We start from the raw sequence: 141,856 nt of genomic DNA on the forward strand, positions 1-141,856 counted from the left end.
GTTGCCATTGGTAGTGTGTCAATGGCATCGTAATGAATTGTAAAGAGTCTTCCTATGTTTAATCTCTTTTACAATTGTTGGAACGCGAGAACCAACTTCATCATTTGATAGGGTTAGGACTAATTCTGAAGCTTGCTCCTCTACCTTTTTTAATATCCAATTATTGATTTTAGCCTATAGCTTTTTGATTGAGGATTTTGCCAATATCAAAGGGTAAGTTGCACTTTTTACCTCGATTGCATTTAACCCCTAGAACTATTGAAATCTGCAATCGATGTCAGAATTTAAAATTACATTGGGCTTAAAACATCCTATTGTCTTCTATATTGTTAGCTTTGACATAAAATATAAATGTGTGCATCACGTTTGATTTTTGACCCTCTGATTGGACTAAACTTCTACACTAAAAATTAAATTAAAAAAAAAATATTCCACCATTTATCTTTATTTCCCGAAAAATTAAAAACATTTTTAGCAAAATCCTATCAAGCTCAACAACAAAAACACATTTCTAGAACTAGTCTAATTTCAATTGGGAATTCTTGGGACCTTTAGCATTAAGAAGAGCCTCTCAAATTGCGAATTTTCATTCATTTTACTATTTAATAACTTATAATCAGATCTAGGTAAAAAATTTCATTCTATATAGTTACTCACCTTATACATTGGTTGGTTATGTCCCTACCCAATCAATGTTTTCGACACACCTTCACAACCAAACAAGGCAGTATGGAACCGACTATAAGAAAATTGTCCCTTGCAACGTTTGAATTTGAAGGGGCACAATTAGTCCAATAGGTTTGTAAAGTTTGAGTAAGTGAAATGTTAATGTAATAAGTTATAATTGGTGTAAGACCACTTTTACTTGAGTTTACACGTAGACAATTTTAACTATGCACTAATTACAACATGTCACTTCATTAATAATGATTTTTTTTTTTTTTTTTTGGTTACTAAACTTATTGTTTTTGTCTAAACCTTTTTTTTTTTTTTTTTGCTGAAGTCTAAACCTTTATATTAAGGCGTAAGTGTGTTTGTATAAATAGTAGATCAAACGTTAGTAAGAATGGATTGGGCTACTTGTTAGGCCAGCATAGCTCCGAGAAACTATGACCAAGAGCTTGGGCTTGAGAACCATGTTGACTGGATTATAATCTGGCTTAATATCAAGGTTGCGTTTGGCTTCAAATTAAAAAGTCACTTATTTTATTATTCAACTTATTTTTGTTTCTCCTTTGCACTTTTTGATACTATTCATGGGTCTCACTATATTATTTTAGCTAACTTTTAGTTTTATCTACAGTACTTTCAACAAAATATATAGATCCAAAACAGACCCTAAATATTGGATTAATTATGCCTGATGATTTTCGGCTGAGCTAGCACAAAATTATTTCAATAATTTTTTTATCTGACAACAAATTTATTTTACAATATCTTTAAGAATTCCTAATACGATTCTTCTTGTTGTAACTTGTAACAGTTTCCAAATAAATTAGCTGCATATTAAAATACTGTAACAATTTGAGGTTTGTTTTTTAACAATAACAATTTGAGCTTTCATCCTTGTGCATTATAGAAGGGCAATATATATATATATATATATATATATATGTGTGTGTAATGTTCATATACATTTGACCCTCTTATAACTAATATTATGTTATTATCATCATTAATACTTTATTGAGGCACCAATTTCGTTCCATAATGTATAATTACACTTCGAAACTAATTGTGCTTCAGTTTTTTATTTTATTTTTGAAGACTTTAAGTCACACGAATAGAAGCTAGACTTATTTTTAAAATAAATCGTTGATTAATAAATTTAATTACCTTTTTAAAATAAAAAAAATTAGACCAATAGATTCATTTTTCAAGGGTCTATCATTCCTTGAAGTATATTTTAAAATTTTCTGACTTTGTTTCTCATTAAACCAATACTTTAAAACGTTTTTATCTTTTTGTTCATTTTCCTATACTTTAGCTAGGTTTATTTTAAAGTTCGGTGAAGTTCTTTCCAGAATAATCATATATAAAAAAATTATAAAAAAACTTTAATTCTCTAATTATAAAACTGATAGTACAACCTCATTGTTTATACTTCTAGATTATTTGGAGAAAAAAAAAAAAAACTTTTCACTTACAAAAAAATGGTGGAGAAAGTTATTTGATTAATAATTTTTTCATCCACAATAATTATCAAAATATAAGAGATCAATTATAAAAATCATCCAATGGATTGGACCTATGTTAATTTATATTTCCCCTCTAAAACCACATCTTTTTTTGGTAGTAGTTCTAATTAACTTAAATGGTAAAAAAATTTATTCATGAAGTGAATATCATAGGTTTAAATTCTACCTTATTGAAGGGGTAAGAAATCACGTAACATTGGGCCTGACGGATTCGGACTCATGGGCCGACATTAAGGAAGGGCCCAGGGCTTAGCATCACTTGAAATACTTGGTGTACACGTTTGAAATCCGAGGGGATCCTAGGGAAATCAGAATGTCCGCAGAAGGATAATTCTAGAAGATCCGCCTTAATGGAAAACCCACTCTACAGGGATTGCTCAAAGTAGAGTCCCATAAGGAATAGACTTCTAGTCCAAGGAAGAGAAGCCGACTTTCTTCTACTATAAAAGCTTCAATACCCTCGGCTATGGCCTTATCCCGCTCTTGGGTGAAGACTCGTTTCTTTTGCCGGACTGGAGGGAAGGAGGGCGACACATTCAACCTGTGGACCATGATCGAGGGATCGATTCCCGGCATGTCTTCATGATTCCAGGCGAAGACATCTTGGTTGTTTCTTAGGAAAGTCGTGATCATCTGGCGTACTGGCCAACTGGCTAGTGTGCTGATTTTAGTCGTTCGTTCAAGCCGTGTGTCGTCAAGTCTTACTTCTTCTAGCTCTTCAACCGGCTCTGCTAATGCTCGCTGCTTCCCGATACACATCGTCTGCTGCTGATCCTCCATCTCTAACATGGCGATATAGCATTCTCGTGCTGCTACTTGGTTTCCCCGCAGTTCTCCTACCCCATACTCCGTCGGGAATTTGATCATTAGGCGGTATGTTGAAGTTACCGCCTTCCAGGAATTGAGAGTGGGTCGTCCGAGGATGGCGTTGTAGGCGAACGAGCAGTCAACTACGAGAAATGTTATCTCCTTAGTGATCTGCTGAGGATAGTCACCCGCCGTCACAACTAGCGTTATTGTGCTCAAAGGGAACACCTTTGTACCCCCAAATCCTACGAGTGGGGCATTCGTTGGGGATAATCGTTCCCTGTCAATCCTCATCTGCTGGAATGCTGGATAGTACAGGATGTCTGCTGAGCTGCCGTTGTCGACGAGGACCCGGTGCATGTTATAATCCCTAATCTGCAGGCTGACTACTAGCGCATCGTCATGAGGATGGTGAAGTCTCCGAGCGTCATCCTCTGAAAAGTTTATGACGGGGTTATCTATTCGCGGCATCTTTGGTACGGATCCTGTGAGTTGGACGCTATGGACCATCCTGAGGTAGGTTTTGTGGGCTTTCTTGGAAGATCCGGCTGCAGCTGTGCCCCCTACAATCATTCGTATGTCTTCTATGGGTGGTCTAGGGCGCTCTTTCTCTCGTCGTGGGGCCTGTTCCTCTGGTGTATCAGTTATTTCCCTGCTGACGAACCTCTGTAGTTTCCCCTGCCTTATTAGGGCCTCAATCTGTTGCTTCAGGTCATAGCAGTTAACTGTGTCGTGCTCGTGGTCCCGGTGAAAGCGACAATACTTGTCTCTCGGTCTTTTGTTGGGGTCTCCCTTCAACTTTCCAGGGAAGGTCAATACTCCTTCATCTTTGATTTGCATCAACACTTTGTCAATCGAGGCGGTTAACGGGGTGAAATTGGTGAATCTTCCCGTGGGGGGTATGGAGCATTTTTCATCATGTTGATCCCCGGTTTTAGCGACCTTTCGCCCCCTATCTTGTCTCGTATCCTCCTGTCTTTCCCTCTTCTTAGGCCTTTCCTCGCAGGCCAGCAGCGCATCTTCTGCATTCATATACTTGGTAGCCCTGTAGAGAACGTCCGTCATGGTTTTTGGGTCATTCTTGTATAAGGAAAACAAGAACTTACCCTTCCGTAGCCCACTAGTGAACGCGGCTACGAGTATCTTATCGTTAGCTTCGTCAATCGAAATGGCTTCTTTGTTGAAACGAGTTATGTAGGCTCGCAGCGTCTCGTCTTCTCGCTACTTGATGTTCATTAAGCACGCGGTGGAATTTTTGTATTGATGTCCACCTATGAAGTGTGAGGTGAACAGGGCACTCAACTCCTTGAAAGTATTGATGGAGTTTGGTGTCAACCTACTGAACCAAACCCTCGCAGGCCCCTTCAGCGTGGTCGGGAACACCCTACACATGATCTCGTCTAGTACACCTTGAAGGTGCATTAGGGTCTTGAAGGTCTCTAGATGATTGAGTGGGTCCTTGACCCCATCGTAGCTTTCGATCTGAGGCATCCGGAACTTTGGTGGTAGGGGGAATGAGTTGACGGACGCGGTGAATGGTGAGTCGGTTCTGTTCACTAAATCGTCGAGATCAGAAGATACTTGCCCCTTGAGGGCATTCATCATGACCTTCATCTGCTCCTTCATCGCCTGCATTTCTGCGATGATAGGCGGGGGGGCAAAATCCATGAGAGACGGAAGGCTCACGTTTTGCCGCTCCGGTCGGCTTGGGGCGTTGCTGCCCTCTGGCTTATCCTGCTCCCTTCGCTCGGCACTGTTACCTTCCTAGTTTTACTCCTGAAGGTTAGGTCCTGCATCCCTTTGGCGTAGCTGCTCCTCCAGATCATGGTTCTGCTTTATGAGTCGTTCTACCGCCGTCGTGAGAGTCTGGACCTGCCTTTCTAATGCAGTAGATCTCGGTGGCTTGTCTTCTTGAGCGTTGTTGGTGGTAGCCATCGAGCAAGTGAGTACCATGCGACTCTTATGTTCGGGAGGCGATAATCTGGCTTGAATTCTTCGCGTTCCCCACAGACAGCGCCAATTGATGATGCCGTAATATCACCAGTGAGCTACACGATCCACGCTTGCTTAAGCTAACAACCTGCAAGAAGAAGGAAGTGATCTCGCCGTGGGCACCGGTGTGGTGTCGACCAAATACCCTCCGACGGTCAAGTTATAATTATTCTCAACTCTAGAGTGCTAGAGTGGATAAATTATGCATTATGGAAAAGGAAAGTGAAGGACCCTACAGGATCGCGTCATGGAAAATGAAGGGCACTTACCACCTCGAGACAATGGACGGACAAAAGCTGCAGCACCCTTGGAACACGGAGCATCTTCGGAAATACTACCCGTAGAGAGAAGAATATGAGGAACCAACGATTTCCCAGTTTATTTTATTCTATTAGCTACAATTTACTAGTTTTTCTTTGACTTTTGCTACAATCTTTTTGTACCTTTTTAAGCCCAAGGGGGCAAGTACTTTTTCTTCAAACGCATTTTCTTTAAAGAAGAATATTCATAGATGACTTAATTTTCCACATGGGTGGGTATCACGAATGGATACGCTACAGGCAACAAAGTCCACAAAGTGGACGGATCAACAAAACGGTGTAATAATTTACAAGTCCACAGAATGGACGGATCATCCAAAGGGTGAAATAACTGTCCACAAAGTGGATGGATCACCAAAACGGTGAACTAATTTACAAGTCCGCAAAGTGGACGAATCGCCCAAAGTGTTTAATAACTGCCCACAAAGTGGACGGATCACTAAGATGGTGAAAAAACTGTCCATAAGGTGGACGGATCACCAAAAGGGTGAACTAGCTTACAATTCCGAAAAATGGACGGATTAACCCAAAGGGTGAAATAAACTGTCCACAAAGTGGACGGACCACCAAGATGGTTGAATAACGTAGTCCACAATATGAACGGTCACGAAGATTGTGAAATTGATTAGTCCACAAAGTGGACGGATCATCAAATTGGTAAAATAATTTAGTCCATCAAATGGATGGATCACCAAAATGGTGAAAACAACAGTCCACAAAGTGGACGGATCACCCAAATGGTGACAATAGTCCACCATAAGGATGGATCACCCAAGGGTAAAAACTTTCTACATTCCACTAAGAGGATGGATCAATCAATCTTGAAATCTAATTACTCCTCAAAGTGGATGGATCAACCGTCATCTAGAAATACTCGTTAGAAAAATAATGGATAAACAAGTATTTTCTCAATCTCCCCTTCATAAGGGGGACGGACATTCAAGAAAGTTCCAAACAAAAAGTATCAAGAAGAAGAAAAATAAAATAAAGCATTCATAACAGATGAAAACCCCCAGAGGGCAATTGTTTCATACAAAAATAAAAGACGGATTGTTCTCAAAATAAATACAAAAATAAAGGACGGATTGTTCTTAAAATAAACAAAAAATATATATATATATATAATATCAATCTACATTTTTGGGTCGGCATCTTGAACGACCTTCGACGGAACCGATTCTCCGTCACCATGAACAGCATCGTCACCAAAGAGGTCGTCTGTGTTCTCTGAAGCGACGGGCAAAGTAGACGTTTGATCTTGATCATTGACATTAATCATTGACACGTCCAGCTCAGGGTAGGCTTTCTTAAGTTGACGGAGGGCATCATCGAAGCCTTGAAGGAAAGATCCCCCCAGCTTTCTCAACAAAGCGTCGGAGTCTCGGTATTCACGGATCGCAACCTCCTTAGCTTGACGGAGCTTTTCTTTCAAATCCTTGATTTCCTTATCTTTGGCTTCCAAGGGCTTCCCAGCTTCATCCATCCTTTGCTCAAGTTCTTTTCTCGCCTGCTCTGAAAGGTCAAACTTCTTCTCCATTGTAGACTTCCACTTATGAAGTTGACCGAGCTCATCATCCGTCTGCTCTGCCTTTGCTCGAACACGTTCCAGAGTTGCCTCACGGTTTAGGCACCGGTCCATGAGGCCCTTCATCATAACCAAGGACTGAAATAAACAAGTTAAAAGGTGTTAAACAAAAAGTCAAGCAAAATAGACGAACTCAAATCGACGGATAAAAGTTACTTATGCAACGGCAAATAAACCCGTCTCCCCCATTGCCTCCGTCGAGTGGTTACCAAGGTCCTCGTAGTCCTCCGAAGAAATAATTGACGAAAGCCTCTCCAAAGCAAATTTAGAGTCGTCGCGGAGAAGAGGAGGAGGCTTCTCCTGGCTGGTAGACGGGGCCTTCATTAAGCCCTTGCCAGACCCTTGTTTTGCTGGGGTGACGGTCTTCGCACCCTCAGCCATCAACCCTACGACGGGTTCCAAAGTGACTTTTTGTTGCTTGTGTGGACGATCAGACTTGGACGGCTGTTTCCTCTTTGCCCCCGACATCGTCCCCTTAGGTACCACAACCTTGCCCGTCTCCTTTTGCCTGACGGCCTGTGATTTTATTAGTGCCCTCCTCTTTGCGTCGTCCATCTCTGCAAAATATGATGGATGAAGTTATTTGCATGCAGTATAAATAAATTGATGAAGTAAAAATTGACGGGCTTACGTCTATGAACCTTCTCGTCGTATTTAATGGCCTCTTGAGTAGGCTCAGGATCGTCACAGTACCAGTGTATTGTTTTTGGGTTCACCAATTTGGCCCAAGTCATTTCTTTCGGCTTGGTCTTTTGGAAAATCTTCTCGAGAAAACTGAACTCTTCAAGACTAACTTGTGGGCGCCGTCTACCTACAGAGAAAGAAGACGGTTAGAAAAAGAATTATAATGGACGGGTATGAAAAGGATTACAAAAATTTGGACGGGTGCATACGAGATGAATGTATCACTCCCCAAGTTGTGTCAACAGGCATGTACTCCGTCTCCCCTGGACGGTTCATCCATTTGTCACCCTCTAGGGAGAAGTAACGACTCTTCCAGTCTCTATTTGAGTCGGGAGTCTCAAAGATAACCTTCAACAAAGGGCTTCTACTAGCAAAACTATACATCCCCCTTGATTTATCTATCTCATCTGGACGGTAGCAATGAAGGAATTCACGCACCGTCAACCTCTTAGCACCGTCCGACATTGCACCATAGAGAATCTCCATTGCTATGAAGACCCTCCAGGCGTTCGGAGATATCTGGGTGACGGATAGGGATGGCAATTTTTCCCCGCCCCGCTTGACCCGCCCCTCCCCGCTTCGCCCCGTGCGGGTTTTCCCCACCCCGCAAAGGTGGTGGGGCGGGGATGGGGCGAAATTTTAGACCCGCACCATGGGGCGGGGCGGGGATGGGTTTACACTTTTTAGACCCACCCCGCCCCGCCCCGCCCCGCCCCGCCCCATCCCCACCCCACCCCGCATTAATAAGGGTTAAATTGTAATTTTATTATACCCTAAAACCCTACTATTTAAACAAAAATGTCAACTTATTTTATTCTACCTAACGTGGCTCTACCTCTTTTTTCTCTCTAGCAAAGTTGGAAATAAGGTACCAATTTTAACTCTTTTTTTTGTCTTTATTAGAAACAAATTTATAAACTATTGAATTGATGATTTTATTCATGATTCATACGGTCTTGCTCAACTTACTTTTCATCATGAACATAATATAATTTTTTTTAATGAGTTACGGGTTTGTGGCTCTAAATATATGTTTGTGTCATTGTTTTTGTAATTTTGTGTAGGCATTTGGCTGCTTAACAATACTGTTTCTTTAAGCTTGTTAAAATCCATATCTATTTTAGTGGGTTTTTGTTTTTTAATTTTTGGAGACAAGATGATGAGGGTCAGCCGGTCAGGGATAGGTTTGATTGCCAATATGATTCTTTCTTTTTCTATTGATTCTTTTTTGAAATCCACTAGACGGACAGAAAGACTAACCCCTATGAATAGAATCTATAGTGATTTCTATTTTCTACATCATACCCTTTACTGAGCTATGGACCTCCTTCACGCCTGCCTTGCTTGACTGGCTCGCTGACCTGTTCCTAGAATTTCTACTTGAATAATATATACTATTTGGCATTGTTTCATAACCCGGGTCATTGCTCCTAGCTCTAGCTATTCGTTCTTGTTCTCCACGCAAAACATACTCACAATTTAATTTTGTTTTATGTATTTTTATTAAAAATATAAGTTACAGATTTTTTTTTTTTTTTTTTTTGAAAGGGATACAGGTTTGAGACTTTGTCCCATTCTTTATGAAATAGTCACAAAATGGGAGGAATTAACTAATGCATACTACTGACTACTTAGTATAAAGGAGATTTGTTTTAGTGTTTTTTAGGCCAATGAAATACGAATACCCATTTGTGTATGTGCTACGGTGCTATGATTTCTAATTTAATTGTTTAACGACGTTGTTGAATATATTTTAATTGTTTAACAACGTTGCCAAGGAGATTTGTTTTAATTTTTTTTTCGTTCCCATTATTTTATATTATCTATGTTGGAGAAATATAGTTTGTCCATTACTAAGTTGCTAAATTAACATCAGGAAAAAAATGACTTCACATGAAAACATTGGTAGCTCCAATCCATCTGGCAGCAATCAATTTCCTTTGATAGTAGATGAAGATAATGCAACCCCATCATCACCTCTGTTGAATATGCCAAACGATGTCCAAGCAGTCCAGCCTAGCAATGAAATAATTCAAGAAGAGGGGAAGTACAAATCAATTGTTTGGAATCATTTTAAGAGAAAGAGAGTTGATGAGAAAGACAAGGCTGAGTGCAATTATTGTAAGAAATTGCTAGTAAGGGGATCCAATTATGGCACTAAACATTTGCATGACCACGTGAAAATATGTCCAAGGAGAAAGTTTCAAGACATTAGGGATATGAATCAAAAAATTTTGGCGAGGGATCAAAATAAAGTGGATTCAATGGCGGGTGTGAATGCTTATAATTTTGATCAAAATGTATCAAGAAATGAACTTGCTCGTATGATCATCTTGCATGAGTATCCCCTCTCTATAGTTGACCACATTGGTTTTAGAAAATATTCAACTTCTCTTCAACCATTGTTCAGGATGGTTTCTAGGAATACAATCAAGAAGGACATTTTGAGCATCTATGAGAAAGAAAGGGAGAAATCAAAGCATGAAATTGATAGGAATCAGGGTAGAATTTCTATTACCACTGATATGTGGACTTCACAAAACAAAAAGCGAGGGTTTATGGTTGTAACAGCACACTTCATTGATGGTTTGTGGAGATTACAAAGCCGAGTTATGAGGTACTTTTTTTAAAGTATATATTCATTTTTATGTTTCAATTAAATTCTTTTCAAATGTTTTATGAACTTATATCATTGTTGGTTCTAATTATTTAAATTTCTCATTTAAGGTTTATTTATGTGCCATCTCCACATACGAAAGAAGTGCTTTCTAGTGTCCTTCTAGATACTCTGTTGGAGTGGAATATTGATAGGAAGTTATCTACTATGACTATGGACAATTGCAGTACCAATGATGCAGTTATAAAAATTATCTTAGATAAGCTTCAACGTGGTGCACTTATTATGCGTGGATCAATGTTGCATATGCGTTGTGCAGCACATGTTCTTAATTTGATTGTTCAGGATGGTTTGGATGTAATTGGATCATGCATTGAAAAGGTTCGAGAAAGTGTGGGATTTTGGACTGCATCAACAAAGAGAAGGCAGAAGTTTGAAGAGACAGCTCGACAAGCACATGTTGAATGTACCAAAGAACTAGCCCTTGATTGTAAGACTCGTTGGAACTCTACCTATCTCATGCTTTCTATTGCTATAAAGTATCAAAATGTCTTTTATCGATTGAACATATGTGAGTCATCTTATAAGTGCATTCCAACGGAGGAAGAATGGGAGATGGCAAGTAATATATGTGAGAGATTGGCAGTGTTTCACAAGGTTACAGAGCTATTTTCAGGTACCTCATACCCTACAGCTAATCTTTTCTTTCCTAAGGTGTGTGAAATAAAAATAGCTTTGAATTCTTGGTTTACAAGCGCAAATGATGTGATTAGGAGTATGGCATTTAAAATGTTGGAAAAATTTGATTGTTATTGGAATGTGATTCATGGTGTTATGGCTGTGGCAACCATTTTAGACCCAAGATATAAGATTGAATTGTTAGAATATTATTTTCCAATAATTTATGGTGATGAAGCTGATAATGAAATTCAAAGGGTTAGAGATATTTGTTATGAAATGATTCGTGACTACAGTTCTGGGAGAATGGGTAGGGAAGGTACTCGTGGCCCTTGTGTGGGAGAGGATCCGCAAGTTGATGACTCCCTTATGGACTTTGAAAGATATCTTAGTCAGAAAAAAAGGGGTGGGAATATTAAATTAGAGTTGGACCATTACCTTGAGGATGATTTAATGCCAAGAACTGTGGATTTTGATATTTTGGCATGGTGGAAATCTAATGGGCCAAAGTATCCTACTTTGCAACGTATTGCAAGGGATATCCTTGCCATTCCAGTGTCAACTGTTGCCTCAGAGTCATCATTTAGCACAAGTGGTCGATTGTTAAGTCCACATCGCAGTAAACTTCATCAAAAGACTGTGGAGGCATTAATGTGTGCTCAAAATTGGTTATGGGCTGAAATTAATGGTAATTAAATTTACTAGTTTAATTATGCAATGATTTATGTTGTTGCATTCTTTATTATATTTTTCAATTGTTTGATTGAATTTATTTTATCTTTTTTTTAGGTTCTTCATCTACCATAGATGGAATTGAAGATAAATTTCAAAATATCTTGGATGATTATGATGATGAAGAAGAAAGTGGTGTCACAATGATGGAAGAAAGTGGAGATTCTTTTTGAAGAACTAGGCAATTTTTATTTTGTTATGTATTAGGAGTTTGGATTATTTTATTGTGTCATACTATGGGATTTTTGTTGTGATATTGTCTTGTTAAACATTTAGATAATATTATTTAGTTTTTGCTAAAAATTAGTTTGATTTGATAGGATAAATTTATTTATAATTTCAAGTATATTTTTATTATTGAAACATGTCATTTTATTTGAAAAAATGGTAATAGTTGTAGGGAAAATTAACAAGAAATAAAGTTTTACGGTATAGCGTGGGGCTTCGCGGGTCTTCGCGGGGCCTTAAGGGGCGGGGATGGGGCAAGAAATTTTCCCCGTCATGCGGGGCGGGGTGGGGATGGGGCAAGAAAAATCCATGCGGGGCGGGGGCGAAGATCTCATCCTTCGGCCCCGCCCCGCCCCATTGCCATCCCTAGTGACGGATAGTCCAAAAATAATGTAAGAGTTCTCTATGAAGTGTACTTAGCGGAAACCGAAGTCCTGCCTTCAGCATCTGCTCATACACTTCGACACCTTCTACCCCTTTGTAATAACACTTCTCCGACACATATGGTAGATGGATGAGAATGTTGTTTGGAATTTGGAAGTTTGCTCTAAAAGTGCTGAAATGTCTCTCCTTGATGATGGATCTGAATTTATGCACCGTCCACTTTGGTAGCATGATGAACTCCCTAAGTCCATCAGCACCAACGACGGATCCCAATGCTTGATCCCCGTCGTCATCAGAAGAACCTTCTTCAACCATCTCCATATCCTCATTTGCTGAGGATGAAGAAGAGGCAGATGGACTCCTATCTTTGCCGGGACTCTCTTGGTCTTTATGACCGGACGGGTATACCTCCTCGTATTCCATCCCGTCACGAACCACTGACTGGTTACTTGACGCACTAGACATTGCCTACAATTGACGATGAAACCTAAGATTGACGGTTCTAAAAGTACTGACGGGTGTGTAGGTCTAACAGAAATATAAGCACAAAATGCAACTTGAAAAAATGAAAATAAGTACTCACCACACTTAGTAAATGGTAGTTGACGGTTGAGTAATCGACGGATACGAATTCTCGATGGAGTGCTCTAACAAGGTTGACGACTTCGCTCTGACAACGATTTTTGGCTGAAAATAGTAGAAATGAAGGGAGAGAGGTGTGTTAGATATATGAGAGATGCACGGAAGACGAAGCGGCGCTTCGATCCGATACACCATCCAATCAAAGTGTGACACGTGGCATGCCTCATAAATGTTGACAACTTGTCAGCACACATCCACAGATTGTACCCCTTGAGGAACCGTCAACTTCATAAATCTTCAGCCGTCAACATGATCAATTTGGAAACGTCAACTTTGTAAATTTTCAACCGTCATCATGAACAATCCTTGATCGTCATCCCCAATTATATTTAACCGTCACCCTAATGGTTCGACCACTTAAAAATCATGACGGACCATAGGGTGAAGGGGGCAACTGAAGGGGTAAGAAATCACGCAACATTGGGCCTGACGGATTCGGACTCATGGGCTGACATTAAGGAAGGGCCCAGGGCTTAGCATCACTTGAAATACTTGGTGTACACGTTTGAAATCCGAGGGGATCCTAGGGAAATCAGAATGTCCGCACAAGGATAATTCTAGAAGATCCGCCTTAATGAAAAACCCACTCTACAACGAAATGTTTGTCCATCACGTTTGGGATTGCTCAAAGTAGAGTCCCATAAGGAAAAGACTTCTAGTTCAAGGAAGAGAAGTCGACTTTCTTCTACTATAAAAGTTTCAATACCCTCGCGAATCAAGGTACGCATAATTTATCCACTCTAACACTCTAGAGTTGAGAACAATTCTAACTTGACTGTCGGAGGGTATTTGGTCGACACCACACCGGTGCCCACGGTGAGATCACTTTTTTCTTCTTGCAGGTTGTTAGCTTAAGCGAGCGTAGATCGTGTAGCTCACTGGTGATATTACGGCATCATCACTTATGATCCTTACCTTTGTGTGTGTGTGTGTATCGTCTTTTGGATGTTAAACTGTATTTGTCAAATGGTTTCAATTAACCTATGTCGTCAGGAGTCTTATAACAAAGTGGAATAACATGCTTTCCTTTATGAGGAAAATTTGAGTTCAAATCTCTTATCCTCCATTGTTATTAGGATTGTGCATATAATAGATTAGATGAGTTGAGGGAAAAATTAGCAATAAGATATTGGTGAATTGAAAAAGTTTCAAATCGTTTCCGACCACCAACCTCTAAAAGTGGCGAGTTGATTGAAAATTTGGACAGTTTTGAGTCTTTTGACTTGGTGGATTGAACGAGTTAAGTAGGTTAATTTTAATTATATGTTGTATATTCAAATTTAAATTTAATTTTACTATTTATGAATAAAAAATTAAAGAAGTTATATTTTTTTCTAGATCATACAAACCATTGAAAGAAATTATATAAAGTAACGTACCATCTCATAGAACAGTGCCACAGGTCTCATACTTTGACAACTTTTTAACTTTTTTTAAAATAAAAAATAAAAAATAAAAGAGCTATAAGTATCTATTCATGTTATTATGTATACTTACAAATATATTGAGAAATAATTAATCATTTTTCATATTAACATGTCAAAGTCATAAAATTGACAAAGAAAATAAAAAATTAAATTTGATAAGAGATTAAGACTAAATAACTATCGAATTACTGGGAAAGAAAAGTCAAGCAATGTTATTTTTGGTTTTCCATCAAGAATGTGCGTAGGCAAAGTTTTTTTTTTTTTTTTTTGTTTGCAAATTTTATTTTTAATATTGGTTTGGAAATAAGATAGCGTTTAATTTTGTATCATGCATTTAACATAAAAGTTACAAAAAATTATATTTTGTAACTAGCCTCATCACACGTGCTTTGCACATGCGATGAGTTTTTTTTTTTTTGGTTGGTGAGACTCATGAAAGTGTAAAAAAAAAAAAATACAAAGTGGACTGATAAGTTTTTTTTTTTCAAAATTTTTTTTGGATAAGTTTGTTTAAAAAATATGAATTAGTAGAAGAGTATCATACTTTATAGGCGTTTTAAATAGAGTTAGAGATATATTTTTACCAAATTGTTTTAAAGTTTTGTTCCTATTAAAAGTAAGGTTTATAGATATTTATGAACTATATAAAAATTCATTCCTAATAAATAGTATAGATAAATGCTATTCAAATAAGTTATTTTTTTTCTTAAAAAAGCTATTCTCAACCACTCCACACTTTTGAAATATTTTAAACATTATGGGTTGAATTAAAAAAAATGAAATTGCTGGATTAATTAGAAATTATCCCTCGGAGGCTACAACCTACAAGTCTACAATCATTTTTGAATTTAAAATGTAATTTATTATTACTTTAAATTAGTCCATAACACGTGGCGAGAAGAGGCTGCTGCCACACACGACCCAGTGGCTGTAGTGTGTTGACTGCATCTTAGCTTTACCTTCTGTCAGTTACGGTCCTATCATGGTTCTTTCTACTCAACCCAAAAAAAAAAAAAAAAAAAAAAAAAAAAACTGTGGTCAGAAATCTGACCCAAAGTCTTCTTAAAAACCCAAAATTAACACTCAAAACCCACTCTCATTTTCAGCGCGTGACCCTCACCAAAACTCCACTGCTTCCCACCCAAAATCTCACGCTCACAGTGTATTATTGACCATATGCTTCTGCTTATGAGGTGTGAGAGACAAAAATCAGAGTTCAAGTTTTAAAGAGAAATTTTTATGTATATATATACTTAAGGTCTGTTTGGAATTAACTTATTTTGTTGAAAATGAAATTTTTTTTACTGAAAATACTATAGATAAAGGTAAAAGTTAACTAAAATAGTATAATAAGACCCATAAATAATACCAAAAAATATAATGAAATTCATAAATAGTAGAAAAAAATTAAATAGTAAAATAAATTCACTTTTAATTTTTGCTAAACGCACTCTAAAACTAGGTTAAATTAGGTTATAATAGAATTTTTATTTTGTATAAAAAACAAAACCTACGATCTTTTATTTAAAAAAACAAAAAAAAAACCCACGCTCTTCGTAACCGCGTGACCCATCACAAAACTTAAACACTTTATAAAGAGAAAAAAAAAAACAGGGATACATACAAAAGAGCGAAAGCCAAAGCAGAGGATCTAGGGTTTTTTTCTTCATATATTTTCCATGGAGTAAGTTCGATTCAGTCTCTCTGTGTGTGTCTCTGCGATTCGATCTTTGTTTAAATTTCCATACAAAATTAGGGTTTCTGATGAGGAGGAAGTGGTTAAATCTGAGAGAGACTGAAGAGTAAATTACTATAAATTTTGCATTTTTTTTTTTTTTTTTTTTTTTTTTTTTTTTTTTGTGATTTTGGGGGTTTTTAACTCTCTCAGCTCTGTGATCGAATTCGAACCCAAATTTTGGAACTTTCAAAAAAAAGAAGTTTTTGGATATTATTGGGTCTGTAAAATATGCGGGGATTGCACAAATCGAAAAGGGTTTCTTGGGCTTCAGATGTAAACCTTTGTCAGGTAAAGAAAAAATGAGAAAAAAAGTACAATTGCATTTTCAGTAAACCAAGTTTAAAATCAAATGACCTAATCATTGTTTAATTAACGTTAAATATTGTCTAATTTAAATCCAACATTACGTTATCTGAACTGTAATTGTTAATGTAATTACTTTGATTTCTTCATTGCCGTTATTTGATCTATTAAGACTTATTTGCCATTGTTTGATTTGTCTGGTTCACTGGTCCTTTTGTTGTGTAAAGCATGTGGATTAGTGTTTTTGATAATATTTCATTGGGTTTGAGGGTTTTTGTTTTTACATACTTGCCTTGCATTCATTGTGTTTGGCAGTTGAAGAAATGAGTATCAATGAGAGTGTACATTAGTTCAAGCATCAAAATTTTTTTTTGTATTTTTTTGTATTGAAGCTTAATGCAGAAGCAATTTGAAATGCCAAACCAAGAGGAAATTTGTTTCAAATGATAATGCAAACAGATATTTTTGAAACCTGAATGCTGAAAATGAATTTCAATCATTTCCATAATTATGTGGTATTTTTGAGTGACTTGCTGAAACTATAGATCAATATAGGAAGTTGAGCTAAAGAGATCAACAAAAATTTGGTATTGGAGAATGGGGATTAATGTTTGGAGTACACAGTTCTGCTGAGAGATACATTTCTAGTTTTTTGAATTTTTGTTTTTGATAGATTATCTACGTTCTAGATTCATGATAAGTAATGTTAAAACCTCTTTTGGCAACATAAGACACCATGGTTCAAGGTTGTCCCCTTTTCAATCTCCCTTTTCCTCTAACCTTAATACTGCAAATGTAGAATCTGGGAAAGCTTTAATTAAGGATAAACTTTGGATCATTGAAAAGCCTACCTAATTTAAATTAAGTTTGATTAGCTTGACACCAAGCTCATTTGGTCTCATGGTTGCTAACATGAATCATATCTGGAGGGTGATGGTTGCTCAATTAATGGAAGGAGAAACTTGTTTTGTGGGATGAATGCCTCAGATAGTTGTATATAACAATTATGAGCAGTTTGTAAACTAAAATCTGATTATATGTGAAACAAGACAGAAAACACATTAAAGTATACAGAGTTATGCTGTGAAACTATTGCAGGAAACATTTTTGAAGGTGGTGGCAGTTTCTTATCCTGTACTAGCTCTCAAAGTTGAGAATATGAATTACTTTATGTGTTTATGAATGCTAAAAACATAGCTTAAGATGGTAGGTGTTCAAAAAAAAATTTCATGCCTTTTGAAACTGCAATGAGCATATTTGATGGATAATTGGCCAAACAGTTGAAATAGCATGGCCATCTTCCATGCTAAGTTGTGATTGGGGGAGTTCTTTCTTCTTTAATATAAGTTGAATATGCTACACTAGCAAAAATGCAGAGAAGAGTGTGAATTGGGTGGTGAAAACATTATATGATATTCTGTTATTCTATGGTGAATATCACTTTAGGTAGAGCTTAGTGGCAGAAAATGTATTGTGAAATTGACCCTAGGTGATTTTTGGAAGAATGGCCTTGTGCGTGAATCGGAATTCCCGCAAATAAACTTTATGAAATTGCATTGCTTCTCTCTAGATCAATTTCTAGGATTTTCAGAAAAACTACCACAGGAAGGTTGTCTTGCTTACATTTAAATGAACTCATTTTGTAAATGGACATAAATTTTCTCCAAACTGGTTTGGACCTCCCATCCACCACATGTCAATTGAAATGACCAAGTATGTACTTCAATCACACGATCAATTTAATAGTCATATGACATGTTTAAGTGACTTAATGAATCATGTGATTAAAAAACTTGTATGGTCATGTGAATTGTCATGTAATGGATTGGAGGAGATTCCTTTAAACTGTTTTGGATGAAAAACTGCCCTTTGTGACTTGTGAATATGAAGAAAGGGAAGTATGTTTCACATTGAAATGGTACCTCAATTAATAATCATGAAATTTGAATTAGAAGGGACTGTAATAAGTGAAATACATATCATAGGACAAAGTTTGACTAAAAAATTTGGTTGTAGCATAAGGCTACAACCAATAATAGGAAGATGACATGTGTCCTTGTCATGATTGTATATAATCACTTAAATGTGGTTCGGTAAGTGAACACGTGTCACAATGTCACATTCATATTGTTTGTTGTAGCCTCAGGCTTCAACCAAGTTTGAAGCCAAACTTTGTCCAACTTTCTCTTCTTTTTGGGTAATTGTCTGGTGGAGTTTTCAAAAGTATCTTAAGAATGTATAAACTAGCCATATTTCATGGTCAAGTACTAAGAACCTTTAGAATGGGGTTAGTGGAAAAAAAAGATTAGAAGAATTTGTAACACTGCTTGATCTCTAGATGTTTATAGGCTTTAGGCTCCTTTTGAACTGGGAGCATCTCCTTTATTTAGACCTAATGATCTGTATCAGTTCACTCTTTCCATAAGGTGCTAGTTAACAATAGTTTTCCCACATATTGTAATTGTTGTGTGTGTTGGTTGCATGCAATCTTACACATGTTCTGTTATGTAAATGTTTCAGACCCATTAAAGAGAGTTTATAAGCTGACCATCATGGTGTTTGTGTGGATTTTTATTTTTTTCTGGGTATATGTCACTGTGTTTGTGTGGAATTGTGGCTGCATTAGTAGTTTGAAATGCAACCTATATGCGTGTAATAGATGATGGCATTTAGACAAAATGTCTAGTTTCTATTTGTTGAGGTACCTAGTCATGGCAGTTGCTTTGCGACTTTTACCCATTGATCTTGAATACCCATGTTCTTTAGTGGATGCCTTTTGTTTGAGACGTTGGTTTCAATTGGCCTTTTGACAAGAGTTCTAAAATAATCAGGTAAGAACCTAGGCTTGAATTTCCATGTGATTGTTCTTCTTTCATTTACCCCATAATCATATCTTTTTGTCAAATTCTTTTTTCATTGGACATGCATCACAATATATTTTATTCTTTTGTGGGGGTGGGGGGTTAGTAGATGGTTAATTGTCCCATGATGAGATTTACTTCTATGAAGTACTTTTAAGGGTCTCTTTTTTGTTTTAAGTGATGTATTTATGATTGTTTTTCCTATTTGCCAGTTTACAGCCACCTTTTAAAAAAGTATATATATATATATATTAGAAAATTTAAGAATATGTATGTATGTGTATGAATGTTAAACGTTGTAGAATCAGTGGATCTATTATTCCTTTAGTTCTGTAGCTGCAAAAGTTTAAATGTGTCCATGCTGATGCATTAGTATGGAGTGGTGCAACTTAACAGTGTTTTCTTATTCCCTTCTAAAATTGTATTTTTCTTTCTTTTGAAAAGGAGACTTACCCAAGACTTCAGTCGCTTCCAACATGCGAGGGCCAATATGCTATGATAATTTCTGCATACTCATGGCTAGGGCATGCAAAAGAACCAGACTGAAATGTGACTGAAGTCCTTGGTTGGCCAGCCATTTAGATGAATATGCCTTTCCACAGTTTCTGACCTACGATGCATCCTTACTGGATATCAGTAGTTGTCCACAATTCTAGTAAGTCCAGCATGACTATCCAGAGGTTCAGGGTCAGATCAGAGGCTTTATAGACAGCTCTGGCATCAGATTCAGTAAGATGAAATATTTTCCAGTTGCTAAAAGATGATTATCCCTTGCCAATTAGAAAAGTTTTGCTACAATATTAGTGGCAATGCCAATGACTCAGAAAGAGCCCCAAATTTAATGGTTACCAGAGTTTTTAAGTGAATCCTGTCTCAGCATGTCTATGATTCATGGGAACATTCATCCTTTCTTACCTGGTGGAAATGACCAAATGATGATAAACATTTCCTTGATTACCCAGTGGAACTGACCCAATGGTCAAATACATTTTCTTTATATTTTCTGTTGAGGAGTAGAGGATTTTGAAGTTGGTTTGGTTTGGCTCCTATGCTTGCCGAATGTTAAATTTGAACAATGGTGGAAGGAGTTTGGATTTTGGTCATTTGCTTTCCCAGTGGCAAAGGGACTGAAAATTATGGCAAATTAGACACCATGAAATGTTACCTCCAGAAACTATGGGGATTCAATAGATATTTTATAAATCAATTTCCTGGATGTTTGAGTAAAAAGATTGCCTATAGTTCCCTGCAATGCTTAAGATCAAGCTGATCCCTAAAATGTCCAGTCCTGTAGTAGTCTCAAATTATACTTTTTATTATTTTAAAAAACGTGGCCTTGCCCAGTTACTGTTGACATACAAACCGTTGTCTTGTTTTTGAGGAGGTTATTGTTCTGTTTTTTCCTTCTTCAGGGCTAAGTTCATGGGGTAAATGGAGTTTTGTTTCAAAACAAGTAGTTCATAATTGGTTATGGATAGCAATCAGTGTGCTATATTAGTCCATATAGTGACATCATGAATGGTTTTAGGTCAAATGTACTGGAATTGAGATAGGCAATAGTCCTCGGAACAATCTGTGTTAGACAGGGTCAAGATGCACATGGTACAGATGAAGTGAAGTCAGTTTATGCATATATGGTCTTGGTAGAGCTGCTTTGAAATCTTTTTTTCCCCCTCTAGGTAGTCCTTGATTTTTTAATTTATTTTTTGTTTCACATGTATATATTCTTTTGGTTTTAAATTTGAAGTCAGATATAAATTCGAAACAAGGTTAGGGAAAAAGCGCTTCTGAAATTTCTGTACTGAAGTATGCTTACACTGTTATTTCACCGTGTGCCAAAGCTTTAGTTGCTTGACAGATTTAGTTAAATTTAATAAGGATTATGCATTTAATGATATCATTTGTTTTGTTGTATGATCCTATCTGTAATGATATTCTCCCTTAAACAGGTTAAGCTGTTCCTATCTGAGGAATCACCTTCACAAGTTGGGTTGGGCGGTCAAGATCACCTCCAAGCAAAGACATCTTTGCTATTGCATTCAACTGGTTTAGGGTCTGATGATAATCTGCCTCCTGGCTTTGAAGGAGCTCATCCTGCTAACCATTGGCAGATTAAGTTGTCCCAAATTCCTATAATCAAATGGAGATGTCCGCCTCAGGTAAATCAGAGTTTGGGAAGTTTTTATTTTGACCATTTTCCTTATTTTTAAAACTGAATTATGCCCCTGAAAATCTGATATGAAAGCTTCACCTTTAAGTCATTACTTTGCTTTTATAATTTTTTTTTTTTTTTTTGGTTATATTTAATTTCAACAGTTTGTGCTGAATGTCGCTTGGCAAGTGGTTGCTGGGGAAGAAAGTGAAGAGACCGAGGTTCAAAATCAGAGGGAGATGAGAGTACTTGAAGCTGTTTATCCACGCCCCTCTGCCATTCCTCCAAAGTCTGATATTTTTCTTCCCTTGTAAAGCTTTTGCTCTTGTAATACTGATACTCTTCCTTGAACTTAACAGTTTTTCTTGTCTCCATGCAGCCCTACTGTTTCAGTGGATGCAGTAGACTTGGGTCATGACGACGGGCAGACTCTTTTGATACCGATTACTCCTGTTGAAGATGAAGACATGGCAGTAGATTCACCACCTGTTTCCACAACACCATTTAGTCTTCCTGTAAGCCAACAGCTACTAATGTTGGCTCCCGGAATTCCATCTGCATCCCAATGTAGTTTACCCATCATTACAAATCCTCCTAACCAGAAGCCATCTACTGGAATGGCTGTTGTAGCAGAACCTGATGTTGTAGCAGCAGCATCTGCCACCTTTAATGCAATCATGAAGAGCAATGAGCATGGAAACATGATTGACCAGGATTTGCTTATTAAACTGCTAAACAACCCAAAAATGATTGAGAAATTGGTTACAGATTATGGAACAGCCACGAACTCAACAAAGCCAAGGTCACCTCCCATGGCTTCATTAGATCAACCTCCTGTTCACATTGATAGGGCAGTGACCAGTACACCATCATCAGTTACTGTATCAAGCACACCTTTCTACCATCAGCCAAATGGGGCTGGAGTGGGACCTCCTAATCTCCGACTTCCTTCACCAGCAGCCATTCCAGTTTCCTCTTCACTCTCCGTTGGAGCTCCTCCAGCAAAGGACATGAATTACTACAAGAGCTTGATTCAACAACATGGAGGAGAAAGACAAGAGACTCTTCCACAATATGGTAACCGAAACAGTCACCAAGCAAGTGCAAATCAGGAATTAGCAAATAACCAGAAACCAAGAGATCTGAGACCTAAAATAATGAAGCCTTGCATATACTTTAATAGTTCAAGGGGATGTCGTCATGGAGCCAACTGTTCATATCAGCATGATGCATCATTCCAGCAACGCGGTAGTAGTAGCGTGCAGGAAGTGCAAAGTGCAAAGAGAATGAAATTGGATAGGGAGATCAGCAGTTAGTCTCAGTCTCACCTCACTCCTGAAATTGTACATTTTCCCCGATGGAGGCCTGTTGCAGCTCCATATTTTAGTTTTCTTTTTGGATTGGTTTTATCAACAGAGTATTTCAACTTTTAACATTTTACTCTCTTTCTTGCTTGAAACATTAAAGATTTTAATTCTGGTGAGAGCTTTGATATGACAGTTAAATGGCGGATATTAGTTAATGCGAAAGCAGTTTTCTACACGTTGTGCCGAATTATCATATACTATAGCAGTAGATTAGCAAAAGAATTATCAACAAGAGCAACATTCTTTTCAGATAACAATATTAATTGGGCTCATATAGTATTCAAATGATCTAAACAATTATTTTTTTATCAGATGAATGAGTCATCCCAAGGGGATAAAGAATTAGAATGAAAGATGATATGATTTATTAACTATGAAAAATATGTTGGAAACCTCCCATGGAAAGATTATAGTTTTCAAACCTGAACCATTTAAAGAACTGTACAAAGGAGAGGTTTAAGATTTTTAAGGTCGGACTGTGAGGGTGTCATAATTAATATAATAATTATTTTAAATATAAATAAAATTGAAAATTTAACCAAAATAGTCCAAATAAATATAAAAATCTATGTATTTTTCCTATCATAACTTTCACAAGATAAAAAAAAATAAAAATAAAAAAAATAAATATTCAGTTTTTTTTTTTTAAAGTATGATAGTCCTAAATTTTTAACCCATTATTATATCTAGGATATTTTTTCCTAACCAAGGAGTCTCTTGTTCCGGTGGGAGGACAGACCAATAAAGCAAATAAAGAAAAGTAAAGAGTATTAATATAAAATGAAGGTGCTCAACTTCCAAGAATGCGTTAGCACTTGGCAGCACCTCCTCCACGCAAAGTGCTTCAAAGTTGGCATTTTGCAGTTCAAAACTTCTCTTTACTTCTTTCTTTGAAAGTTTCAGATGCCAACTTTGAATTTCTATTCTAACTTCTTTCATTTTCTCTATCTGAACTTTCACACTGATTTTGAGTCCCAGTGCCCAGAAAAAAGAGAGGAAAAAAGGGGTGGACCACGAGAGCGTAAGCCCCGTTCAGTTAGTCCACAGTGGGACCATGTGAATAACTGTGTAATATTGGCCAAATTACTTCGGCGGGAATTCATGGGCTCCACACGTGTCTCAGCCCCTCGCACTAAGCGAATGAATTCACAGTCCCGAAGTGTAACTCGTTTCCAAGTCTGCATCTCTGCAGAAAGAGGCCCGGGGACTTTCCTGGGCCTGGCGATGCATAATGCAAAGCTAACGGCCCAATCACATCGTCTCGTGGTGCTGGTGTTGGCTTCTTTGCAAGAGTAAGTTTTATAAATCTTTGCAATTCTCTTTAAGTTTTCGATGTGGGACTAAAAAGTTCAAAAAAAAAAAAAAAAAAAAACCAACTATAGCCAAAAAAATTAAAAAAAGCATAAAACCGTTGCGGTGAGCGTGGATCGAACACGCGACCTTCAGATCTTCAGTCTGACGCTCTCCCAACTGAGCTATCCCCGCGCCGTGACAAAAGAGGCCGAAATGTTTTACTTCACAGTGAATATTTGCAACAAAGTTCTATTCGGTCAGTTTTCTTCTTCTCAACAAAACCATTTACAACTTTACAAGTTACAACATACAGAGTACAGAGCCGTTTTTCGCTAAGAATCTTACTTTCAAGAAAATCTTGAGGAGGGGAGAGTGTGAGTGTTGAGTAAGAATGCTGAAGTTCCTATCAAGAGTTCGGATCGAGTTCAATGCCTTGGACCCACGCACAGCCTCGTGCATGGAATTCTTGGCACAGTGCAACGCTCCCAAGGCCAAAGAGTCCAACCCTGCTTGCCAAATCCAAGTCAAACGCAGAACCGACGACCACCCTCCTCAAATCACCGTCACTTTCGTCAACGGAGTCGAAGAGGTTTACGACGCCACATCCACACCGGCCCAGACCATAAGGACTATGATTCTCGATAAGGGTCAGTCCCTCGAGACCGAGCAAATGTTCCGTGAAGCTGGTGAGACTTGGCCTGTTTTTATCCCCGAAGAGGAGCTCCGCCAGCACGCGCCTGGCACCAAGGTGCGTAATTGTGTTTTCCGATTAATGGGTTGTGTTTCGTTTCTGGGTTTTTGATGTGGGTTTTGGTTGAGGCATTTCGTCGAATACTTGGTGTGCGTTACTTTTATTTGTTAAATAATCGCAAACCCGTATCTGTTTGTGTGTGGTAGACTAAAATACATTTAGCTCAAAGTGATTACGAAGTCGTAAGTTTCATCATTCTAATAAGAAGGTAATAAAAATGCGTGCTATTACCTGATCCCAAATGGTTTGGAAAGTACAGCTTACAGAAACTGTAGACACATTTATATTATATATCATGTTGAATTAGTATTATTGATCACTTGTTTCCATAGGAATGACTGATCAATTTTGCATGAACTGGTCCTGTCTGACCTGAGTATCTGTTATAATTTTATGAGAAGCCGTTGCTTGAGTATTAGGATGTATTGGCATATCAGTTGAGTAGTGATAAATGTGGAGGTACCAAAATCTTAGTTGTTCTAATAACCATAAGATCTCTAGGATTTTTCAAACTCACTTTCTGAACTCCCCACTAATTGAGCTACTACAGGTATATACAAAACATTAGTCAAAAGATAAAACGAATCAAATCTATATGCAGGCTAGTTTTCTAAAAAACTATAATAACGGAAATATACTCTATGTCCCTGAAATAAATTGTGCAAGTTTGAATGAGAAGCTCGCAGATTTTTATGTAATAGAGGTCCTTTTTTTTGTTCTTTTTGATGTATTCTCCTTGTACGCAAAATCATTTTCTTTCTTTTTCTAGATAGCCAAAAGTAGGCAATATAGAGAATTGTGAAAGTGTGCGACTAAGCTGATGAAATAAGGCAAGGATCATAAGGTTCTACCCACAGTGGCGGATGATCAGAATAGAAAATTGTAGGATAATTGAAGTTGAAAAATGATTAAACATATAATAAGAAAGTGGAAAACTTGGCAGAATATTTAGAATAGAAAAAAGCAACTGAAATGTGTGTGGATTGTGGTATAGATCAAACAGCCATAAGAAACCAAAAACCCAGTAAACCTAAGCATATAAGCAAAATGTAATGCTTAGCACATTACAACACTTTTGGAATATCCATCCACTTTTAAGATTAATCTCCATCATCTTTAACACTTCCTCAGCTTGCCAAGTACAGCAATGTTCTAATGGATACTAAGAAGTAAGAACATTTAATTATGACATACTTGTTGCTATCCCTATTTAGTGCCATCTTATGACTTAAATCCTATAACCACATGGTCTATATATTATGAAGTAAATTATACTTATGATGTCAAAAGAACTTCTAGATTGAGTAAAATAGAGCATATATCAGGGATAGTTAGGTTCTTTTAGCGTCAAATCATTTCCTTATAATAGAATAAATCAAAAGAACAGCTTGAATATCATTTCATTTGTTTTTATTAATTTTCTAATTCAATCACAATAATAATTCCAACTATTTCTTCATTTACTTTTTCCTAGTCCAATCTTGTTATTAACCTAATGTAGAAGCAGAATCCTCCTAAGTAGTTCATTGAAGAAAATGTCCTATCTAAAAATAACATAAAAAGACCACTGTTTAAACAAAAAAATAAAATAAAAATGGCACTCGCTAATCGTACACTGCTTTGCTGAATTTGGGTAGCAGTGTAGAACCCAATCTCTGGCCTACGCATATTAATGACTTCTGCATCTTAGAACAACCTTATGCAGCATATTATAGTATGAAGAGCAAGCATGATTTTTATGCAACACCAAGCCATGGGCCATGGACCTTCTTAACCATGCTTTTTGTTCATGGACCTACAAGAGAAGAATTATTGGTTTATACATACAAACTAAAATATCATTGGCTGCATATGTCATTTTCAAAGTATCAGATACCTATTGCTTGATTGGTAGAATTGTGCCACATTAAAACACCACTAAGTTGCAACAAAGTACAATAAAAAAGGTGATTTATTAGTTTCATCAAGATAAGGTTTTGTCAGTAAAGAGAGCTAGTAATTGTTTTATGCTTGGTTTACCATTAATTCTATAGGCTGTGTTGAGATGCTTGCTTAATTTTTAGTTTTATACTTTATGGTTTTTTATGAAGAGGATGATCTTAAATGGCCAGGGACTTCCTGGCATCTCTAAATGGGATTTCTATCTTTTTATTTATTTTTTCACTGATATCAAAACTTCCTTAGGAATTCGAACCTTATATTTCCCTTTATCTCTTGATTGCCCATTATTTCCTTATACCGTCCAATAGCAATAAAGAATATAAGGGATTGATCAAACATTGATGTTCAAAAGTTCCAATTGATCTTTAAAATAAAATTTCTTGGCGGTTGTACAATGGCCAGGGACTGATGCCTGCTTTTACATGGAAAAAACAAATAATTTTCTCTTAGTAGGGAAAATTTGCGTATTAATTTGTTTAACTAAACCTCTAAATACCCATGGGTGACATTTGTTTCCTTTACATCATTCAGTAATTCAGTAATTTACTATTGGATCAATCAAACTATAGAATTGAAGACTTTTAATTAATCTGCTGATAATCTTTCTAGGCAGATGTAACTAATACTAAGATTGATTCATATCAGAATAATCTTTCAAAGTCTGTTATTGTTACTAAGATAACAGAAAAGTATAAGTTTCTTTCATCTAATGGTATGTGATATACCATTCAGTTTGGCTCAGGCATTTTTTCAAATGATGGGTTGGACTCTCTTCACATGCAATGCCCTGAAAGTCTTAGCTAAATGTCATCCCTCCTTAAATCGTGGCTGAAAAAACCACCTAAAGTATTTAACATGTGGTGGGGTGTGTACCGCGTCAATCCTCTTAAGTAGAACTCTAGCATTTTGAGGATGTATTGTGGCTCTCATGAACCATGCCTTAACTAGGGTTTTGGACATGCAACTCCCAAATTGCAGAACATAATTATAATTGACATTAAATTCAAACACAACTTTCTGTTTTTCCAACTCCTTCCTTCCTCTTTAACCTAGATAGAAGTTTACCCAGGATACAGGCAGGAAAAGACATGCAATCAGCTAAACCTCTCACCTAATGCAATATTTAAAAAGCACAGCACCAACTATTTGTAGGATACTTAGATTTGATTGACATCACAGACATGTGAGGACATGATGATCATCAGCAACAGTTTCGGACATTTTCCAGAAGAATCCATATGCAGAGCAATGAGGGTATTATTCATTTTTGACATAACAACCCATACATGGTTGTTATTCTCCTAATCCATTTTACTAGCTGTTGTCCTCTTGCATGCAAATGAACACTGCATATAAAAACATACATGTTTGTCAAACTAAATTAAAAAAGATACACATATCTAACCAAGTCCTCACATCAAATGATTGCAATCTTTTTATTTATCATATCTTCTGATGATTGTAGAAATTATTTAATCCTCTACAAGATCCTTTGATGATTATAGAAATTATGTAATCCTCTACAAGTTGCTATTAGAATCTTTTGTGGATGTTAGGAATTAGAATCACCATTAACTGAAGGCTATGGGCTGTGTTGGATGCTTATTGAATGGCAAAACCATAATCCCATGAATAAGCAGAAAATGCATACTACTATGTTGGAGATATCATGGTCTATATGCTGCTTTGTTGTGTGGTTATGTGAATTCTGATTGGTGGTTCTGTGGCCTCTTGCATCTGCAGCACATGTATAGCTTTAGATAGCATAGGGTAGACCTTTGTTTCTCTTGTTGCTGTGTGCATGTTGTGTTTGTGGGTAAGTGAGAATTCTCATTTGGTAATTCATGAGACTGGATGCTGTTTCTGCTCATGGCTTGCAAGAACATTAATGATTAGTTATATGTTCTAATGCTACAAATGTCCCCTTTCTTTCAGCCGAGGAAAGCAGAAGAGAAGAAGCAATAAATGTATCTTATCTGATATACATATAAGCTTGGGATCATTATGGATGGTGGGTAGTCAGATTTTGCTTCACAGAACATTTCATTTTTGGAAAGAAAATGCCATGTCAGACATGATGTTGAACTATTCTTTTGGTTTGTGCTGCTAGCATGTTTGTTCTGCTTCACCATGGATGCATCGGGTGAATCACTGTGATTTAATTGAATCCTCGCTGTATGAGTTGTGGATGTTTGGAAGTCTTTTTGCTCCTTCGATTCATCCTCTTATGGTCATAAAAGAAAGAGTTGTGTGCATAATTAGGGCACGGTATGGGCACATTAAAAGTTCTTCCTTGAAAAATGCCTATACTAGATAACAAAGAAAAGCTAGTCTGCATTTCCCATCCATCAATTTGAATTTATATATTGACACAAGATAGCGAAGGACCAATACTTTTCCTTCGGGATGGCTTGCAATATTAAGCTGGTTCTCCCAATCAATGGTTTTTGTAATAAAATTGCTTTTTTAGATATTGTAATGTTTAAAAAAATAAAAAATTATTTAAAGCCTTGATATTGTAATGTTAGTTGCAAGTTCTTCATTTAAAAAAAAAAAATTGTTGGTTTTAGCCAAAAAAAAAGAAAGAAAAATGCCAGCTTTAACATCTTTGAAAATGTAATCTCTTCCATATATGCTACTTTGGCATAGCCTTCCCAAGTATCAACCAAGCAAGGAATTTGCATCTCTTACGGTTGAGTTGAGAGGAAGTTTTTATTTTGACTCCCTAGTCCCTTCTACTTTTGCGTAATAGGTAAAATATTTCTTTACAAAAGGGATAAAATTCTAGTACCCCGGCACTATATAGAATAGTACAGTTGTTACTGTATTTTCCCCCCCTGATTGTTTGGTGGTTGTTCCTGATAGTAGTGAGTGTCTTTGAACGTGTTATATTGTTGTTGGTTTTCAAGGTCTAAATTAATTCTTACGACCCCCTCAAAAAAAAAAATTCTTATGAATAAGTTTTGTTGCTGGTATCTTTCGAGAAATTATTCACTCTACCTGAGGACCATATCAATAATGTATAGTATTCCTCTTACTCAAGAATATTGTGCCATGTGTAATGGTTTGTTGAGTCAAATCCTAATCAGTAACCCAATCATACATTTAAAAAAAAAATTCTTATAATTGCGATGGTGACTAGGATTTGACTCAATAAATTGTCACACATGGCACAATTTTATTGAATGGAAAGACCACTAGATATTGTTGATGTGGTCCTTCCAGTAGAGTGAATAAGTTGTCACTCATAACATAATAATATTGAGTAAGTAGACTATTAGGTATTGCTAACGTGGTGGTTGTCCTAGAAGGGTAAATAATTTCTCAGCGTCTCTCATGCCAAAAATATGTTCCCCCCCCCCCCCCCCCCCCCCCCCCCCCCTCCTCAAATACAAGAAATTTGCATTGGAATTGAATCAGTTGATACAAGTTGATGGCCATACTGAATAAGAGTCGAAATATCTGCCTTAGACAGATCTTTAAGCCTGAACTGAGACCTACATTTATCACGGCCAATTTGAGTCCTATTTAGAGTATGCAATATGAACTACCCTATGCAAATGAGCCCATCTTAATGGCATTTTTTTCTCTCGTAATAAAAGGCTGAAGATGAAATCATGAGTTCAAAAACGGTGTGAACTTGCCAATATCATCTACCCTCTTTCACAAAGAGTACTACGTGGTTTCTTGGTTGTTATTGTTAGCCATTTCTACTCTGTACCACGGAGCTACCTTGGTCTTCCAACATGATAAATAATAGCTATTTGTTTCCAAAAATTCTATTTAGCTATACAATGCCAATTGATATAAGCACAATACAGCACGGTTGCAGCGGTAGACTATGTATCGAGAAGATTGCCATATGTAGAAAAGCTTCAAATTTTTGGTCACTTTTACGCCTCTGTAGTTTTCTTTACAGCAACTTCCCAGCCTAACAAGACTCTCAAAGAGTCATTTGCATAATTTACACTTTCTAAATACTACTACATCTGAGCAGCAAAAGTATAATATGCATTTGTACTATCTTAAATCTATACAGTCTTAACGATCTTCTCGCCGAACTGCGTTGGGATCAGAGATCATGTCCATCATCATCTTTTCAGGCGATTCATCCCAACTTCCAAATGTTTTCAAGTCAACCTGCAAGAGGAGTGAATAAACATAAGATTTATGTCATCTATACCTAAATTTCAAATGCAAAATTCAAAAGCATACAAGATGCCTTAATCTGATCTAGGCAGATTACCTTTCGTCTTTGCACTGTGAAAAGCTCCTCTCTCTTCTTGTATGAACTCTGCACTTCCTTAGCTGCTTTCCCACCTAATCCCCAAACTTCAATTTCCGAAATCAAAGCTTCAACAGGTAGGAACCCCTGAAATACATTAATTGACCATTTGTAAATACATGGTGAAGCTTTGACGGGGGTATAAGATGGTCTTGCCAATGCATAGATTGCATAGTATTGGAGACCACATTTCTTAATGAATTCCAATGTAACCTTTATAATATGCATGATGGATACTTTTAGTTTTATCTCATAAGTCAAGAAAGAAAATATCAGATCAGAAATCAAAACTAATTACATTAAGTAGTCTATTTTCTTGAAACATCAATTCGAGTTGATTTTTTTTTTTGGGGGGGGGGGGGGGGGGGGAACAGTATTTAAGTCAGACATAGTGTAAATAATGTAAATGACATATGAAAAACTAAAACAATTCTTCATATATATATTATTTTATTTTATTATTATTAAAATGTGAGAAATAACAGACAAAACTTGACAATTTTAGATCCAGAGCTTTTTCTGTAATAACTTAAAAACCAGCATTTGAATCCATTGATAAATTGGTCTCAAAACTTTCAAACCTTACAATTGTACCTGATCTGGGAAGAGGGAACCAGGTTGGTAAGTTTTGTCAGTGGCATGATGGCGAATAGTAACTCTAGCAAAATCTTCATCGACAAAGACTCTCTCATTTCCCATAGTTCCTCCAAATGCAATTCCGACAGGCTTATGTTGTCGTTCATATACTTTACCAGTAGGATGCAAGTGGCTATACACAAAGTTCTTTTCTTTCCCTGTCAATGATTACATATGTCATTGGACTTGCTCAATTTTTCTAGCTAAATACTAGAAAGGAAATGGACCTATGTTATATACCAGCAGACGGAAACACATGGAAGACAGGACTTATAGCATATAGACTTCCTGAGCTTCCATAGAACAGATCCTTATTTTCAAAACCATTCTCTGTAAGTGCACCAATGATCCATTTTTTAACATTGGTGCTACCCCCATGAGCATCTTCTTTACTTGCAGACACCAACATTAGCAATGGACCTTTGTATCCTCCAATATTAGACCAGAATCTATTTAAGCCTCTCCCGTGAAGGGATGACCTACAAAGTCATAGAAAATAACGGCTAGTCAAGCAATTTTACATATGCATTTGTGTCCAAAAAAGTACGAAGTAAGATATCCTAGTCAACTTAACAATTTTATCATCACCCATTTGAAATGAAGTTCATAAAAGAAAACAATAAGATTATTTTCAAACCACATGATGCCTGCATTCCAAACATATAGGTTTCTAAAATAGAATAGACAATTTTCTGTGAAAGTTGTAGCCACAAAATGAAGAATGCATGAATATGATATTGAAATATGCATCATCAACAATAAATGTTGTATCCAATGCAAAAGGCTTCCATTATGTGGGGCATCATAAGCAATAATGATCGAAATTTAAGAAGCCACTGCTAAAACTCTATTCTAAATTTAAACTTGGTTGTCAGCATAACTAGGCTGGTGGCTGTTTGCTGTTGCCAGCCACATATTCCTACGATAAGCAAAAAATAAAAAAGTGAAGTCCTATAAGGATGAAACTAACAAAAAATTTCATGTATCTATCAATTCCAATTTCAATTGGACAGAACTCTGCATATTTGACAGAATCTGGAAGCTAAATGGTAGACGACGTATCACCTCAGGCAACAGTCAACTAAAATTTTTAAAAGAAATTTAATTTCTCATATGGAACATCCACCCGTTTTTAAAGAATCTAATGACCATCAACAGTGTCAAGCAGGAACTAGCACAAGATATAATAGAATAGTTTAATCAATAAAAGATCAACGTTTAAGATGACAAACTGATAAAGAAGTTTTCCATCCATTCCATCACCATCGCTTGGAAAGCATAATTGCAAGATCTCTTCACTTATGGCACTTCTCAATGTGAGGGAAATTGCCCATGCCCTTCCACAGGTTAAAAGATTAGAATTGCATGACTTCGTTGAGGACATATTTCCTAGTGATGAACTCGAAGATGTCGATTCATCCTGAAAGAAAAACCATTGGTACAAAGATTCCTTTCAACCAAATGAAATATATATTTTTCCATAATCATCATGCTGAAGAAAGCTTGCTAATATAATGAATTTTTCCTTTAAATTTTTTTTGGTAATTGTGTAAACTGCTTGATTGAATTGACGTCTCACAACAAATTAAATATTGGGCAGTATTTATGAAGGTTGAAGAGGATTATTAAAAAGAATGAAAGTGACAGTCACAATATCATATAATATGTGAAAGCATAAAGCTGTTACCCATTAGTTTAGCTACAAAGTTCACATTGTTCATGTACATGCATAGTAAGCAAATCATCATATAAGCAATGCTACTGCTGATAGATGCAAGACAATGTGATGATGAAATTTGGATGACATGGAATCATAAAGTTCAATGATTTTCAGATTCAAAGAAAGCAATTTAATACCTCTGAAATGAGAACGTTTTGAAGTCTTGCATGGACAAATTGTGTAAAGCAATCTGGGAGGCTCGGCATTGCTTTAAAGGCCCATGTAAGAAACTTTCCCATGGGAAGTTCAACTTCCAAGACTGAGACATCACAATCCCACGCATTCAAGTCACTGGCAACTTCAGCACATGATGTGACTGCTGATAATACAAGATGACTAACATCCGGGAGACAAAGATTTTCTTTTCCTTTTGCTTTCGAATTTCTCAAAGTTCTATAATCCCACAACATAGTCCAACACATCCAAAGAAGCATAGTAACATCGTTGGCCAAAAGCGAACCGCTTATCTTACAATCAACATCATCAGATTCAAACTCCATCTTCAAAGGAAGACCTGCTTTTGTCACTGTTGCAGCATACAGTCTGAACAATGTATTAAATGACATTGATGCTGACATTCTTCCACAGCACTTATTATAACCTCTCACAAACTCAACCCAATTTAGTCCCCCTTTTTGGGTAACAAGAAAGAGGTCAACGATGGATGAACCCAGATTTTCCAATAACAAAGGAAATGAACTGGGCATCTTGGTGGGTGCTTCACATACTGGGCTTTTATAATTTATGTGGAAACATTGCTGTAACACGCAGATTTTATTTGTTAGAACGTAAAATTTATGTTTGAAATATAAAACAAGTACTAAGTCTCACCTACTAATTAACACACACACATATTAACTAACAAAATGCACATCAGTACTTTGCACTAACCCAAATTATCTGCTTGGTTGCTGTGTGAATATATCATTTTGGCATTCATTGTTGATAATTAATTACCATTTGTCCAAAAGCTTAAGATGTTTGAAAATGGAGAATTTAATGGAATTTTAAAATGGGATGTAGAGCGGAAACAGAATTCATTTAAACCTTAAGTTGTCAGAAGATGGTAAATTTAATGGGATTTTAACTTCGGAGGAAGAGTTCAAACCCAGATCATTTGCTCTGATCCCCTGATAAATTATCACTTGTCACAATAACTTAAGCAATTTGCAAACGATAAATTTAATCATTTAACCATTATTCTACGATTTGAGTTAATATATATATATATATATATAGAATTGAGTTCAAATTACACCACCAAATAACTTGTTATGAATTCATATTTTAAAAATCTCATTGTTGGATTACATGTACTGGACGATATTAACATGTATGCCAATTAGATATTATTTACTATTCAATTCATAAACTCATATTTTATGCATTATTTTAAACTATAAAAACTTGAATTTAAATAATTAATTGATGACATTACAATTGATCTTTTTTTACAATTTTGAAATTTTGCAAGCATTAAAAATAATAATATATATTTATATGATTGAGGCATACGATATGGAAATGAATTGAAAAAATGGGGTTTCTGGTAATTTTAAAAATAAAAAAATTGGGTTATTGAATGGTACCTGGAGAGCATTGAGAGGAAGTGCATTAGATTGAGGATCTGCAAGCTTGGAAAAAGCTTTCTTCAGCATAGGAAGAGCTCCCGTAGAAGCTGCTATGGATTCCAACTCTCGTTGTTCACTCGATACCTTCTGCTCAGTCGAACTCGACGCTCCCATTTTCGCTCTCCAATTTTCCTTTCTGATCTCCACCGTTTTGGACGATGTCGGTTGTTCAGTTAATCTTTTTTTCGTGTCAAGTTGGGTTATATAAGTTGGTTTTTTTTGTTGGGTTTGGCATTTCATGGGCCGAACCTGGGTTCTAATTTGGTTTTCAACCCGACCCGACCCGAAATGTTTTTATAAAACACAAAATAGATTTAAAAACCGAAAGAAAAGAGCAGTCCACAAATCAGGAGGTGTGAGTGATCTGGATTAGGGTTTAGGCAGTTTGGACAATTGCAACTTCTAGCCATTACCGATCATGACTCCACCTCCAGGCCCTTATTCTGGCGCTAGCACTCTCGCCCTGGTACCTACTTCTTTATCAATTTCTCTGTTCAATTTCACTGACCTTTTTTTTTTTTTTTTAATAAAAAAAAAAAATTTTAATTTCGATATTCAAAGTGTGATTTCTTTTGTGTTTGTAGGTGGCGCGTGCTTCTGCTTTCACTTTTGGTGTTGTTTATGGAGGCATCAAGCTTAAGGTTCTCAAGGTACTTACTTGTCCACTCTTTCTACCTTAGATCCACTTCTTAATTATTTATTTCATTTTTTTTTTCTTTGGATGAATATTTATTTTATTGCTAATTGTTGCAAATGTGTAAATGGTTTTAATTCCTTTGCTCTTCTTGGATTATTCCATTGAAAGACAAAAAGTATACCAAGTATGATTGTAATTTAAGATTTCTTCACAACAAATCACATTTCAGAACACATCAAAGCTGTACCCGTCTACGTATCCGTTCATTATAGAGATTGCAATAAAATGCTGCTCGAAGAATATCTACTTTGTTTCGTATTATTGAATGTGTGATTATTTGCGGACCATAACTCGAGCCACATTACTATGTGAAGGAACAATTAGACCTTTGTTTCTAAGTTTGGAATGATGTCTTCTTTTTAATGAAATTTAATCTTACTTATCAAAAAATATTCTTTTAGATAACTTTAGTCAGCTAGGATATGCCTTGCCGAAGTTAGGTTGCTTTATGTTGGAAAGATTCATTTTTATTTAAAAATTATCTTAAGAAAAATTAAAGCTTTGGTGAATTAAAGAAAATTAGGAAGCAAGGTTATTTTGAAGTCTCTTGGGGAGCTCGATTTGCTTTTTATGAGCTATAGATATAGATTGTTTTGTCTTTAGAGCATAAGAATCTGTATATTGATGCCTGTAGTAATTTACTATAAATTTTTTCATAAAGGGGGAACTGCCTTAGGCAAGCATCCTTACAAGCTGTATTACTCACTAAATTAAGGGTCAAGATGGTCATGCCTATTATGTATCATAAACTCTTAGAGCGCTCGTTATTTGTTAACTATGTACTGATATATTATATAATACAGATATGTTGATATGTCTAATTTTGATATTCTCAGATTCAATAGGTTGGTTTGTGTGTGTTAGGTTAAAGGATGAATAGCAATGATAAAATTGATTTGGGAGTTATTTAAAGTGGAAGAAAACATGATCATCAATGAGCTCTAGCTCAAATGGGACTTCCTCCTACTTTAATAAAGGGATAGAGGGTAAGTTTGTGTGGCCAAGACCTACAGGGTGTGTGTGTTACTTTTCTTAAATTAAAATTTTTCCCCCTGAATTGTGTGTGTAACTTACCAAAAATAAAACAAAAGAGCACATCCACCATTATCCATATTGGATATTCATAGAAATTTAGAATTTTTCAAGTTTCTAACTTTCTAAGACACTATATCTTGAATTTTACATTTAAAACCTTTTTTTCTTAAGAAGTATCCTTGTCGTATCCATGAAAAAAAAATCTTATTGATTCCAACATATGTGATACAAATACATATTGGGGGTGTTTGGTTCGCTTGATGCTACACCAAGTGCAATGTTACATTATTGTAATCCTAGATTCATGTAATGTGATTAATGGAATCCAACATTACAATGTTTGGCTGGTTAATTACATTACCAATGTACTGTTAGAATGCCATTACAATTTTACAATGAATTTCCAGAATTGTCCATTTAAATAATTAAATAACATTCTTTTAAATAAAAATTCATAAAATATTTGAACAAAATTTTCCTTCACTTTCTCATTAACCAAACAACTCAAATTTACAATATATTTATATCACAATTTTTTTTTTTTTCAGTTCTACTTTCTTGGACTTTCTCACCAACCAAACGATCAAACTCCACCATATCACAACCACGCAGAAAATAAAGATTTTCTAGAAGAAAAACTCCATACAAACAACTCAAAAATTTTAAAAAAAACAAACAAACAAATTTCTTCCACAATTTCTCTTTTCTCGGACTTTCTCACCAACCAAACAACATATCAAGATTTTCAAGAAGAAAAACTCCACACGAAATCAAGCCAGGAATAAATCCTTCAATGGAACAAGCCTCTCTCTCCTCAAACCCTAGCTTCTTCAGGTCCCACATCGTCAACCCTAGGAAGATCGGTGTGTTTGGTTCAGGGACTATTAACCCCACTGATTTCGGCTTCAAACCCCATAGAAAATCAGAGATGACAATGTAGTCTTCGTCTTCATCAACGCTGCCTCCTCCAGTGAAGTCTCCATCTTCATCTTCATCGGCTAGAACTTGATCCAAAGAGAGAGAGAGACAGAAATTGATTTGAAGAGAGAGAGAGAAAGAGAGAGAGAGAGAGAGAGACAGACAGACAGACAGAGAGAGAGAGAAAGAGGGGCTGGGTTTGATGATAGAGGATGCTAGGGTTTGAAAATATTTATGGGCAATTTTGTAAATATAATTTATTACTATGGGCAATTTTGTCATTTCATTAAATTATTATCTCCCACCCATAAGTAATGTAAGATCACCTCCATTTAAGAAGGTGGTGTGATTAAGGTGATATAGTATATTTTGTGATCTTACATTACCTTAATGTTAGAAAAAACTAAGTGAACCAAACACCTTAATGTCACATTACCGTAATGTGCACCACATTAAGGGCACATCACGGTGAACCAAATGCCTCCATTAGGTATGGGTACAATGGCTATTTTGATGTATTTGTGCTTCATATTTTGTTATTAATAAGTGAAATAGGTAATAACACATCAGTTATGACTTCCCTTTGTATGGGGCAACAAACCCAAAACATTACAAAAAATATGAGCATTACTTATAAAAAAAAGGGGATTGGATGCAGGATTGCAGGGCTTGCTTAGTCCCATAACTTTCAAGAGTTTGGTGTTTGGATAAATCCAACTGGCTAGTGTGAATTCCCACTTACTAAAACACTTTAATTGCCAATAAACATGGTCTTCCACGTCACCATTCCTTTTGCTATGATGCACTACAATCAACATATCACACACAGCCCACTTAATGATTTTTCTGAAGTTCTAAGAAATTGATTGTGCTGCTCCCTGAGTTCACCCCCGGTGTGTACATGGGTGGTTTTTTTTCAATAAAATTTTCAGAACTTATCCAAAAAAATAAAAATAAAAATCTGCAGTTCTTTTTGGTGCTCAATTTGATCATTTATCAAGATCAAGAATGTGTACATTGTCAAAATCTGAGTGGATGATGACCATCAAAGTAAACTCTAATTAAAGATGAACCAATTACTAGAGTAGAAATTTTAAAGGATATGGGAATGGGTGATCCAAGAGTGGAGGTCCATATGCTAGGATCAGCTGAGCAATTGGCCTCTGCCCTATTGTTATGGGTGGGTTTGAAAGTTGTAGTTGGAGTCACCATGCTTGCACTTGTACTGCCTTTTAGATGATAAAAAGATTCAGTGTTGATTAGTTGTGATGTGTAGGTAATTCAACTAGGAAAGATTGTGGATACCTAGCTGAGTTAGTCAGATCATTAGGAAGGGAAGAAAAAGATGAGAAAGACAAGAAGTCTGTTCATTGAGGATATGTTTTGGGGCTGTGGAGATCTCTTTTTTATTTTTAATAATAATGCTGTGTTGATAGAATGCATATTGAGGCATTATTTCAAGAAAGAGCCACCACTATCTTGTCATTTTAATTGCTAAGCATGCTCAAATTTAGTGGTTGAAGCGACATCAAAAAGCTGGGAGCTTACTAATATACACTAGTGTGGTGAAGTAGAATAGAAATATTTTTTTCCCATTTCAAAGCAGATCTAGTCTGTTTCTGAAAGCATTTGTTTACTTTGTGTTCTATATTTTTATTTGAAAATATTTTTGTCTTTATTTATATATACATTTATTTATTTATTCCCCCACCCCATCTGCTGCCTTTCTTGCTTTTATACTAATATAAAATTTTGATGTTGGAGATAAATCAAAGAAATTAAAATTTCTTCAAGTATCGTTTAATATATGGCAGTCAAAACTCAAAGGAATTAATTATTTTTGCCCCTTTGTTACCAGGCAAAGGCAAAGACAAAGGCAAACGCACATAAGAAGGCAGAAGCTAAGGATCATCATTGATGGGCCCTGGTAGTTACATTTTGCACGACTGGCAGTGAGATACGCACAGAGAGAGAGAGAGGAGACAGACAGCTTCACTTATGTTTCTTTTATAAGATGAAGATATTTTTTTCTTTTATAATGATCTTTTGGGTATTTGTTGGCTCTCTGGCCCTGTACGATGTCCTTTTATGAATGGCAGATGGATAGTTTGTTGCGGCTAATGGCATGATTGTTCAAGCATATGCATTTCTTTTCCTCAATAATATATTACTTGTATGGCGTTCGTGCTTTATTCTAGATTTTCAAATTGGTTACTGATTCATTGAGATTGTTGTGTAGAGAAATTGATCATTAGAAGGTGGGGTGGGAAAAACCATACAGGGGGAAACACGTGAAAGCTTCTTCCTATGTCTGTTGACGTTCATATGCCCCTTATATTCTACATGACAGTAATACTGGAAATGCTGTTAATTTTGTAGCAGCGACATGATTCAGTTTTACTTTTGTGGTCATATATTCAATAGGAGCCTAACTGATTATTTTTTTTTTGGAGAATAGCTTGACTGATGATTGAATGACATTTACCCCTAATATTCAGTACTATTGATATGATGGTTGGTAGCTACGGATCTCAACAAACTGTGTACCTAGGTGCAGCAGAGGGTTTACAGGTTGGTTCAACATGCTGGATTTGGAGGGGGATAGAGAGCTGCAAATCTATCATTAACAAAAGCATATGTATTTTTGAATATTAGGGTATTGCTGGATCCCTGGGCTTGATGGGTTCAAACCGAACCCTGAACCCCAAAGATGAAGATTTTCAATACAACCCCATATGGTTGTTAATCTAATAAATTCAAATGATAAAATTTGAGACAGGGAAGATCTATTGGATGAATGATGAAAGTTCTAAAGAAGAAATTCTCAATCATCCCTTGCCGTTCTTACCACCAGAGGATTGTGTGATATGGGTGGGAGATAGAAAGTTCCTTTGCTGTAAAATAAGCCTATTGGCTCCTGTGGAAGCGTCGTTTTAGAAGGGAGATTCAATATTTGTGTGATTGTGTCTTCTATAAAGATTGAACCTGGATGAAAAATATTTCTGTGGAGAATTGTAGTTGGTGTTTTAGTTTTAGTTTTAGTTTTATCCTTTAAAAGGTAAAGTTGGCCCAGCATAGGAAAGTCTTAAACATAGATTGCCCCCTTTGTGGAGTAATGGAAGATTCTACTTTTCTTCTATTTAAAAGGTGTCTAATAATCCAGCACAAAAGGAGGAGTCCAATTGCAAAGGCCTTTGTTTCAAATCCAAATGTGGTTTTAATTCAGATGCCTTTTCAGTCAATTCTTTGGAATTATTAACCAACCTACAGAGCATTTAGGTAAAGGTATTGATAATTTGATAGTAACCTGTGTTGTATTGATAATTTTGCTAGATTCTCTCGACAACGGAACTCCTTGACTATGGATGGGTTAATTTGACAACTTCATATGGCTTATAATTCCTATTCTCCTAAGATGGCCACTAATAATAGTAACAGGTTTTGTGAAGTAACATGGTTGGGTTAAACCTCCCTTTAGTTACATAAAACTTGACTTTGATGCGACTACAGATCAATGACACTTGGTTTACTTTGTTGTTGAGGAGTCATGGGGGAAAGAGCTAGAAAATTTGGACCAAGCTCATTCCCAAATGTGATCCTAATATAGTTGCAGCTTTAGTTGTAGATGCGCAGTATGTTTAGCAATTGAATTAGAAGGTAGTAATTCCCCAAGGGTTGACTTAGTGGTTCTAAGGCCTCATGATATTTATAAGATTATGGATTCATTTTGGAGCTACTCCCATTAAATTCCTCCTTGTAATAACCTAGTACGTGTAGGATGGGGGATTGCATACACTCGAGGAAATAATCAGATATTTGATGTGAGTTTTTATTTTCTTTGAAAGTGGAGTTTGATAGGTAATTTTAAAATTTTCAATTAAGCGTTATGTTTTTAATTTTTTGTTTATTGATAAATCACTTTCAATTAGGCAATATATTTTGTTTTGTTTTTTGAGATTAGATAATAGGCATTTTTAAAGTAAGTAAAATAGGACACTATATTATCTTTATATATTAATCTTTATAGTTTATATATTAAGAGGATTCATAAAGTTAGTTATAATTTCAGAAATGTCAAAAATACCCCTAATTTAACTAGATAATCCTTATTCTTAAAAAATATAAAATAAGGTTAAAATTGTAATTCAACAAAATTCAGAAGAAAAAAAAAACTACCGGAGAAATTTTTTTCCTAAAAATTAGCATACTCTCTATTTCAATATATCTCACGCACATTTGATACATTTTTTTTTCCTAAAAATTAGCACACACTAAACCCAACAGTTTACTCTATTTCAAATTCTAAATTTTAGTTTCTTAAAAATCACTTCTTGTGTATTCTCACTAATAATAGAAAAATTCAAATTGAAAAATTACATTAAACTCAAAAAAAAAAAAAAAAAAGTCTCATCGCATATGCGAAGTGCATGTAATGAGGCTAATACTTAATTAATAGGAAATAAAAAATTATCTTGTGGGATCCAGTTAGCTCAATTGGTAAAGTTTTTTATAATTAAATAAGAAATCTGTGATTCAACTCTTGCCTACACCATAATTTTCAATTTAGTGTTTTTTTTTTTTTTTTTTTTGGTTTTTGTTTTAATTTTTTCAAATCTCTTCTTCTTTATTTTTGAATTATTAAAAAAATGTCATTTTTAATGTACTCCCTTTTTTTCATTTTAATGATTTATTTATTTATATTGGTGTTTGTTGTTTTCTCTTCACATCTGTTTTGTATTTTTTTTCTTTTATTTTTTTTTTCATTTTAATGAATGTATTTTCTATGTCCAAAATAAAAATCAATATGTGTGTGGTTTAATTGGATAAAATGGAGAAATGTCTCAAATTGAGATGAATGGAAAATTATGACATTAAACCAAAAAAAAACCTCTTTGTGCATGTGACGAAACTAGTTTTATTTGTTTAGATGATATAGGTGGAGTTTGGATCCACGTTTCTACGTTCACATTTGTGCGTTTGCGAGTTTTCTCTTTTTTTTTTTCTTTTTTTTTAGATTAGCGCCTGGTACACTGTTCATGGGACATGAATAGTACACCAAGACATATGAATAGTAAAAAAGGATGAACAGTAATTTTTTATATATTTAAAAATTATTTTACTATAGTGTTTTCAGTTTTCAGCAAAATAAGTTGTATTCAAACGGATCCATAAAATCATTTTAATTTGGAATTGAGATTTTTTTTATCTACAAAGACTCGTGAATTCTAATTAATTTTTTTTAATAATTTAAATAATACAGTAGAAGAGGAGGGAAATTTTAATTAATTTAAACTAACATAATTTAGTGCTATAAATGATTCTAAAACTATAAAATAAAAAATACAGATATAGATATAGATATAAAGTTTTTTGTTTTTTGTTTTTTGTTTTTTTTGGTTTTTTGTTTTTTTTTTTTTTTGATAGGTGATAAAAACTACAATTATTTAGAACGTATAGAGAATAGAGTACAGTCCATCCTTCAAAATTCAAAATCAAATCCAGAAGCGGCGATGTGTAATTTCTGAAGGATAAAAGCCCAAAATCTTATTTCAAGGCGGCGATGCGTAAATCTCTGTTACTTCGCATATATACTCCGATTTCAAAGCGGTGAGTTTTAGTTATATATAGTATTTCCTTAGTACCAACAATTTAAACTTTCACACAGTGGAATTAGGGTTTCGCTTATCAAAAATCCCTAAATCCTCAAATCTCTCCCTCTATCTTTTTTCCTTCATTGAATCTCTGCTATATCTGTATCTTCAACAATGGCCCCCGCCGCTAAAGACGACGGGTTGAAGAAGCTCGAATACCTGTCACTCGTCTCCAAGGTTTGCTCTGAACTCGAAACGCATTTAGGGTTTGGAGACAAAGTTCTCGCCGAGTTCATCACCGATTTGGGCAGAAACTGCGAGACCGTCGACGAATTCGACTCGAAGCTGAAAGAGAATGGTGCTGAGATGCCCGATTACTTTGTCCGTACGCTTTTGACGATTATCCACGCCATTCTTCCTCCGAAGCCGAAGGAATCGAAGAAGGAAAGCGTTGTGGACGGTGAGAAACCTAAGTATGGTGCCCTAGCGATTGCGGATACTAGGGAAAGAGCTAAGGAGCTCGATAGGGAAATCGAACTGGAGGCCCGAGAGCGGCGTAGAGAGAGGGAAGAAGAAGAAGAAGCAGAAGATAGGCATAGAGGTAGAGACAGGGACAGAGATAGAGATAGAGGTAGAGGTAGAGGTAGAGATAGGGACAGAGATAGAGATAGAGATCGAAACAGAGATGGAGAAAGAGATCGAGACAGAAGAGATAGGCGTGGTTACGACAGAGACGAGAGGCGTAGAGAAAGGGATGTTGAAGATGATGAGTATGATGATAGAAGAGACTACAGGAGTAAAGGAAGGCATGGCGATCGCCATGAGAAGCATTGGAGGGACGATGAGAATGAAGATAATAGTGGTAATGTTGATTATAGGAGAGGCAATAAGGATCGGCGGTACCACTCAGATGAGCCGGAAGTTTATAAGGTTTACAAGGGAAAGGTTTCGAGAGTGATGGACTCTGGCTGCTTCGTGCAATTGAGTGATTTTAAGGGGAAAGAGGGTATAGTCCATGTTTCGCAGATTGCAACTCGGAGGATTACTAATGCCAAGGATGTTGTGAAGCGGGATCAGGAGGTTTATGTGAAGGTGATCTCTGTTTCGAATCAGAAGATGAGTCTTTCAATGAGGGATGTCGATCAGCATACTGGTAAGGATCTTCTTCCGCTGCCGAAGGGTCCGGAGGATGATTTGAATAGGGCAAACCCAACTGGGACGAGGGAGGGGCCTACTATGAGGACGGGCCTTTCGGGGATTAGGATAGTGGAGGAGGATGATGTTGTTCCTTCCCGGAGACCGTTGAAGAGGATGAGTTCGCCAGAGAAGTGGGAAGCGAAGCAGTTGATTGCTTCAGGTGTTTTGACACTTGCAGACTATCCCACTTATGATGAGGAAGGAGATGGATTATTATATCAAGAAGAGGGTGCTGAGGAGGAGCTTGAGATTGAGATGAATGAGGATGAACCAGCGTTTCTACACGGGCAGAGCAGGTATTCAATGGATATGTCACCTGTGAAAATTTTTAAGAATCCAGAAGGGTCTTTGAGTCGTGCAGCGGCACTTCAGTCTGCGCTTATAAAGGAGCGCAGAGAAGTAAGAGAACAGCAGCAGAGAACTATGCTGGACTCTATTCCTAAGGATTTGAATCGTCCTTGGGAAGACCCTATGCCTGAGACGGGTGAGAGGCATCTAGCACAGGAGCTTAGAGGTGTTGGTTTATCAGCATATGATATGCCAGAGTGGAAGAAGGATGCTTATGGACAATCACTTAGCTTTGGGCAGAGATCGAAGCTGTCCATTCAGGAGCAGAGGCAGAGCTTGCCAATCTACAAATTAAAGAAGGAACTCGTTCAGGCGGTGCATGAAAATCAAGTCCTAGTTGTAATTGGTGAGACTGGTTCGGGTAAGACAACTCAGGTAACTCAGTATCTAGCAGAAGCTGGATACACAACGAAGGGTAAAATTGGCTGTACTCAGCCCCGTAGGGTGGCTGCAATGTCTGTGGCTAAGAGGGTTGCTGAAGAGTTTGGTTGTCGTTTGGGTGAGGAAGTTGGATATGCTATTCGATTTGAAGATTGTACTGGTCCAGATACTGTCATCAAGTACATGACTGATGGTATGCTTCTTAGGGAAATTTTGATCGATGAAAACCTTTCTCAGTACTCTGTTGTTATGCTTGATGAAGCACACGAGAGGACTATACACACAGATGTTCTTTTTGGATTACTCAAGCAACTAGTAAAACGGAGACCCGACCTGCGCTTGATTGTCACGTCTGCAACACTGGATGCGGAGAAGTTTTCAGGGTATTTCTTTAACTGTAATATATTTACAATTCCTGGTAGAACTTTTCCTGTTGAGATACTCTACACCAAACAGCCAGAAAGTGATTACCTGGATGCATCTCTAATTACTGTGCTACAGATCCACTTGACAGAACCTGAAGGAGACATCCTTCTCTTCTTGACTGGTCAGGAGGAGATTGATTTTGCGTGCCAGTCTCTTTATGAAAGGATGAAGGGGCTAGGTAAAAATGTTCCAGAATTGATTATTCTACCGGTTTATAGTGCACTTCCTAGTGAAATGCAGTCAAGGATATTTGAACCTGCACCTCCGGGGAAGAGGAAAGTGGTAGTTGCTACCAATATCGCTGAGGCATCTTTGACAATTGATGGAATTTATTATGTTATTGATCCTGGGTTTGCAAAGCAGAATGTGTATAACCCAAAGCAAGGGCTTGATTCGCTGGTCATAACTCCTATTTCACAAGCTTCAGCCAAGCAGAGAGCTGGGCGTGCTGGGCGTACGGGACCTGGGAAATGTTATCGTCTCTACACAGAGAGTGCATACCGCAATGAGATGTCCCCTACTTCAATTCCTGAAATACAGAGGATAAATCTTGGGTTGACTACGCTTACCATGAAAGCTATGGGGATAAATGATCTTCTGTCTTTTGATTTCATGGATCCACCTTCTCCCCAAGCTCTCATTTCTGCCATGGAACAGCTGTACAGTCTAGGAGCTCTTGATGAGGAGGGGCTTCTGACCAAATTGGGCCGGAAAATGGCAGAATTTCCTCTTGAACCACCATTATCTAAGATGCTGCTTGCCAGTGTGGACCTTGGATGCAGTGATGAGATTTTGACTATCATTGCAATGATTCAAACAGGGAATATCTTCTACAGGCCTAGAGAGAAACAAGCACAAGCTGATCAGAAGAGGGCCAAGTTTTTCCAGCCAGAGGGAGACCATCTGACATTACTTGCGGTTTATGAGGCTTGGAAAAGTAATAACTTTTCTGGGCCCTGGTGTTTTGAGAACTTTGTTCAGTCTAGATCCTTGAGGAGGGCACAGGATGTCAGAAAACAGCTACTCACCATCATGGACAAGTATGCTTTCTATTTTCTTTTGAAGTTGTTCTATTGTTTCCTGCCTTTATCTTTGCTCCAAGTGTTTCTTTCATATCTTCTGCAAATTTTAGGCACCTGAGACTAATCTCTTGGGTGTCCTTGTGTGTCTGTATTTCTTTAGTAGTGTCTTATTATTTTGCATCTTATACTAGTAAATTGAGAATATTGTTTTCTTTTCATGCTTGAAAGAATAGTGTTTGTTGTCCATCCTAGTTTGGATACCACAATTATGATATTTGGTCCCTAAGCACCAAATAGGTCAAATGGCATTTCCTGGCCTTTCCAAGGGAGACTTCCAGGGTTTGAGTCCCCCCTCCCACACTTAAATGTAACAAACTGTATGTCTGTGTGGTATCAATCTGTGTGATATCAGGACTTTTCATGAGCCCTAATGCTTGCTGGAAGAGAAGTTTACTTTTTCCCTCATTATCCATTTAACTAGTTGCAAAATTGGCAGCAAATGCTATAGACAACTTTTAATTTGTTGATTTAGCTAATCATTACTGTACCTTTTTGAATATATAATTTTATGGGTGCCATATCTGTTCTACTGGTTTTGTTGATGAAGCAATAGGTGATTATTGTTTATAGTTTTTTGTCTGTGGAGCTTACTTGACACATTTATACTGATATATGAAGTTTAAACCATTGCAGATATAAATTGGACGTAGTGGCTGCTGGGAGAAATTTTACAAAGATCCGAAAGGCGATTACTGCAGGGTTCTTTTTCCATGCATCTAGAAAGGACCCACAAGAGGGCTATAGGACCCTAGTAGAGAACCAACCGGTCTATATACATCCAAGCAGTGCTCTTTTCCAGAGGCAACCTGACTGGGTCATCTACCATGAGCTGGTGATGACTACAAAGGAGTACATGCGAGAGGTCACAGTTATTGATCCTAAATGGCTCGTGGAACTGGCGCCTAGATTTTTCAAAGTAGCAGATTCTACAAAGTTGAGCAAGCGAAAACGACAAGAAAGGATTGAGCCACTCTATGACAGATATCATGAGCCGAATTCTTGGCGTTTGAGTAAACGCCGTGCTTGAGATGTATTAGCGTCATTCATTTTGATTATGAGTATTGCTGTAAATGCTGTTTTCCTTGTATAATTTTCTGATTATATTTTGACATGCTAGAGACCCTTGAAATGATAATGATCAAAAGTTTTCCCAAATTTGAGATGTTGGGTCATTTGCTGGTTTTCAGTTAACACTGATCTTAGTTTACATTACTGCGTTTTATTAATTGAAGTTATGACTCTTGACTTAATTTTGTCTGTTCAATCCAAAATATTAAGGAACTTATCCTCTTAGTCTGTAAGTGGTTTGCTTGTGTAATATGGGATATGCAAAGAATACTTGCTGAAGTCTTTAAAATGGACTTGTCAGAATCTGGTTGACTATGGTTTCTCCCTAATTTGGTCCTTGGTAGCTTTACATTTTTCTTAGTTAGATGAATTCTTTATCTGAACAGAATTTGGATGAAGTTTGGGGTGTTCTTTTATCTGCTGCAGTGAAGACCCAAGACTCTATGATGTTGCAGCCTAGGTTTTTGAGTATATGTGAGGCAAACTGTTATTGCAAAAGCTGTGAACTGGTCCTTGCAGCTTCAAGTTGTGGAATCTAAACTATGATGGAGCATGAGTATCAAAGAATCTGGCAAGGCAGGTATCTTTCCTTACAAAGCCAGAGTATTTCTTTTACCTTTGAACATGCATTTTGTCAGTTTCCTCATTTGTTTAGTTCACCGGTCAGGATTATCATTTTGGCTTTTATCCTCTTCTGACTATATCTAATTACTCCGTAATCATCATTTCTTATTGCTTCATTACAAACTTTACGTGGTTGGACTTAAATAATATAAGTGTATGCATCCTCTTCAGCTATCCTAGGATTAATTATTAGGTGTATGCCAATGTTAATCTCTCATCTATACATATTTAATAACGGAGGCATAGCCATAAATTCAGCTTAGCCTCCTATTAAGCCACGTCAGCCTTATGAAAATCTCATCACCCCTCTCCCTTTCTCTTTGCTTGCAGAATGTTATCCCTTCTTAATTGCCATCCATCTTAACCTTTGAGGCGTTGAATTGAAGGCCAAATGAACCAGTGTAACATTCCTTGCGGGAGTTACTCCATGTTACAATATCTATCTATATATGATTTCATCTCTCCCCCTCTCAGCCCTTCCTTTCTCCTTTAAACCAATTTGCCTCGAGAATTGACTCTCTTTGTTGCCCTCCTTTATCTCCCTTCAACTCAGTCTCTCAATTTGAATCGTGTTACTCCGAATCGAAGCCTCTGATGATGGGTATGACACAGACACAAATAGGGGAATTTCTCTTCTGAAAAAGCATGTTGGGTGGCTTTGATTTCACTTTCAAATTCTCATTCAGAGTAAGCTAAGAAATTTGCAGCGTTTTGTATATGTTATTTTGGTATTATCTCGTGATTATATGTTATTTTTGAATGCCATATGTTCAATGAATCCCAGCGTTTTGTATATGGTTTGATAATTAAATTAAACGAAAAAACCTCTTCAACTGATGCTGAGGGGAAGGGTAGTTATCAAAAAATAAAAAGGAAAGAAGAAGGCGATCTTCTTGTGTTGTCTGCCGTAGATTTACTCAAACAGGTAAGGGAAATGACTAGTTTCCATTTTATTGAGTTTTCTTTAAATTGCTTAGTTCTACTCTGTGTAGAACCTGCTGTATAATTGATATGTGCATTCCATAGGCATGTGATAACCTCTGTTGAGGATGGATGGACGTTTTTATCATCTGTAATCAAATAGGAAGCTTTGGGTTCTAGTTAGCTTAATTGGTAAAGTCTTTGACGATTGAATAAGAGAGTGCTAGTTCAATCACATTTACCTATATAAAAAAACAAAAGTAATCAAATAGGAAGCTGAAGTTGTTTATCATCAAGTCCTGAGTTGTATGCTCGTGTTAGAAATAGTTTTATTTAATTATTTGGCCATGTTAAAATATTGAAGTCTAGATTTGGGATATGGAACAGCACTGTCTGCATATTTGCATCTTAAAGCTTTACAGCTTGAAGTTTGATACTGAGTCACTAGTAGTTGGAAAAAAACCAAACTATTTGCTTGCTTGGAAGTTGAAACAACCAATCTCTCTTGTATGCTTAATAGTTTTTAAGTTGAGTCGTATTAAAATATGAGTTATTAGGACTAAAAGAGAGAGAAGGAGAAAAGAAGTGGAGAGAGAGAGATTTGAGGAAAGGTATAGGGTTGCGTTAAGCTCTTTAGGCCCATATTTATATTAGGTTTTTTGCTATGACTAAGAGGATATCCTTATGCTAACGTAAAATAACAGGCTAATATAAAAAATATGGAGCAAATCTTAAGACTTTTGCGTTATCCGTGATTGTTGAATTGATATTGTTCTGAGCTGAAACATACAATGATGTCACTTTGGATCTATAAAGTTGCTCTGTCAAACTTCATTGTCAATGTCTTCCATTGTAATTGTGAGAAACCAGATCGCCTTATGTAAATAAATTGTCATGGTAGCTTTTTATTTCAAGATATTACTGCTTGAGATGAAGGAATTCCCTTACTAAATTTATTTCAGATAACTTCTGCGTAGTTATTTATTATTTATAAATCTTGATATAACTGTACCTGAAGTTCTTTTTCCTGGTTGAATAATTTTCAATTTGAAATATTTATAATCCTGGTCCTGACCAAAAAAAAGAAAAGAACAGCTTAGAAAGGACTTCAATTTAAGATGCTTGGTATTGATTGCAAGAGAATTATGGAAGATGAGCATGCTCTTCGAATTCACAGATACAATAAGCCTCTCTAGCTGTATACAAGCCAAAGCTTTTGCCTGAAGAGGATGTTAACCAGCGACTGCTCTGCCTGAGAGTTGAGACTCGAGGATGATCCTCTGCTCATTGTTGATGGTATGTTTCCTTGTTTTGTCTTCATAAATCTAAAATTTACTCGTCAACAAAAAATTGTCAAGCTTAATGTTGTTCCCATAAAATCATCATTGGTCACTGATATTGTTCTGTGGTTGTCATCATTTGAGCAAACACAACCCAGTAACTCTGGTATCACAGGGAGCGTTCTATATTCCACACTTGGAATAATGCACAGAACCTCTGTATATGAAATACAAGTGGATAGAGGTTCTTTTATTTTATGACAAAGTTTTAGTCATTAGAAAACTAGGCGTATGGTGTCACTCCATTTAAAATCAATTCAAGTAATTATTCTCTTTATATGGTGGAATGAAATTTTAAATAAAGATTGCCATATATTTTTGAGAGTATCAAAATTATATCTTTTCCATAAAATGAATAGTATATATATAAATATCCTAAACGACGTCTCCAGTAATTAATTTTCAATAATATAGCCAAGTCTTTTTTTTTTTTTTTTTTGAACCAACGGTAATATAGCCAAGCTTTTGATTCCATTGTTTTCCAAGTATCGCACTGCTTTCTGAATGTTCAATCCTAACAGCGATTAGATTTTAAATTGTCTTTGTCAAAAATCTGAAAGTGACATTACTTGGTCTTCTTTATAAAAAGAAGTAGGATTCAAATCCTTCTCCCATTCTAACAATTGAATTGCCATATATTATTATTATTTACTAACGGATGTCTCTAAGACATCTATTAATCATTCATTTTTTTATATTTTTTATGAGAAATTTTTTATCAGTACCTCTTAATTGGGCTCATATAAAATTGGGTTAAAGTTACTTGGTTAAATAATATTACAACTATTTAATTTGGATCCTTTCCTAGTAAAAAATTCTTTTTTTCTTTTTTGTTGATAACAAGGGTGTCCAAACTTTTTCGAATATTTAACTATCCCCTTAGGCATGTACAGATCTCTCGTCCCACAGGATTTCATGGATATTATAAAACTTTCGGAACTACTAGTAATTGCTAATGTAGGAGGTTCAATGTAAAAACTTTTTTTTTTTTTTTTTTTTTTTGGGCTTGAATAGCTTAAGCCTACTATTAGTCGATTATGGGTGTAACGGGCGGCTCAACCATTAAGGCTATGTTTGGTTTGGTGGATTTTGGAAAGGATGGAAAAAAATGAGTGGAAAATAGGAAAGAAAATGAATATGAGTGTTTGGTTGGAAGGAACAGAAGGAGAGAAAAATAGTAGGGTTAGCTGTTTTCTCTATGAGTCTACTAAATCTCAATCTCTCCAAAATAGGAAAAAAATTGGAGTGAAAATAGGGGGCAAATTTTTGGACTAAAATGCCCCCCCCCCCTCCCCCCCCCCCCTTCCAATGTTATGAGGTTTTGCTTCTTTTTTTTAGTCATTTGTTTCTTATTGACAGTTTTGTTTTGTTTTTTTTATTAGCTATTCGTTCCTGAGTCTTCTGGGTTAATATTGTAAAATTTAAAGTTTATTTGCGTTATACCAACTGTTCAAAGATAATTGGGAATCTGAGGAGAGAGACTGAATTTCGGCAATGGCATTGCCGAAATTCAGCCAAAAATAGGAGAGAGAATGAAGAAAGAGGAGAGAGAAAATCTTTGAATTTCGGCAATGGCATTGCCGAAATTCCACTGCCCAATTTTCCCACTCTTGTGCGTCCAAGTGTGCCCAAGTGTGGAGTGCTCTTAAAATAAAAAATAGCAATGACAGCAATGTCATTGCCGAAATAGGGGAATAATTTTTTTTTTAGCAATTATGATAATGGCATTGCCGAAAATGGAAAAAAAAAAAGTGGTTTCGAAATCTTTAGAAGAGTAAAAAACAGATTTCATGTCCATAATATTTTTACAATAAATCCCATATAATTAGTTATTATTAGTTAAAAAAATTGGTGACAACTAATTGTGGCAATGGCATTGCCGAAATAGGAAAAAAAAATTGTGGTAATATCATTGCCGAAATAGTAAAAAAATAAAAATGACAAACTACTTGAAACAATTACATTGCCGAAATAGGGAGAAAAAAATTGGAAATACCATTGCCCAAAAAATATTTTCCCCTATTTTGGCAACATTGCCGTAAATGGAAAAAAAAAAAGAAAAAAAAAGAAAAAGAAAGAAAACGGCAATGGGATTGCCGAAATAGGGGGGAAAATTCCCCCCTATTTCGGCAATCCCATTGCCGTTTTTTTTTTTTTTTTTTTTTTTTTTTTTTTTTTTTTCACAATTACGGCAACGGTATTGCCGAAATAGAGGGAAAAAATTTTTCCCCCTATTTCGGCAATCCCATTGCCGTTTTCTTTCTTTTTTTTTTTTTTTTCATTTACGGTAATGTTGCCGAAATAGGGGAAAATATTTTTTGGGCAATGGTATTTTCAATTTTTTTTCCCTATTTCGGCAATGTAATTGTTTCAAGTAGTTTGTCATTTTTATTTTTTTCACTATTTCGGCAATGATATTGCCACAATTTTTTTTTCCTATTTCAGCAATGCCATTGCCACAATTAGTTGTCACCAATTTTTTTAACTAATAATAACTAATTATATGTGATTTATTGTAAAAATATTATGGACATGAAATCTGTTTTTTACTCTTCTAGAGATTTCGAAATCACTTTTTTTTTTCCCATTTTCGGCAATGCCATTATCACAATTGTTAAAAAAAAAAAAAAATTATTCCCCTATTTCGGCAATGACATTGCCGTCATTGCTTTTTTTTTATTTTAAGAGCACTCCACACTCGGGCACATTCGGACGTACAGGACTGGGAAAATTGGGCAGTGGAATTTCGGCAATGCCATTGCCGAAATTCAAAGATTTTCTCTCTCCTCTTCCTTCATTCTCTCTCCTACTTTTTGGCTGAATTTCGGCAATGCCATTGCCGAAATTCAGTCTCTCTCCTCAGATTCCCAATTATCTTTGAACAGTTGGTATAACGCAAATAAACTTTGAATTTTACAATATTAACCCAAAAGACTCATTCGTTCCTCCTCTTTTTTTTTTTTTTTTTCCTGAGGTTTTGCTTTTTCTTTTTTAGCCATTTGTTTCTTATTGACAGTGTTGTTTTGTTTTTTTTATTAGCTATTCGTTCTTTTTTTTCCCAGTTTTTTTTTTTTTTTAGAAACCAAGTTTGGGTTCTTCATTCTTGTGCTCTTTTTAAAATGAAGTGTCCATTTGTATTATTTATACTATCTATAAAAAGATTTCTCTTTTTGAACTGCTCTTTAGACTAAACTTTTATATGATTTAAAAATACTCTTAGACCTTAAATTTAACAGGGATAAAACTTGAGAACAACCTGGTAAAAATATATCTCAAACTCCACTTAAAATACCTACAGAATAAGACACTCTCCTATTAATCCATAACTTCAAAACAAATTTATCCAAAATTTGTTTAAAAAAAAAAAACTTCACCGGTTTCTTTTATTTAATTTTTGGGTTGTGTCTAGGGATGGCAATTTTTCCCCGCCCCGCTTAACCCGCCCCTCCCCGCTTTGCCCCGCGCGGGTTTTCCCCGCCCCGCAAAAGCGGTGGGGCGGGGATGGGGCAAGATTTTAGCCCCGCATCACGGGGCGGGGCGGGGATGGGTTTAGGCTTTTTAGACCCACCCCGCCCCGCCTCGCCCGCGTTACTAAAGGTTATAATTATAAAATTTTCATACCCTAAAACCCTACTATTTAAACAAACATATTAATATTAGCATATTTTATTCTACTCAATGTGATTCTTTGCCTTTATTTTGTTGTGTTATACTATGAGATTTTTATTTATTTATTTTTTTAATGATTGTCTTGATAAACACTTGGATATATTATTCAATTTTTTCTAAAAATTGATTTGATTTGATGGGATAAATTTAGTTGTAATTTCAAGTATATTTTTATTAATGAAATAGGTTTCATTAAAAAAATTGTACTATTTGTAGGGCAAATTAACAAAAAGTAGAGTTTTACGGGGTGGGGCGGGGCTTCGTGGAGCCCCAAGGGGCGGGGATGGGGTGAGAAAGTATTCCCCGTCATGCGGGGCGGGGCGGGGATGGGGCAAGATAAAACTATGCGGGGCGGGGACGAAGACCCCATCCTTCGGCCCCGCCCCGCCCCATTGCCATCCCTAGTTGTGTCATAATCTAAAAATTGAGATGAATGGAAAATTATGACACTAGACAAAAAAAAAAGTAAAGCCTGTCACTAAAAAAAGAAAGACATTTATTATTGGTTAATATTTTTTTTAGAACACTCTTATTGGCTACTATAATGTCTTATTTATCTGTTTTGCAATATAAAAATATTAATTAAGACCCAAAAATTTAATAAATAAAAATTATTTTTAAAATATTATACTCTTTTCGAATCTTCAACATTTTATTAATACATTTTACTAAGTTTTTGGTAGTTTAAGAGTAAAAATTTTAATTTTCCAAAAATTTTACTTTTCATTTCTCTCTATATCAAAATTAAAATTAGAATTAATAGTTTTTGGAACAAATTCATTACTAAAAATTCATTGTTCAATAACTAAGGTCCAAAATTGTCAAGAGAGACAATGACCATTTAAAATATGATATTTATTCTGATACTGATTGTTTCAATATTTTTAGAATTAAAAGTTTTAAATTAAGTTTTATAAATATATGAAAATAAACTAATTAATATATTAAATTAAGTTTTAAAATATGTTTCTAATTCATGTATCGCTTATAAAATATTAAGTAATAATACATTTTATATTTACATCTGAACCTAAAATGTGTTAAGTCAACCCTATACTAGGCTCTATTTTTACAAACCGTAAATTTGAGCGACGTATGAAAAGAATCTATCTGAAACTGAATTTTGGTATTTAATAGAAACAACACCGTTTATAATCTACAAGTTTTTAAAACCTTTTGTTTTATATTTAAAATACTTTACGCCTATGAAAAATCTTCATAAAAATATGGCCATATTTTTTGCATGAAAGAAATTTAACATGCTAATAACATAGTTAATATTGCATAATTTTGGCATGATCATAGTGATATTTGTAATTTAAAAAAAAAAAAAAAAAAAAGAGTTTAAAGTTTTTTTTTTTTTTTTTTTTAAATCAAAATAATGACTTTTTGTAAAGAAGTGTTTAACGATAGTACCACTATTTAGGATATTGAAAGAAATTAATAATTCTTCATAAAAATGTCTCATTTTAAATTACCGATTTATACCATAAAATGTGTTGAGTCGGCCGTAGGTGTGACTCTATTCTAACCTTCATAACAATCCTAGCAATTTCATTGATGTAACCCTAGTTTTGAGTGAACAACATAGATTTAAATGATATTAATTATAATTTGATAAGACATGTCTAAGAAGTGTGTTTGGCTAAATTTCCATTTTTAGTTCTCATCACCCATAACTCATCAAAATGAGTGATGAGTGAGTGAAAATGAAAACAACATTTTGGTGTTTCCGAGTGATGCAAACAGAGTAATGGTAGCAATGTTGTAATTCCAATCAAGCTATGGGCCCACGGTTAGTGTGTTGTCTAATCCCTGCCAGCCCATCAACAATGGGTCTCCAACATAAATGTGTTGTTGTGGAGTGTTTGTGCTTTATCATCTCGGTGGCCTAGAAGCTAAAATCGGCTGAAGTTCTTGGTTTCGGTTTCCACAAGGAATCAAAGGGGAAATCAGAAGTGCCTAAGGGTCACCAAATAGCCCATGGCCTGACCTAGAAGCCCAACAGCCCATTGGGCTAATGGGCGGCCTGACCCATTGTTATTGAGAACCATGGATAGCCCACTAGCCTAGTGGGTCAAGTCGTGGGCTAGTTTTTATGCCCATGGCAGTTGATGGGCTAGCCCAGTAGCTCAACCCGTTGGCCCAATCCTTTGCCCAACCCAATAACTCAGAATTCATAACAAAAATATATAGAAGGTGTATAAAGAATTAATCTTGAGACATTATAGAGGAATTTCTTAAAAAAACTCTCTGTGCCAACCGCTAAGATACTTAAAGTAATTGTGCTAAATTTAATTTACTAAATATATTTTTTTTCTAGTAGTCTAGCAACTTTGAACTAACCATTTGACATTTTTATTATTTAAGATTAAAAAAACCATTTAAAGCCTTAATAAAAAAAATTAAATAGGTTTCCATCAACAAAACAAAGAATTAAATAGATTTGACTGTAAAAAAAAAAATTATAATTAAGTATTAAATTCTTTGATTTTTTCCTTTAAAAAATTATTCTCTTCTAAAAAATTGATTATTTTCTTATAAAAATAATAAAATAATATACTAACACAAGCTCATAAGTAACCCATTTGGCCCAACCCCATTTGTCCAGCCCACTAAAGACAAAATGGGCATTACCCATGGGCATAGTCATGGGCTGGAGTTTTCTCTTTTGGCCTAGCTTGACCCAACCCGTTAACTAGTTAATAGCCCACTATACCCAGTCCATTATGCCCACGGGCCAAGTAAAAATAGGCCGGGCCGGCCTCACCTGGTCCATTGACATATTGTCCAATCTAAGTGAGTTAGTACAAGTGGGTCTCACGTGAAGTGCAAAAATTTGAGTATTTAAAGTGAAAACTCCACCAGATTTTAAGCCAAACGGACCTGGCTTTGGGTCACGGGCATTTTCAAGTTACAATTATGCATTATGGGTGATGAGATTAGAGTAGTCACTCTAGTGAGATATGAGATACCCACAAACCAAACAAGCCCTAAGAATCACATAAAGGTTGGTTACCGATCATCAATATTATCTCAAGCTAAAAATTTATTAAACACACCCATGTAGTAGTACGAAGGAAAAGAATAAAATTAAATAATTAGCTTGTTACAACTTACAAGAATCACGAGTTTGCAGGAAAATGTATCTGAGATGGTGTCATAACCAACTAAACCAAGTCTTGAAGAAGTTTAGCTGATTCTAGGATATGAGTTTAAAGATAAATACTCACTGGTGGAAGTTTTTACTTTTTACTCATGCCCATTCCACAATTCAGGTAAGTATTAAGAAAAGAACAAATCTTACGAACAACTGGGACAGTTGATGACAAGAAAACTATTTTCTTATATATGCAAGAATAAATGTAGATTGTTCAAAAATAATGTTGTAAATGATAAACTATACAGGAAATTATTAACCCTAGGAAAAAATCCTAATAAAAAAATAGAAAAAAGAAACTAAAAATAATTTTGACGGATAGACATAAATACGAGCATGACAATGGAAAGGATTTAATTGCACATGGATAATATTAATTGCAGTAATTTGATATCATCGGGCACGAAGATGACATGCACAATGCAATATTAATTGCAGTAATTTGAGTCTAATTTCTTTTTTGCTGGACTAAAATGCAATGTGATTAAGTTGATTACATAAATATAATTATAATTATATTTGTAATATTAATTTTCAAAAGTATGCAAATTTTTACTCATTAAGAATCACCTAAAGATTGATCACCAGTCATCAATACTATCTCACGCTTTTTAGATTTACTCCAAATGGTTTTAATTGCTAAATAACTATTATTGCCTAATATAACAAACTCAAAAAGCTGTACCAAGCAAAAGAATGAAATTAACAATTAGCTTGTTACAACTGACAAGAATCCCAAGTATGGAGGAAATGGTGTCAGAATCAAGTCTTGAAGAAGTTGAGCTGATTCTAGGATACGAGTTTAAAGACAAAAACTTATTACTGCAAGCTTTTACTCATGTTTCATTTCATGATTCAGATAAGTATTCAGAAAAGCACACGTCTTATGAACGATTGGAGCTTATGGGTGACTCAGTACTCAACTTATTAATGATAAGAAAACTATTTTTCTTATATCCGAAACTCTCTCCTGGAAAGCTAACTTATCTTCGCTCAGATAATACTGACAATGAAAAACTTGCACGTGTGGCCTTCAAACAGGGTTTGCATCGATTTCTACACCACAAGAAACCTCATCTTGAGCAAAGTGTAAGTCATTCTGAAAATTTTCACACCATTTAAAGGTTAGAGATTCGCATAATAGAAAAATGTATAAAATTTATATAGTTTTACCTAAAAATGACCTACATTAGTTTGTGTATAATTGCGTAAATTTATAATTTTGCTATAGTAACTATGTAAATTTACACTAACACTATTTATTTTGTATTTAATTGTTTATTCTTTCTTTAAGTATCTTGAGATGAAAAAAAAAATGGATAGTGGTTGTTGTGTGTGAAGAAAGAGAAACAATTTTAAAAATTAAGAAAATTTGATATTTTAATGAAATGTAATGTAAAATAGATAATTTGATGTGGAGTGTTTTGAAAAGTGAGTATGTAAAATAGAAAAAGTAAATTCTTATGCTAAAATAGACACAGAAATCTTTGCATGGAATGATGATTAAGGGGCTTTAATCTCACCAAAACATACTTTTAGACTATTTCTATTTTTGTCTTCAATTCCTTTTGTGACTACACTATGGGACTAAAGTTTCTAGCATGAATTTGTATAAGGTCAAGCAGAGAGGTGAGGCTCCAAAATAAACATAAATATTCAGTTAAACTAATCTCAAGGTGAGCTCAAAAAGTAGAAAAAAGAAAAACATACAGATTAAATGAAATTGATTTTATGAAATGATACTCCCCTCTGAACTTTAGTCAAAATGACAATTAATCCCAAAGGCTAACTATGGCTTAGCACTATTAGTTACAAGTTTGATTTTGATGTGATTTTAGTTATTAAGAATCACCTAAAGATTGATTTTAAAAACCAAGAATTGTTTACTTGTTGAGCATCAATGCAATGACATATTTTTATGTGTTGATTTTTCAATTAACTTTATGTACACTTGTATCAGATTCGAGAATTTGAGAAAGCAATGGTGGATTATCCTCTGCATTCCCATCGCCTTATTCGTGCACCAAAGATCCTAGCTGATGTTCTTGAAGCTGCAATAGGGGCTGTATTCATCGATAGCAATTCAATAGAAACTGTGTGGAAGGTATTTCCTCTTCCAATCCTCTCATGATCTCCATAATCAAACTTTGCCTAACAGAGTAAATGTGCAAAAAGTAAGGCTTCATTCATAAATTTACATTACCACTTGTGTCTTGCAACTCAAAACATTTTGTCATCCTTAGGTGAGAGGTGACAATTAAGAAAGAGATCAGCCTATTGATATTTGGGACTAGATTGAATTATGGTTGCGATCATTGACAACATTATAGCATTGTATCATTTTATTTTCTGTAAGCATAATTTAAAAATTGGGAATAATTGACCAAACTACCAAATATTAGCATGCACCTATATCTTGCACTTGCAACTATTGTTTGAATAATTTTATGAACATATTTACTGAATTTAATTGATGTAGCCGAACCATGGCTTGAAATCATACCTTCTGGAGAAAAAGAAAAGAAAAATCGATTAATTATGCGTGATACTTACTTAGATAAGTAAGCAATTCATGCTAGGCTTCATATTATAGCAGCACTTGACTGCACATTACATTGTTTATCATGTGGTAGGTTTTTGAGGATGTGTTGGAGCCCTTCATTAGTTTGGAAAAGCTTGGAGAGAACCCTGTTACAACACTCTTAGAAATATGCCAAAAGAATGGATGCAAGCCTAGATATGATACAGATTCATGGGACAAAGACCAAACTGCTAAAGTCTATGTAAAGGACTGCTTAGTTGGGAAGGCCACGTTTGGAAAAAAAGACATAGCAATCAACAGGGCAGCTAAGGATGCACTAGACAATATTGATCAAACTTACTTGGTGTTTTCCATGCATGAAAAGGATCAAAAATCATCAGATGAAGTGCGTTCTGAGGAAGAGAATAATGAAGATAGTTAAAAAGGGACAAATGCCTCGATGAAATTTGAGTAGTTTTTTTTTTTTTCTTGGGATGAGTTTTGATCCTCTCCAATAATCAAGGCAGTTCAATACACCCACATTGGATGAAGTCCATGATTTGGGGTGCATTGAAACATTTTGGTCATTGGAGAGGACCTAATTAAATCCAACTCTGCAATAAAATGAATTGTGAAAGAGCAAACAATTGTTTGCTGTTGTTGTTACTATTCTATTCTTTTATCAAAATTTACCCTTTAATTATTTTTACTTTGACTTTACAACAAGCAATCTCACAAACTTCATTATTTCCTATATGATATTCTAATTCCGATCCTAGTAGGAGATGTCGGTATATATGACCCATGGGGTGGGAAATTAAGCTAAGGGGTAGGCTAAGTAAAATGGTACGGTGGTAAACGAGTCGGGTCAACATATGTATTAAAAATTCAAGATTTGCTCATTTAACTTTACTCAAACACAAGTTGAGCTGGGTTTCATCACCAAATTAAATTTTATGTTCAAGCTTAATTTATTTTCTTGTTAAACAAATCCGAACTTGTTCATTAGTTACTTGATAAACTTATATATTCTTTCTCCATTTATAATAAACATCAACAATAAAATTGTTTATACCTCAACAAATCTATAGTAATAATAAATAACTAAATTATCTATAAATTTATATTATTTGAGTTAATTAAAAAAATTATTTTTATTTTTCTCAAAAAAATAAAATAAAATGATTTTATTTATACTAAAATATTATTTTGGTCCCTAAATTTTACTAAATGTTTGTTTTTCATCTCTAAATTTTAAAATGTTCTCTCTTTTTTCATTCCTAAACTTTGTAAAAAGTTTTTTTTTTTTTTAATAGTTTAGAGGCAAAAAATAGGGATGAATTTTTTTTTTTCAATATTTTAGGGATGAAAAAAGATCTTTTTGAAAGTTTAAGGACATAAAGTGAAACATTGTCAATAATTTAAGGACAAAAATGAAAATTTTTAAAGTTTAAAGATGAAAACAAAATTTTTTTTATGAAGTTTAGAAATCAAAATAATATTTTATCCTTTTGTTTATGAACTTATTAAAATAAATTCACTAATGTTGTATTATTAAAAATTAATTCACTCAAGTCTATATAATTGAGTCTTGTTAGTCCAAGGCCTTAACAGCCTAACCACCAATAATTATATTGGTTTGTTTTAGAAACAATGAAACTATTAAATAATTTTTTTTTAAAGCATATATGATTAACTTTATAAAAAATCGTGGCCGTTTATCATTACCTCATGATTTCAATAGAAACAAACTCAAATTTCTCTCCTCCCAGTCTTTATGGGTCTTTGCTTTTCCTCCCATTTCGATTATAATAATAAGATCAGTACCATGTTCACACTGAGTTCAAATCATGTCGTGTAGTTACTACTTGCTATTTAAGCATTCAAAACTGAGTACAGCTGCAAATATATATTACAATGGCATGGCATCATTGGGCCTTGGTGCTTGAAAATACAGCAAAATGAGTTGCATCTTTCTTTCTTTGAGCTTTGCTTTTCAATTCTGTACGTCATACTTAATATTGACCATATGATCATCATCAGGTTCTTTACCGAGGATAAACTCTAGAGTCTCTATTGACTTTGAAATACTGGGCCCATCATTCTTCTTTCTTTTCTTTTTTTTCAGAAGTGGGTCCATCTATATTGGATGCTTACACGTGGACAGACATACAGATTCACGAGGAATCTCAACTTTTTCATTAGTTTTTACTTTAAAGTTTTTTAGGGTTATTTTCTTAATAATTTGTTATTTAATTAGTATTTGATCATAGTATAAGTATTCAAATAATAATATTATTACCATTTTAATGTTTATTTTAATTATTAATAAAGCGATAATTTTTTTTAAGAAAGATAAAGCCATCAAATTTAAGTCCCCAATTTAAAAAAGTTTCATTAGGAAAACATTTTTAATCATTTTGTGCCAATCCCATAGGATTGATCTAGTGATTAATAAAACTTCATAAAATAGAAGGTTCAATGTTCAAATTCCTAGTTAATATCTTGGAATCACACAAAAGTATTTTCCCTTGTAATTAATCATGTGTATGGAAGAGAGAATGAGATTAGTTTTTTTTTTTTAATTCATTAGTTAAGGGTAATGAGATTTAAATTTTGAATATCTCTATTAGAAACATTAAAAGCATCCAACTCTTGACATATTTGGGAATCAATTAAACACATAATAATGTTGTAAAAGAGTTCTGGATACTTACGATAACTTAAAAATAATTATTTATTATGCCTTCAACAATTGTAAGTGCTTAGAGCTTATTGGTCTATTAACATTTTTAGTTAAATTCCAAAAAATTTAGGTCTCTAGTGTAATAAAAATTTAGTCGATAGTTTTGTAACTCAGCTGATATTCAAATCTCCCTCCATGAACTATTAAATTATTAAAAAAAATACAAAATTCAGCAAATGTATTAAAAAAATTAAGATTTAATTACAACACCACGGGAAATTAGTAAATATTCCTACAGTAAACACAAAGTGCACAACCGACAACTAACAACTCCACAAAGCTTTTACTGTCTTACTTTACACATGAATTAATTGCAATCCTTTGTCTTTCCTTCCTCATCACTTCTACTTGCTCCACTTCACAAATCTCACTCTCTCACAGGACTCCTCTCTCTCACACACACACACACACACACACACCGCTTTGGACTTGGAAGTAGAAGAAGCAGAACGAAGATGGGTTCTGTATCTCTAAAAATAGGTGATGGAACAGCCAGATTCAGAAGAGCAACTCTGTGCTCTTCAGCACTCAACATTCTCATGCTCTTCTCTGTCCTCACCACCAATCTCTTTGCTCTCTACGCTTTCACATCTTCCCCAAAGGACCACCAAAACCAACTACTTCACCACACTCACAAGAACATCTCTCTCATATCCGAGCAGGTCTCACTTATCCTCGGTGAGATCGCTGTCTCACAGAGAAAGCTTGCCAGGATGGAAAAAGAGCTTCTTGGCTATGAAAGCTTCGATCTTTCAAGACCCAACCTTGCAAACGAGCTCAAACTCTTTCTCCACCATCATCAGCTCCCATTAGGTAAGGACTCAAAAAGTGGGATCACTGAAATGGTGGCTTCTGTGGGCCATTCCTGCGAGAAATCTGTGGACTTTTTGTCTCAGTATATGACTTACAAGGTCTCTGGGCCTTGCCCTGATGATTGGAGCGTTGCCCAGAAGCTAATTTTGCGTGGATGTGAGCCTTTGCCCAGAAGGAGATGCTTTGCCAAGTCTATTCCCAAGGTGGGTCTTTTTCCTTTTCCTATTTCGCTTTGGAAACCTGTTAGTGATAAGATTGTTAGTTGGAGTGGACTTGGATGTAAGAATTTTGAGTGTTTGAATAACAAGAAATTTAGTACTAGAGATTGTGTGGGTTGTTTTGATTTGGTTAATGGGTATGAGAATCAGAGATTTGTTAAGGCTAGAAGCAAAAATGATTTTCTTGTTGATGATGTTTTAGCTTTGGGAAATGGAGGGATAAGAATTGGATTTGATATTGGAGGAGGGTCTGGGACCTTTGCTGCTAGAATGGCAGAGAGGAAGGTAACTGTGATCACCAACACTTTGAATATTGATGCCCCTTATAGTGAATTCATAGCTGCAAGAGGACTTTTCCCTCTATACTTAAGTTTAGACCATCGGTTCCCTTTCTATGATAATGTGTTTGATCTGGTTCACGCATCGAGTGGATTGGATATCGGTGCTAAACCTGAGAAACTGGAGTTCTTGATGTTTGACATTGATCGCATTTTGAGGGCTGGTGGGTTGTTTTGGTTGGATAATTTTTACTGTGCTAATGATGAGAAAAAAAGGGAGTTAACAAGGTTGATTGAAAGATTTGGATATAAAAAGATGAAATGGGTTGTGGGGGAGAAGGTGGACACAGTTGGGGCAGGGAAACTGGAGATCTATTTGTCTGCAGTTTTACAAAAGCCGGTGAGAGTATGATACTCAGGAGCTTCAGTAGGAAACTGCAAGAGGTAAGTTATCTCTTGATATTCTCGTCTTTGCTCGCACAGAGATCGTGTGAGTTAATTGCTTATCATCCTCATGATATTGCTTCAAAAGCAGAATAAGTGCATCAATTGTTTCTTTTCCTAGCTGCAAATCATCAGTGAAGGATAATATGTTCTGTAGCTTAGTAAGGCTGTTATATCTCTTATATGGTACATTAGGGGATTGTAGCTAGCTTGGTTATTTGGACAATCAATTGTTAGGAAATGAAAGAATCATAGTGTATTTTTGCATTTTTTATGTTGTAAGTTTTTAGTGTTGAAATATGCTGTCCTCTGAATAATACTATTACTTGAATCAGGATGTTCATGCTCTTTGATCCTAAAAGCTAAGCATAGTTCTGACATTTCATTCGGATCTTGAAGAATTACTTACCAATAATTTCTGTGATGACTGTATTTCAAATGCTAAAACCACTCGTATAGTTATTTGCCTTTTCAGCAGGAATTGTAGTGCTTGTATTTATGGAATGTTTGAGTTTGTACAATGTCAATATCCACTAGTCATCCTTGTATAAATGAAACCTTGGCTGCTTTATGGACCAAAAAAGGATTATCTCCATTTGAAATGTATCAATTTCATAGTTTAAATTAAATACTATAAATTCAAAGGTGTATCCATTACAAAATTTAAAATTTTAATTGATGTGACACTCTATACACTTGTAGATCCAGGAAATAAAATCTTAACAGTAAAATAGAGTCTCTCCATTTCACTTGAAATGGAGAGGATGTTGATAATGCTTAGTGCATAAACCATAGTTTTGTAATTCAGAACCCCATGCCTTATGCAGTAATGGATAGGGTATTTTACTGAATCAATATTCCATGTTATCCACTTTATCAACTTCTGTTTCCTCAACCCAGACCTAATCCCCGTCATACAATTACCATGGACTACTGTACACCAAATTTGGCTAATCAAAAAAACAACACAACATCCATTTACTTCACTTTCCCTGATCTGTTTAATTGGGGTAAACTGTGAAATTAATCAGAAAACCAATTGAGCTACTTTGTTCATCTTAGGTATAGGAGATGTCTGATCTTCTAATACATTGAGAAAATTTTATATCAAATGGTTGAAATAAAACATCAGGTGATGTTTCACTTGTACATGTTTTGGTTCTATATAAAATGTGGAGACCTAAATTTCTGGTTACTGAAGAAGGTTCTTGCTGAAGTGCGGCCTTGATTTCCTAGATCTCTCTCAATGCCTACCAGTAGTGAGGAAGGTATCTATCATGTGTATTTTTGACACTGCAATGTTTAATTTAGTGCATTGAACCCATGAGGAGTATGCTGAAGAAAGCAAGAAATGCTGAGTATTATTAAACAAGTTCAACCTCTCAAAAAAGATCTTTAACAGTGGCACAAAACTATTAATGTTGTGAGGATTGAAAGGTGTGATTGGTAGGCGGCTTTACCCATCAATATTTGTCCAATATTGCTCCGAGCGAGAGAGGCTATAGAGAGAAAGACAAGCATGGCCTTTGATGCTTATGTCCTAGAATTTGGGCCTCAAACACACTGAACTGGACTGCAGCCAATCAATCTCTATGATGGAGGCGTATGAATTAATTCAGTTATGGTCCAGTTGTGAAAATGGGGACCAGATCACTCTTATACATATTGCAATCGTTCTGCCCTTTTTATTTTTATTTATTTATTTTTTTTTTTTTTATGGTAGTGCCCACCAACCATAATGCCAATTTTCATCATATATATATTGCTAAACAATTTTCATGTACATATGATTAATCTTGTTGATTTTTCAATGAGTTAGAATGAACGACCCTCTCTGTCTATTTACATCTCTCTCCTTCATGGTGAATAGAATTGGTGTCTATTCCATCTCTCTCCTTCATAAACTTGCCCTATTTGCACTGCCTTTCCTTGCTACATTATTTTGTTTCCATCAACTCCGAACAAATTAACATGCAATTTTTACGAGCCCGACTAGGAGTGTTTTTATAGGGGAACAATAACTAGTCACTTGGTCCTTGTAAGCTTTTACCCAAATAGAAAAAATCTCACTTTTATCATATCTTCTGTCATTTCTTGCATCTAAAAACTCTTTATCAATACCACTTCAAAACACTTTATCATTGTAATTTGTTCAACCTCTCAAATACAAAAGATGTACAACTATCTCTATTTTCTTCAGTAATTCCAAATGGACTCATAGAATAGTTTCCTTAGTGTGTGGAAGCATAGGATACAAACTGTTTCAGCTATTTCATTACTGTTAAACCAGCAGACATGTAGGAGAGAACTAAGCCAATTTGGGTACTGATAGAGGCATTATGCAGCAGCACTTAAAGCAACATAGGGGATGGTCAATCTGTGAGGATTAGCAACAAATTGTGTTGGACTGATACAGGACGAGACATATATACCATTGTCATTGTCGGTACTTAGTACACTCCATAAAATGGTTGCCCGAATCAACTCTGCTAAATAGGAGTTTCTGAGATTTTGGGTGGTGCCAGTAGACCACAACTCATTTGCAAAGGTTTAGTTACAATGGGAAATAAGAAATCTGAACCTCAAATGTCATGGCATTTGCAACTTTACTAGACCTTTTGATCATGGGCGTTGTTCTTTCTTTCAGATTATTTTTTTCCCTAGCCCAGCACAAAGATAGATCCAGAGCATTATAAAAAAGATGGGCATCTCTAGCCAGTTGTTTACTCAGAAAGAGGTTAATAATGGGATATATATTTTCCTCTTTAACTATTCTAATTTGGTCAGCCATATGTTTTCTTTCTTCACTTTTTCTGTCCAACTAATTTGGCATCAATGGAAATGGCTTTCAGCAAATTGGCTTATCTCATTTGGTCACACTCTTATCGTATTTATGGCCCTACTCTCTTGAAACTGGCATTTTCAATATGGTTTCACTCAAAAATAAGATCTTGATTTATCGCCTCGATTATAGCAAATTAAGCTATCCTAGAAAACCTTAATCATACTGTCTCACATGCAGATGTTGCAATGAATAGCAATAAATCCCACGAACCAACACATTAGTTGACATAGTTGTAAGGGCTTGGGTCAACATGTCTCAAGGCATGGGTTCAAGTTTCCCCACTAGCGGCATGTTGCAGCTCCTTATACCCTACTTGCCGGCTATCCACCTAAGTCATCAATGACTGTGATGTGGGAGTCTTAGTTAGGGAGCTATTAGGGTGCTACTATGGTCTTTAGCTAAGAACCGTTATTTTTATTAACCAAAAAAAAAAAAAATTTCCCATGAGACAAACTATAGAATCATCTAACAATTTCATTATAACTATGAACCATAAGTTCTATTACACTACAAGGGTTCTTCACCTAATTTCAAATTCTTACAAAGGTGACTGCAAGTCTAACAGCACATTGCACCATTACAAGGCGAAAGCAAGTAGAAGTACTCACATTAAGTGGCCATGGTTGAGGTGAAATAAATTAAACGACATTAATATTTCAAGCCCAAAGAAGCTGAGATCTCCCCCCCAAACATGGCAGCAAATCAGACTTGTGTAATCACATGCGGCATTGCAGTTAAGTTGGTGTCAAGCATATCCACCTTCTGACATGGGGCCGTTAGTCCCTTGCATTGCAGCACTGTTTAGAAGCTGCATTCCCTCTTCGCTCATCTTCTGAACTTCTGAAGGTGATAAAATTTTGATGCAGCGTACACAACGAACAAATTGCCTGCACGGACACAATGCATGTTTAAAATGGAGATCTGTAGGACTAGCTGTCACTCCTAAAAAGAATCTTTACGCAGAGAAAACATGAAACATCAAGTAGATGAAAGAAAACTCACTCCCAAGGATCATCCCCAACGAGTAGAACATCATTCTCATAATCCACATATACTAGTTTCCACCCTGAACCTCTTGGGTCATTGAGCAGCCCCTCAAGTCCAAACATGCACTCAATTGCAGCACATAGTTCATCATAATTTCTAAAACCTGTGACATCAATTGACCTCCCAACAGATCCTTTTTTTTGAACCTGTCAGCCAAAACCCAAATCCATTACCCATGGTTATACAAATGTAGCACCTTCATAAAACACACAAGGCACAAGCACAGAGAGCTTATAATCCATGAGATAATAACTGAAACAATGGACACCTTATTGAACAATTCAACGGATGACAGTTTAATCTAAAGAAAGTGCCACCGTTTGAACCTAGGAAACATGAGAGTTTAAACCAATTTAGCCAGTGCACCAGTCTTTGCCAATTTGGCAATCTGAGCAGGGGCATCATGTACTCAATGAACAATAATGATGAAACTCATAGCAATCTAGAATATACGTTTTTTCAGATTGAAAGTTTATTCTGACTACATAATACACATACTTTAATAATATATATGTGGGGGTAAATTCTATAAATTCAACATAATTCATACCTTTGTATAGGTTCGCACAAGTGGAACTACTTGCTGCCACGAACTATTCTGCAGAAGACTGCCCTCATCAAAATCCACATTGCTTGAAGATGTACCTCCTGAGCTGTCTGGTAATTCTTGCCGAGAGAAAGCTTGAGAGTCTCCTAGGCTTGCTGAGGTAATCTGAGATTGAACATCCTGACTTGAACTGAAGTTGCCAACTAAACAATCAGAAGGATTCTGGAATCCAGCGTTCTTCACTGTACATAGGTCATCCAGAATGGTGCTTGAAACGGAAGGATCTAGTGCAGTACTTCCACCATTATTAACATCAATGTTAGCACAACTGTAAATCCCACTTTGATTGTAGCTCTCATCTGACAAATCTCTTAGACCACTTGAATTGGATATACAACTAAGGTTACGTGAGTCTTGGTGAGAAAATGAAGTGAGCTGGTCAGCTTGGGATAAAATCCTTAAATTATTTAGTTGATGATCCCACATTTCCTGACCCACTGGAGGTAAAGCAGGATTAACCGCTTCAGGAAACAATGCCGAAGAATCTTGCAATCCAAACATGGATAAAGGTCCAGGAGATCTAAACATTCCACCAAGAGGCTGGCAAGAGGGGTAAAATTTCCATTCATCAGGGTCTAGGGATGGAAGAAAGCCATTTGGATTAGAACAATCAGACTGTGGAACATCAAGTTGTTGGGGATGGTAGATCAATGATTCCAATTGTGGCTGCATAGGCCACGAACTTGTTTGTGATTGCAATGGCTCCTGGTTCTGGTTAATGAATGTTGGCTGGTTCACAAGGTTCTGAGTTACGGGGCATGCAACCAGTTTTTCCTCGTTGCACTCTCCTGTTGAAGTCAACTGGCTTAACTCATCTGTTGAAATCTCAGGTTCTATAATTGGCTTTTCAGTATTAATTCCAGCCAGTGTTCGGTTTTCACATTCGGCTAGAGAGTTAAATTTTCCAGGTGGCATTGCTTTTGATGATGAATTTAAGTTCATGGCATCAGGTTGGTCAAGGCCTGACTGAGGCTGAATTGGAGGTGTACCCTCTGAACAGATAAGATGAGATTTTTGGTTGGTTGTGCCCTGCTGCATGATCTTCATATCTCGTAATGGATCTACTTTAGTAGCAGATTCTTGTTGTACAGTAGGATAAAAGTTTCCAGGATGGTTCATATGTTGAGGTTTCAATAGCATCTTGATTAGTTGTTCTGAGTATATATTAGGTATCGGGTATGGAAGATCTCCATTTCCATTATCAGGAACCCGGACAAGGGGTCTTTTAACCATATTTCCCCATTCGGTTTCTGTTCCTGGTAGCATAGAAATGGCCATAAGATTGATATTTAACAAACCTGAACAGTAAGAAACAATGACAAAAGATAAACTTACCCAAAAATCCAGAGTGAAACGGGCGTTTGAGACCTGAAGTCAGAGAAGGAAAAATGAAAAGACTTTCGGGAGTCTCAACTTCCCACGGACTAACCCTATTCTGTTTATCACAACACCCTGGCTCATCCCACTCCACCTGTTAATGAAACAGGAATATGTAGTTTAACTGCTAGACTATCACAAGACAAAATAGTTTCTGGCTTCTTTTACTTCACAGGAACAACAAACAAACATCAATATGAAAGAACCATTTGGTTATTTAGTTATATTAATAAGTATCTAGTCCACCTGAAGATTTCTCCACTTGGAACCAGGCCACCTCAGTGGATCTAAGTCACTAATGCCAACTATTGTACCCATATACCTGTAGAAAAGAAGAAAGATGTCAACCCCTTTCTGCATATTCAAGAAATGAACTCATGATAATAACATCGGCAACAATATACCTTTGTCATGCAAAAAAATGTATTAAATTTTTATTGTCCACTAGATTATAAATTAACAAATATAAAATAGTAATTCACCACTATGATAACTCTTTTAGCCAAAACGTAGTCACAATACCCACAGGCTATAAATAAGTATGAAACAGGATCTAGTCATTCGGAAAATTACCTCCGCTTACCGGACTCCTCTGTTTCAAACATCATCCCGAACCTCATGCCAACAGAGAGTTGCGTCCCAAAGACAGATTTACGGAATCTTGACAAAGGGATGACAAATTCTGAAGGACATGCCCTACAAATAAGATAAAATAATGGGAGGGTCATGAAGTAATTCAAAATCCAGAGACGTGGGAAAAAAAATATAGAAACCATAAATAGGTGAAAGATTTCATATTTGTGAACCTTGGGTTGTAGAATATTGTGAATGGGCTTCGGTTCGCTGCAGCATGAGCTGCGGCAGCCAGGACACCAATGTGCATGCTATCAGCAGATAAAACTGATGAGGGTAATGTTGTTTGCTGACGGTTTGCACGCCTCACACCTACCATTAAATGTGACTTTTCATCCCTGGTTGAATATATTGAAATGTATGATCAGGAGCGGCCGTAAATTAGAAAATCATATGTGCCAGGTAGAGTTACACACACACACACAGAGGCAACAGACAATCATTCTGACCTTTTATGTATTTATTCTATAACATAAATTGCCAAAGCAAATGGTAAAGCTTCCATAATAGTTTAACTACATAATAATCTGCAAGTAATTGGTAAGTATATAGCACCATGCTTAGGATGACTTCCACTATTATTTGGATTACAAGCTCCAAAAAATGATATGAATCTCAATACACCATGTTAATATGATCAAAATGGTCAAAGCTGCATATCACTATGAATTCACAGGTTGTTACCACAAAGCCCAGTTATCATTCCTACAACTTTGCAAGTAACAGAAAGAATCTGCACTCTTTTTTTCTTTTTTTAATCCTTTCTCAAAACATGCGACAACCAGAACAAAAACAGTCCGCAAAAGAATTCCTTGAGGTTGTATAAGCAAACTTAAGGCAGCACATTCAAAGCAGATGCACCTAACAGGAGAGAGTGTCCAATATCGTTTTATGCCTTGCCAATTGCCACAAGACTTCAAGCTACGTAACTACAGTTTACCTGATAAACAGGACAGCATCACCTGCTTTAAGCCTTTTGGCACCAACAAACAAACTCCATCCAGTTGTGAGAAGGTGTCGCTTCGGCTGGCCTGAATAAAAGACAATAATAGGTCATACTCAGGGAAACAAAATCCAACACATTGCAAACGTATAAACTGGAAAATTATTCAGAATGGAATAGTATACGGTGCAGAATTCCATCTTTTGGATAATTCTGCACCATAAATATTGAATTACTAATATCTTGGACTTTTTCTTAAAGCTAAGAAAGCCAAATTTAAAGTTCAAGACCCGTATAGTATCAAAATAGATACATATGTCAGCAACCTCACCTCGGTATATGTGGCGAAACGTCCAAGTGTTATCATGCAAGTCCCGGACAACAAGTTCTTGAGTTGGTGGTTGCATTGTATAATCCTGGAATGGTTATCCATTTGAATTTGAAATTTTGAATACATATGTAAAATATAACACAAATACATCATAGCATGAAAAGGTATGTCAAGTCATCAACCAAAAACATTTAAAGCCTCACCAAAGGAGGAAAAAGCTTTTCTGCTGCCCTGCGTGGTACTGAAAAGCCACCATGCGTGCTTGTATCACTTGCAGTTAAAGTTTTGCAGAAAAACTCACTTGGATGTTTGTTGGGCTTGAGTCCAAAGTCTGGTACAGGGAAGATGTCTTTTTCCTAAGCCAAAGGTAATTCATAAATGGAATCAGCATCCAATATCAAGAACTCTTGCAGAATTATTCCTTTTTCTTTTTTGGACTATATATATACATACATATATTATCAAGACAATATCTAATGGTAACTATACTTACGGTGTTTACTGGTTGAAGACTCATTTGAGCATAAATTTCGTCCGTCTCTTTGTCTGCCTATCAAAAAATGTGAAGCAAAGATAAATCATAGATGTTCTAAAGACATTTTTTGCAATTATATCGCTATTTAGGGAATTGAACGCAGATAATAACTGACAAATACATACATGCAATGTAACATTTTGAAGTTGACACATCAATTGAGATGGAAGATTCGGATAGTTGGGAATTTGTGACGTTACTGTCCGTTTGGTGGAAGCAGCTACCTGTTCCAAGAAACAATATGCACGTTACTTATATTAATTACTATGAAATAAACAGCAAAACTCAGCGGAGAAACTGTTGCCAATATATTTCAGGAAAATCATTTCCAAAAAGCTCCCATCACACTTCTTATATTATATATGGGATCTTGCTTTTTATGATAAAAACCTAAATATACAAATTTCTTCATTAAAAGGTGCAGCAGTTAAATTATAATGCACTGACTTTACAATCAATATCAACAATTTGTACAATCACTTGAAAGAGATGCCTATGTATTATATAGCAACCTGCCTCCAGGACTAATCCCTGATTGGGATAGATAGTCTTATGGCAAGGTTTCAAACATCTCTAGAGTTCCCCCATAAAGTGTAGGTGTGACATAATTGATGGGAATGCACGCTTGATTTGCTTAAAAAAAGGTATGCAGATAACATACAATCCATGCAATAGCATCATTTCACCAATTTCATCATTACATCATTTTATCGGGCCATACAGCACTCACATTTAAATTCTACAAAGTAGACCAAGCATAAGAAAACAATTTGGCCAATACTGGTCTTTTAAACACGCAAGTCATAATGTTCACACAAATTAGATGTGTAAAACATTATCTTGTGCTGTTTATGTATCAGATCTGTAACAAGTACGAATCAGATATGGATACACCTACTATTTTGACATATCCATGCTTCCTAGGGTGAAACAGGAGCTAGTTGCCTAGGATCACAGGTACTTTGCTACAAAACAACTTAATGGGGAAGAAAGGTGGCTGCCTCTAGATGTCAGCTTGTATACTTTTGATTATCCTTGTAGCTTATGAGCTTAGTTGTAATTCTTTAAAATATCAGTACTTCCTTACAAAGTAATTTTTGCGATGGATTGAATTGAAAAGTTAGGTTTGTTTGAGTTTACTTGGAAACGCCCCCCTCCCCACCTTTTTCTTCTACCTTCCTGGTTAGCGCAAAGCTTCCATCTAGCGCTCCTGTGCACTGGACCAAAACCAAACCCTCTTGGTTACTCCTCTCCCTGATGCTGATATACTTGGCATTTCTTTTCTTTTCTTTTTCTCCTACTTACTTAAAATTCCATTATCTCATAAACTTTCCCTAGCTTCTATTTCTCTCTTCTAAAAATCCTCCCAACTTGATTCTCACCACATTCCTCGCATCATAATTCCTTAATTACAAGGACTCCCAAGGAAGTTGTATATATTAACCAGATACAGATAAACGAATTTGACTCATAAACGTGACCAAATTACTGCAAAGTGTGTTTTGTTTCCCTTAAAAAATGATAAATCTAGGCGGAAAAGGCAAATTAGAACCTGTTTGGTACATGTATTTAAACACATATTTTCAATTTTTAAACAACATTACACATATTTTTACACACTTTTTTCCTACACGTATTTTTAAAAAATACAAACAACGTTACCAAACGGTCACATTGAAATCGCTGAGACAAAAGTTCATGCACTGGGAACTCAAAGGTTGGCCAAAACCCCAAAAAATAGAAAAGAACAGAAATTCCAAAAAAGATAAAAGTCATAGAACAAAACTGTGGAACTGTAGAAAGTAGAAACAGGACAAAAGAAATTTGTAGCAAAAGAATAAATGCTAAAGGTCAGTAACATTGAAAAGCAAAGGAAATAAATGCAAACCTGCTCGCTGTGACCTTGAGGGAAGTAGTATACTAGACTACCCAGCTGAGGCAGTGAAACTAGAGGACCAGCACACGCGTGCCATAACTCAGAGTTTATAGTCTTCCTGGCCCCTGAAAATCCCAACAGTAAAAATCCTTAATAAGAACTTATCTTTTTCAAGATTCTACCAAAAACCAATTTCGTTCAAATTATAAAACAAACAAAACTACACTATAAATGAGCCACTAATGGCCTAATGAAGTGTATTAAATTTACTCCAAGTTACCAAAACTTGCAAAAAACCAAAGAAAGAAAGTGGAGTTTTTCTAGAAATGAACAAACCAGACTGATCCTGCATTTCTTTCAACAATTTCATCTCCTCAAGCAGACATGTTGTGTGTGCTCCACTTCCACCCATGAACCCACTTCCTCCAGCTTTGACTTTCTCTTCAACACAACCCATTTATGCGTGTCCCATTTACAAGTTCAATACAACACACACACCCACAACCTCAAATCCCAAAACCCCTTAATTCCCAGAACCCAAATTCTCATTTCTCATCTAAAACAAGTCCAAGCTAGAATCTTTTTCCCTGTCCCCCATTACTCTCACTCTTTTTCTTCAGAAAGGTGAGAAAACCACCATTGACCCACGTCTCAAAATTTAGTAGAGAATACATATACACTGACAAAAAAACAAAAACATCCAATCAGGCCAAAAAAGCAAGAGCCAAGAGACCCCCCTCAAGAATCCAAAATCAAGGAACAAATACTGCAAAAAGAGACTGTGAATCTAAGAGGTGGGGCTTCAGGGCTCAACCCCAAAAGACTAAAAAAATAAAAACAAAGCCCATGAGTTTGTATCAAAGCACGCGGACCAAAGCATGAGTGAGAGAGAGTGGCCCTTTCTCTATAATAATCGAGTGCTTGTTTTTTCACACCAAAAGAAACCGACCTTTCGATGAACACACCCTATAGTCCCCACACTCATCACACTGGTTCCTCCTTTGCCTCTCTCTCTCTCTCTCTCTCTCTAAAAGTCCTGTCTTTCTCTCTATGGTTTGGTTAAAACGGGAAAGAGTATGCAAGCTCTCTAAAATCGTCAGCTAGCTAAAGCTTTGCACAGTGGACACACTTTCTGTATTATGAGTGATTCCATTGCAGCTTTAAAAAGTTGTCAAATTCTGAAAAAGGTAATTTTAAAAATAAGGGAGAAAGTAATTTTTATAATAAATAAATAAATGATAATAATAATAATAGTAATAAAAGCAGAGCAAGACAATGAGAACACGAAAACAGTACAAGAAACAGTGAGAGAGAGAGAGCGAAAACTTTTTTATTTTAAAAAAGGAGGGAGCTAGGGACTTTTGGGTTGTTCTCTTTTCAGGAAATGGTAAAAGATTGTTAAAGGTGTGGTGTATTTCACTATTTTATTACGTGGATTACGAGGATTTGTACGGTTTTTTTCGTTAGTTTTTCTACTCTCAACCTTTTTTTTTTTGGTTTTTCTAAAGTAATGACAAATTTCATACAAAAATTGACCATTGATAAATAAGTGATGACTTAAAAACTTTTACTTCTTCTTTTTCTTTTTCTTTTTCTTTTTTGACATTTCAATTATTATGAAAAATATTATAAAATTTAATTTATTGGTAACATTATTCTTGGATAAGTACAATCATAAGAGGATATTTATACCTAAGTTCTCAACACCCATATTGTGTAAAAAATTTCTGTATAATTTAGCACAAAAAGTCACTTTTTTCTATTTTATATATTCATTTTTTTTAAATATATCATATCATATTATTTATTTTAGATTATGTTTCATTAAAATATCAATTTTTCTTAATTTTTTAAATTGTTTTTTTTCTTCATATATAACAACTATAATTTACTCTTTTCCTTTATATTATAGGGATGTGTAAAGAAATAATAAAAAATTAAATGCAAAATGAATAGAGAGAGTGTAAATTTATATGGTTACTGTAACAATCATATATTTTTACACAATTTTATATTGCTAGACATGCATGAATTTTTTGCATGGTTGGTTAAATGTAGTTCTTTGTTATGCCACTCAATTACAAAACTCTTATAATGAATATTATCACTTTAGTAATATAATAAAGGTTTTAGTTAAAGGATGTCCTTAAAACATTTGTTAATAAGCTATTTTATGAAAATTTCAATATCACTTTTATAAAAAATATAAAAAGTTGTCAAAGAATTAGTTTTTTTTTCTTTTCTCATATAGAATTTATAAAAAAAACATTTTGTAAACTAACCAGAAGAGTCGATGGATTTTCTCTTCCTATATATTTCATTCTTATCGGTATTGACATGTGGAGTGGGACTCTATATTTATTCTCGTACAATAAATATAATAAATTATCAATTCTTTTGTTAAGACTGCTTACACAAGTTTGTAACACTTATTTAATAAATTTTTTCAATGAGTTTGAATTCAACTAGCATATCTTTACTTGCTAAGTATTAAATAAAGAATAAGACCTTAAATTCAAGATCAATTAAACACATGCGTAGCTTATCAATTTAAAAATAAAATAGAATAAAAAGATTTTAGTATACCAAGCATCAATTTAAAGATGGCATTTATTATATTATCATATGATGTAAATTATTTTTATTATAAAAATTAGTTTTTTTCACCTCCACTGCATTTTTTTTTTTATATACACTGTTTCTACTTCATTTTTGAAAGTTATTTCTGAACTTTCTGAGCTTCTGCCTAAGGTATTTGAGTCATTTGACCACTCGGCACGCGTGCAGTTCACGACAACTAAAACCAGGAGCTACACGTTAACTCTACTGACACGTGTTACAGAGGTGACTGGGCTGTCACGGCGCAGTTTCTATTTTTCACATTCCTTTGCTTTGGTTTTTTAAGCCACTTGGAATAGATACCAAACTTCCTTTCATGCCCCTTTGGCATGCTTCTATACTTGCCAAAGCTTGAATGAATCAATAATAATATTTTATTCTTTTAATGGGAAATTACCCAAAAAAAATTGCAAACGTTTCTATGCAGTTGTTTTAAAGTTACAGACAGTGCATAACTTCAAAGTAATTAAAGATGAGTTTTACTTTTTATTCAAATTTACGATACTTCTTCCTCAATTAGATACATGAGTATGTAACAAATTAGCGGTATGAGATACATTAATATTGTTAAGTAAATGGATCAATGATATACAGTATTTTTTTTGGTGATAAAAAAAATTTGCATAGAAAGGGAGAATGACAACCCATATCAATATGCGCCTTTAACAACACAAAAGAAAATGAACATTAATGTGCTCACTAGTAGGGATTAGAAGGACTCGATCCCAATGAATTAATGATATTTATAAGTGTCAAGTCATAAATTCAATTACAGTACCGTTATATTAATGGATGTTCTTAGAGTAATTATTTATAAACCATATTAAAAAAGTTTTAATACCGCTTTTATGAGAAATATAAAAAGCTGTAAAAAATAAAATCATTGTTTTAGCATTTTCATATAAAATGTTTTTAAAAATAGTGCATAAATCATTAATGCCTCTAGTGCATTCATTGACATTTCTCAAAAAATAAAATCAAAAGCAATATTTTATGTATTTGAACAAATCTAATGGTACAATTTTTGTTTTGGATTCACCAAATCTTTTCCTTTTTTTTTTTTTTTTTAATAAGGCAAGTTAATAGTATGAGAAATAAAAATAATATTAAAAATGGCCGGTGTGAAAGTAATTGTCATGTATTAAGAACATGTCACGCAAACAAATTGTTAGATCAAAAAAAAAAAAAAAAAATGGGCATGGAATTTGGCTATTCTTGAACTTATCTAGTCAGATTATGGATTCAACAAAAATACTTTGGTTTTAGGATTCTTATACTGGCAATTTATACTTTATAGAGGCATCAATCTTGAGCAAATTTTTTTATACGCTTGATTCATTCCCAGTCTCATTAATAAAAATAATAATAAAAAAAATCCCTTACAATTCCATCAATTTTCCAAAACAGCAAAACTTCAGATTATTTACTGGTTATTTTACAGAGCCATTAAGAGTGAACAGATTATCTCAACCAAAAAAAAGACCAAATTACGCATTAAAAGATAGTGACATCATTCATTTTAGCTGGAAACACTTTAATTTGAATGAGAACTCAACTGAAAAAAAAAGGGATAGGCTGACTGATCAGACTGTGGTCTTTCCGTAATTGGATGGATCATGCCAAATACATGATAAAAGAAAACTGTTTTTTTGGCCAATATTTAATGGTTCCACTCGCATGGCCAAAAATTACAGTGCATGACGCGTTTACGTAAATGCGTCATGCACTGTAATTTTTTTTTCCTTTTTAGCTTTATTGTTTACTTGTAATATACAACCTTTTTAAAGTTTCATTTTTAAAAAATAATATATATTTATACTATTATCAAGTATCAACTTCAATAGTCTTGGCCTGTTTAGCAGTAGCTTTTTAAAGGGTTGTTGTTTAAAATAATATAATGACTATTTTAAAAAATGTTGTAAAAATATGTGTTTTAACTTTGAAATACACATAATGCAAAAAATATATTTGGTGCTATGTTTCAAACAATGTATTTTAAAATATGAAAATATATAATTGTGTATTTTATATGTGTATATATATATTTTTAAAGTGGTAATTTTCTAACAAGTACAATTATTTTATTAATATTTATTAGAAGAGTACACTTGAGAGAGAAGGGAGAAAAAGAGAGAGAATAAAAAAAGAAAAAGATGAGGTATGCATGAGAGAGAGAGAGAGAGAGAGAGTTAGGTTGAGTTTTATCAAGTGATTTTCATACTTTTCTAAATACTTACAAAAGTCTCATTGAATAATGTTATTTGAAAGCTGAAAATTGGTAGGAAATATTCTCTAAATTTAGTATTTAAATACCCTAATTGAAATGAGAGACGTAACTCAAATACTACTAAATGAAATCTTTTACCAAACGCGTTTTTTTTTTTTTTTTTTTTTACCTACATTTTTCAGTATTTAAATATTGAAAACTTTTGTTTAAACTACCTTACTTATCTCTGAAAAAAAAAAAAAAATTCAATCATGTTGAGCTATTCGATATAAACAAAACCATTCCACTTTGAAGAGATGCAGTTGTTTGACAAGGGTTGTTCTAAGACAGTAGAAGTTGTGTTCTTTGCTCACAACATCGGGCATTTCTTCTATCTTTTTTTTTTCTTAAGGGTGATTCTAAAAATAACTTTGAACAGTGATGATGATTCCTTCACTTTCAATGGTCAATTGATTGACGAGACAAAATCTATACTCGTGACTTCCTTTGTTGTTTTCTACTATTTTCATATCCGAAATTAAGGAAATCTTATAGATTACAATCTTATCACGCGTGTTATACATGTTAGCGATTTTTTTTATGTAAAAAAAAAAAAAAAAATACATATCAACTTTAACAAATAAACAAATAGTTTAAAAAATGTAAATAATCTAAATTCAGTCTTTCACAGCATCTCTCTATTATTATATCTAAAAGAAAAAAAAGAAAAAAAAGTTAAAGGGGTGTATCTTTGGCTACCCCATTAGAATCTATAGCCTTGACAATAATTTAAGCAGACCATGATAAATGCCTAAAAATGGGGCCACGTGGGACCACCGTCTGCTGCTATCTTCAAACATCCGAAAGATCTCCTCATTATAGATGCCTTTAAACATCAGCCAGCCAAGATGGCCTTGGATCAATCGGTTTTAGACTTTACAGTGGACAATTTTTACAGACAATTAGCATGTACTGCCAAGCCAAACCGACACTGTTTTAAACGGTTACCTTGTCGTTTTAGACTTTTATAGTTCCTCAAATTACGTATGAGGGCAAAACGGTCTTCATGGTTTGCTGTAAATTTGGATTTTGGACCAACTACTTCTGTCGGTCCCCCAATCTGCCTCCAAGTCAAAACGATAAAGACTAATGACTTTGACCAAGTTCGACAATGTAATTTCACAGCAATGTAGTATAGGAAGGAAGTTAGGAAACTGATTCGGTTGCTATTGAGTATTGAGTGTAAGTTTAACATCCCCAATTTTTCTGTAGTTTAATTATTGGTTACAGTTAACCTCCTGAGTTTTGGGTTAGTGTCAATTGCGTTTAAATTTTTTTTAAATTGACTAATTTTACCTCTAAATCTTTCTTAAACCCCAAACCGTTACTATTTTTTCTCATTTGTCTCACATTGATTACAGACCAAGTTAATCGGTTTTGAATAATTTTAAACCTAATTGGCATTAGTCCAAACTTAAAGAGTGTTAACTATATATTTTTTTTTTTTGTTTAATAAGAGATAACGATATAGTTTTTAATAGCTTTTATACTAAACGTGTGACTTTATAGTTTATTCAAAAAATTAAAATTAAAATAACTAATTTTATTAAATTAAAAGGAAAAAAGAAGAAGGCAAAAACATGTTGCCAAGCATGCACTAAGTTTAAATATTGGCAAACTTCTTATCTTTTAAAGATATTAGGGTTGTGTTTTCAGGACTTCACTTTTTATGTTAACAAACAATTAGAATTTTCGGGACTTGACTTTTTTATGTTGGTTTATGTTTATAATTTGAGTTCATATTATAATTTAAATGAACAACATTTAAATAAATAAAAGACTCTATTGAATCAAGTTTTTATATAATAATAGACAAAAGTTTTGTACTTCAATGTCGTGGCATGCTCTCCTTTACTAGGAGAGTCAAAATTTTGAAAATTTCTCTCCCCCAATTGTAACTATATAATTATTTTTAAAAATATATTATTATTATTATGATAATCATTTTCTATCTTATTCTAAAGGAATGCTTTTTAAACAATTTCCAATAATTTACATTTCTCACCTTGAATGTTTCATCTCCTAATATATATTTTATATTAAATTATTTGCTCCTCAAACCTTTTAACATTTGTTTCACAGTCGTTATTCTTTAGAATATTTAACTTTAACGAATATCTTGGCAATTTACAATGCATGTTATAGGAGATCATAAGATGATATAAGTAATTCATATTATATAGTAAGGGATGGCATCCAGCGTGACAAAGTCAAATTATGTGTGCCTGTTGGGTCATGTTCTGGGTAGGTTGAAAATATTTGACTAATCCTAATAATATGACTTGATTATCTTAAGGTAATTAACTTTTTTACTATAAAATACTAATAAATTTACATGCAATAAGTATGATTGGTGATATTCAATCATTTAATGTAATATAAATATTAAATAGTACTCATTAGTTTATAAACTTGGATGTACTTATGATGTAGGATTTACTTAATGTACATTCTTAAGGAACACATTAATCATTTATTTTAGAATACCTGTTATGAAAAATTGAAAAAATTGTCCAAAAAATTTAATCAATTTTTTTGTTTTTTCATAAAAAATTTCTTAAAATAGTTTACTAACATATATCTTAAGTAATGGAACGATAAGATTTATACAAAAAAAAAAAAAAAAAAAAACACATTTCAGCATATTCCTAAATACTTTTATGATTAACAAATGTAACAACCCTAAATTAGGGTGAGTTAAACCTTTGAGAGAGAGAGAGAGGGAGAGGGGGTAGTTAAATTGCGTCCGCAGTTCGTTGGCGTATTAGGCGCGCAAGGACCCGCGTGAGGTAGAGTTTGGTTAATGCAAAGCCATTAATTCCACGTGGTGTGAATCCGATAATGAGAATCATGCGGCTCGCGCATGCATTTATGAGTTCGTGTGGATGCGGGAATACGATCGGATGGTCCAGATCTGACATCAAATTCGAGTTGGCACGCGGGCTGGGAAATTGGATTCTCAAGCTGCACGCTCTTCAATGACTGACTTTGGAACTTATTAAATTCGCCCTACTTATTTCATTTCTTTAGCTACCCTTTGATGCTTTTCACAAATTATTGGTCTTTTCTAAACACCGTTGATCGTTTACACCTGTCAAATATATGTACATGATTTATTGATTTATTTTTACAAGTGCATCTTCCCGTTTTCTTTTTCGTAGAATTTGTTTGGATATTGTTTATTATAGAAATTTAAAAATTATATAATAAAATAAATTTTAAATGTATAAATAGTATCATGAGAGCTAGTTTTATCTAATATTTACATTTTTCCGTACTCACATAAAAAAGGCCAAATACTCCAACTTTCATTTTTCACTACAATCCAAACTCAAACTTATTCTTTCCTTTATTTTATTTTATTTTATTTTATTTTATTGACATACTTCATCGCAACTTAGCTCAATTGTATTTGTCCATCGCATTGATGTTTGATCACTCATAATAAGTTATAACAGTCATGTTATTGATTTTTTTTAGAGCAATTGTTAATAAAGAAAAGTTAGCAAAATGTCCTTATGTCTCTTGTCATTGAAGCATTTTAAGAAATTTTTTATAGAAAAAGAAAAAATGCAATTAATGGTTTGGTAAACTTTTTCAATTTTTCATAAATGTAGTATAAAAACTTTCATAAAATGTTTTATTAACAGTTCCCTAAAATACTCATTAATATGACACTTGTTAAAAAAAACCATTTCATGAAGTAAATATAAAAAATCTTTAAAAAATTAATTACATTTTCATTTTCTCATATATATTTTTAAATATTTCTTAAACCAATGTCCGCGTTCATTAGCTTTTCTCAAGCTTTATTGGTCCAACTTGAGCTCTGGCAACCATCAATTAAGAATTTAAAGCAGATTGAAGTATCAAACTTGTTGGAAATTAAATATAGACCATTGACAGCTGGATTTTATAGCATATGCTAAGTGAACTTTGATATGAAACACTTGCCAATTTCAATTTTGTATTGTGTATATTTTAACGGAAAAACTTCAACCTTAGTGCCACCAAAGTTATCCAATAATATTCCACTTGATTTAGTAAATATATTTAAAATCAACGCATGCAAAAGGCTATAAATAAGAGCATTTTTGTAATGAATGAGATATAAGAAAGGTAATTTAATGACCACTTAAATACAAATTTTCTATTACTCTTTAGCTTTATTTTCTTGCAACTATTATGGTACTACCTCCCTTTTTTATTTTAGGGTCATGCTAACAAGTGCCCTAAGGGCACCTGTTAACAATCCATTTTAAGAAAGTTTTGACATCACTTTTATAGGAAATGAAAAAAAATTGTCAAAATATTAATTTTTTCTTTCCCATAAAAACTTTCTTCAACTGGATTCTTAATCAGTATCTTAAAGGCACTCGTTAGCATTTCCCTTTATTTTATAACAAAACTATCAATATAATTATTAACATCTTACATTTTTCTCCAAAAAAAAAAAAACACACGGTGCATAGTCATTTATAACTTCAACAATCGATTTTTAGTATTTATACCATAGAGTAAATGGGTGGGACCTAACAAGATATATTACTGTTTTTTATAATTACTACAAGATATATTATTGTTTTTTATAATTACTACTACGGGACTACCTCCCTTTTTATTTTATAACAAAACTATCAATATAATTATCAACATCGTACATTTTTCTCTTAAAACAAAGTGCACTGTCATTTATAACTTCAATAATCGATTTTTAGTATTTATACCAGAGAGTAAATGGGTGGGACCTAACAAGATATATTATTGCTTTTTATAATTACTATAAGATATATTGTTGTTTTTTATAATTACTATAAGATGTATTATTGTTGGACATACAACCTGCAATGGGCAATCTTATTGTGGTGTAGTGTCGCTTGGCTGGTGAGGCCCCTATGAGCTGAAAATGCAACACAGGAGACACTGAGACAGGACAATAAACAATGTGCAGTAGCGACGTGGGGTCAAGGTGAATTACAGCCTATGCCACGTATATGAATAGCTTTTAGTAGGAGTTTTTAGCAAAATTTTTAACAATTAAATAAGAGGTTTGATATTTAATTATTATTTACATAAAAAATTGATTTGTATATTGATCACGACTTCTAACCCATTTAAGACCTATATTTAATCATTACTTACACAAGAAATCGATTGGAAAATCGATGGGTATCTTGATCATGACTTCCAACCCATTTAAGACTTCTGTTCAACGAACTAACCACTGAACTGGCTGGCTTCCTTGTGTCATACTTGAAATTTATGGCTTCCTTGTGTCATACTTGAAATTTATATTCTATTTATTTTAATCGTACAAGATTAATAACTTTGCATTTAATTTTATCACTATTTACTTAATAGTATTTTCTAAATTTATTTTTGTTCAAGAATTATGCTTTTACATCAATAAATATGAATATAAAATTTGTAAATTTATGTTAAAAATGATTTTATTTTAAATTAAAATGTTTTTTATTTGAAAGATTAATAAACACAATTTTTTAAAGCTTATTTATATTTATTATTTTCTATTCACTTTATAAAAATAACAAAAATTCATTTGAAAGTTGTTTTAATTTCTTTATATTTTTTTAAGGGTAAATTTCCACATATATGAAATAGGCCTATTTTAACTTTTGGATTTCTAGAAAACTTATTTAAATTTGAGGGGACAAATATGAAATTTTAAACCAAAACATTGTATATTATATTCATATAATATTATTACTAAGAGATTTTCAAATGGCCAGGAGCCATAGCCCCCTTGGCCTAAATATAGATCCGTCTTGATTGAAGCAGCATTTTGTTGGCCTCCTTTTTGGGATTGGTTTGTTGTTCCTTCACTTTTGGAGGTCTTGACATATGATGCCTTGGTGTAGTTCCTCTTTGTTGCAATAAAAAATTTTGATTTAAGAAAGTTAAAAAAAAAAAAATATATACAAACTTGGTACTATATACAATTATTGCTATTTGAGGAAAAATGAAAACGTTGCCAAAATTTTCCAATCTTAACTTAAAAGGTGAAAAAAGAAGAAGGAAAGAATCCTATGTGTGATGCATGAAAGGATGCTATCACATCTTTTATGTGACATACAGGAATAATTGATAATTTATCTTAGCCAAGCATAATTTTCTTTTCTTTTCTTTTCTTTTCTTTCTTCTTTTCTCTAGTGAGTTACTTTTTTATTTTTATATAAATTTTTTTTAAATAATTTATTAATATATGTCTTAAGGGCATACATTAATAAAACTATTTTCTAAAAGCTGCTCTGGTACTATTCATAACCATTTCATTCTCCTCTCTTTTTCTTCCTTCATAAATATTTTAAAAACACTTGCAAAATTTTTATTTTTATTTTTTTCTTCTGAACGCATAATTGAGAACAGTTTTCATCATTATCTCCCCTTTAAACTCACTGCAATCTATAATTATTTGTCATCAAGGTAGAGTAAAAAAACGTAGTCAACTTATCAGACTCGTTCAAATGCCGTAAAAGGCTTTGTAGAACAATAAATTGCCTCTCCAATAAGTTAACAATTTGAAGTCAGAAAAAAGATGAAAAAAAAGTAGTAGCCCTTCAATAAAGTTGATCACCAAAATCATAGCCAATTCTGAAAATTTTTCTACAAAGGTGATGATGGGTCATGGTCATATAGTCACCTCACCTGTGATTTGCTTTACAAAAAAAAAAAAAAAAAACAAACAAACAAATGATTGAGATTATTATGGAGATCATAACCTTTTATTAGGGTCAAAACAAAAGTAATTAATCAAGAAAAATTATATAATATACATTCAAATCAATTTGTGAATGCATACAAAAAATATGCATAATAATGAGAATGGGTCCCAAAGTGTGTAGAGACGTGATAATTGAGAGTGAAAGAACCTATATACGGGCGTGGTATGAGGGGAACATAGAAGCAGTGAAGTATGTAGGGATATAAGGAGACATTTGCTTCTGAAACTTCTGATTATTAAGACCCTCTATTTTGTCTTCTAGTCTCCACCACCCATATTTTAGTTTTTTTTCCCCTACTTTGTATAAACTTTATAAAAAAAAAAAGCAAGAACATTTTGCAAGATATGCTCACTTTTCATTTTAAAAATATTTAATCATGATTACTTTTTTCATGCAGTCATTCTCTTCTTCTTCTTTTTTTTTTTTTCTTTTTTTTTTCTTTGGTCTTTGTGAAATGTGGGCCGAGATTCGAGGCTCTTTTAAAGGCTTTTTGGAGATTAACAAAGAAGAAGAAAAGGTTTTTTTTTTTTTTTTCAATTTTGAGAATCTTATCACTCTCTAGTGATTGAAGCTATACTACTGTAAGCACTAGAGAGCAGGTGAGCTTTAACGTTATAGAAGATTTGCATTTGGGTTTTTTTTAAGGACAAAGACTACACGAAACATGAGCTATCAGTCATTGAAAGTGACCAATCCTCGAAATTGGATTGGGATTTGGGTTTTTTAATTGGGTTCTGGGATTTTAATCAATTATCTAGCCAGTTTGATTAGTCTAGACTCTAGACATCATTTTTCCGCTGTTGATGCATACGGATCAACAAGGCAGGTTTTTATTACAAATAAAACTAGAGAACTCTTCCAAAAACTTCAAAAAGAATGATCACTTTTCACAACAGTTTGAACTTTGAACGCGGGTGTTACTTAAAAAATGCTAATGGTTAAACCAATGTAAAGGCCTTGCCGAAGTACAGACACTAAAAAGTTAAAACCTATTTTTCCTTAATTTTTTTTATTTAAATTTAGCTATTTTATTTTTAAGATCTCTACTCATCATATCATATGACTTTTTTTTTTTTTTTTTTAAGAGAAAAATGAGTAGAGGGGTAAATTGAGTTACATTTTTCATATAAGTGTGACCATAATAGCACCTTACTCATTAATGCTACATCAATATTATATAGCAATAAACCAAAATTCATGTGTAAACTAAAAAGTGTTTTAATACTATAACAAAAATTGAACCTAATAAAACTAAAATAACAAAATTTACTTTTAGGTAACATATGATTAAGTTTTTATAAAAACAAAAATAATAGATAATGATTTTTTTTTTAATTTAAAACTTCTAGTTTTAAGTTTACTGACACTTGCCACATTTAAGTTCTACTGACACTTGCCAGGTTCGGTAGCATGAGTTTGTCCAAAACATAGAATTATCCTTTAGTTTAAAATCAACTTGGGGCACTGTCTTCTAGCTTGAACATCCTCTTCCTCGTATTATTTCACTCTCATCCTTTTCTCAATATATTAATGAACAGAATAACATTTGTATTTACTTGATGGGACTCAACTCAACCTAAAGCGTAACAGTAGATAATATTTTCATAAATTTCTGTCGACAAACACTCGACGTGAAGTGATATCACCTTAAATCAAGCATCAATTTGATAGGAAACGCATAGAAATGGTCATTTGTGAAGATTTTGAAAAAGAAAGTTTATAAAAGTAGCACAGGCTATAACAATCTTTTAAAAAACAATCAAGCATATGTGTAATTAGTAAAAGTAAAGAAAGCATTTAAGCCATAATAATGGGTTTGATAACTGAAGATTTAGGATTTTGGACTTTGGAGAGTAGTTCCAAAAGTAATACTCTAGTCCCTTACATAACAATAATCTACAGTAATTTATGTGTGATTCTAGGAGCTTTGCTCTTAAAGTATTTGAATAAAAAATTTTGAACAAAATTTAGCTAAAAACTTGGTTGTAACATAAAATTATAATTTCTTTTAAAGAAAGTAATATTGTTACATATCTTGAAAATTTAACTATTAGATTGTATGTTCTTCACGCTTTTAACACACGTGTCAAATTTTGTGTCATTTGGGTGTTATTTACTATATAATCCATAAACTTATTTTTTATGTATAATTTTAGACTACTAAAACTTGTAATTTAAACAATTGATTGATGATATAGTTATTAATCTTTGATATTGTTACATATTCTGAAAATCTAATCATTGGATTGTATATTTTTTACGCTCTTAACACATGTTAAATTTGATGTTACTCAGATGTTATTTACTATATGATCTATAAACTTATTTTTTATATTTAATTTAAAACTTGCAATTTAAAAAATTGATTGATAACATAATTATTGATCTTTGATTTTTTGGAAATTTAATAAACATAGAGGATATAAGAAAAAAACGTAATTCAATAGTGGATTTGTCAAAATTCACATTCAATAAAAAGATATAGAGTAAAGTTGTAACCTAAGGCTACAACCAAATTTTAGCCCAAAATTTTTTTTTTTTGGGCCTTCGAAGAAGATCTACTCCCTCTTTCCATAATTCCATTCCTCATGATTAGTCACATTGGATTATAAAGACTGGACTACTATTTAATGAACTTTACCCAATCAGATCCATCTCATTAATGTCAAGTATCAACATAGCTTTATCAATAAAACATGCACATACATACTAAATACCTTGAGAAAAATGTGACACTCAGTCAACTTGTGGTTTGTAGATTTTACTTTTATGCATTAGTGGTTTTAAAAATGGTACTTCACCTATATGTAGTGATTAAAATTGATGATCATCTTTATAAATAAATAAAAATCAGTAGCATAATAATATTAATTAATAACAAAGTATAATGGATAGTAATAGAATGAATCTCACGCGGAAAAAGTGTCATCTTCAAAATCACGTTTTTGGCAAACCAGACTGTCCACACCACAAACTGGAAAATATCTTACCGTAGAGTAATATTACAAATTTACAATTATAAATTATTTTACAATGTTTTTACAATCGTTATCGTGGAAAACTTTCACTAATTTTCATATGAGCATATTATTGATATCACTTTTTTTTTTTTTTTTTTTTTTTTTTTTTTTTTTTATCAATAATCACTCACCATATCAGTAATTTGTAAAATAATTTGTAGTTCTGGTATTTTTCTTCTTCTTTTAACAGGCAAGTTTATGTCCAAAAAATTTATAGGCCAGCCTCACCTTAGCCAAATTTGAATGGGCCTTTACAAACTCAGTCACAAGACTGAAAAAGCCCGGTGCAATTCAAGCCCACGTTATCCAAAGCCCAAAACTGACATGCTAGGAAAAAGGGTTTAATGTCAAAGAGACTGTATTTGGATTTCTCTAAACATTGGGGTTTGGTAGGGTTTTAGGCCCTGTTTGGTGATTCCATTAGATTTCTCAAACGTATTTAAAACATAAGCAAATCAAGTTTCGGTTGTTTTTATACCATTGCGTCACACAAGGTTTTGAGAACTTACAATTTTAACGCACATTTATTATAATATATGGATATATAAATATATGTTAACCAAATATTTTTTTGAAACAAATATGTTAGCTTTTTTTTTTTTAGAAGGAAAACAACTAATATTAATAGAATAAAGGTGGAGAGGAGCATCCTCCATCCATACAGTCAAATAACCATATAATAGTTAGAATCTTGGCCTATGATATAGTTCTATATACAAACACACACTTTCACTGAATAATATGATTTTTATTTTTATTGGGCCTCCAATTTGGAGCCCCAAAATGTTAGTAATCCGTCCCTTTAATTTATTTTTATAGTCAGCCCAAAGGCCCAAACCCGAATCTGAAGAATACAAAACCTAGCAATTTGGTCCTAAAAAGACAATTTTGTCCCTAAACTTAAAACAAACGCCGTAGCTTTTTAATATTCTCTTCTGTCCCTTGCCTACAACAGACTCTCTCATCCTCTTTGCGGCGGCGGCGTGGATCGGGCATGGCCTTTGGAGTTCAGATTTTGGTAGTGTTTCTTCAGGAGGTTGGCAGTTAGGGTTGTATTGATTTCTATGTTGTTTGGCTGAGTTTTTTGTTGGGAATTTACAAAGGTGTACTTTAAGGCATGGGCTGGAGGTGAATTTTAAAAATGGATTTCACTTGTTTTTGGTCTGAGCTGAGAGTGCAAGAGAGGAGAGAATCACTAACGGTGTTTATATGTTTAGGGACAAAGTTGTCTGTTGAGTACTAAATTGGTGGGTTTTAAAATATTTTGGACCTAATTAGTATTATCACAAAAGGTTTGTGAAATTTACCCAAAACCAAAAAAACCTACCCACTAACCCGATAGAAATAGAAAGAGGAGGTGTTTTCGGCGGGGCTCCGGCCAATACTTTATCGGGTAAGTTCAGTATACTTCGGGTTTTCAATTTCAGTTTGTGTGTTCTTTTGGGAATTTGGGTTTTTTTTTTTTTTTTGGTTCTTCTTCAGATTCGGTTAGGGACGACATCGTTTCGTTTTTATTTATTTATTTATTTTTAAATAACGATTTTTAAAATTAAGAAATAAATTAAAAAAAAGAAATATTAAACTCATGCCAAAACGGCGTCGTTTTTAGAAGTAAGTTATCAAAATATTGTTGTTGCCCTAACGCAGAAAGCCCCCAAATCACTGAGAGAGAGCGAGAGAACTGAATAACAGCTTAGAATTATCACTTTCTCTATTCAATTTTGACTCTCTCTCTCTCTCTCGTTTCTGTGTTTTTGAAATTTTGTATTGCTTGCTTGTTCGCCAGGAAACCCTGAAAATCATTGGAGGTAACTTTTTATTAATTTGTTGTTCGCCGTAAGTAGGGGTTTATTATTTTCTTAGAATTCAGTTATTATACGTACACGGTGTCGTTTTAGATTAGGTTTAGGTTATGTGAAACCAACCAGAACTACGTTAAGAGCATATGCTTTTTGTGTGATATTAGTGTTTTTTCGTATTCTTAATTTTTTTTTATCTTTCTCCATGCTGATACTATGTAGCTATATACCTAGGTTGAGTTTATGCTTTTGGTGAGCTTGGTTCGATTGAATTTATTTGAGGTTTTCATCCTGTATATAGTGCTGACATACGAACAACATGGGAAGGCACCTAGGTTACCCAGTAACTAGTTCTGGCGGGTGGGGTCAATTACAGTTTGATTAACGGTTAGGATTGTTATACAATATACTCTACGACATGCGACTAATCTGAGTGAAGTTTTCATATGTTATAATATATATATATATATATATATATATATATATATGGGAAAGCACCACATTGTAGCCTCTATCTTATCTTGGTCCAATTAATGACATCTATGCATGATATATATTGGATGTAATCTCATGTCGAAATTTCTTGTATTTTTATTTTGTACTACATATGAACAATATACAAAATAAATTGTAAAAAAAAATGCCTTTAAAAAAAAACTAATTATATTGTTTAATTTGTTTTTGAAAATTGACCATTAATTGAATTATTTGATTCAAGTATGAACAGTATAAAATTATATATTATTAAAAACAAAACACTTCTATGATTGTCCTCATTTGTGATTTTTTATTTATAAGTTACTTTCTCAGTTTGTTTATCAAACAAGTGTAACAGCTTCAAAGCATTTCAGAACTGTAGTTACCAAATGCTAAATAGCTTTTTCAGTAGTAAAGGTCCACTGACGAAAGCTCTACTTGTTACAGTGATCCTGAATGCGCTCTTAGTTTCTGCTAAATGAAGCACTAGTTCTAATTGGAGCCCGCAATGGAAGGATTGAAGGTTTCAGATGCCAATTTGGTAGTTTACGTGCACCCATCAAAGAGTAACAAGGTTCCACAAGCGGTTCTCCGTGAGCTTAGTTCTCTGCTTTTCAGGTATCGTCCTTCACCCCCACTAATGTGAACATTTATATCCCCCTTTTTTTAGCGATTGATGATGTTAAATTTATATGTTGTTATTGTTGTTCATGTGATTTGGAAGACTTCTTATTGGAATCTCTAAGAAAATCTTTATCATCTGTGATGCAATCATTACTCACTGTGTTTCAATACCAGTCTACCAAATTTATGATATGGAACTCTTTTGCATAGATAGCAACCCCTATCCTTTTGATAAATGTTGCTGTTGACCATGATGTTGCTTTCTTACTATCTAGTGCTGAGATGATGTGGTATAAGTTTTCTTATCGTGGAGAACTATTTATTGTGTTATTTTGCATAGTTAAAAGGCGCGCTTTCTGCAATTTTATAGATTGTTTTGTAGAAATAAAAAATGCAGGATCTATCATTCTCTGAATTCATTAATATTTAGTAGATCTGCATTTGTTAATGTGCGTATGTGACTTTTGTGGTTTTGATTACAGGTTCAATGAAAGTTTTGATGGTGTGGTTTTAGCTTATGACGTCCAAATTCAAGACAAAATTGCAAAGATTCTTCCAGGATTTCACCCTTATTTTGGTGTGAAGCTAAAAGCAAAGTTGTTACTTTTTGCTCCAAAGCCAAATATGCTTTTAGGTAGTTTTGTGATGCCCCATCTAACTATTTTAGGACTAGTGTGCTTTGCTTTCTTTTCCTTTCTTAAATCACCCCCCCCCCCCCCCCCCCTCCCCCGACCCCCAAAAAATAAAGAACAGAAAAATTATTATAAGAGTTTGTTAGATAAAGACCAAATGTGAACTTCATTGAAGCATTCATGAACATATGATGTATTTTCTTCATATGCCTTTTTGTTGACCTTGCTGATTGTTTTCTCATAATGTCACTTACAGAGGGAAAGGTGGTGAAACTTACGGAAAGATCGATTCATGTCATTGTTCTTGGTTTTTCATCTGTTGTCATAACAGGTGAAGACATTCGAGAAGATTTCAATCATAAAATTGTAAGTAGTTCATCATCTTTTTCAAAGTCCACATCCTTTCCTCTAATCTCGTATGTATGAGGACTTGAATGCTGATTGAATTATGTGATATGCATATTTTGTCCTAGAAACATGGTGATGAACTATTTGCTAGCAGATCTCAAAAGCGACATGTGATAAAGGTTGGAACCATGATTCGCTTTTTAGTCAAAAGGTGACATTTTTATCACATCAACTTATTTAGACTGGCATGTTCTTTACATGTGTGTATGTGTGTGTATTTCACTCATTTAATAACTTAAGTTTGGTCTGTTTCTCCTCCTTCCTCTCTCTCTCTCTCTCTCTCTCTCTCTATATATATATATATATATATATATAGGTAATATTGGTCTCTTGGTTTCATAAAGAATATAAAGATTGATATTGATACGATTTTAAATGGATGGTTGTGAAATCTATTTATATATGTGTGAGGTCTCTTTACATATGTGTTTCTCAAATTCTTAATACCGTAAACATAAAGAGAGGAAGCTTTTATGATGAAGGAAACAAACTTTGATGAAATTCCTTTATTTTTGACTACTAGTTCAAATTAAAAGAACAGTTAATCTACTCATTTAGGTAAATGTGATTCACATTTGAGGAGATTGTGAGACCTATTGATCAATTTAAGTCTTTGTTGCTCTGTACCTTCAAACATGGGATTTTACCAACTGTACTTCAAATTTTGATTTCCAACTTTCTCTTAGATCTTCTAATTGACTTGCTTTTTTATTTTTTTATTTTGAAGGTGCTTTATGTTCATCATTGTGAACATAGAGCAGTCCTTTACATATTCAATAAAATTCTGTTACTTATAAAAAAAAAAAAAAAGGTAAATTGTTTGCCTTGTGTTACTTCTAAGTCGTTTGTGAATGGCATTTAATAGAGAAACCTATACAATCAATTGCAGCACTTATGAAATTAAGAATATGGGCATGCTGATCATCTAGTGGGATTCACTACCTGAGGTGCTAAAAATATTGGGATTCTACCTAACTTATACAACCCCATGTAGTTGGTAACAACTATTGTTGTGTATAGATATGATGACCATGAAGGTTCATAAAGGAATAGATCTTATTTATCCATTCCTTTTTTTTTTCTTTCTCTTTTCTGATTATTCAACTATTAATAAGAAATAAGGCATATACAATTTTTTTTTAATTGTTTGTTCCTATTCAAGATTTTCTTTTATATTGATTGATCAATTGCAATTTACTTAAAAATTTGTTTTACTGCTCCAAGTTGACATATTTAGCTATAATTTAGAAATCATCTCATCTCTTAATGCTGGTGTATCAATCTAAAAACTTTTACATGTTGGTTGCAGCAAGTCCATCAATTACATAAAAGCTTTGTTGGCAGCTTGAAATTTGTTTTGATAGGTAGATAGTGGGGGCGGGGCAGGTGGTGTTAACCACAAATATGTGACACCACAAAGGATGTCATTACAGTTGGGCTCTCACTTGAACCCCGGCAGCTTGAATTTATTGAACTAAGTGTAATTATATACGAGTTAGATATTTTGTGCTTTAAGTCAAAGTTCTGGAAAATTGGAAAAAATTAAACTTGTTTAATTGCAAAACATTGTGTTGAACTTTATATCATAATTGTGTGTTGAACTTTATACCTTCATATTTGCAGTTTTGATGAGGAAAGACTGCACATTTCTGGATCTCTACTTCCAGCTAACACAGGAAGCATTCGCTGGTTGGCTAGACATTCGGAAGATTTTTCAGTATCTGACAGGTTTTAAACTGAGTTTTGAGTTTAAGAAAATTTTGAGAACTTTTTTTCTGTTGTATAAGTCAGTAACGTAAAAAATTTGCAGGAGTACAAGGAAAAGGAGTGAAAGTGAAGGAGAATTGGTAGGCGGGGAAACATATTCATTGAACAATGACCATCAAATCAAGAAATCAAAGAAGCATAGAATTAGAGAATAGTCTTAAAGATTGTTGGTTCTACAATACACAAGATGTTCTCTCGTTTTCATGGGATTGTGCAAGGCAATCTGTTCTCATGTATTTGTTTGCCAAACTTGTTGCGTAGAATTTTTTTAGTTTTTTAAGTCTGCTTTTGATTTGTTTCTGACCTCATTAATCTCACTTCGTCATTTTTGTCAATCTGAAAGCTTTTGTATCATTTTAAGTCTGCTTTTGATTTGTTTCTAACCTCATTAATCTCACTTCGTCATTTTTGTCAATCTGAAAGCTTTTGTATCATTTTATGGAATTTTCTTTTATAAGTACATGCTTTATCAGCATACTTGATAACGTGTAATCTCACTGCTGCTCCAACCTGGTACCAATTGGTTGAAATTGTTGATCCAGAATATTGGAGGCAGGAGCAAAAGCTATGGATGAAGCAGTTCAATTCGCATAGGATATTGGAGTGAGATGTTATTTTCAAAAGTGATTCGAAGCTTGTTATGACTCCCTAACTGTGGCTCTTCTTCAACCCGTTGCCATTGCCAACATCATCACAGCAATTTGCCACAAGCAGAAAGACTTCAGATCAGTTCAACCGTCTCACGTTAGACGGGTGAGGAAACAAACTAGCACAATTTTAGCTCAACATGCCAAGCGTCTTCATATCTTTCTAACTTGGATAGAGTAAAATCCGATTTTGATTGAGTCGGTAAGATGCATTGTATTTATCTTATTCTTAATAAAGTTACTCTATTTTCCATTAAGAAAGAAAAAGAAAAATTAAAGAGTTTCCTGTAGTCAAATAGGACCCAAACAGAACTTTTCTTATTAGAAAATCCATTTTGTTTACATGGAAATCTTTTAAATACTCTTAAGACCAAGGTTGTTGAAATCAGGATCTTACATAAAATTGTAGAAGGTAGGTGGGATCGTAAATCGTAGGATCGGATCGTGGATCGTAAGATCCTACATTATTTGAGAAAAAAACAAAAATACGCATTAGTATGTAAAATAATAACATGAATTATATATTCATTCATAAAAAACAAAAAATTTGCATCCATTTGATATAATTATCATACATCATTACATCTATTTGTAAGTAGGGGTGTTCGCGATGCGGTGTGGTGCGGTTTTGGGTCATTTTTAGCCCTTTAACTAAAACCATAACTGCACTACACTTTATTTTTGCGGTTACATGTGTGGTGTAGTTTAGAGTTTAGCTAAAATTATAACTTCTAAACTGCACCGCATCTCATTTTTGCGATCACATGTACGGTGCTATGTATAAGATACAATTTGAAATCGGTATATTTTTCAAAATTTGGGCTTTTTTTATCCAGTCCAAAACTTTTTTTTTTATTTTTTTTTTGGCCAAGTTTTAAATTATTGAGCTAGTTTTTCTTTATTTTGGGTTGACTTTTTTAATCAACACTTGTTAGGGTTATCAAACTTTTTTTTTTGGTTGAAAATTAGGGTTATTAAACTATTAATAATATATTTAATATTAAAAATAAATAAATATATTAATATATAGAGAGGGTGCAGTTTGTGCAGTTTTCTTATTATAAAACTGCAAACCGCATCGCACCATGCAGTGTGGTGTGGTATGGTATACTGTTACTTGCGGTATGGTACAGTTATGCAATTTTGCGGCGATTTTGGTGCTGTTTTTGCGGTTTGTGCGGTTTGATGAACACTCCTCTTTGTAAGCATCATTTAAAGAGGCCAAAAACCTCAAAATGTGACACTATATTGCGTACTGGGGTGTTATTTTTTATTTCAGTCCAATTGACACTATATCTCTCTACATGTGAATAGAAAAACTTGGTCTATTGAGATGTTATTTTTCATTTGGATCCAATTGAGCATTCTGTTAAGTTAAAGAAGATTACAAGAAACTAGGATCGTTAGAATCGTACGATCCTGAATGATCGCAAAGATCCTTGAAAGATCCGGATCGTTTTGGGCAGGTGAGATCGAAAATTGTAGGATCCATATCGAGATTTTAACAACTATGCTTAGGACGCATTTGGATTTGAGGATTTAAGATTAAGGAATTTAAAGAACAATTGTTATTATAAATTGCTTTATATTTATTTTAATACACATGATAGTTGCTCAAACAAAAATACATGTCATAATTTTGAAATACTGTGACATATGTTTGAATTTATTTACAAATTTCATCCATAAAAAAATTTTGATATTTGTCATACCTTATTTTTGTTCTTTAAACTCTGAAGAAAAAAAAGAAGGAAGAAGAAAAAGTCTTCAGACATTTTTTGTAATTTCTAAATTAAAATTTGAATGAAAAAAAAAAAAAAAAGAGAAAAAAAAAAAAAGTCTCAAGACTTTTGTTATGACAATTAGGAATTGAAGCCCTTGGACTTTAAATGATGTATTAACCAGGCCCTTTTATCAGTATATTTCCATTATACTGGCAAATATGGATGAACTATGAAGCCTCACTCGAGAATCCATGTTGTGTACATGGTCATCAGTCATCACTATAGTTGATAACAATTTGTTGTCTTAAGCCTCCTCAATTGGGAGATGATAGAGGTACCACTTGAGTTAATGGCTCAATGACAATAATTTGATTTCTTAATAATAGAATGACAATTGAGGTCTCATCTAAAGGAAAAATTATCTTATGGAAAAATCAAATAAGATCTCTCTCTCTCTCATAGAATCTATGGATCTTACATGTTAATAGAATAATAATTGATGTCTCGTTTAAGGGGAAAATTATCTTATGATAAATGTCAAATTAGACCTCCCTTCTCTCTTTTTTACAACATCAATGTATCTTATATGTTGTAAGAGAATGATTTCATGAGACTGTATTATGAGATACCAAAAAATGCAAGAAAAAAAAATGACATAATTATTATATATATTTAAGAATATCCATTAATTGAATTACTTGAATAGTTTGTATTGAATCCTCTTTTATTATTTTATAGTAAACCTAAAAGCTTTTTATTAGCTTGGTTATCAATGGGTTCTACAATTTCAAAGCATTTTATAACTATAATTGACAAATACTAACAAATTTATAGTTAAAAAGCTCTTTTATCTCTAAAATTCTACTTCCTAGTCCCAATCGGGCTCTAAATTTATAAGAGAAAAGTATAAGGCAAATGTATATCATTTTTTCTTTGCCATCCTGCAAATTGAAACAAATCAATTCCAAACATATAACTTGAATCAACTTCCAACTAATTATAATGCAACAAAAAAAAAAAAAAAAAACTATTTTTTCCTTTTTAAAAAAAAAAAAAAAATGTTTTTTGCAATTGTAATTTTTTTGTTAAAAACATGTGTATATTACATGGCTACTAGCCGTACTTTTTGTTTCGAACTCTTACGTGATTGTTTTGTTGGGTTTTGTGAAGTTTAGTTGTGTTTGATTCGAAATATGACCCAATCTGAAATAATATTGTTACGGTTTTTAATGGGAGATTTTCTGAGGTTTAATCCATGGTTGTGGGAAATTTTTTGGCTCGTTTGGTAGTCTATTGTGAATCTTGTGTGCAGGATAGAAAGATTAGGGTTTGATGTAATTTTTGAGAGAGAAAACTGTACTGTCGCATCTTTTTTTTTTTTTTTTTTTTTTTGTTTAAGAATAGTGAAATTGTTGCAACTCCGTAGACGTAGGCAAATTGCCAAATCACGTAAATATTATCTTGTATGATTGTTTTTTTGGCACATATTTTTCTCTATTTTTGTATCTCACAAACCTGGGAAAAACGTAGATATTCCTTGAGGTTTTTTATTTTTTATTATTATTTATTTTTATGGACCAACCAGGCTAGTGTTCAAATATAGAGATTGTTTTGGGACTCTTACTTGATGTTGGATTGAATGATTGATTTCCTTCCTTTGTTCCAGCTATATATTGGACAGATGTCAATAACCCAAGACTTTAGATTCGAGATTTTGTCAATCTTATAACATATATAAAAATCTGGGCACATCTAGTGTTGGTTTATCAATCATTTTTATGGGCGATTTGGGTATATATGGGAAGTACATTCTATTTACACCATGTATGTACTTATCATAGGCATCGCAGTTCCATTATATACTGTATAGTATCTATCATGATAAGAAATACTAAGATATATAGACCGTATATATGTTAAGGTGGAATATTTTCCTCATCATTGTGAGGTATGGGGCTTCTATAAAAAAATGGCCAAAGACCATAGACCATGGCAGTTCTAGTTTCTATTATAAACCCATTAAAAGAATATAAATGATAAGTATAAATATAATTTAAAAGCTATATATATATATTGTTAGCTGAAAGAGGACTGGTGAGTTAGTGAGAAAAGAATTATTTTCTAGTTGGTGAATGATTCTCATTTCTCAGCTTCATCCAACGCCCATGTGAGCCATTTGTTTTTTTGCATTAAAAGAATAGGAGAGAAGGTTGTGTCCCTGAGATTTGATAAAAAAAAGGTGCATTATAACATGCATTATACTGTCTTAATTAATATGAAGTAAAAAAAAAAAAAAAAAAAAATTCTCTATATGTTTTGTTAACTTGATTGACTTGCTACGCCAATCTATAATGACACTTTGAAGTTTGAATGTGAACTGGAAAAAAAGACATATTGGTGAATCCAGAATCTTTGTTTAATTGTTTAGTTTACCTTTCACATCAGACTTTTTCCTCTCATTTTTGTGTGTGCATGTTGATAAAGATTCTATATATCTTTTTTTGATACGAATATGTTGAAAACTTGAAAAGCGCACAGCAGTTACATATATGCTCACAATTTACATTCCATTCTTTATGTTTTACTTTAAGTTTTGTTTTTTTGTTTTTTTTTTGGGGTCGAATTTTGTGTAGAAAATGTTAAAGCTTAACAAGAAATACTTTTTTTTTGGAGGGGTTGGGGGAATAATGTTAAGAGCGATTGTTTGTATAGCATTTGGTAGCATTGTTGTTGATTTTGATATATATGGAAAGTAATTTAGGTACAATATAAAAGGTGCCTTTATTTGGTAGTCTGTTTGGAATTGTTTGTTTTGCTTAAAAGATTATTTATTTTCATCGACTTGTTTTACTTAAAAAAAAAAATGTAAGATTTAAAAAAGAAAAAAGCTATACATGAATTAACCGTGAATATATATAAGTCAGATTTTAAACCAATCAAAAGTCACATTCGAGTTTCAATTCCATTTCCAATCTCAATCATCACATTTTAGTATATTAATTTTAAAAATTTATATAAACTAACAATGAAAATAAGTGTATCCAAACACAGATTAAAGTTTCAATTTGTTTTCCAATCTTAATGATCATAGTTTTTTTTTTTTTTTTTTTTTTTTGAGTGTTAATGATCATAGTTTGTTACATTGATTATACAAGATATAAAGATTACAAAATATAACAACACACTGAAAAAAATAATAAAAATAATAAAAAATTATGACAAACAATGGTGAATTAATTTAATCCATCTTGCACTTAAAATTGAATAGAATTGTGTAAACTGTAAATCATAATGGTCATGTGGGTTAGTGGGCAGTTTCTTTTGAATAAACTTACATTAAACTTTCAAGATTTCTAAGACTAGTGTTTAAACTCTATTATTAGGACCTCCTTAACGTTGTAGCCGATTTTTTGTGCAAGTGGGCTTTGTCCATTAATGGCTCTTGGGGTTGTATGACTTGTTTCTTCAGGTGATCTGCGTAGGGAATGGGCCGCATGGCCGGGTGTCTGTATTCTATTTTTCTTATACGGAAGATCATATTCTATCAGGGTGTAAATTTTTTTTTTGTCTATTTTAAGAATTTACTTATTTATTTATTTTATACAACTATTCATGAAAAACGCCAATATTAAATTATTTATGTGGGGCCCGGCCCAAAATAATGGGCTAGTTAAATACAGGCCCATCCGAGAAGCGTCGTTTCCGAGGAGAAGTCATAGCCAAAACATTATTCAAGCCCAACTGCGGCAAAATAAAACTGTCCAAGGAGTAACACCTCCTCGGACACCACGAAATCCAGATCAAAAAGCTCGCCTCAACCACTGCAGCTCATCCTCCGAGTATATAAAAAAGAATAAAACTCAAAATATCTCATGGAAAGCTGCTACCACCACATTAAATGTGCCACAACCACTTTCTTGGCCGCATTAATGAAGAAAAGACCCCTGAACAGTACTACCTTGACCACTGCAACTCACAAACGAGTGATAAAGGTGTCTGATAGGACAGGTGCTCAAGTGGGGGCTTAGATGATCAACAAGTGTAAGGTTCAGATAAGAATGAGAGAGCTATATAATGTAAGGAAGTCCCTCAAAGAAGGGGACGGAAAAAACTGTATTCAGCACTCAGGAAATAGAACTTTCTGTTGAGTATCTATTCTGGTGTTTTTATACTTACATCAACCTTCTCCATACCTTAGGCCGACTAGGTTCACTGAGGCTAAGTTCTTTGACCCATCCTCTACAAGTATTTATTGTGGGTTGCATCTTGGGCCAGGGCTTGATCAAAAGGGTTTGGGCCAGGAAATCGTGCAACTACAATTTATTTTACAATATATTTCATTAAAATATTATTCTTTATCAATTTTTAATTACTCTCTCTTTATGTATGAGTAAAGAAGTATTAAATAATAAATTTGTATGTGAATAGTAAATGTGTATATTACTGGGTAATTTTTGGAATTTGAAGGGTGTCTATAACACCATAACAGTGGTCCCTAAGTCCTAACTACCATTGCAAGCCGAAAAAAAATATCGAGAAGGATTTGGCCATGAAGTCATAGTTGATGCTTGCAAGTCCTTCAAAATCGAAATCTAATCGCCAACGTATGCCAATCATATTCAATCATTTGTTTTGAGTAAAATATTAAAACAGTTATGGAATGATTAGGGCTCTAAGTAATTACACCCAACATCCCACCCACCAAAACTTGTCCAATATTTAATACCATCATGCATGTCAACGAGGTAGCTTACATGCATCATGCTGTCCCTAATTAATCCTTGATCTTCTTTGATTATCATCCTTGAATTCATCATAATCATCATGGAGAGAGAGAGAGAGAGAGAGAGAGAATTGTTGTAAGGTATAGTCTGAAAAATTAAGGTGCTATGACAGCTAGAAGCCTAGAAGTATATGTTTATATTGAAGGTTTATTTATCTTATAGTTTAACGCCATTACCGAATCTTATTTTAGGAAAGTAGGAACCTTTGAACCTTTTCACATGTGTTTATGTTATGAAAATTACAATTGAACTCATCTTGCTATCCTTAATGAGATGGTTTTGACATGAATAAAATAGAGATAAAGGAGAAAGGGGAGGGAGTAGTATTTTAGGATGATAATAAAGTGTGTGTGTAGAGGTAAGCAAAACATGCCTCCTTGGCTCCTCCCATCACCTCTTTAAGGTGGGAAAAACCCGCATGAGACAAAGTAAGGCCAAGAAGAGAATTTTTGCCATCTCTATTTTCTTTGTTTCCACTTAGGAAGAAGGTTTCAAGATTTAAACTTTTTAGCTTTAATATGACAACTTTTCTCCCTTCTAACAATTACACAGAAGGTGTTTTATATAGTTGCACACATGCAGTATGATTAAATTTGAGCAAGAATTATCTTTTACTAAAATTTAGAATTCAAAACCTAACAATTTTGCTTGAGTGAACAATGGGCAAGTGATAGGTGAAATCTTTGTCTATCTAATTCAACAGGCCACATCATGCTCATTGCAAAACCAAATTCCAATTGGGTATAATTTGTATCCATATCGAAGTCTAAAATGTCTACTTTTCAATAAAAACAAGTTTCACTTAGAAATTCATTTATAGTACAAAAAGTATGAGCAAGAGATCATCAACTCATCACTTTTTATTAAAAGAAAATTTTGTCATCCTTGAGCAGTTTTAGACCTAAACTTAACCATAACACAATTCTATTGATACAGCAACCAAATTTTATATGTTTTTGCACTAGGATATTCCAACACTCTCAATAATCAAAAACCTAATAGACGAAACACTTACAATTTTATTTTAACTAGAACTTTAGGTGAGTTAAATCCTCCAATTTTTAGTCAAATTTAATTATATGTGGTTTATATGCATTTTTTTTAAGATCATTGGATTTTTTTTATTTAATGTCATATATCTCTCATCTGGATGATAATTGAAGAAAACTAGAGGATATAAATGGGAGAAGAACAAATGTAATAATTGAAAATTAATAATCTAGAATAGGGTCAAATCAAAGTGATTAATTGGGATTTACATTCGTTTTAACAAAGCTATCCAACAAAATAGAGAAAGGTGTTAATGATTGAACACAGACATGGGGCGGTTATAAGAAAGATAGAGACATGGGTGTTAGGAGCTTTCTCTCTGATTGTACGGATTTCTTGAGAGTGAGTCAATTAACAATCTCCATTTCTCTCAAAATCAAAGATAATGTTTAACAAAGATAAAAAGCAAAAGGAAATAATAATGCAATTTGTTTGTTATCGACTACAGTTTTGTTTGCCAATAGATAAGTTGGTTACATGGGCTAGTGCGCTGGTCTTATCTAGATAAAAATACTCATGTAAAGACTGTAAAGAGATTAGAGATATATATTAATCTGGTAGTGTTTGTTATACGCGTACTGTTACACAAAACACAAGTTTAACTCCTATTACACGCGTACTTTTTTGAGCTGAAATTACTATTTCAGTTTTTGTGAGTTGAAGATACAATTTTAAAACTAAAATTGTGTTTTCAACTCACAATTTCCGTTCATAAAATGTGTGTGGAACAGTGTGCGTAAGTTGTTATATTAATCATGGTCTGAGTTTCAGACCAACTTAACCCATCTTGCTCGTGACGTAGAAGAGAGAATCTGTGGGCTTTGTAGTTGTACCAATCAGGGCTTATAAATTTTTGAAGTTAGATTCTCTATCCACCGGCCAAATTATGGTCTGAAAAGCTGGAACAAGCATATAGATTATAGAAAGCCTTTTTTTTTTTCTTTTTTTTTTTTAAAGTTCTGGGCGTGCGTTGACATCATTATGAAAGCAAGAATGCTAGCTAGTACTTGGTTTGTTGTTGCTTAGAATTAAACTAATAAAGCATGAGCGGAACCTTTAAGTTACGCAAGCTAGGTTTTAGGTTCTTTGGTTAAAAGAAAACTGTTACTTTGTTCCTAAATTGTACGTGCTAGTGCACCTCTATCTGTACTGTCTTCATCTTTAGTTGTACACAAGTGCCTTCCTTTTTATGTGGTCATTGAAATAAAATAACACTTACTTTGGTGCTCACTGTAGCTAATATTATCTAAGTCTGCAACAAAAGGATATGAGAGAGAGAGAATATTTTTCTTAGTGTGCGTTTAGATTGCACGTTTAGTGTGCGTTTCTGCATTTAGTGCTTAAAGTGGGACCCACGGATACTGTGCACGTTTCAGCATTCACAAGATAAGTTGCGTTTTGCAACAAAAGGATATGAGAGATAGATTTTTTTTTTCTTTTATTTAAGGAAATAGGATTTTTGGTTAGATTATTCCACTTTAATAACGAGACATTCTAAAAAACTCATGAATTGGTGGATTGAACATTAAATTTCTGGGTTTTTCTAATAATTATAACACCAATATTATTATTATTAAATTTTTTTTTAGGGTCTATATTAATATTATTATTAATTGATTATATTATTATATATATAAATTAAAAGAAATAATAAATTACTAGCAGTATAAGACATTGACACATGTTCTGTATATACATTAATCATGCAAAATCAAAATCAGAAACCTGATCCTAGCTAGGAAAGTTTGTGCAAGCAGTGCAGAATTGCCAGCCTCACTTATTCAGGAAATGAAAGCTAAGTACCAATTGCTTTCATAATCATCAATCAGTCTTAATCATCATCGTCATCATAATGGTGTACACTAATTAGTGCACCTTTAGACCCTAAATATTTTGATAACGACGTACAATCAACAATGGTGGACCTCAAGTGTTGATTTTGCTGCTAGACTTTGACCAATACTAATATTTTGATGAGTGTTCCTCCATAAATTCTTCTTTCTCTTCAGTGACCTGCTTTTGTGGGTCTAAAATCTAATCTATATATTATGCGGTTCCCTACTTTTAAAGATTAGTTTAGGCTGACAGATTGAGAGCAAATTGTGCAACAACCAATCCGATGAGCTGGTTCAATAGCTGGCTTGGGTTTATACTTTATATATAATTAAGCACCATTTATTATGCCCGAATAAAAACATTTTTTTTATAAAGAAAACTGGAAAATTATTATTATTATTTAATTATAATGGTATATATCTTTAAACTAGGAAACCCTGTTATGACAATGACATGAGATTGGACCAAAAATGACCAAGGTACTTTTGAATAATTATTCTTGCATAAGTACCTTTGACAAGGGATTGGACCAAAAATACTCCTAAATAATTATTCTTGCATAATTACTTTTGAAGCAAATAGTTTTTTTTTTGGTAACATAGAGGCTTACTAAAATTACGAAGCAACTAATCTATTACAAGATACTCCCAGTACAAAGAGGATCAAAGAAACAAATAGGTTAGCCTTCTGCAAATGCCTTTTGAAGAGTTGAACTTGAACCACTTCCTAGCCTTTTACAGAAAATTTGAACAGATGAGTTCATTCAATTTTAATGAAAATTTTATATTAAGTGCTCAACTAAACTGATAAAAATGGTGTCGAAATACAATATAATTATATAAGTTATATATGATTAAATGTACACACACAATAAAAGTACCCCCAATTCCTTATATTATCTCATAAATCTCCACAAAATCTTATGAATAACCACTTTTCGCTAACCCGTGCAATTCACGGGAAAACTATTAAATGTAAGATTCAAAAAATAATGCCACGCACTTTTGTAACATAAAGTATCAAAGAGATGATACAACTAATTTTTTGATAATTTTGATGGTCATCGCCTACTCGAAATATTAAAATCACTATATTGAAGTAAAATATTCAAATTTAACAATTATTAACAAATTAAGAGAAATTAACAATTATTAATAAAAGTTGCTATAGATGGTAGTTGTAGTAGAATTCATTCAATATGTTATAATCGTTTACATCACCTCATAACATTGCTTCATAATCCATGTATGCACACCTCATAATAGAATAAGCAACCTTGTATAATCGAGGAATACCAAATATTTTGCAATGAATTCATCATACGGATTTTGGACATGTTTTGATAGCTTTCTTATTAATTTATTTATACTCAATGGTTAAAACCACCAACACAACACCCTTTTTAATTTTTTGATTGGATTGATGTATACATGTGAGGTAAGCTTATCTTTAGTCTTCTAACCAACACAACACCCTATTTTTTTGTTTTTTTTTTTTTCCTTCCTTTTTTTCTCAGCCACATTTCCTTCACATTTTGTCTTCTTTATTTCTCCCTTTTCTCAATTTTCCTCCACAAACTTCTTTCAATACCTCTCTCTAACTCTGTTTCAAATATTGCTTGCCTTAACCCAGTACCCACACTTCAACAAAGTGACTTTGGTGAGTCATAGTTCATCAAGAATCAAGACCCACTTTAGCTCCCCTCTTTGAAACAACTTTTTGACCGTTGTGTTGATCGGTGACTCCATGATTCTCATCAAGAATCAAGACCCAATTCACTTCGGTAGTACCCACAACATGCAGTGGTGATGAGGCTCCATTGGTGACAAAAACGATATGCAGCGGTGATGGGGCTCCATCTGCGACAAAAATAGCTGTTGAGAGCAACAAATCTAAAAGTTGTGTACGATCATGATTGGCCATGGGTCTGTGTTTATATATATGTAGATGATGGCAAGCAGAGCATCATGAAAGAGCAGAGCATTGTGAAAGAGTTTTGGTGAAAGAAAAGGTACAGCATCGTGAAAGAGAAGGCAGAGCACGGGTTTGGGTTTTAGAAAAATTTTATTATTACTATTATTTTTAAAAAAAATATTGTGCTGATGTGGAAAATTGTAGGAGTTTCAAAAGTTTCGATTTTATATGTATATATAGATAACTTCCAGTTTCAGTGAGTGACCCTGGTTTCAACCTCCATGGCCACCCTTGTATCTGCAATAAAAAAGTCGGCAAGAAGGCTTGATCTAAATAGGATTTCTAATATGTAGCTTACTTTATTAATAGTCCATATTATATATATATGTTGTAACTAAGTTTTAATTTACAACATTCTCAACAAAAAAAAAGTTTTAATTTACAATTTAAAAAAAAAAAATTATAATTCGATATTTGACGATTTAAAACTTGGAACACCAAATATTACCAATTGAGCTACTTGAATCTTAGCAATTTACATATTAATTATCTCCTTAAGTTTCTGCTATTAACTCCTTGCTTTAATAAAAAACTAAATTACTCATATTTACACATGGAAACATTTAACAATAATGATAATGATGTGATTTTATCTAAATTAGTGAGGTAATCATCTTGATTTTTGTTTTGATTATTATGAATAAGCGACTTGACACCAATCTTAAGAAAATTAAAATGAACATTTCTCGCAAAATTAGATTACAATTATAAATTGCTTTAGATTTAATTTGAATTGTGTTTGGACTTTAGTATATTATATATGTAGTATATAATTTCACTAACTCCTAACTTTAATAAATAAATTGTTAGGTTTTGAAAATTTAGGATTAAATGTTTAGAATCATATTTTGTATGTGTTGGCAAACTGAGAGCAAAACATGTGTAGTCTATGTGTTAGAAAATGCTCAAAAGTGTAGGTTTCAAGCTTCAAGTTTGAGCTAACTATAGAAAAAGGAAGTCACAGTCTGCCAAGCTTGATCGATCGAGAATCGTAGAAAAAGAAATTATGCAAAATTTTAAATCAAGCCCAAACCCGCAAAAACATTTAGGGTTTTATTCTAACTTGTCCACATATAAAAGGGAAACCCTAGTTACGTTTTGGAGATCTTTGGAAGACTTGTGTGTTACTCTTTGTGAGATTTGAGAGGTGTTGTACCTTCTATAACTACACAAGCGTCTACTGAAGCAAGATCTAGTGTACGTTTGGATTTGGCTGAAAGCGTTTGCGTCTGCATTTTTCCTTTTTTTTTTTTTTTTTTTTTTTCACGCGTTTTAGGGACAAATTTTACTATTACGGCTACTGTTCATGCATTGTTCATGAACAGTAGCCGCAAAGTTTGACTTGTCAAACAATTTTTAGCCAATTAGTGCACACCATGCACTGTTCACGGACCCACAAATTTCACTTTTCAGCAACTTTTTCATTAAAAATTGGTCTCACGGTACTATTCACACATTTAAAAATTATTTTGCTACAGTGTTTTTCAGTTTTCAGTTTCAGTTTTTAATTTTCAGCTGTATCTAAACGGACCCCTACAATCAAGCATTGGTAGAATCTAGTTGTTGCTACAAAGATCAACAACTGAAGGTGATTTGAAACTTTTGAGTGAGATCTCAAAGTCACAAGCGTGGGTACTTTTGTTGTAGTAAATCTAAGAAGAGAAGGAGTCCGTAAATTTGAAACTTGCATGTGGTCGTGTCAGTAAGTTACTATTAGAGGTAGCAATAGATTTAGAGTTAAATCTGATTGTAAAAACTTCAATTCTCTTATAGCGGATTTATTTTACCTTGAGGATAGTTAAGTCAAATCCTCTCCAGGTTTTTACCTTAAAACGGTTTGTTTCATCGGTTTTCCTGGGTCATTATATCGTGGTGTTATTTACTTTTCCGCTGCTATGTATGATATGATATATGCTTATTTAACCTAGATCTGAATAATAAACCTAATAATCAACTTAGTTAATTAATTAGGTTAAACAATCTAGTTTAAGGGGTCTAAACAAAATAAACATAAATAAATAAATTTCTCTTTCAGAATACTAATGTGAAGTTGACCAACTAATCTGGTCTATTAGACTGCTTGCCACAAATCTTATATTGCAGTCACACAAAATGCTAAACATATTTTATTCAAAACAAGCAAGCATGGAAGGAGTTCACTGTATGTTTACGTTCACAAAGAATCTTTTGCTTTAGCAGTGCTGTTTTGACGTGTTCTAGAACACGTCAAAACAGATCTGTTGGGAACAAATTACTTGCCTAGTTGACTAGATTAGCAATGTTCCAAAAAGTTTTTTTTCTTCGTTATGCTTCCTCCTTTAATTAATTTCTTCTACTTCTCGACCAAAGTGAATTAACCGTTTTGGCCAAGTCATAAGCTGTTCCAAAAATTACATTTCCAAGGATACACCAAGAACTATATTTGATTTCTTGCAAATAAAACTCAATTTATTGGTGCAGTTAATTTATCTAATTTAGAGTTAAACTGTTGTAAAACAATGTTTTAGGTTTAAAATAAATATTTATAATAAAAAAAATTACTATTCCAAAACGGAGTTTTTGATTTTAAAATTAAAAATCACTTTTAAGCTCTCAAAATATGTTTAACCAAACAAACTCTTAACTTTGGAGCTTCACACCAAAACTAACTCTCTTTCTCTCTCTCACACGCATGTATTTTGCAAATTTTAAGCCTCCATGACCCAAATTTTACTGTTGAACTAGTTTTGTAATGTAGCACCGGTCAATTTTCTTTTAATCAAATTCACATTATTAGTAAGACCTAAGAACCTAAATTCATTGAACACAGTCACCAGTCAAATAACAACAACAACAACAAAAATAAGAAGCGTCAATCTTGCTTCGATTTTAGAGGCACTTTGACGTCCTTAATATTAAGTTTCATCACGTTAGTATCTACTCATCAAGTAGACTTTGCACGTGTAATATTTGACCGATTTCTACTTTATGGATAGGATATTCAGATACATTGAAGTAAAAATGTTGGCTTGTGTTGCAATATTCTGACACAGATCGTGAACCATGCATGCCTATATCTTGAAGAACTTAAGCTTATCCAAAATCATATTCACCCAGCTGTGGCTTCGATATTATACATACATATTCAGCTAATAAAAATGGCAGCTCTGCAACAACCTAACAAAACATGCATACGTGAGAAACATCAATATATTTTTGAACTATAATTTGTACAGCATAAGTACATAGAAAACTCTAATAAAACCTACCTTGTTTCTGAGTTAACATCAAGGCTAGCTAAGCTGGAGGACACCATTGTTGTCCTTAGTACTGAGTCTTTACTCTTTTGTCACAGTTCCAGCTATGGAAAGAAGGAAAGCGACAAAGACAGTGATCTAGGAATCGCACCGAAGAGTACGTGGCAGCGTCCTAACACTTTGCTGGTACACACCGAAAGTGGGTGAGATAAAAATCCAAAGCTTAAATCTGACAAGACATCTCTAAAACTAGGTTAGCATGTGACAGCTAGGGAATAATAGTACTTTTTAAAAAACATTAATTATGATGCAGCAAGTTTGTCGGGCTTAATCCGTGTTTAATTACCATAATGCCTAGTGGATGACAAATTAACGATGATATAAAGAGATTTTTGGACGAACTTTGCCAACAAAAAGTTTATGGTTTATAAACTTAAACTATGGACAAAACACGTCCTCTTCCACCTTCCAAAAGCAATTAACAGCTCTTCATGTCTCAACTCAAGAACTTCTCTATCCTTTACCCAACCTAACCTAGAAAGAAACAAAGTGTAATTAGTATTAATTACACCACAAAAGAGAAATAGAAATCTTCTAAACGTTGAATTGTGTGAGAGTGAAGGGGTATTTGGTTTGTATTTTCATACCACTATTTTCAATTTTTAAATAACATTTCACATATTTTTACATATTTATTCACTTACACGTATTTTTATAAATATTTTTAAACAATAATTTTTAGTTTTTAACACATATACCAAACGTCCTGAATTTGTCATTTGCCAATAGGAAAGTAACTTTTCTTTCTATGAGTGTACGGAATGCAAAATAGTCATGTTTTCATGATTTTTTTTTTTAAAAAAAAAAAATCAAAATTTCAACATATGGTGTCCGCTTTTAATAATTGTCATTTTTTATTAAACCAAGACGTCAATTGATTTTTGGTGTAAACAAGAGATAAAACCTCAAAACAATAAATGTTGCAATGAAAATGGTCCAATCATATATTGTAAAATTGTTATTGACAGTACCCAAAATCAATTATCACACGTCACACTTGAGTTTTAGACAATTTGCAAGAACTAACACAAGAGAGCTCATGATCAACACCAGTGTGACATTGGCCAAAACAACAGTAAGGGACTAAGGGGTGTATGTATTCCAAGATTTTAGACTTACACACACGTATGGATGAAGATAAGGGAGGTAATCTCGTGAATGTATAGTATACCTACTCCTCATGTTGGCTTGAAGGTGGCATACTTCTAATTACCTTGAACATAGCCCCCACATGCTCCGATATATGAGCTTTCATAATCAAGGTAGGACATTCATATATCCTCTCCTTGTCATGATGCTATTGTTCATCGATCCCTATTTTAAAGGCTTGTAATACAAAAATGAAAAAACAACCTCAGTGGCACTTGCCTAATGTTTTGTAAACTTAAGTTAGCGACCTCACTAGAGAAAACTTTTTTTTTTTTTTTTTTGTGTGTGTGTGTATGGATTGCTCATTTATACCTCACTTTGGTTAAGAAGACTATAATTTGTAGACTTGTTGGTGATGTATATGGGCATTTATGTGGTCATCATGGCAAAAACCGAGGGAGTTACCTTGGTTGTGTGTCACATTCTCGGTTTCTAACTATTGACATATGTGAATGAAGCCTATAGCTAGGTAATTTTGATTTCCACTATTTCATTTCTAGGCAAAGCTCATCGATGGTGATTGCACTCGTCTATGGAGTTATACTATCGTGATGAACAATTTGGTTAGATAATGTCTCCCATATCAATAATCATTTATTATAATCAATCGTTGTTCAATTTAGGCAGATTCATGATCAATTGGTTAATAGTAGAGGTGTTGTTGGTGAACACTTGAGGTCTTATGCATCATAATTGAGTAATTCACGCTTTGTTGAAATAAATTCAACTAAAGTTATGGCTGGATTTTTTTTTCTTTGAAATGCCTTATAAATTAATGTGTCTATTGTTAAACAAAAAATGTTAAAATTAATATAAATTTTACTATAAAATGCTTCCTCGCAACTATAAATATAAATAATTATAAATTTGACTAATGTATATATGTGTAAATTTCTCTCTTAAAAATTTGAAACTTGGCTCTTATTCTCTCACTTCACATGAACTTGTACTTGTTAAATGACCATCACGCTAAAAATACGTAATAGTAATTAGAGAGGGTTTAAATCTAACTACAACAAAAAGAGAATTATTAGTGAATTGACTTAATATTAAATAACAACTATTATGAAACAAATGTTATAAATTTTAAATCCTATTAAAATAGATTATAGATGTGAGACCTCCATATCAATGAGACACAAGTCTTATAAGACTTACGCAAAATATACTTTTTTTTTTTTTTTTTTTTGGGTTAATAAATATACTTTCTCTACTACCTAACATTTTTTTCAAGATTCTCTCAAAAAAAAAAAACATTTTTTTCAAAACTGTGATGTGAGTGTAATACACAGAGTAGTTGTAACATTTTATTTTACTCTGAGAATTAAAAAAATTGCAACTGGCCGTACAAGAAGGAGATGACGGGCCGTGGGTCCGTGAGGTCCGTGACACAGTTCAGTACAACTAAGCGGCTCCGAACCTAGACGGTCTTTCCTAAAAGTGCTACTCCCATAGGCCCCAACTATATGTTTCTGTCTTTTTTTTTTTTCTTCTCGTTTTTATCTCCATCACCACATAAAATATAACCCAATTGACAAAATAGTTGAGGGTTCTTGAATCTTTTATCATGGGGTCCTACTCAGAGACCCATTTGTAATGCCTCCCAAGACCACTCACGATTCCATATCAGCAAATGGCCGTGACTTGGGATAATTATATTCCTAGAGAACTGCGTTCAAATAAATAATTATAGTATGCCAATTTTCACAACTTATTTTATTTGTCGATTTATTTGACGTTAGTTTCAATTTATAATTTATAATTTTTAATCTTTATGTACTGTTTTTAAAAATTTTATTTTTATATGTATTTTTTACTTTTTCAAATTTTTTAAGATAGCACATTTTTAATAAATTTTTTAACAAAAAATTAAATAAGTTGTTATCAATCGAACATGCAAACACTTTATACCCATATAGATTTACAGCTTTCATTAACCACTTATAATTGCACAAAAAAAGTGAAATTGGATATAAGAATTCTTGTGAGCTATCATCAAAGTATTATGTATGAAATTGTTGCCACTTGCCACGTTATTGCAAAAAAGTGGGACCCAACCCCCTTGAGATTCGAGATTTTTTACATGTTCGAGTTGCATTGCATAGTAAACCCAAGCTAGGAAGGTAGATACCTGAAAACGGCCACGGTTGTATCGTATAATTTCGAAATTGTCCTTCCATAAATCCTGCATATATTCCCCAAATCTTCCTACAATTTTTGTCTCAAAAAGAAACAAGGAACATGAAAATTAAATTTGTCCAAGAAAACAAACAAGTGAAATTAATGCATCTAACATAATACAAAGGGTTTTGTTTTTATTTTTTATAATTATAGCTCAATGTTTCCTAACGACAATTTAAATAGTTTTTTGGATTCTGTTCGGAGGTGTATTTGGTTTTAAAAAAATTAGAGCAATGGAAATAAATGGTATGATCCTTAAATCCTAACATGTAGGGTATTTATCAATGCTAATGGGACGTTTTGGGGGGGATGCACTATACCTTACATGATAACATGCACATGGACCCATTGATCCGTATTGGCCCATCTTGACCATATTTCTTAATAGTGATTTAATATTGGGTTTAGACATTGGAAAATCTTTTTGGGAGTGTGAGAATAATGAAAATGATTGTTCTTTGATCTTGATTGGTCACTTTTTAAGTGACACATGTTAGGATGTAATGGATCCAATTAGAAAATAAGGTGATCGTATTTGATTGGTTAGGGATGCTCAAATATAAGCAAAAGACTAAAAGAGTGATTACTGATTAGGAGAGCGCAATTTTTTGGCTGTTTGTTTTTGGGAGCTTTAAATAAATGGTGAAGATGGGGTATCCTTTCACATGGGACTTTGTCAGGTTTTGAAGATTACAAATACGAAATCGTTGCCTTTGGGAGAGCTTCAATTTGTTACTAATTGTTTTTTTTAGAGAGAGCAACCAAAATGAAAAAGCATCTTCAATGGACTCGAGTCTCAATCTCAACTACCAGTTGAGAGAGAGAGAGAGAACCTTTTGTTCCAACTACGCATGTGGTGGGTTTTTTAGTTTCAATTTTTCGACTTCGTGCGCCAAAAGCAGCATCCCCGCACGGATAGCTCAAAGTCTCAAACACTGTTATTTTCTCCTAAACTCACTCTTTGCCAAGGCGGCTGCCAAACTACCCCTAGTTATTCACGGAATCACTTAAATCATGTTTTATTCATTAAAAAAATAACATAAAATTTTGCACCATTTTTTTTAATACTAGTAATAGTTTATGATGATCGAAAAGGTTACACGTCTAAATATTTTCACAACAAATATTAAGTGCCTCATGATTATGAGATGCTATAAACTTAAAAATTTGTTTTGAATGTAGAAAATACTATGACTTGTTATGAATGTATTACTTCTCTTAAAAAATATGTTGTAATCTATTACTATCTATAAGATAATTCTCCTCTTTTCACTAAATTTTTATGTAGTTCAAAAATACCTCTAAACCTTACATTTAATAGAGAAAAACTTGAGAATAACCCAGTAAAAATATATTTCCAACTCAACTTAAAATGTCTACAAAATAGGACACTCTTCTATTAAAAAAAAACTTATCACCACCGTGCACCCTTGATGCGATAGTTACTTTATAAATATAAGTATTTATGAGATGTGGGAGATAAGGGGCTGGGTTCAAGTCTCTAAGAGGGAGTTTCATACATATACACACTTAGATTAGGTTATAGTAGAATTTTTATCTTGCATAAAAAAAATATAAATTAAAATTGAAAACTTATCCAAATTTTTTTAAAAGGAAAATTATGTGAAAGTGGTGTTGATCAAGCATAATTTACAATTTTAATCTAAAAAAAAAATCTTAGTAAGTTGTGTTTTAGGTGGATTTTATTTTATTTTTTCAAACTACCAAAATGTTAAAAACACTTCTGTCTTTTTCCCATTTTTTATTTATTTTTATTTATATCTATGATATGATAATATGAAATGTTTATTGGGATCTTCGTCTTGAAATTACTAGAGAATGAATGGGTGGTTTGGAGCACAAAGTTCTGAGATATGCCCATGGTTTAAAACGCAAATGGCTAAGGTTTTAGTTATTTTAAACTGCAACATTGACTGTTGACACTTGACTGGATATTTATTCATATGGCCAAGTTTTTGAAGCAATTCTATTACTATATTTGTTAGCTTTTAACGTATCAAACTCAAAAATCAAAAACTTAATTTGAGGGTCTCTATTTTCGGTACTTCGAAATTATAATGAAGCCCAGTTTAATCTTCTTCACTGAAATCAGATACGTCTTGGATTCCAATTACTCAAGAAACAGTTATTTTCCACACTTATCTTTTGCCTTGGCTACTAGCTAGCCGCCTACTACAAGCTTTACCTTTTTAGGTGAATAATTAAATCTAATTCTTCCACAATCCTTTCTTTTCGAGGCCAATCCGGTCAGCTTCATGCTTTTTTGATAATCTTCACAGATTTGAGATAAGATTTAATAAGTTGCATTTACGTACCAAATCGAATGACTCCTTTACACAAAGCCATCGATCCACAAATAGATTTGTGTATGTATTAGGATTTAATCACACTGCGGCGTTCAACCTTTTTCAGTAAAAAAAAAATCACACTGCGGTGGATGTGCATGAGTCGGATTAGGTTGAGTTAAGGAGATTTTTTTATCCAACCCATCATGGTGGGTTATAAAAAATTCAACTCAACTCAACTCTTCACATAATTTCAACCCAACCCACACAGGTCAGGTTGGGTCGGGTTGAACCTATGAGTTGGTCAACTTTTTTTTATTTTATTTTATTTTATAACTATTATTATTAAATTGTGCAGAAAAAAATATAAATATAAATATATTAAAAAAACTCAAAGATTAGTATCAATGTAACTCTATTAATAATTATATAATATATTTTAAATATATGGGTGGGTCGGGTTGGGTTTGGCGGGTTTGAAATTTTATGACCCGAACCCAACCCAACCCGCTATCAAAAAAACTTTTGTAACCCAACCCACCAAACCCTAAAAACTGACCAAATCCGGCGGGTTGGATTGGGTTGGGTCGATTTTCGTGGGTTGGTGGGTTGGTTGCATATCCCTAACACTGCCCCTCATTTAGCAATAAGTCTAGATGAAGCGATATAGTGATGTAAGTGGCAATCGCACGAATAAGTGATGTTACAATAATTATAATTCGCTACCTCAGATATTATGAGAAAAATAGTAAAATTTGTTGTGTTTGTAACATTATTACACTTCTTTTAGAACAATAAATTGATTAGAATTATTCTCAAAAAAAAAAAAAAAATTTGATTAGAATTTACAAACACTTACACCTTGGTTAGTTGGTAGCCGGCCTCTTAATTAGATAGATTGCCCAATAATTAAAACTTAAGAGTTAAGATCATCTTTTTAAGCCCTTTCTCGTAAAAGAAAATAATAAAGATTCTTGTATGAATTTTACCATATTATGTTGGGTCATGCTAACGAGTGTCCGGACACTCATTAATAATCCATTTTAGGAAAGTTTTGATATCACTTTTATGGGAAATGAAAAAAACTGTCAAAATATTAATTACTTTTTTTTTTTTCATTTCCCATAAAAACGTTCTTTAAATAGATTATTAACCAGTGCCTTAAGGACACTCGTTAGCATTTCTCTATTATGTTTATAAATTGATATGATAATAAATATGATTGACCAATGTCAACAACATAATAGATGAGTATCATAATTACTTTGTTTTTCAGTAAGGTGCTTAAAACAATGTTTAAAATTAGGGTCTAATTAACGAGTGTCGAAATGCATTAGTTAAACTTGAGTTTTTATTGCAACCGATCAAATTTTTTTAGGGAGTCGAGCAACATTTAGTTAAACCGAAATTTTTTTATTAATTTTGCTACTTCTCCGCATAGTAAGACTTGCTCAATTTATTCTTGATAAGTGCACTTCGACACTATTAATAAAAGCCTTACAACAACAACAAACAACAACAACAATAATAATAATAATAAGCAACATTTCTTTTTTGAAGCTATTGTCTTGTCACCTTATCCGACTAGATAGATTTTAGACACTCCTTTATTAGAAGTAAGCAGTGATGTCTCACCAAGCTTGCTATAGAGTTTCAAATATCAAATATGATTGAAAACAAGGGGGTAGCATTTTGTTATATATCCATTTAAATAGTAATTAAAAGGCAATGAAAGTTAAAAGCCTCTTTTCTTAAGATAATTAGATAATGGAAAAATAAAAAATAAAAATAGAGCTCAAGTCACATTGAACAAGAAACTATGAAGGATGACATTACAAATGTACAATCACTTGAATCTTAACTTAAATTACTAGTTATTCCGTATGAATCATGATAAAAATCCACTCCTTGTTTTGTTTTTTTGTTATTGTTTTTATTAGAACGGTTGAAAAAACCAACCTCACTTCTCGTGTGAGTATGTTTTATTTATTTATTTATTAAAAGATAGAATAACTTTATTTATTTTATTTCATGGGACATTGAATAACTTCTTATTTGTTTTGTTTGGTGTTTTTAAAATGAGTAAATTCTATTAACACACTTTAAGGATTGGGCTAATGTCAATCAGATCCAATATTTTTCAAAATTAATCAATTTGATCTTTAAAGCCAAATTAGTCCCCAAAACATTTGAGAATAAATAACTAATTGACCTAATAGTGTTTAGAGACTAAGTTAGTTTTATGGACCAAATTTATCAGTTTTAAAAAGTCTTGAACCTGATTGGCATTCCACAAGTACAAAGTTTTTGTGAGCTGGGAGACAAGGATCGGAGTTTAAGTTTTCAGGCTTTACACACACACACACACACACACACACACACATATATATATATATATATATATACACCCACTTAAATTAAATTATAATAAAATTTATATCTTGTTAAAAAAAGGAAAAAAAAAAAGAAAAAAAAAAAAAAGAGAATTGAGACATAATTGATATTAACTTAAACCTCATTTTATATCAGTGGAATTTACCCTTCAAAATCTTTGCTATTCTACTTTTCAAAAAGCATACACTAGTATTATATACAGGTTATCACATGATAAATCTACCTACGGTCAGGTCAGCATATCACTGTCCTTCAAAATTGCTACGAAAACAGTAGACATTAACCTTGTAATTATCTCCAAAACCAATGGCACTTTCCAAACCACATCCTTATATAAATCTCTTCTCTCCCCACTATCTCAATCCCTCAAAACTTTCTCTCATTTTCAAAAAACAAAACCAAAACCCACAAAACCAAATAGTCTCTTCAGTCACTTTTTCCGTCACTTTCCAGGGAAAAAAAAAAAAAAAAAAATGTCAGCCGGACTGGGAAAATGCAGCAAAATCCGCCACATTGTGAGGCTCCGCCAAATGCTGAGACGGTGGCGCAACAAGGCACGGCTTTCAGCCAATCGCATACCGTCCGATGTGCCGGCGGGACACGTGGCGGTCTGCGTGGGCAGCAGTTGCAGGAGATTCGTGGTGCGCGCGACGCACCTGAACCACCCCATCTTCAAAAAGCTCCTGGTCCAAGCCGAAGAGGAGTACGGGTTCAACAACCAAGGCCCGCTGGCGATTCCGTGCGACGAGTCGCTATTCGAGGAAGTGCTCCGATTCATTTCGCGATCCGAGTCGGGTAAGAACGGCAACAACCCGACCCGCTTCGTGAATCTCGAGGATTTTCAGAGGTACTGCCACGTGGGCATCCGAAACAACCTTGACTTCTGGCCTGAATCTCGACCGTTGCTTCATGGGATCGCCGACAAAACTATCTGGTAACGCTTTTCGGAGAAATTTATATTTGAAAAAAAATAATAATAATAAGGAAAACGCTTTGTTTCTGACCCGGGTGTGACTCAGTCCGAGTTAGCTCGCCTCCACGGAAGAAAAAAAAAAAAAAAGTAGTAGCCAGCTGAGCATAATACTTGCAAAAAGAATTGCAACTGACTCGGCCGAGTTAACTAACCCAGTTGGGGATTTTTACTCTTTACTTTTTATTGAATTTTTACTTTTTTACTATTGGGCTGTGAGAGCAAGGGTAAAAAAGTTAATGATACTGTAATTGGCTCCGGAGAAAGCTACGGAGATGGCAAAATGGGTGGGCGAGTTATCCACCGAGTCGTCCCGGGTTCGGATCGGAGTGGAGGCCAGAAGATTTATTGATTACTCGATCAACAATGTGAGAGAGAAAGAGGAGGCACTTGAAATTTCAAGCAAAGAGAGAAAAAGAAAAAAGAAAAAAAAAAAAAAGTGATTAGTTGATTGGTGGGGAGGGGGAGGTCACTTTTGTAAATTCATGTTATTTATTGATTGATTAATGGGAAAATTGTAGAGAAAATATTCTGCCATGATGATTGTCCATTATCTCGGTAATACTTTGTTTTTTGACAACTAACACGATCATTAGTTTAATAAATTATTAACAGTACGTTTTTTTTTTTTTTTTTTGTGTTTTTTTAATTGAGTATTGTTTTTTTTTTTAATTATGTTGAAGATTTCAATCATGGTAACCGTTGTGGGAGTTATAATGACACCAACCCACGTGAAAGCAAAGCAAGCCTTCCTCTTCCATTTGTTGTGTTTCTTTCACCTGATATGTTTTGTCTTTAACCTTTGTTTTTTTTAATAAAACTTGTGCCATTCTTTTTTTATCACAAGTTTTTTTTTTTTTTTTTTAAATGTGTAAATAAGAAGATTCGATATTTGAAATTATAATTCATATGAAGTGGATGCCACTGGATTGGACGGACCAATAATTGATAACACGATCAAATGCCTGTGTTTTTTTTTTTTTTTTTTTTTTTTGATTTGCAAATGCCTGTGTTGTGCTATGGAAAAAGAAAAAAAAAAAAAAAAAAAAAGATGTACTTGAATTTTGACCCTCACGATGATGGTTGGGGTTGGGATGGTCCGCAAAAAAAGGCTAATGCATGTGCTTCAAGTCATGAACTGTGTACACTGGATAAAGCAGCTTGCACAGTAAAATTTATTTTTATTTTTAAAATAATTCGATACTTACAAAGAAAAAGATTTAACTCGAATTATTTTTTAAATATTTAATTTAATTTAATTTACTTAATCTCAGAAATCAGAGTAATAGACTAGAGTACTAGACAAACACTTTTTATTTGAAGGGAAGCTACCAAAAGAGCATCTTAGCTATATAATTTAGGGACCCAATAGTTTAGGAGTGTATAACAACTTAAATTCAAAGGTTTGAAACTTAAAACCTTTGTTATATCTTGAGTTTAATTTGTTATTTTAAAACCATAAGATTTTCTTTGTTATATATTCAAACTATATGATTTAAAATGCAATTCCACCCGTTAACTTGTTTTTCGCAAGTGAATAGATAGATGAAAGGATTAAATTTTGATTTTGATTTTTTTTTAAACAAAGTGCCAGTGGATCAAAACCCCATTGACCCGTGAGAAAGGGGATATGAAATTGTTCTTAAGAGACTGATCTGTAAACTCGAATAATAGTTATGAGCTTAGTTGCAGTGATCTTCCAAGGTGTTCGTGATTATGATTAAGCCAGTAGCAATAACTTTTGGATGGGCCATAGAGGAGAGGAAGTCAAGATGATTGGCCAACCATACCCTACCCAAATTATGGACCTTTGACTTGATCATGAACCTTGCATTTCTTAGTTTGATATCTATATTTTAGGACCCAAAAACAGGTGTATTTTTTTTCCTAGAGCACTATGAATTATAGCCCATAATGCTGTTCTATAATTTTAAATCAAAACATCAAATCATTATATTTGCCTGTTTTATTTGACCTTTGACTCTGCCTTTTGTTTTCAATGGGCTATAACACCAGCAAGTGGGCTTGTTTTTTTCGATAATTTTCAGTCAATTCAATTCTATTTTTTCTCCTATCTAATTAATCCAAACGGATCATGGATTTATCAACTTTCGCTTAATTTTCCCCTAAAAAAAAGATTTCAGTAAATTATTGTTCATCAAAACTCAAAATATTTTCGATGTCTAATAAAATAAGTTTATGTCAAATTATTTTACATTATGTCAGATTTTTGACAAACTTTATATTTTTTAATTTTACTTGTTACTTCAATACTATTTTTAGTGACCACATCAATTTATACCAATTTATTATTAATTAGATCCCACAATAAATCATCCTCAACGATACCCGTTAACATTTTCTATAAAATAAAGGGTTCGGTTAATGTGTGTGCTCTAAGGGCACACATTAAGCTATCAATTTTTGAAAATATTTTCTCAGGAATTTAAAAAGCTGTCAATACTTTTTCAATTTCCGAGAAATTTTTTTCCAAAAATGATTAATTATTGTATGCCCTAAGGGCACACATTAGCAAAATCCTAAAATAAATTGACCAGTCAATATAAGTGGATAGAATAATTGTGACAGTGGATAATGGATATAAACGAGTATACAATGGAGTAGCACTACACATCCAAATTGTTCATGTTGAATTACATTGAGTGTGCGTTTGGATTACACGTTGGAAATGTGTAATTCAGCGTTTGCATTTTTGGTTGGGTCTTATAGTACTATTCATATTTTTAAAAATTATTTTACTACAATATTTTCAACAATAAATTTTCAATTTTTAACAAATAAGTAGTATCTAAAAGCACCTTAATACTGTAGCGATCCACCACGTACAGAGACAATCTTTGTTGAAAGTGACAAGCTTTGTACCTTCGCAGAATGCCATGTGAAAATTTGACTTTAAATTCCCGACAGTTTTAGAAAATGGGCGTCAAAATCAAAACTTTAAAACCATGCTTCTGAGTCCAAGTAATGAAATCTTGAAAGGTGTGTAGGGTTGAAGAATCATTCTGTAAGTAGTAGAACCAGTGGCAGTGCAGAATTGTCACTTTCTTTTGAAGTGTATTCAGTAGAGGAAAAATGAGTGTAAGGTTAAGAAAGAAAGACAATTGGTATTCAATGACCTTGGTGGGTCTAACCACAATTGAATGGGGATCAGATTAGGCAGGATTTTGCTTTCTATTGAATTGGACGGTTTGATAAATGGAACACGACTCATAACAAATGGCTTTGCCACAAATTGACTCGTTAAAGTGGAAGGAAAAGACACCCGGGGGGGGGGGGGGGTGGTGGTGGTGGATGATACTATGTGTAACGACCTGTATGGACATTTTGTGTTGTTGAAACTTACTGCTCAATAATTACAGCAACCTAATGAATACATTTATTATGATTTGAATTGAGCATATCTATAGAGAAGTAAACCAGTATGCTGATGCACTGAACTTAATCAGAGCATTTATTTTGTGTTTTTTAATAACTTATTGCTTACGGTTGAAAATTTGCTTGCTTTTGAGAAGGCAACTAACATATGTAATAGTTTTATTTGTATTTTTGTTTAGCTAATATACCATCACTTTCCACCCCCCCCCCCCCCCAAAAAGTGTAAAAAAATTGAAGTTGTAGATGCATATTTTCATGAATTAAATTTTCATTTTAATTGTAATTGTATCAAGTCACTGAGGTTTAAGTTTAGAAGAAAGAGTTCAAAGTGCTATAACGAGAATGTTGGTTGAGCGAGATTCAGTTTACTACGTGAGATTACAAACGAGACGATCATAATTTGAATTTGAATTACAGATAACAGTTCGCTTGAAATTCTCCTAAAACTTAGTCAAGCGAGTTTGCTTAGGAAAAATCATTTCATATTTTTCCCAATTATTCTTGTAGCCAACCAACCCTCAATTGTTTTTTTTTTTTTTGAAAAAAACCCTCAATTGTTACTTGTAAGAAAATTCTAACCCTTATCATGTAGGGTATTTATAATAGGCTAAACCATATACTAATCATACAATAGGCAGTGCTTTGCATATTAAGGATTGTACTTGGACACGGTGGCTCAACCATTAGGCCATTTAGGCAATGGCTTAAGACCCCAAAAAAAGAGACATCTTCTAGTGGCCAATAAAATGCCTTGACCTTTTCTGTTGGCCAATAAATGTCTTGTCTATTGGTCCTATAATGTTAAATTTTTAAAGAAGGCCCAAAGATATAATGAATACAAATTATTTTTTAAAATATTATATTATTTTTTAATGTTGTGTAGTCTATTACCAGAGTAAAAGTCATCAATCTCTCAAAAACTTTACTATTCTTTTCTTACTCTATCAAAATTAAAATTAAAACTAATAGTTTTCTGGAAAAATTCATTATTTAATACCTGAAGTCCAATAGTGCCAAGAGAGAATGAATATCTCAAACATGATATTTATTATAATATTTATTGTTTAGATTTAAGTTTAGAATTAAAAAATTTTAAGATATGTTTTATAAATAGTCGAAAATAATCTAATTAACATATTAAGTTATATAAAAGTGCTAGATTATTTTTCTAATGCATGTATATCTTATACAATATTAACTAACAAAATATCTTACATTTGCATTTGCAGAAAAGAAGTTATCCAAAATTTAAATTGATAAAATGTTATTTAAGATAGAATATGTCACAAGAAAAATTAAGTGAGAAATAACGATATTACCAATTGAAAAGGAAATCTTAGCGGCATAAAGTTGAACACAAAAACATAATTTGTAGTAATCTTGCATCTCAAAAAGCAAGAAAATAGATTTTTAAAAAATTATATCAAAACATAAATATTATTCAATTAATATTTACAATATGAGAAGTTTCACTAAAACTTTTTAGAAATGTGTTGAGCTTGTTATTGCAAACTGCAAATTTGAGCAAGGTTTGAAATGAATCTATTTGAAATTGATTTGCAGTATTTGACAGAAATGACACTGTTTTGAATTTACAAGTTTTTTTTTTAAAAAAAAAAATTATTTTATATTTAAAATAACCTATGTATATGAAAAATTCTCATGGTAATGTGGTCATATTTTGCATGAAGGCATTTAACATGTTTCATGATTTTTGGCATGATCATCATGGTATTAGTATATAGAAATCAGTTCAACTGAGACTAAATTTTTTGAAAAAAATACAAATACCAAATTGATGGATTTGCAAAGAAGTATTCAACGAGAATCACGGTTAGGATATTGGAGGAAATTAATAATTCTTTACATAAAATAAATGATAAGAGAAATTATCACCTCACACCCCATAATATGTTGAGCCGCCTGCCTAAACGTAGACTATAATTGTGCTCTATACCAGAATTGGAAACATACCCAAGAACTTATTCTCTTATTAAGAATATGTTCTCAGTTAATACTACCGGCAATTTCTTTAGTAAACTAATATGACTTTATTAGGTGAAATTATTTAGGGATCTATTATGTATCTAAATTTTGTTAAGATTGGGTGGGAATATGTTTTTAGTTTGTTATGGTTGATTTTAATAAGTTAAATTAGATTAAGAATTTTTTTTATGGATTCAAACGTGTTTAGTTTGAAACTTTGAATTTGTTTATGTTGTGGGATAGAAATTTTTTATGATTGATTCAGATATCCCAATTGAATGAATTAAATTTGTTTGGATTAGGATAAATTATAATTTATTTTGTTGATAAATTCAAGAAATTTGAAAATTTTCCTCAATTATAAATTGTTAGATAGTGTAATTGGAAGGTTTCAGTTTCTCTCAAAGTAAATTTTATTGTTTTTATTTCTTTGAACCAAAATTGAAAAAAAGTAAGAAGACAATTCGAAAAATTAATCTATCACTCACAAAGCAATTCAATATTCGATCCATTAGAAACAGGCTCCATGGTCCTGGCGTACTGAACCACGCCTGGGCCAAAAAATTAAACCAAAAACTAGGCCTATCTTCCCAGAAGCCGAGTGGGGATTCACTCAATCCAATGGGCTTGTCGATTTGGGTTATCCTAAGCTGGACTCAAGTTTAAAGGCTCACTTGACATTTTAGGTCGTGAAATTATAACCCAATTAACAAAAAACAGCAATACAGAACGTGACATATTCGTGCACATTGGGCAAGTAATGGGCAACTCATACTCATTTGGGCGTTGAGTTGAAAAAAAGAAAAGACTTCATTTTTTTTTTTTTTTTTTTAAAGAAATAGTTTTAACCTATAATGTTTATTTTTTATCATAAGACCAAGATACTAATTGAATTTTTTTTGTGTAAGCAGGAATCAAACTTTAGATCTCTTATTCGACAACAAGAGATTTTACCAATTAAATTAACTGGAGCTACAACTATATCATTTGAGGTCGAGGACAGTCTCAATCCAAAAAAAAAAAGTGATGTACTATCATTAATACGTGTGATTGAGGAGACTACGACACCATCATACGGAAGACAGTATTAATCACCTTTGCCGGTTGTTACGTAGTCTAAAGTTTCAGAAATTCCAAAGTTGCTCTATGTGATTAGTAGTACAACTGCAACCAAACAATGCTCACGGCTAAGTAGGAAAATAGGGACAACGAGTCTCCAGCTGTGTTTGTCTATTGGCTCCACTATAGACTTCCACTATATCTTGATTATCTTATCTTCTATGTTTGTATAGGCTGCATTATATATTACAGGTTTGGTGAAGAAATTACTGGATTAAAATCTAGTAATAACCAAACCAACCAAAATGTAGTAAAGATGTGCACATGAGGCATTTAAAGTGGAAGGTATGTGAACCAAAAATGTGCATCTGTAGTGTCCAAGATTGCAGGTCAGGGCATGAATTGAATATTAATGTCCACGAAGAAAACAACAAGAGAGAAACTTACAATTATGAAGCATGGTACATTGTTACGTAGTTATAGGACTGTATTTGGGATGAGTTTGGATTCCTCAGAATCCACGCACTCACTAGGCAAGAAAACTAGTTTTGGACCACTTTGCGCATGGAGTTATCATTAAATATTGTAACCTGTATGTTAGGCATCTTTATCTTTATCTTTATGGTCGTACGCATTATATGAAGAAAAAAACGAATGTTTCACTTTCATCTCAAAATCCTTTAGGTGGTGTCTTTGTGTTCTACAATTTTCACCTTTTTAAACCAAATTCCCTTTACATTTGATAGTAGAATTATGATACCCAGATTACGTATATTTGGATTGAATTAGGTAAGGGTGTGTGTTGAGTTCTATATATATTAGATGTTTATTATGTTGATATTGGCAATATAAGCGATTATGACGAGCTTAAACATAACTTCATAACAACTCTATGCCTACTTGCTAATTTATTTTTAAAAAGGCACTATGAATAATAAGAATTACAATACTCACAAAACCAACTTATGTTGCAACCTATATATATATATATATATATATATAAGGGTTTGGTATCTGTTTCTTGGTGGGCAAGAACATAATATTTATTCCTTATCAAACTACATTTCTTGCACACCAAAAAACATCGTGTAAGTGTAACAAAGTCAAATTAGGAAATCTCTTTCATGAGCTAGACTTAACAAGACCACTTCCAGCTCATAAGGTGTAATTAGTCTTCACTACATCTATGTGGGAAGGAGTGCTCCATCAAATCCTCAACCAAAAATGTATTTAATTGAGTTTAAGTTGAATTTGCCCTTGAACTCAACTCCACAACCATATCAATCAACATTATAAAGAAATAAAAGACCTAAAAGACCCAATTCTCCCTTCCAAGTTCCAACCTAACCACCCATCCGTGGATTTGTTGGAACTATGGATTTGTGTTATTTATCTTAAATTTTGTGAGAATATTATTCGTTAAATTTTTTTTTTTTTTGGAATATTAAGTATTTTAACACACACAGGGGAAGAAAATAAATTTTTAAAAAAACTGATAGTGGTATACATCTAAAGGGGCCTAACTTTTGAATACACCGTATAAACTTTAAACCTCTTTATTTGTTAAATATTGGTACGGTAAAGTTTGTGTTCATTAATAAAAATTAGAATTTTTACTGCACTATCAAAAAAATGTTTTGGATCTTTTTTAGGAACTCAACTAAAAACTTAAAAATGTATTCAACTAAAAACATTTTTCATTAAAGAGAATTTAATCAAGTGGAATATTGACAATTTTTTTTTTATAAAAATAAAAAATAAAAATTACACAGTACTAAATTGTTTGGTCCTCTTGGGTGGACCACGTAATCTTATCAACACTCATCGTTGACCCAAAATTAAAATCACAACCAAACCTATGGTGTAGCACCGACAGTAAGGCAGTTCTACAGTCACAGATAAGTCACAGTAAAGCTCCTACGATCAGTCATTGTAGTCTAACCCAACCCCACTGGGAACACGATAGTGTCCTTATAGTTTCTGATCTTAGAATTCCTGTCTCTTCCTTAAAGCCTATTGTACTACTCAGTCACAAGCTAGCTACAACCCCTTTCACACAATTCAGTATTATTATTATTATTATTATTATTTTTTAAGATAGTTTTAATTTATAGAGTTCATTTTTAATAAATACTTTTTATTATCAAATTAAAATATTAATTATTTTTTTTATCGTAGACGAAGGTTGAATAATCTCAAATCATTTATTTGAAAAAAAAAAATTACTAATTAAATTAACTAAAACTCCCAAAATTTACCGATTAGAAACGGTAGAATGTTCAACTGCCTCTGCCAAGTCGTCTATGAATGACGTGGTGATTATCCACCACATCGCCAAAAAAGAACAAAGATTTTTTTTTTTTTTTTCCCACTTCAATTTCAGCCCATCGACGGCCAAATCTACAATTAAAGCATGAAGATAATGTTATAGACTTTTTATATATATATATATTTTTTTATTTCTTAATTATGAGATTGCTTTCTCTTTTTTAGTTTGTCGTTACTTTTGGCTTGTCCTCACTCTAAAGAACTAGAATTAGTTTCAATGATTACCAAAAAGAAAGAAATTAAGAACTACGTTTAGTTTCAACGAATTTACCAAAATAAAAGAATAAAATATTCCAATTATGTGATAATTTGTCATCATTAGAAAGATCCATAAATGACAACAACAAATTTTACTTGAACACTAGAAGCTAAGATAATGATGATTTTATTGAGTGAAATTGACACAATTGTGAATAGTGATTGATTTCTTTTCAACGTTTTTGTTTTGTGTATTTGTGTCCGTACTCTTCAAAACTCTTGCCTTCTTGATTGATAATTAGATAGTCATACTCTTATAAGTCATGTGTGAAGATAGAGTTATCTGATTTAAATGCTTAATCGAATTATATATAAAATCAAATTTGATAAATGTTCTAGAAGAATTTGATAAAGCTTTGCATGAAGAGACCAGAGTGAATCAAATCAAATTAAACCCGTAAGGTATCACAGTCACAATCAGTTGGGAAACACATCACATGAAGCAGAAATCATTAATATGAATCTCTCAAAAAATAAAAAATTTTCATGTTAGGATAAAATCATTAATATGAACCCGATATATAGTTCCATAAGTAACAAATTAAATTCTAAATTTTTTAAAATTAACAAATTAAACATCAACTTATTTAAGTGGAATCACAAACATGAGACACAACAAAGTATGTCATTACCACCAAACTATCAGTTTATCACTTAAATTCAAATTGGAACCCACTTACTACAGTTATAATGTTAAATCTGTTAATAGATATTTTCACAAAAAGAGATCTCCTAAGTTTTTTTAAAAACAAATTATTATATCTATTATTATCTTTTGTCTAAATTGAGTATCCGTTGGCATCGCTTTAATTATTTTTTTTTTTACTAAAAGTGAGCTAAAAAAAATCTATATTTTAAAAAAGTAAGATTTTAAAAAGTTATGCATAAGCAAAATGTTAGATGCTAAATGAAAAGGTTCGTGACAAATGGATCCAAGTTGGCGATCACCACCTTGAATTGAAATGGGAAGATGTTAAATACAAGTGAATTAGTTATTACAATATTGTTAGAGTACTACCATATTATTCTTTTTTTTTTTTTTAAATGCAACTAGTTTATTCTTTTACTACTTATAAGTCATATTATGCCAAATACATTTAAGAATACACCTAATTTCATAACTCATTGATTTGTGTGAATGTAAGTGGTAAACACTTCCTACTCATTATTGATTATTTGGATCAACGCATAACTAACCACTTTTTGTCAACCATCCACCGTCATACAAGTCACCATATATGTCCGTAGTATTATTGAATTGTTGGTTTAATGATTTTTGGGCCTCAATTTATTGATGAGTTACTGAATTTACGTTTCAAACCAACAAACTAGGGTTACTCCCAAGTAACTATTCTCTATATATCCACTAGTATGTTTGGAACAGATAAGAACTCTCTCTCTCTCTCTCTCTCTCTCTCTCTCTCTCTCTCTCTCTCTCTCTCTCTGTGGATAATATTAAAAGATAAGCATTAGTTCATAGGGCATTGCCAGGGGAGCCCAATTCGCATTAGATCCCAATTCCCAAACTAGAAACTGATATACAAAAGGTAAACATTGGATATATTCTTGCACTCAGCTATTTTGGCCTCTACTACTCCTTGTAAAAATGTCTGTACAGCCATTTCTCTTTTATTAGTTTCAACAAACACTAGAAGATTAGGGAAACTAAAAGCTGGTGAAAACAGATGAAGTACAAGCAATGAGAGAGTAAGGTAAGCATTCAATAAAGAGAGAACTTTCGTGACACGTAAGTTATAGAAGAACATGCTAAGAGCTAAATTAAACCACTCTCCACTTCAAGGACATAAATGGGCCCCTGGTTAGTTTGCCCCCCCTGCCATTTAAGCCAGTTTACGAGCCATGGCCCAGCTTGCATCAACTTCGGTTTGTGTCAAATCAAAACCCTAGATCATACCAAATTTTGAGCCCCCCAGACTTTTTCGGGTTAAAAGACTATGATACTCAGCTTGGCAAAAGCCAATCGTGTGATCACACATTCTAACTTTGGATTTATGTGGTTTATAGATGTTTTAAACTTTAAATAGTCTTTTTTCCCCCCCTAAATTTTATCCTAAAATCTATGACTTCTGGGGCAAAAACTTCTCTGCAGTTAGGTTTATTCACAAAACCGCTCGGACAACTATAAATTAACCAAAACCGCCTGTAAAATAAAATAATCATACCTCACTACACCGTACCCATATATGTATGTGTTATTTTATATTATATCATATGAACTATGTTTCAACTAATTAAATATATATATATTATATATTAAAACCACACCACACCAAGTTGTTTTAAGGTTTTCAAAAAACTGTCCTACACCCCACCTATTAATATATAATTTTTACTTTATATTTAATATAGATTTCATGAATATTTAACCTCTATTTAATATATATGAAAGCTGATCAAATTGCATTGCACCACACATTGACTGATCTATTAAATTGCGGTGTGATGAGGATTCTGGAAAAACCACGCAGTGTGGTGTTAAATATGACCCAAAATCATACTAAAAACCTTTATTTGCAATTAAAACTTATCTATGATAGTGGTAAACCCATGTAAAAGAAATATTATTCCAATCAAAAAACCAGTCATCTTAAGTTTTTAACAACTTGTTTTTTTTTTTTTTTAATTTATATAAATAAAAAATAAAAAAAAATAAAAAAAAAACCCGAGTCCTGTACCACTGCCCATTCATTTATTGTTTTATGGTTGTTTCCAAATGTTTTTTTTTTTTTTTTTGGTGAAAAGTTTCCAAATGTTTACAGTCTAGACTCTAGCATCATCCGTAAGGACCGTAACTTATTTTCTTTTTCATATTTTGCCTAGGGAATCGTAAATGTTAACAATTTGTTGAAGTAATTAATTAATTATGTGTGATTGCCTGAGTGATGAATAAGTAATTATGTCACATTTGAAGTAGTCGCTTTGGCTACAGTAACACAGCAATTTCCTTTATTAGGATTCATGGATTTCTGCACATGGATCAATTTTCATTAGCTACTTGTTTACTAATTCTTCATGATCATGCTAAGATAACATGCAAGAAAATTGCTAAATCCTTTAATAAATTCAACTTCAAAGATACAATTTGCAATGTTTGTTGTACCATTTTAATCTTCTTCCATATAAAATATTTTCTTTTATTTGCCACTAAGTCTTTGACAGCTCTATCATCTATTCTGTAATGCGAATCCAAGTAGACATACTATATTTATTTAATTTTGATATTACACTGATTAATGCAAACTCACCAACTTAAGGTTTTGGGGTTAGATACCTAGATAGTGTCCCAATATAATATTGTAGACACTCACATAGAATACTCAAATGTTAAGTTTTAAAGCATCCTATTAAAAAAAAAATCTTAAAAAAATAAAAATAAAAACTAAGAGGTAGAAAAAATTGGAAATAGTTTTCTAAAAGTAAAAAAAGCTCGTTCTAGGCAAGTTGGTATAGAGACTCTATGATTATAACAAAATTAGTAACTAATATAATGTTGATGGCATAATCTTAGTTCAAACTTTTGTGTGAAGTGATATACAAAACCACTGGCATGAACGTTTATATTTAGTTATATCCAAACATTTTGATATATGTGTGTATTAGGATCAAGATATATTTTATGTAGCTTTTTTCGATGTTAAATAACTTTTGATTGTATTAATATTATGAAAATTCGATTGTTGTATTATATATGTTTGATATTCTATATATAACATCAAATTTTGTGTTAATTGAAAATTATTTATTATTTAATCTTCAAACTCATATTTTGAGTATAAGTTTAAAGTTTAAAAAAAAAATAAACATTTAATTATAAAATAGTTATTAATATTCAATTATTTTTATATTCTGCAAACATGAAAGGATTTAATCTAAAATTAGTCAAAATACTATTTCAATAAAAAGTTATAAAGTTAACTTAAACTAGAAAGCGCACGCACCTAAAGAAGAGTGTCATTAAGTTTCCAAGGTCAATTACCTGGCATCAATAATTAATGCTAGAATTTTAATGCAACTTAAGACAAGATAAACTTTTACCCCCCCAAAAAAAAAAAAGACAAGATAAACAATATGATCATAATCACCAAAGGGGAAAGCAAAAAGAGAAGAGCATATGACTTGGGAGATTGGAGAAGTACCAAAGGCAAATCGAATCCAAGAAAAAAAAAAAAAAAAAAAAAAAAAAAAAACTGGGTTGCTTTAGCATAGAAAGTATGGGGAGGTGGACTAAAGCTGTCTTGTGTAAACGTGGGACCCCAAGTGGGTATAATTTTTTTTGGTTCTATAACATTACTCTCTTCCCCCACCCATAAATAAAATTCTTTCGTACCAACAAAGCAAAGGTTCAAAATTCTCACAAAAAGAGAGAGAGAGAACCTGTATACACAAAAACTAATGAGGCTCTCCATGTTATTAGCAATCATTCTCTTTCTCAGATCTCATCCCCATACCATGCCACCACCACCACTCACATTTCTCTTTGATTTTAAAGGGGTTTTTAAGAATGCTATCTATTCATCATCTCCAACTAGGGAAAAGCCTACAACCTTGGCTTTACCATTGCCTATGGGTCTCTCTCACACTAATGTATGTTTGCGCGCATGCACTTTCACAGCGTGTAATATATATTATGGGTCTGATTAACGAGTACTCTTAAAACATTTGGTAATAGATAGTTTTAGAAAAGTTTTGATATCATTTAAATGAAAAATAATATATTAAAAAAATCAATTATTTTTTTATTTTCCTATTGAAAGTTTTTAAAAATATTTCTTAAATCATTGTCTTTAGGGCATCTATTAACTTTTTCCACATATTCAACAATAGGAATGTGACATGTCACATGTGCTCCTGTCATATGCATGCACAAGATTCACTTAAAATAAATTGTATACAATCGCTTAGAGCATCCATTAACTTTTTCCATATATTCAACAATAGGAATGTGACATATCACATATGTTCCTGTCATATTAGTTTATTGCTTTATTTGTTTATCTATAGCTTTTTAAAGTTTCACTTATTTTTAAATAGAATTATACTTCTGTCAACTTTCAACTACTAAAAAATAATTTTAAAAAAACAAATAAGCTTATATTAAAAAAAAATTAATACAAATATATATTATTCTGCATATTGTTTTACATACTATTTGATTTATGTTGTCACTTTAATTTTTGTTTTCCGGATTATCCTTTAATTATGAGAGCAATTTTTTTCTCCCTAATGAAAAGTCTGAAAAATAAATAAATTTCAAATTCTACCTTGATTATATTTAGCTACTATTAGATTATATTTATTTTTTCTGGGTTGGCTATACGATTATATGACTATCCAATAGTATATATATATATTCTGCATATTGTTTTGCAGATTATTTGGTTTATGTTGTCGCTTTAATTTTTGTTTTCCGGATTATCCTCTAATTATGTGAGCAATTTTTTCTTTTTTAAAACTGAAAGGTCTGAAATAAATTAATTCCAATTTTCAAGTTTCTACCTTGATTGTATTTGGCTATACGATTATATGACAATCCAATAGTATCTAGTACTATATCTTATTAAATATTAATGCTTCGTGTGTAAAATTGGTACACGTACGCCCTTTCACATGAAGCACATATATACAAATGTGCACGTGCACTGTCACATGTGCATACAACTTAAAAGCATACAACTAAGTTGCATATATCATGATGCATAGCATCTGTTCTTCTTCTCTCTCGTACTAATCTATAAACATCGATCAGTGCTAAAAATAATAATAATAATACATATATGCATATAATATTATTTGTGTGTAATACATATTAATTAATTGCATGAAAGACCAAGAAGTTATGTATTATAAAACTGCATTGAGCTCAGCCCACTGGATAAAGTTCAATAATCTTAATTAAACAAGTTTAAAAAAACTAGACCAATAAAATCCACACGTCATGCTACGATATTTATATATAGAATATTATAATATAAAGTCGCCATTTTCATTTGGAGACGTGCTATCTTCTAGCTGGCAAATTGGAATTTCCTCTTTACATTACTGTCCAGTTAGAGGAAGCATCCAATTGATGTTTCCCTCTCTATCCTTTTCCCTTATCACTTCATATATTTAATAAACGTTTGGGTTAAAACGACACCTAAACCATTACTAGTTCCACTTAATTAATAATGACAAATTAGAATGGATAACAAGAACAACATTTCAAGTCAATTATTGAATGCTTATTTAGCCTTTTGCATTTGATAACAACTTATTTAAATTTTTTTTTTTTACTGAAATATTTTTTGTTGAAAGTGTGTTAAAGTATATTTAAAATTTAAAAAGAATGAAAAAAGAAAAAGAAAAAGTAAGATTATAAAAAATTGTACATAAAAACTAAAAGTAAAAAAACCAACTTATAATCCAAGGCGAAAAAGACAAGCAAACAGTCCATTTATTTGAGTAATTCTGGCCATAACTCAACAAAAATGGGAAACCCTACCTGACCCCCCAACAATAAGAAAAAGTCAATCACACAGAATAAACCATCTTTGCTATTTATTAATAAGATGACCACTTAAAGCATTAATTTATTTATAATTTACGACAATTGCTTAATTATATATATTGAACATTTGAACTGTCTTAGTCAATACATCTTCTCAAGGTATTATAATCATGACCCTAAAACCTAACAAATCATTATCACAATTTAATTATTGAGAGCTTGATGTTGATATTCTTGAATTGCCTATTAAAACCCTTCTGATTGTTTCATTTAATCTGAACACAAATAATAATTATTGCAAAAGGAAAACCATAGCTGAATAATTCTCTACACCTTAACTAAATTTATGTTATCAAAAGGAAGAAGGATTTGAATAGTTTAACAACTAAAAAAATTTGATCGTAACTGGAAAATGACTCAGGGCCAAATATTGGAGGAGAAGCATGGATCAATTCGGCTTAATTATTCAAATTCCAGCAAAATTTTCGGTTGGTGATCGATCGAAAATTATATTCGTATCTTTCTATCAAGAATAAATAAAGTCCTTGATTAGTGAACAAACTATTGCGTTGAGCAGTGGTTAATACTCATTCAAATCCAGTTGTTAGCTTGGTTTTTTCAGAACTGACAAAGTTAAACGTAGCTATCTATCTTTCCATGAAGTTTGCATCTTTTTTCAGCCGAAATCTTTATATACATCATGGCTACACTTCAGCAGCAAGAACAGGCTTGTGTGCTGTGAAGATTTTCTCTAAATAGACATACAGTCTAAAAAAAATTAAGAAGTAAACCTAAATATATCAATTAATTAGCACAATATTCATGAAATGTACATATTGATAAAAATTTATATGTAACCTAAACAAAATAATTTAGTAATATTAATTGAAATTGAAAAAAAAAAAAAAAGATGATAAACCACAAAACTTCTTTTAAAAATTACTTAAAGTTTGTATAATGAAACTTCTTTTTAAAATTACTTAAAGTTTTTGATAATTTAGTTTAATCATTGCAGTAAGTTAATAATCATAGCAGTATGATATAATTAAATTACTTCAAATTTTTTGAACAAAACTATGTCAATAAATTTGGTGGGCTCATTTTATGCCACATGGTGAAAGCACATCATACGTGTAACACTTACATTAAATTACATAGTATAAACATGATATATAGGACTCAACTTTTATTATTAAAAAAAATTATTTATGATATGATAAAACTTTAAAAAAATTATAAACTAATTGAATTGAAATAGCATTTTAAAATTTCTTGAAATTTTAGTAATAAAATTTCAGCTAGAGCAAATCATATTAATACTTTAAATTGAAATACATGACACAATTATGGAGTGTAAGATGCAATTTAAACAATATAGTATTTGATATCAAGGGTGGCGGTTCATGTTTATTCTTAAGGTTTCGTGGGCACTAGGTCTTGAGTTCGACTCTTGTAATAGGAAAGATTCTATTGATTATTGGTAAAACATCATGTTAGTGTTCATTGATGTCCTAGTAAGGTTGGGTAAACTATGGTTTTATACACACCCAATAAATAGAATGTTACCATGGTCATGCCCAGTAAAGACTTAAGAGTAGTTTCATATAAGTGTGCCTTAATTAACCTTGTACTCAAACTTACCTGCATATTGGATTCATTTTAGTGGAGCTCTTGGAACCACAATTGTACTTGTACTAAAATTACAGTTTGAATGCAAGTTAGCTTGCCTTATAGTCTTTGTTTGCCTCTTGCTTTAACTCTATCATCATTTTAATTTGTTGCTTCATTGCCAAATTCTTCTTGAGTGAAACATTGTCAAACCCATTCAAATTAATTCGAATGAAAATAGTAATGTCAGGTAGGTATAGACAATTTTCATTTTTGCTTAATGCTCTGGCCACGTTATGAATTATAGAATTGCCTTCAGTATAGAAGTATCATGTGTAAAGATTTGTATTTTTGTTCACCAAAAATACAAATCTTTTTTTTTTTTTTTCTACCAAAAAAAGATTTGTATTTTTGGTGAACAAAACAAATAGAACGTGTAATATAAGTCAAACATTTCACCATGTTATTAAATATAGTAATACATAGCATAACTTTTACATTTATGTAAAAAAAATTATGAAAAATATGAAGAGAACGATTTCACAGTGTTAGAAAAATAATTATAATGATATTTAAACATGTAATATAACAATTATTGATTATCTACTAAATATATATTCTTTTTCAAATGAAGTATCTTTTATAAAATTTTTATTAACAATACTTATTACAGTTGTTTATACAAAATGATTTTTTTCAAAATTAAAATCGATACTTAAAGTTGATTACTCAAAAAAATTAAGTGAATTAGTCATGTTATCAATTGAAAAGAAATCTTAGCAAAACCAAAACACAAAAGCTTAATTAATAATTTTGTATCTAAAAAATAGATTTTAAATAAAAATGATAATATAAAAAGTGAAATTATTTAATTTATATTTAAAAAAAAAAAAACCCCACTTAAAGTTGTTTACTTTGATCTAAAACTGTATTGAGTTGGCCCTATTAACGTGGTCTGGCTTTAAAGACCTAAGTCCATAATGAAAAACTCATAGTGGTCATATATTTACTATAAAGTTCAATGAATTTGTATTATAATTATGATTAGTTTGTTACACTACAAGTAAAATTATGATTACTTTATTTGCATTATAATTTGTTCTTAAGACAAAAATTGAACTTTAATAATAAACTTAAGTAGTCTACAATGAAAAACTCATAGTGGTCATATCTTTACTATAAAGTTCAATGAATTTGTATTATAATTATGATTAGTTTATTATACTACAAGTAAAATTATGAGTAATTTATTTGTATTATAATTTGTTACTTGAATAATAGAGTTGGGCCTTATCTAGAATAATATATTTAACAAACAGGAAGAGTTATATTAATTGATCTAATCTGTCATAAGTACCACTATTATACACCAATTTAGAAGACTCCAAATGCACTTTGTGAGTTTCAAGCTACTCGAAATCTTTGTTGGACCCATTACATTGTGGCTATTCCTTTAATGATTTATTATGATATCCTTTTATTTTTGTCTTGATTTTAGACAGTGGGAGAGATCATAATTGGCTACAATTGACTCATCATAACTTTTAATGAAATACAATATTTTAGTGTAATATTCATAAATGAATTATATTTTATCTGATCAGATCCATGGAGCCTTTGCAATTCTGTATTCTTTTTTATTTTTCACTGTTTGCCTCAAGATATATAGAACAGTTAGATCATTCAATTGTACCCTCTTACAACAGGGGGTCCACGAATATAGAATCATAGATATCAAACAAATTGTACAACGGTTTCATGAATTAGTTTTGCTGAATAAGGGAGGCATGCGATGTGTGTGTCGGTGTACGAATGGAAGAATTCAACCCAAAAAAATAAAATAAAAAATAAAAAGTGTACAATTGGAATATTATAGATCATAAAAGGAATTTGGGTTTCCTTCAGAGCTTATCTTCACAATTTATGAGATTATTTGTATATATTATTTAAACAAGTAATGCAACTTTTTTCCCCAATTCACTGTATGATGAGTTGTATTATTTAAACAAGTTACATGACATATTTTAACAAGTTATGTAATTATAAATACATGTGAATAATTTCTTTACCTATCATACCGTGAGATAGTGGAAATTCCCTCCAATCCACTTAGAAGGTAAACTTTTTCTTTTAAAAAATAATATGACAAAAACTACACAATGATGCATTTTCAATGACTTAAAAGAAAATAACATCAAACCGGTTTGGAGCTAAATTTTTTCTTAATAGTTTATTTTTCACTTATTCAGTTTATTTAATTTATTTACAACTTTTTAAAATTTTAATTTTTTCAATATGATTATATTTTTGTTTAACTTATTTTTCAGATCCAATAAATCAAATCAATAAAAAATAAAATCTCCCAAACCAGCACTTAAGTTTTTTTTTTTTTTTTTTTTTTAATAGGAAAACCATCACTTAAGTTAAAATGGTCAATTTACTCAACAACCAAAAAAAAAAAAAAAAAGTTAAAATGGTCAAAAGAGAGGAATCGCATAAAATTTTACTTTGTTACTTAGGTTGTCTACTTTTTTTATTTTTACACGTCTCTACTTGTTAAAAGGTCACGGAATGTTCTTTCTCACAAAGTATGTCAAGGACTTAAAAGGCATTCTGTGACTTATGGAGCTCAAAATTCGTCAAATGAAATTCATAATTTCATATATATATATATATATATAAATAACTTCAATTAATGTATGATTTCGTTTTCTTTTTTTTCTTTATTCTTTTTTGGGTAGGAAATGAATGTATGATTTCATTTCATGTTGGTGTGTACTGTTGTGGGTTAATAATTTGTCGTGATTTGAAGAGCCATATAGTATTATTATTATTATTATTTTGATAGGCTATTGGTTTTGTTTGTGTTTTCACTTTCACTTCTTCTTCTTCTTTTCTTCTCTCTGCCGACGCTGTCCGTTTCGATAATCAGGGGCCAAACGATCCGGTTTTACAAAACGTGGTTGCTTTCTGCCGACACGTGTCGCTGAAGCTCTCAGAAATAAGTGGCCCCCACAGGGCACTGATACGTGTGGTCCGTGGGGACCACATTGTCTATCTCTCTTATAAGTCCCTGACATAACATCATTGGATGCTGTTCTTCTCTGCTCCACTTAAAACGAGTACCTGTTCTTTTTATTTTATTTTGATGCCCCCACCCTTATCTTCCCACGCGCTTCCATGTCTCTGTGGGCTCTACTCGCTCTATTTTTGCCTCTCCTCTCATCTCACATCATACCACCCCCCCCCCCCCTCCGTAATAGATTGTCTCATGCTTTTCTCACAAACTAACAAAGAGACCAATATTATTATTTTGGATAAATTTTAGATATAGAACATTAGTTGTGTGATTTTTTTTTTTTTTTTTTTTTGTCGGCATCAATAACATGATAAGAGTAGAAAAGCTAAATTTTGAATTGTTGAGGCATAAATTTACAATATTGGTAATAGTAGTGGCTCTATATGAGGAGGGTGAAGTTAAAAATGTATGGGCTAAGCAATATGTACTTTGTGATCTATTGCATACAGAGTAACAATAATCCTCTAGGCCTTATAGTTAGCACTAGCTAAGGATTTGCACAAAATATTGCAAAGGGTGATGTTAAAAGTTGTTTTGATACTTTGAATTTAGGCTTGCCCAGTGTTGACTGTTGAGTGGTTTATTTCTACTAATGCATTGAGCTTAGTTGTTGCTTTGGTTTATGTGCATTTAGTTGAATCAAAAGAGATGCAAATAGTGTTGCTCATTCACTCACTAAAGTTTCGTTATACAAAATTACAAATAGGTTTTATGTTTGTTGTAATAAGTTTTTCTTCCCTTCTTCGATTTTGAAGGAGTTGAGGAGGGATGTGTGTGGTTTATTTATTTATTTATTTATTTTATTTTAATGAAATTGTGCATTATAATAGGGAAAAATAATTACCATAGGTATAGTACATTAAGTTTTCAATTAAATTTAAATATTTAGTTATATCGACTAATAAAATACAAAGAATGTCATTATTTTTAAACACAATTAAATTCAATACAACTAAATGTTTGACTTTTAGTGAATTTAATTGGGAAACTTAACATCATTAGATTACATTGCTTTATTTTTTCTTTTATGCTTACAAAACATTACGATGATCAGAGATCAACAATCATCTTATATTCAAAATAATTTTCAATTTTTGTATATTTTAAATTATACACAAAAGATAAGTTTAACATTAGACAACAAATACGATTAATATAAAGATATTATCCATTAAAACATAATAATAAAATAAAGTAACATATGTTCATAAAAAAAAGTGACCTGTATACGTATTTTTCTAATATATATTATATAATTCTAAAATTTTTAATATATGTCTATTAAAATCTTAAATCAAATAAAATAGTAAAATACATAAATATTGCCTCGCACATCTTTCATACATTAATTGTTTTACGGACTACCTAACATTTAAACCAACCGGTGGTGATAAAAGATTAAAAAATATATCATGTCACACTATGAATACTTGTCAGTGTGTGTGGTCACTAGTCACAAATATATCAATCTTAGGTTCATAGGTTTCTTTCCAACTTAAAAAAAAAAAAAATCTTAGGTTCATAGGCCATCAATGCCACTTTTAATAGGTTCCAAGACTTCTAATTGCATTGTGTCCATACTCCATATTCCAAAAGTCCAACCTGAGTAGGCCAATACCATTAAGTCATATGTTTATTTTTTAGTTTTGTTCTTAAGTGAATTACAAATTTTTATTGCTACTATTTAAATGAAAATAAAATTGTTAGGATTTCATCTAAATTTATAAATTATATATATTTTTAGGTCAACAATAATTTTATTTATTTATTATGGTTTGGTCTAATAATTTTTTCAATTATTACATTTTAACTCATAAGTTTGATGATAAAGAGCTATCATTAGGAGCAGATGCCATAAGTTGAAACTTTCTAAAAAAAAAAAAACTCATAAGTTTGGATTAAAATTAAATTGTTCAAGTTACTTTGGATAAAATTCTAATGAGTTTCTATTAATCTAAGTGTGTGTTTAGAAAAAATTATTTTTGTTAACTTATTTTTGCTACTATTTATGGGCTCCACTGCACTATAAATGCGTCTCATTGTACTATTTTAGCTAACTTTTTCCTTTATCTATAGTACTTTTAGTAAAAAGTTTCAAATTTTAGCAAAATAAGTGGATTTTAAACAGACCATAAATCTTCAAATGTCAAACATAAAGAGTTTGTGAACTAAATATGATTAAATCATGTGGAAGTAAATTGTAACTATTCCTTCCTTTCCTTTTTATTCAAATTTGGTTTCATAAAATTGTCTTTGGTAGATTTCAATTATGAAAAAAAAAAAATAATAATAATTTTCAACTTTCAACGTGGTGTAATGTTATTG

At 33.2% G+C, this 141,856-nt stretch overlaps 10 protein-coding genes and 1 non-coding gene across 17 annotated transcripts; 8 read left to right on the plus strand and 3 right to left on the minus strand.

Moving 5' to 3' along the window:
- The first annotated feature begins 15,907 nt into the window (after window positions 1–15,907).
- On the plus strand, window positions 15,908–22,870 carry LOC126712365 (zinc finger CCCH domain-containing protein 6). The gene is made up of 4 exons (XM_050411668.1): window positions 15,908–16,320; window positions 21,146–21,355; window positions 21,513–21,637; window positions 21,728–22,870. The coding sequence occupies exons 1-4, from the start codon at window positions 16,261–16,263 to the stop codon at window positions 22,662–22,664; spliced, it is 1,332 nt and encodes a 443-aa protein (XP_050267625.1). The 5' UTR covers window positions 15,908–16,260; the 3' UTR covers window positions 22,665–22,870.
- Window positions 22,871–24,127: 1,257 nt separating this feature from the next.
- On the minus strand, window positions 24,128–24,200 carry TRNAF-GAA (transfer RNA phenylalanine (anticodon GAA)). The gene has a single exon. It is a non-coding gene; the product is annotated as a tRNA-Phe (tRNA).
- Window positions 24,137–28,889, plus strand: LOC126712366 (uncharacterized). 2 transcript variants are annotated; one of them, XM_050411670.1, is made up of 3 exons: window positions 24,137–24,756; window positions 28,636–28,711; window positions 28,811–28,889. In XM_050411670.1, exons 1-2 carry the CDS (start codon window positions 24,400–24,402, stop codon window positions 28,663–28,665), a joined length of 387 nt encoding a protein of 128 aa, XP_050267627.1. In that variant the 5' UTR covers window positions 24,137–24,399; the 3' UTR covers window positions 28,666–28,711; window positions 28,811–28,889. The 2 variants fall into 2 exon arrangements, with proteins under 2 accessions (XP_050267627.1, XP_050267626.1); XM_050411669.1 differs by having other exon boundaries at window positions 24,139–24,756; window positions 28,636–28,889.
- Window positions 28,890–30,563: 1,674 nt separating this feature from the next.
- On the minus strand, window positions 30,564–35,154 carry LOC126712367 (uncharacterized). Its single transcript, XM_050411671.1, has 7 exons — window positions 34,931–35,154; window positions 33,479–34,099; window positions 32,854–33,041; window positions 31,862–32,100; window positions 31,580–31,779; window positions 30,947–31,072; window positions 30,564–30,840 (listed from the first exon to the last, which is right to left on the minus strand). Exons 1-7 carry the CDS (start codon window positions 35,084–35,086, stop codon window positions 30,742–30,744), a joined length of 1,629 nt encoding a protein of 542 aa, XP_050267628.1. The 5' UTR covers window positions 35,087–35,154; the 3' UTR covers window positions 30,564–30,741.
- A 116-nt stretch (window positions 35,155–35,270) lies between these two features.
- Window positions 35,271–39,743, plus strand: LOC126712368 (uncharacterized). 2 transcript variants are annotated; one of them, XM_050411672.1, is made up of 3 exons: window positions 35,271–35,438; window positions 35,557–35,622; window positions 39,481–39,743. In XM_050411672.1, exons 1-3 carry the CDS (start codon window positions 35,391–35,393, stop codon window positions 39,538–39,540), a joined length of 174 nt encoding a protein of 57 aa, XP_050267629.1. In that variant the 5' UTR covers window positions 35,271–35,390; the 3' UTR covers window positions 39,541–39,743. The 2 variants fall into 2 exon arrangements, with proteins under 2 accessions (XP_050267629.1, XP_050267630.1); XM_050411673.1 differs by having other exon boundaries at window positions 39,487–39,743.
- A 3,335-nt stretch (window positions 39,744–43,078) lies between these two features.
- LOC126712370 (probable pre-mRNA-splicing factor ATP-dependent RNA helicase DEAH5) lies at window positions 43,079–47,838 on the plus strand. Its single transcript, XM_050411674.1, has 2 exons — window positions 43,079–46,605; window positions 47,281–47,838. Exons 1-2 carry the CDS (start codon window positions 43,388–43,390, stop codon window positions 47,672–47,674), a joined length of 3,612 nt encoding a protein of 1,203 aa, XP_050267631.1. The 5' UTR covers window positions 43,079–43,387; the 3' UTR covers window positions 47,675–47,838.
- Window positions 47,839–58,170: 10,332 nt separating this feature from the next.
- On the plus strand, window positions 58,171–60,392 carry LOC126694828 (ribonuclease 3-like protein 3). The gene is made up of 3 exons (XM_050391349.1): window positions 58,171–58,518; window positions 59,390–59,533; window positions 60,063–60,392. Exons 1-3 carry the CDS (start codon window positions 58,171–58,173, stop codon window positions 60,390–60,392), a joined length of 822 nt encoding a protein of 273 aa, XP_050247306.1.
- A 2,633-nt stretch (window positions 60,393–63,025) lies between these two features.
- LOC126712371 (probable methyltransferase At1g29790) lies at window positions 63,026–64,783 on the plus strand. The gene has a single exon (XM_050411675.1). The coding sequence runs from the start codon at window positions 63,152–63,154 to the stop codon at window positions 64,415–64,417; it is 1,266 nt and encodes a 421-aa protein (XP_050267632.1). The 5' UTR covers window positions 63,026–63,151; the 3' UTR covers window positions 64,418–64,783.
- Window positions 64,784–67,745: 2,962 nt separating this feature from the next.
- Window positions 67,746–75,794, minus strand: LOC126712372 (auxin response factor 5). Its single transcript, XM_050411676.1, has 14 exons — window positions 74,980–75,794; window positions 74,656–74,768; window positions 72,893–72,991; window positions 72,726–72,782; window positions 72,436–72,588; window positions 72,233–72,317; window positions 71,899–71,989; window positions 71,132–71,296; window positions 70,899–71,021; window positions 70,572–70,647; window positions 70,284–70,419; window positions 68,892–70,204; window positions 68,297–68,487; window positions 67,746–68,181 (listed from the first exon to the last, which is right to left on the minus strand). Exons 1-14 carry the CDS (start codon window positions 75,098–75,100, stop codon window positions 68,040–68,042), a joined length of 2,865 nt encoding a protein of 954 aa, XP_050267633.1. The 5' UTR covers window positions 75,101–75,794; the 3' UTR covers window positions 67,746–68,039.
- A 14,386-nt stretch (window positions 75,795–90,180) lies between these two features.
- Window positions 90,181–95,352, plus strand: LOC126712373 (uncharacterized). Of its 5 annotated transcripts, none has more exons than XM_050411679.1 (7): window positions 90,181–90,327; window positions 92,015–92,185; window positions 92,674–92,825; window positions 93,080–93,189; window positions 93,297–93,382; window positions 94,855–94,959; window positions 95,042–95,352. In XM_050411679.1, exons 2-7 carry the CDS (start codon window positions 92,076–92,078, stop codon window positions 95,151–95,153), a joined length of 675 nt encoding a protein of 224 aa, XP_050267636.1. In that variant the 5' UTR covers window positions 90,181–90,327; window positions 92,015–92,075; the 3' UTR covers window positions 95,154–95,352. The 5 variants fall into 5 exon arrangements, with proteins under 5 accessions (XP_050267636.1, XP_050267638.1, XP_050267637.1 ...); XM_050411681.1 differs by having other exon boundaries at window positions 90,259–90,394; XM_050411680.1 differs by lacking the exon at window positions 90,181–90,327 and adding an exon at window positions 90,465–90,684.
- Window positions 95,353–118,687: 23,335 nt separating this feature from the next.
- On the plus strand, window positions 118,688–119,846 carry LOC126712374 (auxin-induced protein 6B-like). Its single transcript, XM_050411683.1, has one exon. It carries the CDS (start codon window positions 118,813–118,815, stop codon window positions 119,275–119,277), a length of 465 nt encoding a protein of 154 aa, XP_050267640.1. The 5' UTR covers window positions 118,688–118,812; the 3' UTR covers window positions 119,278–119,846.
- Window positions 119,847–141,856: the final 22,010 nt, after the last annotated feature.

Source organism: Quercus robur, chromosome 2, assembly GCF_932294415.1.
Source record: "Quercus robur chromosome 2, dhQueRobu3.1, whole genome shotgun sequence".
Classification (NCBI taxonomy): Eukaryota; Viridiplantae; Streptophyta; class Magnoliopsida; order Fagales; family Fagaceae; genus Quercus; species Quercus robur.

Coding starts and splice junctions, on each gene's coding strand:
- LOC126712370 (XM_050411674.1), top strand. CDS start 43,388: ATGGCCCCCGCCGCTAAAGACGACGGGTTGAAGAAGCTCGAATACCTG. Junction 46,606..47,280: donor CTACTCACCATCATGGACAA/GTATGCTTTCTA, acceptor AAACCATTGCAG/ATATAAATTGGACGTAGTGG.
- LOC126712366 (XM_050411670.1), top strand. CDS start 24,400: ATGCTGAAGTTCCTATCAAGAGTTCGGATCGAGTTCAATGCCTTGGAC. Junction 24,757..28,635: donor AGCACGCGCCTGGCACCAAG/GTGCGTAATTGT, acceptor CCTTTCTTTCAG/CCGAGGAAAGCAGAAGAGAA.
- LOC126712365 (XM_050411668.1), top strand. CDS start 16,261: ATGCGGGGATTGCACAAATCGAAAAGGGTTTCTTGGGCTTCAGATGTA. Junction 16,321..21,145: donor CAGATGTAAACCTTTGTCAG/GTAAAGAAAAAA, acceptor TCCCTTAAACAG/GTTAAGCTGTTCCTATCTGA. Junction 21,356..21,512: donor AATGGAGATGTCCGCCTCAG/GTAAATCAGAGT, acceptor TAATTTCAACAG/TTTGTGCTGAATGTCGCTTG.
- LOC126712371 (XM_050411675.1), top strand. CDS start 63,152: ATGGGTTCTGTATCTCTAAAAATAGGTGATGGAACAGCCAGATTCAGA.
- LOC126712374 (XM_050411683.1), top strand. CDS start 118,813: ATGTCAGCCGGACTGGGAAAATGCAGCAAAATCCGCCACATTGTGAGG.
- LOC126694828 (XM_050391349.1), top strand. CDS start 58,171: ATGGAGGAAATGGTGTCAGAATCAAGTCTTGAAGAAGTTGAGCTGATT. Junction 58,519..59,389: donor AACCTCATCTTGAGCAAAGT/GTAAGTCATTCT, acceptor CACTTGTATCAG/ATTCGAGAATTTGAGAAAGC. Junction 59,534..60,062: donor CAATAGAAACTGTGTGGAAG/GTATTTCCTCTT, acceptor ATCATGTGGTAG/GTTTTTGAGGATGTGTTGGA.
- LOC126712372 (XM_050411676.1), bottom strand. CDS start 75,100: ATGGGTTGTGTTGAAGAGAAAGTCAAAGCTGGAGGAAGTGGGTTCATG. Junction 72,992..74,655: donor CTCAAGGTCACAGCGAGCAG/GTTTGCATTTAT, acceptor TTCTTGGAACAG/GTAGCTGCTTCCACCAAACG. Junction 71,297..71,898: donor GATGCTGTCCTGTTTATCAG/GTAAACTGTAGT, acceptor ATATTCAACCAG/GGATGAAAAGTCACATTTAA.
- LOC126712368 (XM_050411672.1), top strand. CDS start 35,391: ATGACTCCACCTCCAGGCCCTTATTCTGGCGCTAGCACTCTCGCCCTG. Junction 35,439..35,556: donor GCGCTAGCACTCTCGCCCTG/GTACCTACTTCT, acceptor TTGTGTTTGTAG/GTGGCGCGTGCTTCTGCTTT. Junction 35,623..39,480: donor TCAAGCTTAAGGTTCTCAAG/GTACTTACTTGT, acceptor CTTTGTTACCAG/GCAAAGGCAAAGACAAAGGC.
- LOC126712367 (XM_050411671.1), bottom strand. CDS start 35,086: ATGGGAGCGTCGAGTTCGACTGAGCAGAAGGTATCGAGTGAACAACGA. Junction 32,101..32,853: donor GATGGAAAACTTCTTTATCA/GTTTGTCATCTT, acceptor ATGACTTTGTAG/GTCATCCCTTCACGGGAGAG. Junction 30,841..30,946: donor TCACAGTGCAAAGACGAAAG/GTAATCTGCCTA, acceptor CTCCTCTTGCAG/GTTGACTTGAAAACATTTGG.
- LOC126712373 (XM_050411679.1), top strand. CDS start 92,076: ATGGAAGGATTGAAGGTTTCAGATGCCAATTTGGTAGTTTACGTGCAC. Junction 92,186..92,673: donor CTTAGTTCTCTGCTTTTCAG/GTATCGTCCTTC, acceptor TTTTGATTACAG/GTTCAATGAAAGTTTTGATG. Junction 92,826..93,079: donor AAAGCCAAATATGCTTTTAG/GTAGTTTTGTGA, acceptor TGTCACTTACAG/AGGGAAAGGTGGTGAAACTT.